The following is a 144,179-nucleotide window of genomic DNA, read 5'->3' as shown; positions in this document are numbered from 1 at the left end:
GTTTTCTTTATTTATACTTTGTGTTCTTTATGCATTTTGTTTTTCAAATGATCTTTGCGCCCCTTTCGTTGGTTTAAGGCTAATAGTACAAGGTGCTTGTCATGCCGCACGGACTGAAGTTGTCTGCCTGTGACAGATAGAATCTCTCGCTTAAGTGTTCTTATTGAACAAGAACAAATCTTAGATTGCAAGATTGATAAGTTTCGATGAGATATTTCTCTTCTACCATTTGAAAATAATGCTTGTGTACTACTACTGGTTTGGTTATTAGTTTTGAGTATGAACCATGTCAAACTTGAATTTAGAAAGAGTTATCTCCACTTCACCACCCTTAAATGCTAACATCAGTTGTTTTCATTCACTCTCTCTTTTTTTTTTTTACATGCAATCCTATGTTGATTTAAGTGATTAGTACCATCACTACCTTTTCTGCTAAACCTTCCACCACATTGCATTTGGCTCTAATTTTTCCTTTATATTTAACAACTTACAATCAACCCATGCATCTACTGTTGTGGCAATTTCAACCTCAACCTCATCATCATCCATAGCTAACCCACATTCTTTTGTCATTAATAATCATATTTCAATGCTGCCTACATGAAAAAAAACAAACCATAAACACAAATATGCAACATGATAAGTGAATTTGTTGATTTAAATGAGAGCTAGAAAATTGTTTCATGAGAATAAAAATAGCTAAGGATATATATATATATATATATATTGAACTGAAAACAAGGCCAATTATAGGAGATTGCTTACAAAACACTTTTTGTCATAAAGCCATATAAAAATTAGATCATAGTTAGCTCAATTCGGCTGGGCAACAGGTTGGGCTGGGCGGGCCTGTATGCTTTTTTTTTTTTAATACAAATATGTATTAGCTTTTCCAAGTCAACCATTAGACATGGAACTCAGATTTCCATTCAAAATCATTTGTAGTTCAATAGAAAATAAGAAAAATATAACAAAAGTAAACCTTGTCTGCTGATCATCCAAGCAAATAATTGGGACTCAGCAACAATGTAAAAGTCACACCGGATCTGAGTGGAGTTGAAGGCTTCGAATCCTCAAGTAGAAAGGCCGATTGTACAACTGTACAAATCATGTTGGCTCTAAAGAAATGAAGAGCAAGTGACGAAGAACAGTTTAAATGGAAACATTTTGCATATTTCATTCTCATAGATGTGAAAAGAGAGAATGTGTGAGTCAGTCGCCAGTCAAATCATCGTCAAAGAAACACAGAACGCAACAAAATCATGCTCATAAAATGGAGAAAATAACCAAAAAAAAAAAAAAGCAAAAAAGACTTGTTCGCCAGTCCTACAGTATACTGCTTGGAGAAGAGTACGTACAACAAAATAGGCCAGCAGCAGCACTAAGAGGATAACAACTCTGGTGCTAACTGAAATAGCGGGATTATGTACAAATGTCTCTGGCGCTATAACTGAAACCGCCATTTAGAGCATTGGCGCTGGTTACTTGAGCGCCAGAGCTGAGCGTGGCTGTTTGGGCATATTCTTTGGTGCTGCGCAAAAAAATCGTCAATTGCGGTTTTAGTGCGAACATAGTGTGCATGAATTTAGTGCCATTATTCTTTGGAATTTTTATTAGCTTGTATCTGATTTGGAATTTTTATTAGCATCATTTCGTGTGTTGCTTTGAATTTTTGCGTTAGGAAGAGAATGTGTTGATTTGGGACTTTTTATTAGTATCATAGCATTTGTTTGATTTTGGATTTTTGATTAGCTTGTATTTGATTTGAGTGTTTTGATCTGTGCCATTTGTTTTCATTGTTTGCCTTTTGTTAAGTTGCTTTTGTTGCTTTAGTGAAGGGCGACCATGGTCGCCATCCTACCTTATTGTGAAAAGCACAAGTAACTTAGGTGCCTGTGCACCTTTCCTGTGTACAAAATGAAGGTGTGCAGCTAACCTGATCTTTTTCCCTTAATTCAAGAAGCTGTAATTTGAAATTTTTGATGGGAAAAGTTCAAATTGCAGGATATTTGAGATGACACCATCTGCAAAGCGGATGTTCTCCTTCCTTCAAGACTCCAATCTGCCACCTGAACAGAACCCTAAGCTCAAACATCCACGCCTTATCTGTCTTTTCCATGGTACAACTACCATCTTTCTCTCACATGCATATATTTTTCATTATAACGACAGAAAATTGCAGACTTGCGAATCTGCAGTACAATTGCGAAAGCAGGAAAAGTAACAGTAAGGGATTTGAGTTTCAAGGAACTTGGTGCCACACACTTCAAATATGACATTATTGATGAACACTTCGATGTAAGATTTTCCACCTCCCTCTTTGTTTTTTTCTTCTATATTGGTAAGAAAATGTGATGCTGCAATTCGCACAGAACCATTTTAGATGAACTCTCTATGTGTCCGGCTTTCTTCTATCTATACAAAATCATCTTCTATATGCTAGAAATTTTCATTCTTGTCAAAATGAGAGACATGGTCTATGGCTGTTGGCTAAGGACGTGTACTATACCACTGCTGAGAATCTCAGTTTATAAGCCCAGAACTAATATCTGTGATGAATGGGACAATCGAGCAGAGGATGCCTTCTGGTTACTACTATGATCTTCAACAATCATTAAGCTTTTTTAGATTATTTCATTTACGACTATGGTGGGTGTTCTTTTCATAATTCAATTTTTCGATTCTATACAGAGTGATATTCCAGTGATTGTTGATTGTATTGAAGGCATAGTTAGCTTCATTTTCTTGGAATTTTTGTATAGTCCAGATTCATCATCCTTCCATGCAGCGAAAAGCACTAGGTAACGTAGGTGCCCGTGTCGCGTAATGTTGAAGCCCACGATCGGAGGAGGTAGTAGTTTCTTTTGTTGTACAGCTTCTATGTCCATAATATTGTTTGCAATTTAAGTAGGATTGGACACTTTGTATTACTTATGGAATGATTTGTACAAGTATTACTCTAACTAAAAAAAAGAAAGGAAAAAAATCACTGGCGCCGAAGATAGCGCCAGTGGACAAAGGCACTCTGGCATTACCTGGTGTAGTGCCAGTAACTACCAACATTGGCGCTAAGCTGCGGGGCAGTTAAGACGCTCCCCAATTCTGGCACTAAATTAGCGCCACCACAGTTGTTGTCTTACTGCCGCTATAGATTTTACACCATTTATAACAGCAGTGGCAGTTCGATCCCTAGCGGCTGCCAGTGGCACTAGTACCAGAGCTGGCACCTTTTGTTGTAGTGGTTGTTGGGAAAGAGTTGATCAGACTACCTAAATAGAGAGAACAGTGGTGGCAATATGTTCAGACAAATGGTGCCTACAGATGGTAGCTGAGTCTGTACATAGGAGGGGAGGAAGTATTGAGAGCTTCCTCTTCCTATTCCGCTTTTGTCATCTAACTCAGAAATGTGGACTCCATACCATCTCTTACCAAGTCATTGACATACTTCTAGGGCACCCATCCATTTTTTCTAAAGGAGAGAGAAAGGAGAGAGATTGAAGGGGACAAAAACCTCTCTCCAAGCTGCCGGTGGTCTGGCACCATTGCCTCTAGTGACTCACAGACTCATAGTCACAGTCATGGGAATGAGATGGCTTCCTCTACAATCTGCAAACTAAGACACAAAGGAAAAATAGAGAGTGAACGAGACCCATTTTTCCTAAAGAAGAGAGAAAGGGAGAGAGATCAAAAACATGCTCTCCAAGCTGCTGACGGCTTGACACCACTGCCTCCAGTGGCTCATGGTTACGGGAATGAGATGACTTCCTCTACAATCTGCAAATTAAGAGTTAGACAGACTAAGGCATAGACGAACAATAAAGAGAGAGAGGGAGGGAGGGATGGAGAGGAAGACATGAGGGAGAGAGATTGTTAACGTTGTGCTTTGATGTTTCTCTGTCTGGCGTCTGATGTTGCCCCGTCCAACGTCCATTATTGTGTTGCAGCCAATAGAAGAAAAATGAAGGAGAGAGCCGATAAAATGGGAATCAATACCAAAATTTGGGGAGAAGAAGTCCCCCAGTTACAATAACAAACACAAAACATAAGCAAAAAGACGAAATATACCATACAATGTACAGTAAAACAGAATAAGATGGGTGGAGAGAGAATAGGGAGACGGAGCGGCATAATTACCCAGCTGCAGACAAAGGACGACGTCGTAGTCGAATGGCAAAATGTACATCCCTCTGCACAAGACGAGCCACAGACTCCGACGAAAAGAAGATGCCCCTGAAGACCTTGTTGTTGCACTCTTTTCAAATGCGCCACCAAACTGAAATGAGCCACAACCTCCAGACACGACTCCAAGAAACCGTTAGGCGGGGAGAAGGACAGAAGAGGAAAAAAAGACGAATTGAGGGTGGATCCGGAAGGCTACTAATAAGAGAAGGTCAAAAGAGGCAAGAACACTAAAGAAAAAAGAGCAAGAGATAAAAAGGTGGACCCAAGACTCAGCCACAGCGAGACAGAGGGGACACTGGTTAAATAAACTGATGCCAAAGCACTGCAAGTGGTCAAAAGTGTTGATGTGACCAGCAAAAAAAAGCCAAACAAAAGTAGTGGTACAAGGAGAAGGGCTAGGGGACTAAAGAGATTGGGGTGGGAGCGACGCCACAGAAGAACCAAAGGAGATCAGGTAGAAAGAAGAAAAAGTGAATTCATAGGAAGGTGAAAGAGGCCAGGATGGGGATGCGAATGATGGAAGGTCAGTAAGGCAGAGGAAAAGAGGAAGGGCAGAAAGCAGGTCGTACCAAAAATGGGAGGGAGAGGTGTGAGAGATAGAAGTACTCCAATCACTAGGGGAAGGCAGGACAAATTTGGAGCAAATGAACAAGGTAATGGGAGAGTGCTCAGTTGTCAAACGCCACCACCAAGAACACAGAGAATACTCACAAGCTCGAGTAAGGTTGGTAATCTCAGCACCACCAAGAAGACGCGGAAGGGCAACCACATCCCAATGCGCAAGGCGATCTGAAGGCAGATCATCATCCCAGATAAATTTACGAATGATCTTGTCAAACCTTTTTAAAACAGCCACAAGAAGTCGAAAGACCACCAGAGCATGGAGGGAAACAAACGCAAGACAATGTTTAGCAAGAGTAATACGACCCGGCAGGGAAAATAGTTTTTCCTGCCAACACTAGAGGCGATCAATAAGCATCTGCTCCACTCCATTCGAAAAGGAGGGTGTAGGAGGCGACAACACAATCTGAAAACCCAAGTAGTCCATAGGCAGGCCAGTAGCCTTGCACCCAAAGCAAGCTTCCGCAAGAAGCACCGTGGCAGGATCCGCGTGAATAAGAAAAATGTGATATTTAGAAGAATTAATAAAAAGACCCGAGATGAGCTCAAAAACCCAAAGGATAAGCCAAGTTCTCACAATCTGTTGGTGGGAAGCAATGCCAAACAGAAGAAAATCATCAACATACTGAAGGGAGGAGAGGGCCTGTAAGTGGGAGAGTGAGTGCAGAGTGAGGAAGCCTCCGACCACAGCGTGACGGAATAAAGCTGAAAAGTACTTAGCAACTAAGTTGAAGAACAATGGCGACAATGGACAACCCTGATGGAGGCCACGACCTAGACAAAAGAAATCGCTATACAACCCATTGAATGAGACCACTAGCTGGGCCCCAGTGACAAGCGAAAGGATCCACTGCCTAAACAACGGACCAAAAGCAAGGCATGTGAGGAGGTCAGAAAGAAACTCCCAACTAACTGAATCAAAAACCTTAGAGATGTTCAATTTAAGGATGAAGGAAGGAAGACGCAGACAGTATAGGGAATAAACAACCTCATTTGTGAGGACCACAGCGTCCAGCGTTTTGATATACGGCATAGCAGATGCAAGCCGTAAGAAAATCAACTTAGCAATAATCTTGTAAGAAGTGCTTAAGATGGAGATCGGGCGAAAGTGAGTGACGTCCGTAGGGTTAGAACACTTAGGCATCAAGACACAAGTGACTTGATTAAATTCCCTAAGAAAAACGGAGTTAGAGCCAAATTCATCACCAAACTCAAACAAATCAGTGCTACAAGCCTCCCAAAAGGTACGAAAAAATTCAATAGGAAAGTCATCAATGCCAGACGCCTTACCAGAGCCAAAGGCCCAAACAGTATTCTTGATCTCTTGGTGCAGGAAAAAACGCTCAAGAGAGATCACACAAGAGATGGAGAAGAATAAGAGGTGAAAATCTGGCAACGGAGCACGAAAGCGAAGGGGCTTAGAGTAGAAATGTCGAAAATGAGCGGTCAAAGCCGAGAGAATGTCATCACCAAGAAAAACTCTATGTCCGATAACCATGTGTTGGAGCAACGTCTGACGAAGCCTTTGAGAGGCGGCTAAGTGGAAGAATCTAGAGTTCTGTTCTCCATACAAAAACCAACCCAGCCTAGAACGTTGTGCCAATGGATGGATTCCCTAATCCGTTACTCCTGAGCAAGACACTGGAGATAAAGGAGACGAGAAGACTGATCTGTAGAAATATTGTCAGAAGTCTGAATGGACATGATCTCCTCATTCCAAATGTTCACTTCAGAGAATTTGCTGCTCCAAAAAATGTGTTTCCAGGTAAGGACCTCTCTCCTGATGGAATGCAACTTCCGCGAGAGCATGAAAGCAGCCCACCTACCATAAACGATGCGAGCCCACCATTGAGGGACGGCAGCCACAAAGGAATCATCACGGAGCCACCAAAACTCAAGAACCTGGCGCACCCGGTAGCAGCCCTACCCTGAAGAAGGGAGAGGATTAGCGGGGCATGATCAGACAAGTGCCTTGGTCCTAGAACCAAGGAGGACGAAGGAAAAGCGGAGAACAACTCAGGCAAGAGGAAAACACGGTCCAACCTACGAAGAATGGGAGGATTCCTACTGTTGGACTAGCTAAACTTACCATTACTCAGAGGCATGTCAAAGAGACCAAACTCTTCAACGAATGAACGAAAAGCGGACACAGACAGACCAAAAGTGATAGAGGAAGAAGAGTTAGCAGGATTAAGCAAGCAATTGAAGTCCCCTGCCAAAATCCAAGGTGAAGAAACAAGTTGACGAGCATGATGCAGCTCAGCCCACAGATGGTCGCGCAAAGCCCCAACGCAAGGGTCATAAACTACAGTAAGTAAGACCGGGCCATTGGGCTAGAGACCATTGAGAGAAGCCGAGATCGAGTACCTACCAACATGCACAACAACCCCTGTAAGAGGCGGAGACCAAGTGAGCAGGATGCCGCCAGTGGCCCCATTAGTCGATACGAACCCAAAGGATGGCTTACGCATCAGAGTACAAACGCAAGCATGAGAGACCATTGACAGCTTGGTCTCAACCACGATAAGCACTGAAGGTCCATGTTGCCGGACCCAAGAAAAGAGATATCTACACCGATAACGGGCACTCAGGGCCCGCACATTCCAACACGCAACCCTCATGGAGAAACCACGCGAAGTACCGTACGTCTGGCCGTCCTAGCTACACCGAGAGGGAGGATGGAGGCTGCAGAAGACTCAGTCCTTCGTAATTCCCACCGCAACTTGGCTAGGCTGGGGTGGGAGGATGGCACAACAGCAGCAACAAAAAAAGCACACAGGATATCAAGTTGCTCCTACGGGAGAGAGACCTTAAGAGCGGCAAGCGCATCCGGAAGGAAGATGCCTAGCTCAACATCTAACAAGAGAGGAACAAAAGGCAACCTATTGGGCAGAAGGGGACAAACAGCAGGTCCAGTGGTGGGGCCAGGCAACCAAGCAGGAGAGGGAGGGGAGGGCAATGGGGCAGTGGTGGACGTAGAATCAGAACGCAGGGTAGGGGAAAAAGTGTCGACACAAGGGAAGTGAGTGGGGGCAGGGCTAACAGAGGGAAGGGATAGGCAGGCGGGGTTGCGAGGACAGCCGCGACTAAGCCCAAAGAGCAGTACTTGCAGGGAAGGCAAGTCGGTGGTAAAGCTACAGCCAAAGGAAACAGAAGAAAAAGGAGCAGATGGGCAAAGGAGAAGGTTCTAGGTGGTAGAGGGGGCAGAGGGGGACCGGTAACAATGGTAAAGAACAAAGAACATGCAACAAAGGGAGATGGGCTTACTGGGGGTGACGAAATGATAGAGGCCAAGGCAACAGAGGCCGCAGTCAAAAAAGAGCGAGCAACAACCGCGACCTCATGGGGACGACCAACTGTAGACGAGCGGGCAGCCAACTGTGACGGTGCAAAGGATTGAGTGTCGCCAAGATCAGCATGAACAGCAAGTAGCACCAGGTCGGGGCATCCCGAGGTGGATGCACGCAAACCCCCAGCTCGCAAAGAAGAAAAAGGAAGGGGCAAGCAAGGTACCTCAGGGGAGCATGGCAGAGAGCAGGCAGGACTCCATGGGGAAGGCGAGGCTGGCTCCAGCAGTGAGGGAAGCAAGGGCGGGAGCTGTGATGACGGGAGCTCGGCAAGCGAAGAACACTAGTGCGATAGGCCACCTGGACTGAAGATTTACGGGACCTCTACCGATAAATGCGGACCCTGTGTGCCAGGAAAATCAGGCCCAGGCCAAGTCTGAAAGAGCCAAAGAAAATAGTGCTAGCATCTGAAGAAGGTGACCGATAAGCAGCTGGCAAAGGAATCCATACCCAAAAGAAGGAGGCAACCGCAGCAAAGCCATGCTGCCGACCAAAAAGTCACAGATCACTCTGACAAGCAGGAAAACGACAGCGAGAACACATGTCGGCTCGACGGCTGTTTAAGGTAGCATACCTCTGACACCACCACTGACCCCATCTGATGCAGATAGAAGCTACAGACCGAAGAGGTGACGAAGCCTGGAAGCATGGCGGGAAGAGGGGACACACAATGGTGACGGGGCTGGCCTACCAACGGAGACCACTTTTGGGAGCCTAGGCCTCAATGAACAATCACCCATCTGCAAAAGAAGAAACCAACAGCGCGCAGGTGGGAGGAATGCCTGGAGGAGGTTGTGAGCGTCTTGCAGCTGAAGCGAGCCAGCGAATACGCAACTAAAGATGGTAGACTGCCAACTGAAAGACAACGCAAAAGCCTGATGGACCCCCTCAGGCGAGCAAAGGAAACTTGTAACGCGCGGCGTTTGGGCGGAGCGGGTCGGGTCAGGGTCCAGACCCGGACCCTAGCCCCACGCGAGAGGAGCCCGACGCGAGGGCCCTTCTCCCTCGCGTCTCCCTTTTCTTCCTCGTCGCCTTCTTGCTTCCGTGTCGCCCGTGTGAGACCAGGAGGAGGACGAGGGAACAGTGGCGACGCTTAAGCCGGCGGAGGAAGGAACGGCGGCGGCGTCGGCAGTTGGGTAAGCCCTCAACCTCTCCCTAACTCTTCCTTCTTCCTTCTTCCTTCTTCTCCTCCTCCCTCTCCCACTGTCACTCGTCTCCCTCTCCCACTGTCACTCGTCTCCCTCTCCACCGAACGACTCCCCTCACTCTCCACCGTCTCTCTCTTCTCTCCCGTCCTCTCCCCTCACTGCCTTCTTTTCCCCTTTTGACCGAACCCTCTCCCCTATCAGTCCCCCTCCGTTTTTCCCTCTTTCTCCCTCTATTCGACCTCCCTCTCTATCCACGCTTCACGCTCTCTCCCCATTTTCTGCTCGTTTTCTATTTTCTCCAATCAAGCACTTTCTCTCACTGATTTTCACTATGCTATCACTGTTGGATCTGTTTTCAGCTTGCGGATTTGTCTTCCCCCTCGTAACAGCAATTAGAGAAGGCCTTGGTAGTGGCGGCATTGGAGGATTTTAGCCGTTTGGGGACCATTTGGACGCGTGAGGTGGCTGCCGGGAGGATTACAGCAGTTTAGACCTTCAATCGGGGTGAGCAAGGCGAAATTGAACCTATTTTATGATATATTTCTCTTTGGAACGCGCATAATTATTGTTTGAGCATGCTAGATCTTAGAATTGATTATTTGGAACACATGTTAGTGATTTCGTTTTTGGGAGAAAGCTTGCGATTATGTTGGGAAGCGAAGATTCATATATTGGATGATCATTTAAGCATGATAGATTAATTTTCGAAGCATTAGGGGAAACATGGTAGAGTTTGTGAGGTTGTGGGGAAGATTTAGGACCGTTTTAGTGAGCTTGTAGCACGCGTTTTTGTAAACGGGTGCATCTTGGAGTTAAATAGGGATAACGTACATAAGTTGGATGTATCTTTGGGGTAGACGCCTTGATTTAAGAAAAAGGGAGTTTTGAGAAAGGCGTTAGTGATAGACGAATTGATGGCTTTGAGTTTTGGCATCTATTGGCACGGCTAGAAGTGGGAAGTGACCCTTTTGGAGAACTTGTGGGTCGACACTACCCGTCGACACCCTCTTGAGGCGATGACACGTGCCTCAATGACTTTGTTTTGTTTTTGTTTGAATTGTTGAGGTATGAAGTAGGAATCTTATCTTGTGTTTGTGTCTGCAGGTACACCGGGTACGTCCCGTCGACCTTGAGCTACCGGATTCGAAGCTCGAGGCATTTTGAAGATTCTTGTGAACGCGCCACAGGTATGGCGACATTCCAGGCAAATCCCTGCCTGGGCAAGTGAATGAATGTGTGTTCCTAGGATCATGGGATCCTAGGATTTGTGATATGAATTGATTGAGAGTTTCGTGAATGAATATGTGTATGCATGTACATAAATTGATATATGATATGAATTGTTTTGAAAGGCTTATAGTAATTGTTTTGATAATGTTACGCATTGCATGTGCATGCTAGAATTGATAACTGTTTAGGACAGATGAGGCGGGGTATCGAGTCGAGTGTCTCCTCGACCCCAATTGTGCATTAGAAAGCATTCTAGAATGATAACTGCATAGGACAGCTACGAGCCCACCACAGATTGAGACTACTCTCTGTGGTTTGGCTAAGTTTTCAAAGATGTGATTGTTATGATGATGAATATGAATGTTATGTTTATTGAATACCCATTGCCGCGGGCAATGATGCAAATGTTTGTACAGTGGGTGGTTGTACCCATATTGTTATGACGGCTAGACAAAACTGTTGTGGTTATGTGTAACCCTCGTGTGGAGGCAATTGGAGGTGTGGGTTCACTCGTGAAGTGAACTAACCTCAGGAGCTAGCCAGTTAAATGTGTTTGTGCAAGTATAAGTATAAGAATGAAAGAATAAGAGATGAGAGGCCAGTGGGATGTGACTATGTGTATGGGAGTTGTCCCGCTTTCGCCACTGGTCTCGCCTGTTCGGAGCGCAGGTGGTGCAAGGCCCCAGGGTACTGTTGTGTGATGTGCTTGGAGCGTAGGCTCCCGCCTTCCCAACCTGGGTGTCCTAGGGAAGGCTGAGTATCTCTCCTTGGAATTCACACATCCAAGGATGAGGGCTCTACCGCTGCAGTGGATAGATGGATCCATACTGTTCTGGGCCACCACGGGGGTTGTCTCTCGGCTGTGGGCCGCCCGCGGTGTGCACGTGCCTGTGTTTGCACCCACAGGAACTGTAAATTCACTGATAGTAATGAAACTGAAATGTATGTGATTGAAATGTATAGGATTGTTGTACATGTGACTGTTGTGCTTATGAATGCAAGTGACATGTTGATGATGCCTTGCATGTGATTGAAATTATGTTATTGTAGCCATTGAGTGGCCTCTGCATGTCGTGTCCTGACACGACATAATGATAGATCGTTCTGATGTTTGCTTGTATATTTGAGCCTTACTTGAGAGGGTTAGGCATTTTCCTGGCTTGTTGCCATACTGCGAAGGCTAAGCCTTCAGTTGTTTCTTTTTTCAGGTTTTGGTGTACCCGGGGCAGCAGGCTGAGCAGATGGCGACACTCACGTCCTACTGTGGAGGTTTTGGATTTTGTTTTGTTCTTGTAGTGCCGGCGCATCGGGTTTTTGGTTTTACTGATGCCTTGTTTTTTATTAGGCATCGAAGTTGTGATTTTGGGGCATTTTTGTCAAATGTACAATTGAATTGAAATGTTATATAATGGAAAGCTTGCCCCATTATTTTGAATTGCTTGGCTCATTCCTTTTTGAACTATTGTGTAGTCACACCTCGATGTTGGATGTTAGAAAAAAAAAATGTTTGAGTGTCAAAAAGGTCAGGGTGTGACAGTTTTGGTATCAGAGCCATGGCAAACCCCACTATGGATGTAAGTTAAAGCCTATTTGTGAAGCCGTGTTGCCCAGGTACGCATTCATTTGATTAGATTGTTATTGTGGTTATGCTTTTTCACGTATAAGTACGTATTGTGATCTATGTTTTGAAATTCGTGCTAAGGCACGTTGTGATTTGATTTGTGAGATTAGTCATAGACTGGATTTGAGATTAAGGCTCTTGTTTGTACAGATGGAATATCATCGTAGGGGTAAGAAGCGAGCTGGGCCGTCCACAGAGGCACAGAGAGAGCCTAGTCCGGCCCATTCTGATGCGCATACCCCACACGATGACAGTACGTCAGGGCACCAGTATGCCCAACTGGGTGGGGGTGCTCAAACCCCACTGAGGCAGACTCCACCTGTGGATCAACAGTCTATTTTGCTGACCACGTTGCAAACACTGACCTCCCTTGTGCAGTCCATGGTCAGTAACCAGAGGAGTAATGCGTCTCCTTCAGGAGACACCACTGCGCCACTTAAGGAGAAGGCGTCAGCGGTGTCGTTTCAACAATTCATGGCGATGCAGCCGCCTATCTTTTCAGGAGGGTGTAGTCACGATAAGGCAAAGCAGTGGATTGAGGAAGTTGAACGCATCTTTGTGCTTCTGAAGATGCCTGAGGAAGACAAAGTGAACTATGGCACTTACCTACTGAAAGGTGATGCCATGGACTGGTGGAAATCAACTCTTGAGATCCGGTATGCAGGCCAACCGTCAATTTCTTGGAAGCAGTTTAGAGATTCCTTCCTCAACACCTACTACCCAGTGCATGCTAGAAACAAGAACATGCAAGAGTTTCTTGATCTACAGCAAAATCAAATGAGCTTGGAGGAATATATTACAAGATATCGACACTTGGAGGCGTATTGCCAACACTTCTACACTACAGACGGAGCCAGAGCAGGCAAGTTTGTGCGCGGTCTGCGGGAGGGACTGCAAACCAAAGTTTTGACGAGCAGACCTCGTGACTTGGACGAGGCAGTCACTATGGCAAGATGTATAGAAGAAGACTGGGCGAGGACACAGAAGGATCACCAGAAGAAAACGGGCCAGCATTCACAAGGTGGACGAACCCAGGTGAAGCGCCACCACTTTGCAGGCATGACAAGGCCTTATGAGAGGCGGGATGACCGAACTTTCAGACGGAACCAGCCAACCCGTAGTGAGGCCACCCAGGGGTCAGTGGCTACTCCGACTTCTCAGAGGTGCCCTACTTGTTCACGTGTGCACCCTGGGAAGCCGTGCTATCGAGAGATCGGAGCTTGCTTACACTGTGGAAGGATGGGGCACTTTATCAAGGATTGTCCCTTAAAGAAAGAAAGAGAGTTGAAGAAGCCAGAGGCCAGTCCTTCTAGCGCACGACAGACGACTGGACGTGTCTATGCTACTACCGTGGAGGAGCTTCAGGCACACGACCTTGTTGAAGGTACTTTACTTGTTGGTTCTCATATTGCTAGAGTGTTGTTTGATGCTGGGGTGACCCATTCGTTTATATCTAGTCGATTTGTTACTTCACTAGAAGTGTCTGCTAGGAAGATGCCGTATGTTTTGAAAGTTGTTAGCCCTATGCATGCCCAAGAGTCGTGTAGTGAGTATCTATCTGATGTGGACGTGGAGATCCATCAACATCACTTACCTGCACAGTTGGTGATCATGAGTTTTAACGAATTTGATGTGATTTTGGGCATGGATTGGTTATATGCACATTATGCTAATATAGATTGCAGGAAGAAGCAGATACAGTTGTTGACTGATGAAATGCAACCTGTGGAGTTCCATGCTCGTAAGGCCAGTCGAACTGATAAGATAATGGTGTCTGCATTGAAAGCTCAACGGTTGATAGAAAAAGGAAGTGTTGCTTTCTTGGTCAATGTGTTGACCAATGAGACGGAACCGGTGAGGTTACTGGATGTGGCAATTGTGAGTGAGTACCCTGATGTGTTTCCTGAGGAACTGTCAAGTTTGCCTCCAACACGAAAAGTGGAGTTCAAGATAGAGTTGTCACCAGGGACAACTCCTATTTCTAAGGCACCCTATCAAATGGCACCAGCAGAGCTAGAAGAATTGAAGAAGCAACTGCAGGAGCTCTTAGACAAGGGCTTCATCCGACCTAGTGTGTCACCGTGGGGAGCACCAGTGTTGTTTGTGAAGAAGAAAGATGGGACAATGCGTTTGTGTATTGACTACCGCATGTTGAATCAAGTCACCATCAAGAATAAGTATCTGCTTCCTAGAATTGATTGTTTGATCAGCTTAAGGATGCAAAGGTTTTCTCCAAGATCGATCTGATGACAGGTTATCATCAACTCTTGATACGGGAGGAGGATGTTGCTAAGACTGCTTTTCGAACCAGATATGGGCACTATGAATTCAGGGTCATGCCTTTTGGGTTGACCAATGCTCCCGCAGCGTTCATGGACCTCATGAATCGAGTTTTCCAAGAGTTCTTGGATCGATTTGTTATTGTTTTTGTTGATGATATTTTGGTGTACTCAGAGAGTGTGACAGAGCATAGAGATCACTTGAGAAGTGTATTGGGTCTTTTGCGCAAGCATAAGTTATATGCCAAGTATTCAAAATGTGAATTTCGGCTAGAGAAGGTAAACTTTCTGGGTCATGTAATCTCTAAGGATGGAGTATCCGTCGATCCTGCTAAGGTGTCAGCTGTGCAGGACTGGAGGACGCCATGCAGTGTAACCGAGGTTAGAAGCTTTTTGGGATTTGCAGGATATTATCGCAGGTTTATACAAGACTTTTCGAAAATAGCTACACCAATGACTAAGCTATTGAGAAAAGGAGTGAAGTTTATTTGGAATGAAGAGTGCGAGAGGAGTTTTCAAACTCTGAAGGATAAGCTTACTGCTGCTCCTATTCTGACGCTTCCATCAGGTCATTCGGGTTTTGTACTGTACACAGATGCATCAGGAATCGGTTATGGTTGTGTATTGATGCAAAATGGCCGTGTGGTGGCTTATGCATCAAGGCAGTTGAAGACGCACGAACAACACTATCCCACTCACGATTTGGAGTTGGGAGCAGTTGTGTTTGCACTAAAGATTTGGAGGCATTATCTCTATGGGGCAACATTTGAAGTGTTTACAGATCACAAGTCTTTGAAATATATATTCTCCCAAAGGGATCTTAATTTGAGGCAAAAAAGATGGATTGAATACCTAAAAGGTTATGATTTCACGATATCATATCATCCAGGCAAGGCGAATGTGGTGGCTGATGCTTTGAGCAGGCAAGCTAAGGCAACGATGTACAGTATGTTAGCATGTTCTTGGAATTTGTTACAAGATGTGATAGCATGGCAACCTTACCTTTGTGGCGAGAACAAAGCAACGATGAGTGCCGTGGTACAACACCCTTTGATGGAAGAGCTTGCATTGAAGCAAAAGGAAGATCCTGATTTTGCTAAGAACGTGGAAGAGTGTAAGAAGGTAGATGCTTTCTGGCATCAAGATGAAGAGGGTTCATTGTGGTTTCGACATAGATTGTGGGTCCCTAGAGATGAAGGGGTGAAGCGACGGTTGCTTGATGAAGCTCATAAATCTAAGTTTTCTATACACCCTGGCAGTACAAAGATATTTCAGGATATGAAGAGAAATTTTTGGTGGCCTGGAATGAAGCGTGAAATTGCAGAATATGTGGCAAAGTGCTTGGTTTGCCAACAAGTAAAAGCAGAGCATCAACGGCCCGGAGGCTTGTTGCAGAGAATCGATATCCCGGTGTGGAAATGGGAAGACATTACAATGGATTTTGTAGTTGGATTGCCTCACACCCGAAGACAGCATGATGCCATATGGGTGATTGTAGATCGACTGACGAAATCCGCTCATTTTCTGTCTATTAGAATTAATCAGTCTTTGGAAAGTCTCGCAGATTTATATATTGGCGAGATAGTGAGATTGCATGGTGTGCCTAGGTCTATCATTTCGGATCGAGATCCACGTTTTACCTCTAGATTTTGGGGGCATTTGCAGAAGGCTTTGGGTACCAAGCTTAAGCTAAGCACAGCGTTCCACCCCCAAACTGATGGGCAATCGGAGAGGATCATTCAGACCTTAGAGGACATGTTGCGTGCTTGTGTCTTAGAGTGGAAAGGAGAATGGGACAAACATGTAAAACTGGCAGAATTTGCATATAATAACAGTTACCACTCTAGTATTGGGATGGAACCTTTTGAGGCTTTGTATGGAAGGCCGTGCAGATCGTCAGCTTGTTGGACCGAATTGGGTGATGGAAAAATCGAAAACCCTTTAGTTTTGCAGCACTACACCGACCAAGTGCAATTGATAAGGAAAAAGTTGTTGACTGCTCAGAGTAGACAGAAAAGCTATGCCGACATTCGTCGTAGAGAATTGACTTTTGAGGTTGGTGATCATGTGTTTTGAAGATTTCCCCTACTAGAGGTGTTTTTCGTTTTGGGGTTAAGGGAAAGTTGAGCCCGAGGTTCGTAGGACCTTTTGAGATATTAGAGAAGATTGGCGAGGTGGCCTATAGATTGGCACTACCACCAGACTTGAGTCATGTTCATGACGTTTTTCATGTTTCCATGTTTCGAAAGTACGTACCAGATCCGACACATGTGATTGATTTTCAAAGTATTCAGGTGCAAGATGATCTGACGATGGAAGAAAAACCTATTAAAATTGTGGATCGAAGAGAGCAAGTGCTTCGCACGAAGAGAATTCCTTTAGTGAATGTGGAATGGCAGTACCATGGATTGAAGGAGAGCACATGGGAACCTGAGGAGGACATGCGGAAGAGATATCCGCACTTGTTCTTGCATTGAGGTATGATCTAATTTCGAGGACGAAATTTTTTTGTTAGGAGGGTAGGATGTAACGCGCGGCGTTTGGGCGGAGCGGGTCAGGTCAGGGTCCAGACCCGGACCCTAGCCCCACGCGAGAGGAGCCCGACGCGAGGGCCCTTCTCCCTCGCGTCTCCCTTTTCTTCCTCGTCGCCTTCTTGCTTCCGTGTCGCCCGTGTGAGACCAGGAGGAGGACGAGGGAACAGTGGCGACGCTTAAGCCGGCGGAGGAAGGAACGGCGGCGGCGGCGGTGGCGGCGTCGGCAGTTGGGTAAGCCCTCAACCTCTCCCTAACTCTTCCTTCTTCCTTCTTCCTTCTTCCTTCTTCCTTCTTCCTTCTTCTCCTCCTCCCTCTCCCACTGTCACTCGTCTCCCTCTCCCACTGTCTCTCGTCTCCCCTCTCCACCGAACGACTCCCCTCACTCTCCACCGTCTCTCTCTTCTCTCCCGTCCTCTCCCCTCACTGCCTTCTTTTCTCCTTTTGACCGAACCCTCTCCCCTATCAGTCCCCCTCCGTTTTTCCCTCTTTCTCCCTCTATTCGACCTCCCTCTCTATCCACGCTTCACGCTCTCTCCCCATTTTCTGCTCGTTTTCTATTTTCTTCAATCAAGCACTTTCTCTCACTGATTTTCACTATGCTATCACTGTTGGATCCGTTTTCAGCTTGGGGATTTGTCTTCCCCCTCGTAACAGCAATTAGAGAAGGCCTTGGTAGTGGCGGCATTGGAGAATTTTAGCTGTTTGGGGACCACTTGGACGCGTGAGGTGGCTGCCGGGAGGATTACAGCAGTTTAGACCTTCAATCGGGGTGAGCAAGGCGAAATTGAACCGATTTTATGATATATTTCTCTTTGGAACGCGCATGATTATTGTTTGAGCATGCTAGATCTTAGAATTGATTATTTGAAACACATGTTAGTGATTTCGTTTTTGGGGGAAAGCTTGCGATTATGTTGGGAAGCGAAGATTCATATATTGGATGATCATTTAAGCATGATAGATTAATTTTCGAAGCATTAGGGGAAACATGGTAGAGTTTGTGAGGTTGTGGGGAAGATTTAGGACCGTTTTAGTGAGCTTGTAGCACGCGTTTTTGTAAACGGGTGCATCTTGGAGTTAAAACCTATTTGTGAAGCCGTGTTGCCCAGGTACGCATTCATTTGATTAGATTGTTATTGTGGTTATGCTTTTTCACGTATAAGTACGTATTGTGATCTATGTTTTGAAATTCGTGCTAAGGCACGTTGTGATTTGATTTGTGAGATTAGTCATAGACTGGATTTGAGATTAAGGCTCTTGTTTGTACAGATGGAATATCATCGTAGGGGTAAGAAGCGAGCTGGGCCGTCCACAGAGGCACAGAGAGAGCCTAGTCCGGCCCATTCTGATGCGCATACCCCACACGATGACAGTACGTCAGGGCACCAGTATGCCCAACTGGGTGGGGGTGCTCAAACCCCACTGAGGCAGACTCCACCTGTGGATCAACAGTCTATTTTGCTGACCACGTTGCAAACACTGACCTCCCTTGTGCAGTCCATGGTCAGTAACCAGAGGAGTAATGCGTCTCCTTCAGGAGACACCACTGCGCCACTTAAGGAGAAGGCGTCAGCGGTGTCGTTTCAACAATTCATGGCGATGCAGCCGCCTATCTTTTCAGGAGGGTGTAGTCACGATAAGGCAAAGCAGTGGATTGAGGAAGTTGAACGCATCTTTGTGCTTCTGAAGATGCCTGAGGAAGACAAAGTGAACTATGGCACTTACCTACTGAAAGGTGATGCCATGGACTGGTGGAAATCAACTCTTGAGATCCGGTATGCAGGCCAACCGTCAATTTCTTGGAAGCAGTTTAGAGATTCCTTCCTCAACACCTACTACCCAGTGCATGCTAGAAACAAGAACATGCAAGAGTTTCTTGATCTACAGCAAAATCAAATGAGCTTGGAGGAATATATTACAAGATATCGACACTTGGAGGCGTATTGCCAACACTTCTACACTACAGACGGAGCCAGAGCAGGCAAGTTTGTGCACGGTCTGCGGGAGGGACTGCAAACCAAAGTTTTGACGAGCAGACCTCGTGACTTGGACGAGGCGGTCACTATGGCAAGATGTATAGAAGAAGACTGGGCGAGGACACAGAAGGATCACCAGAAGAAAACGGGCCAGCATTCACAAGGTGGACGAACCCAGGTGAAGCGCCACCACTTTGCAGGCATGACAAGGCCTTATGAGAGGCGGGATGACCGAACTTTCAGACGGAACCAGCCAACCCGTAGTGAGGCCACCCAGGGGTCAGTGGCTACTCCGACTTCTCAGAGGTGCCCTACTTGTTCACGTGTGCACCCTGGGAAGCCGTGCTATCGAGAGATCGGAGCTTGCTTACACTGTGGAAGGATGGGGCACTTTATCAAGGATTGTCCCTTAAAGAAAGAAAGAGAGTTGAAGAAGCCAGAGGCCAGTCCTTCTAGCGCACGACAGACGACTGGACGTGTCTATGCTACTACCGTGGAGGAGCTTCAGGCACACGACCTTGTTGAAGGTACTTTACTTGTTGGTTCTCATATTGCTAGAGTGTTGTTTGATGCTGGGGTGACCCATTCGTTTATATCTAGTCGATTTGTTACTTCACTAGAAGTGTCTGCTAGGAAGATGCCGTATGTTTTGAAAGTTGTTAGCCCTATGCATGCCCAAGAGTCGTGTAGTGAGTATCTATCTGATGTGGACGTGGAGATCCATCAACATCACTTACCTGCACAGTTGGTGATCATGAGTTTTAACGAATTTGATGTGATTTTGGGCATGGATTGGTTATATGCACATTATGCTAATATAGATTGCAGGAAGAAGCAGATACAGTTGTTGACTGATGAAATGCAACCTGTGGAGTTCCATGCTCGTAAGGCCAGTCGAACTGATAAGATAATGGTGTCTGCATTGAAAGCTCAACGATTGATAGAAAAAGGAAGTGTTGCTTTCTTGGTCAATGTGTTGACCAATGAGACGGAACCGGTGAGGTTACTGGATGTGGCAATTGTGAGTGAGTACCCTGATGTGTTTCCTGAGGAACTGTCAAGTTTGCCTCCAACACGAAAAGTGGAGTTCAAGATAGAGTTGTCACCAGGGACAACTCCTATTTCTAAGGCACCCTATCAAATGGCACCAGCAGAGCTAGAAGAATTGAAGAAGCAACTGCAGGAGCTCTTAGACAAGGGCTTCATCCGACCTAGTGTGTCACCGTGGGGAGCACCAGTGTTGTTTGTGAAGAAGAAAGATGGGACAATGCGTTTGTGTATTGACTACCGCATGTTGAATCAAGTCACCATCAAGAATAAGTATCTGCTTCCTAGAATTGATTGTTTGATCAGCTTAAGGATGCAAAGGTTTTCTCCAAGATCGATCTGAGGACATGTTATCATCAACTCTTGATACGGGAGGAGGATGTTGCTAAGACTGCTTTTCGAACCAGATATGGGCACTATGAATTCAGGGTCATGCCTTTTGGGTTGACCAATGCTCCCGCAGCGTTCATGGACCTCATGAATCGAGTTTTCCAAGAGTTCTTGGATCGATTTGTTATTGTTTTTGTTGATGATATTTTGGTGTACTCAGAGAGTGTGACAGAGCATAGAGATCACTTGAGAAGTGTATTGGGTCTTTTGCGCAAGCATAAGTTATATGCCAAGTATTCAAAATGTGAATTTTGGCTAGAGAAGGTAAACTTTCTGGGTCATGTAATCTCTAAGGATGAAGTATCCGTCGATCCTGCTAAGGTGTCAGCTGTGCAGGACTGGAGGACGCCATGCAGTGTAACCGAGGTTAGAAGCTTTTTGGGATTTGCAGGATATTATCGCAGGTTTATACAAGACTTTTCGAAAATAGCTACACCAATGACTAAGCTATTGAGAAAAGGAGTGAAGTTTATTTGGAATGAAGAGTGCGAGAGGAGTTTTCAAACTCTGAAGGATAAGCTTACTGCTGCTCCTATTCTGACGCTTCCATCAGGTCATTCGGGTTTTGTACTGTACACAGATGCATCAGGAATCGGTTATGGTTGTGTATTGATGCAAAATGGCCGTGTGGTGGCTTATGCATCAAGGCAGTTGAAGACGCACGAACAACACTATCCCACTCACGATTTGGAGTTGGGAGCAGTTGTGTTTGCACTAAAGATTTGGAGGCATTATCTCTATGGGGCAACATTTGAAGTGTTTACAGATCACAAGTCTTTGAAATATATATTCTCCCAAAGGGATCTTAATTTGAGGCAAAAAAGATGGATTGAATACCTAAAAGATTATGATTTCACGATATCATATCATCCAGGCAAGGCGAATGTGGTGGCTGATGCTTTGAGCAGGCAAGCTAAGGCAACGATGTACAGTATGTTAGCATGTTCTTGGAATTTGTTACAAGATGTGATAGCATGGCAACCTTACCTTTGTGGCGAGAACAAAGCAACGATGAGTGCCGTGGTACAACACCCTTTGATGGAAGAGCTTGCATTGAAGCAAAAGGAAGATCCTGATTTTGCTAAGAACGTGGAAGAGTGTAAGAAGGTAGATGCTTTCTGGCATCAAGATGAAGAGGGTTCATTGTGGTTTCGACATAGATTGTGGGTCCCTAGAGATGAAGGGGTGAAGCGACGGTTGCTTGATGAAGCTCATAAATCTAAGTTTTCTATACACCCTGGCAGTACAAAGATGTTTCAGGATATGAAGAGAAATTTTTGGTGGCCTGGAATGAAGCGTGAAATTGCAGAATATGTGGCAAAGTGCTTGGTTTGTCAACAAGTAAAAGCAGAGCATCAACGGCCCGAAGGCTTGTTGCAGAGAATCGATATCCCGGTGTGGAAATGGGAAGACATTACAATGGATTTTGTAGTTGGATTGCCTCACACCCGAAGACAGCATGATGCCATATGGGTGATTGTAGATCGACTGACGAAATCCGCTGATTTTCTGTCTATTAGAATTAATCAGTCTTTGGAAAGTCTCGCAGAGTTATATATTGGCGAGATAGTGAGATTGCATGGTGTGCCTAGGTCTATCATTTCGGATCGAGATCCACGTTTTACCTCTAGATTTTGGGGGCATTTGCAGAAGGCTTTGGGTACCAAGCTTAAGCTAAGCACAGCGTTCCACCCCCAAACTGATGGGCAATCGGAGAGGACCATTCAGACCTTAGAGGACATGTTGCGTGCTTGTGTCTTAGAGTGGAAAGGAGAATGGGACAAACATGTGAAACTGGCAGAATTTGCATATAATAACAGTTACCACTCTAGTATTGGGATGGAACCTTTTGAGGCTTTGTATGGAAGGCCGTGCAGATCGCCAGCTTGTTGGACCGAATTGGGTGATGGAAAAATCGAAAACCCTTTAGTTTTGCAGCACTACACCGACCAAGTGCACTTGATAAGGAAAAAGTTGTTGACTGCTCAGAGTAGACAGAAAAGCTATGCCGACATTCGTCGTAGAGAATTGACTTTTGAGGTTGGTGATCATGTGTTTTTGAAGATTTCCCCTACTAGAGGTGTTTTTCGTTTTGGGGTTAAGGGAAAGTTGAGCCCGAGGTTCGTAGGACCTTTTGAGATATTAGAGAAGATTGGCGAGGTGGCCTATAGATTGGCACTACCACCAGACTTGAGTCATGTTCATGACGTTTTTCATGTTTCCATGTTTCGAAAGTACGTACCAGATCCGACACATGTGATTGATTTTCAAAGTATTCAGGTGCAAGATGATCTGACGATGGAAGAAAAACCTATTAAAATTGTGGATCGAAGAGAGCAAGTGCTTCGCACGAAGAGAATTCCTTTAGTGAAGGTGGAATGGCAGTACCATGGATTGAAGGAGAGCACATGGGAACCTGAGGAGGACATGCGGAAGAGATATCCGCACTTGTTCTTGCATTGAGGTATGATCTAATTTCGAGGACGAAATTTTTTTGTTAGGAGGGTAGGATGTAACGTGCGGCGTTTGGGCGGAGCGGGTCAGGTCAGGGTCCAGACCCGGACCCTAGCCCCACGCGAGAGGAGCCCGACGCGAGGGCCCTTCTCCCTCGCGTCTCCCTTTTCTTCCTCGTCGCCTTCTTGCTTCCGTGTCGCCCGTGTGAGACCAGGAGGAGGACGAGGGAACAGTGGCGACGCTTAAGCCGGCGGAGGAAGGAACGGTGGCGGCGGCGGCGGCGTCGGCAGTTGGGTAAGCCCTCAACCTCTCCCTAACTCTTCCTTCTTCCTTCTTCCTTCTTCCATCTTCTCCTCCTCCCTCTCCCACTGTCACTCGTCTCCCTCTCCCACTGTCTCTCGTCTCCCCTCTCCACCGAACGACTCCCCTCACTCTCCACCGTCTCTCTCTTCTCTCCCGTCCTCTCCCCTCACTGCCTTCTTTTCTCCTTTTGACTGAACCCTCTCCCCTATCAGTCCCCCTCCGTTTTTCCCTCTTTCTCCCTCTATTCGACCTCCCTCTCTATCCACGCTTCACGCTCTCTCCCCATTTTCTGCTCGTTTTCTATTTTCTCCAATCAAGCACTTTCTCTCACTGATTTTCACTATGCTATCACTGTTGGATCCGTTTTCAGCTTGGGGATTTGTCTTCCCCCTCGTAACAGCAATTAGAGACGGCCTTGGTAGTGGCGGCATTGGAGAATTTTAGCTGTTTGGGGACCACTTGGATGCGTGAGGTGGCTGCCGGGAGGATTACAGCAGTTTAGACCTTCAATCGGGGTGAGCAAGGCGAAATTGAACCTATTTTATGATATATTTATCTTTGGAACGCGCATAATTATTGTTTGAGCATGCTAGATCTTAGAATTGATTATTTGGAACACATGTTAGTGATTTCGTTTTTGGGAGAAAGCTTGCGATTATGTTGGGAAGCGAAGATTCATATATTGGATGATCATTTAAGCATGATAGATTAATTTTCGAAGCATTAGGGGAAACATGGTAGAGTTTGTGAGGTTGTGGGGAAGATTTAGGACCGTTTTAGTGAGCTTGTAGCACGCGTTTTTGTAAACGGGTGCATCTTGGAGTTAAATAGGGATAACGTACATAAGTTGGATGTATCTTTGGGGTAGACGCCTTGATTTAAGAAAAAGGGAGTTTTGAGAAAGGCGTTAGTGATAGACGAATTGATGGCTTTGAGTTTTGGCATCTATTGGCACGGCTAGAAGTGGGAAGTGACCCTTTTGGAGAACTTGTGGGTCGACACTACCCGTCGACACCCTCTTGAGGCGATGACACGTGCCTCAATGACTTTGTTTTGTTTTTGTTTGAATTGTTGAGGTATGAAGTAGGAATCTTATCTTGTGTTTGTGTCTGCAGGTACACCGGGTACGTCCCGTCGACCTTGAGCTACCGGATTCGAAGCTCGAGGCATTTTGAAGATTCTTGTGAACGCGCCACAGGTATGGCGACATTCCAGGCAAATCCCTGCCTGGGCAAGTGAATGAATGTGTGTTCCTAGGATCATGGGATCCTAGGATTTGTGATATGAATTGATTGAGTGTTTCGTGAATGAATATGTGTATGCATGTACATAAATTGATATATGATATGAATTGTTTTGAAAGGCTTATAGTAATTGTTTTGATAATGTTACGCATTGCATGTGCATGCTAGAATTGATAACTGTTTAGGACAAATGAGGCGGGGTATCGAGTCGAGTGTCTCCTCGACCCCAATTGTGCATTAGAAAGCATTCTAGAATGATAACTGCATAGGACAGCTACGAGCCCACCACAGATTGAGACTACTCTCTGTGGTTTGGCTAAGTTTTCAAAGATGTGATTGTTATGATGATGAATGTGAATGTTATGTTTATTGAATACCCATTGCCGCGAGCAATGATGCAAATGTTTGTACAGTGGGTGGTTGTACCCATATTGTTTTGACGGCTAGCCAAAACTGTTGTGGTTATGTGTAACCCTCGTGTGGAGGCAATTGGAGGTGTGGGTTCACTCGTGAAGTGAACTAACCTCAGGAGCTAGCCAGTTAAATGTGTTTGTGCAAGTATAAGTATAAGAATGAAAGAATAAGAGATGAGAGGCTAGTGGGATGTGACTATGTATATGGGAGTTGTCCCGCTTTCGCCACTGGTCTCATCTGTTCGGAGCACAGGCGGTGCAAGGCCCCAGGGTACTGTTGTGTGATGTGCTTGGAGCGTAGGCTCCCGCCTTCCCAACCTGGGTGTCCTAGGGAAGGCTGAGTATCTCTCCTTGGAATTCACACATCCAAGGATGAGTGCTCTACTGCTGCAGCGGATAGATGGATCCATATTGTTCTGGGCCACCACGGGGGTTGTCTCTCGGCTGTGGGCCGCCCGCGGTGTGCACGTGCCTGTGTTTGCACCCACAGGAACTGTAAATTCACTGATAGTAATGAAACTGAAATGTATGTGATTGAAATGTATAGGATTGTTGTACATGTGACTGTTGTGCTTATGAATGCAAGTGACATGTTGATGATGCCTTGCATGTGATTGAAATTATGTTATTGTAGACATTGAGTGGCCTCTGCATGTCGTGTCCTGACACGACATAATGATAGATCGTTCTGATGTTTGCTTGTATATTTGAGCCTTACTTGAGAGGGTTAGGCATTTTCCTGGCTTGTTGCCATACTGCGAAGGCTAAGCCTTCAGTTGTTTCTTTTTTCAGGTTTTGGTGTACTCGGGGCAGCAGGCTGAGCAGATGGCTACACTCACGTCCTACTGGGGAGGTTTTGGGTTTTGTTTTGTTCTTGTAGTGCCGGCGCGTCGGGTTTTTGGTTTTACTGATGCCTTGTTTTTTATTAGGCATCGAAGTTGTGATTTTGGGGCATTTTTGTCAAATGTACAATTGAATTGAAATGTTATATAATGGAAAGCTTGCCCCATTGTTTTGAATTGCTTGGCTCATTCCTTTTTGAACTATTGTGTAGTCACACCTCGATGTTGGATGTTAGAAAAAAAAAATGTTTGAGTGTCAAAAAGGTCGGGGTGTGACAAAACTGACCGCATCACGACAAAGAGACTATGAGAGGTGAACAGAAAGAGGTTAGGCAATTAGTCCTTCTAGGGTTTTACATATCTTTGAAATAAAAACAAAAAAAATAAAAAATAAACAAACAAAATCAGTTGGGTCCCATGGCCCCCGCTACCAGGCCCGTCTCGGCTTAAAACACTATTGGGCCGGTCACCCACTGCCCATGGGGTGCCCGGTTGGGTGCCCACTCTTATGTATGAGCAGTTTGAGCCTAGTACATCATTATCCCTTGGTTGGAAAGAAGTTGCTTTTAATAGCTCATTGTCACTACAGTAGGGAAACATATTAGAGACATTAAAGTTTGCAATATTTATCAATCCCCAAGCAAATCAAATAACATATGCATTCTTGCTGGAATGATGATCTAAAAGGGCTCATGTTTATAGGGACTCAACTTATGATATGTATCAATTGGAACCTCTCTAAATTCAAATATACCCAAACAAGCTTACCAATCCCAAAGTTGACATCCCTATGACCCCGGTCAATATGGGACTTATAGGCTTTGTAGTTCTCTTCTAACTTTTGTTTAACCAGCTTATGAATACCTTTTAAATACTCAATGGAAATGAGAGCTTTCAAGGCAGGATCACTTGATAGTGACACGAGGGCCAAATCCACAACATTAACAAGGGCATGGCCATAAATTTGGAAAGCAGACTCACCAGTAGAATGATTGACAGAGGTTGTAAGCAAACCTCAACATGTGGTAAGGCCAAACCTCATGTTTTAATATTATCTCCGATTAGACAGTAAGCAAACGTCCTAAGGTACAGTTAACAATTTCAGTTTGTCCATCTATCTGAAGGTGAGTTTAATTACTGAATTGAAGCTTAGCGTTAGTCAAGGCCATAAAAATCTCCAAAAATGATCTAAGAACCTAGTGTCTCAGTCTGACATGATAAAATGAGGAAGGCTATGAAACTCTATGACATCCCTAAAATAGTAGGATGCGACATGCAATGCATCAGTGGTCCTTTTGCAAGGACAAAGACTACGATTTTCTAAAAACTTGTGAACAATGAGTAAAATGGAATTGAAACCATGAACTGTCTTGGGTAGACCAACTATAGATTCCACTAATAGATGCTCCCATGGACAATCAAGATTGGCAAGAGGTATACAAACGCTTATTGTACTGTTGGCAAATTGACGCACTTAACAACACTGAACAAACTTTACTACATATCTTCTCATTTTAGTCCAAAAAGATCATTCGTCTAAAAGTTCAAACACTTTACCATGTCCAAAATGACCAACTATACCCTCTCCATGCAACTTAGAAATCAAATGAGGTGAAGAATCAGAACTGCACAACTTGTTCACTTTAAACAAAAATCCTTTGGGAATGGCAAATGGAAAATTGGGTTCATAGTTTTTGAAATACACTTGCTTGAATTCCTTGAGAATAAGGATAAGAGGGATCTTTATCTTTGAATTGGTCAAAACCAAGAACCTGTATACACATGGTATCAATAACACTATTTTTTTAGCAAGAGCATCGGCTACTTTGTTTAAAGTTTTTTATTGGTGCATAATAGAAAACATATAGTTTGTAGGAAGTTGGTCTTCCTTGCATGCCTAGCAATGAGTTTCTTTTGGCTAAATGATTAAGTGCCTCGAGATCATCATACAAAATAAATTATTTGCAAATCAAACAGTGCGTCGAATATTTTAAAGCCTGAATTGTACATAAAACTCAAGATCATATGAGTGGTGGAGTTTTCACTAAATCAAATTTTCTAAAAAAAAAAGCAATTGGTTTCTGGTTTTGACTTAAAACAATGCCAATACCTACATTAGGCACATTGCATTTAACTTCAGACACTAAGAGAAAATAGGAAGATGTTAAAACAGGGGAAATGATGACCTTCTCTCTTATGAGAACAAATGTCTTCCCAGCAACAGGAATCCAACGGAATTCTACAGCCTTAAGGCACTCTGTGGTAGCTGCCATGATAGTGTTGAAGTTCCCAATAAACAGTCGATAGAAGGTGGCAAACCAATGGGAAGTACTAACATTGCATATAGTTCGAGGGGTTGGCCAATCAACTATTGCCTGCCTTTACATCATTAGATTAAACAATAAACCCCAAGAAAACCAAACTAGAAGTAATGAAGTCATAACTTTTAAAATTAACAAACAACTTTTCCTTTCGTAGAATTTAAATCACACCTTAAGTGATATGTGGTCTGATGCAAACTCTTTATAAATCAAAGTGTCATTAAAATGGACTACTATAGTTTACCAAGAGATAGACGCAAAACCTAAGTCACAATCATGATATAGTGGTGAATCCAGCACCACTATAGACAGCATTGTAGCCATGATACATAAGACTATTGTAGCCAATTCGCCAACACTAGTGGTCATGATGATACCATATAGGCTATATTAGTTATCAGTGCTAAAGTTTTCTATACTGGCGCTGTGAAAATCACCGCAATAGCCTTTTCTGATGGTGTCTATAATGTGATCATAGTAGTGATGATTTCACGGGTCTAAGCGTATATATATCTTATACCATGAAATTAATCACCAGTATAAATGCCTTTTGTACTGAAGTTGTAAAATGTGTACAAAGTGTCTTCATTCATAGCCTTCTAAGCGTATATATATCCTAGGAACACTATATATGTTTGAAGGCCAAGTGATCCAAGAGTCACTAGTTTGCAGTAACGTTCAAGAAGAAAGCTCAAAGGAACAAAATAGAACTAAAAAAGGAAAGGTGTGTTTATTGTGTGCAATATGAGGATTACATGCATGGGGTTTAATTAATTACTTGGTTAAGTATGTGAAGTGGCATCTCATCACATAAAATAAACATTTGTCTTAATAATAGGAATCTTATTTTTTTTATAGTATAGTTGATAGGAATTGAGTTGTGTAAACTATAGCGACACATAGATTAGTTAGGAGTCAAAATTGCTTTTTACTTATCCATAATTTTGAGGAATGCATATGTGCTAACTAGAGATGTTTGTGAGTACGACTACTAGAAACCCTCATGGGAACTTATTCATCCCTTGAGGCTGAAGGGTACACATGGTAAACGCAACCGTATTTATGAAAATGAGTTACAATATTTAATTCTACTTTTTTGCGTTGCAGTGCAGGGAATTCAGATTATTTGTATTATGCATTTCCGATAATTATAGTGGAAACTAAATTCTTGTGCTTAAGTATATTTGACTCTTTCCACTGTTGTTGTGCCTTCTTCTTCTTCTTCTTTCCACTCTTCTGCGTTTCTTCATTGTAGTCCTCCACATGAGGCATTGGAGAAGCAAATGGGTGTGTAGTCAACTTTCTTCAAGGTTCAATTCAGGCACATCAATTGGCAGCATTCAGTTTCTTTCCCAAGCGCTATAATTCAGGGCTATACTGGTGTCCCTTATTTCCTTCCTCCTCTAGCTCGGAGGAACAGATTTATTTTCTCTAGGTTCTATTAGTTAGATAAATGGTAGAAACTCCTTAATTCTGTTGCATATTTGAGTGAAACAGTAATTTAGTTGGAGCTTTGTGCCAAGGTCAAAGGATAGGACATCTTTAAAAATAGGCCAAATCTATTGATCTATATAAATTTTAAATTAGAGTTCTACATATTGTCTTTTGGGGTAACCCACCTTCTGGAAAAGAGACCCAAAAGTCCCATCATTTCTTTTGCCTCTGAGGTCACAGGCTGCACTAGCATCAGAAATGGCAATGATGCACCCCTTCGACATAGGTACCATACACTATTACTTAAAACACATAGGCATAGCACCCACGGTAATGGAACCCACCTCTTGATAGGCCCCCAACATGACCAGCTAAGTTATGCCCTTTGATTCAATTTTACATATTGTTTATGTGTTCTGACTTTTATGCATATTTTTTTAACTAAAAATATTTCTTACTTTTATAAATTATTTGACTTTTTTTAGATCCTCAAGTAAACGTTTTTAGAACTCTAGCAAAGCTTGTGCTTATGAGATTTTAGTTATGTTCCTTAGATGGGTTCTGAACTTTCCAGATCAAAACATTTGACATTTAGTAAGTCTACTTGGTCTTTTATCTACAAACTCTGGCTAAAAATTTAAGCTCAATATTATTTATATTTTTAGGCTATTAGCTAAACAATAAGATATATTTTGTATTACATGGTTCTTTATATACAAATAGAGAACTAGCTCCCCAGATTTACTTCTCTAAGAATGAAGGAGCTCTTTTCAGTTGTTAGCATTTTCTGTATAGTACAAAAAGTCCAGAACCTTAGAGTAATATCCTATTGAATGTTGTGATTTTTTTTCCTAAAGTTTTAGATTTTTGAAGCTTTACATTTTTCATGTTGCTTTTTGTTTATGCTTATTTGATTTTACATAATAAGCTTCACACATGTCTATGTTGCTAAACCAAGTTGCATAAGTAAGAGTTAATTTTAAACTTATGCATGTTGGAAAGCTTAGAGAGAGTAGTTCATAGACAAAATATAAGAACTATTATTTTCAATTACAACCCATCTTTACTTACTGGTTTGAATACAATAGGAAACAAAGCACCTTCTGGTTTTCTGATAATCTGGCTAGGGTGGGGTTCCTTATATACTCTTTTTTATTTGGGTTTTTGTGTAGTCTGAATTAGTAGTTAGTAGTTAAGTTTTTAGAATTTTTAGGTAAGTATTTTTGTATCTCCATTCACTTCATTCTAATTGTTAAATTTTCAGAGCATTGAAATATTGATTTGATGTAGTACCATTCAAACTCAAATCATTTGAGAGTCCCATAAGCCTGAATTTTGTGCACTTATGCCTTCATGGATGTCCCTGCATAGTTGTTAAGTTTTCATAATTTAATTTTCATTAGTATTTTTGTCACTCCATTTAATTCACTCTAACATGCTTTTATTTTTGCAAGTGTTTTCTATACAAAAATTGGTTTCTACATAGCATAGTTTAGCATTGATTTTGGATCTGCATGCTTTTCTATCTCAATTCTCAACCTTTCTGTGTTGATTCCTCATTTAGCAAAGAGTTTAGGTGTATTTCATGAATTTTTAAGAGGTTATTTGCAATTATCTTCAATAGATCAAAGATAGGTGAAATTCTCTCTACCTTCCATATTTTTCTTACGTTTAAACTTGGTCTAGAATAATTTAAAATAAGTTATTTTCCTCTTGATTTTTATCATTATGAGTTGGTCAAGCATAGGGTTGATATTTTTTAGTTAGCCATGGTAGAATATTTACATTGTGTTAGGTCCCTATACTATGTTGGGCATAGATTACTCTATTAAGTCTAGTTCATATTAGGAAGTAAGTGAGTAGGTCAGGTTTAGGATCGTGTGGTACTTATTGGTCATGCTTGTTTGTGTCTAAGAAGTCAAGGCTTCTTGGACACAAGGCAGCTAAACACTTAAAAGAGAGCATTAGATGCACTTGAAAGACAGGCTATAAATTTAGTAGTATAGGGCTTTAGGTTATTGATTTAAACAATTGAGTTTTAATGTTTAAATTCTATTTTTCTCGAGCTGCCATATAGTAGCTTTGTTTCTATTTATTAGATTTTATCAATTTATTGAGGTAATAAAAATGTGCTTTGTTTGGTTAATTCTCAGTGTTTTAAGCATGTTCTCTATGTTCAACTTTGATTCCCACAAAACAGTTATTTATATTTAGTGCATGGTTTCTCACTAATTTTACTGAAATATTCCTTTAAAACTCTTTCACTAAATGCACCAACTATTCTCCTTCCCTCTCTTGCATTTTCTTACTTGCATTCAAAGGGATGGCTTGATGTGAAAGTTTATTCCCTCAGTTATTTAAGATAAAGCATTTGCCCAAACACTTTTAGTCTATCATAATTAGGTTCAACGTTATAAAGAGTTTGGAATAGAGTATTATTGTTTAGAACCTCGAATGGCATTTTGTTTATAAGATAAACTGAGGTAAGAACTGTCTTAGCCCAAAAAATTTTAGGTACCGCTGTTTTCTTTTTAAAATCCCATTTTTTGTGGCATTTTTGGACAAGAATTTTGATGTTCAATTCCATTTTCTTTTAAATAACTTTTTAAATAGATTTGAAACATATTCTTCACTAGAATCAGTTATTGGAGTTTTAATATTTGTTTGAAACTAGTATATGATTAAAAAACTTTGAAATTTAAGAAGACTTCATATTTATGTCTAAGAAAGTAGATCCAGACATATCTATTATAATCATCAATAAATATATCATAATAAGAATAACCACCTTTGGATATCACTAGAGCTGGACCCGGCATATCAGAATGAACAAGTTCAAAGGATGCTTTGCTTACAAAAAATCTCTCTCCAAATGGTAGGGACTTCATATTTCCATAGATGCATTTATTACATGTAAATTTTTCATTACATATTCTTTTTAAAAAATTGTACATACAACATTTTTTCAAGACTAGTATGTCTCAGCCTTTGATGCCAAACAACAATGTCATTTTCTTTACAGTATTACCAAAAAAACAAAAAAAAACTTGCTAAATCCAAAAATTCCATACAATAGAAATGTCATCTTCTAATTCCTTCCTCAATCATCTTCTCTGATGTTTGATTCTATACAAAACATTTTTCTCGTAAGAAAGTAATCCCACACTTGTGATCAGCAATTTGAGATACCGACAAAATATTTAAATTCAGTTTGGCATGCATGCACATTTGGGATTTTAATACTTTCGTCATTTTGGTTTTGTTTTTCAAAGTCTCCAATATTCTTAATTTTTAAAGAAGTCTCATCAGTAGTTGAAACAAAATAAAAAAATGGGCAGTTCTAGAGTTTGAAAGACATTTTCGTGTGGAGTCATATACAAAGAAGCTCTGAAATCCAAAAGGCAAATTGAAAGTGCTTCAACAGTTGGAATTATGGCTCCAATTGATGGCAAGCTTCCCTTCAAATAAGTTTGTAATGTGTGAGCAAATTGATCAATTGACATATTTTCAACTGACTTCTCTTCTTTTCTATGCGGATTTTTTGCAAAATACAGCTTTTCTTTCAAACTGCCTTCATTTGGGACACCTAGGTTTAATGTGTTGTGGTTCATGACATATAATTTTCTTGCTTGGTTATTCATAGTTTTTTCCAAAATGAGGTGTTCATATGTCTTCACATGATTTCCTAACTTGAAAACTGCTAAAACATTGTCATTTGTCTTTTTGAAGTGCAACAGCCTGTTTTCTTCCATAATCAATTCAATTAAAATTTCATTCATAGTGGGGACAGTAGATATATGCAAGAGGGAGGTTGTAAAAATATGAAAATCTGATCTTATTCCCATATGAAAAGCGTAAAATTTATCCTTTGGATTTGTTATTCCCTTAACAGAATGTCATAAGAATCTCTAAATTTTTGCTCAAATATGGAGAGCTCTTCCCATAATTGAGAAAACTCAGCATAATATTCTTTTATAATTCTATCACCTTTGCTGTGATTTTGAAATTTTGACTTGAATGTTTCATTTATGAGTCATGTACTTCGTGCTATGTGTATCTTATAAAAAATCTCATGCTTGATTAACCAAATCAAACTTGGCCAATTGAGCATTAACAAAAATATCAATGTTGTTAAGCAGCCAAGGCATTACTTTATGGTGATTTGTCTTCCATTCCTTCCACTTTTTCTCAAAATGTTTGACATCCTTATCTTTTTCTGCTCCTTCCAATTCTTTACTCTTTTCATCCATAATCTTAGTATGACTTAACATTAGTTCTATTTCACATTCATCTATGTAGCCCCATAAACTTTTTCTTTCGATATGAGGTTTCATAATTAAACCCATATAACGTAATTTGTAAGAATAAACTTGAAGAAATGCTGAAGTAAGAGATATTTCTTTCCTTCCATTATACAAAAGGTAAGAAATACTATAAAAAGCAAAAAAGGATGATGCTTAATATATTTTCCTAAGAACAACAGGTTGTTTGATATTCAGTAGCATATAAGGGGAATCTCCTTAAAAGGATAGTAGCAATGTTCTATATTATTGGGAACACATGACTCCTGGACTGAATGAATGATGATCAGCCAATAAGGATGTTAGGTGACTTGAATAAATGATGATCAACACCCAGTTAGTGGAAAAAATTCCAACATGCTGCTCTTCGGACAGAACCTCTCACACAAAGCCTAGCTATGGTACCATGTAAACAAACCAGAAATCTCTCACATTGTTCTCATCACTTGCTTAGAACAGTAATTTGTTAATAAAACAGCTTACAAAGCTGCACACTCAAAAAGCACTCAATACAAATGAAATACAAAGAATAAGTAGAAGAGAGAGTGAGTCATGGAGAATCCAAGGGCTAGTCTCTCAACAGCTGTGTTATTTATAGCTAATCAAAATAAAGGAGAAAAATAAAAAATAAAAGTACATATAAAAGGAGAAGAAAATATAAAAGACAGACATAAATAACCCTTATAGATTACAGATTCTAACAAGACACCCTCAGTAGACCTTGAAGGATCTAAAAACATATTCCTCAGCCATGAAGTCTTGTTGGCAACTTCACTGCATTTTTCCTCGACATTCTCATCGTGTCTTGATAACATAACTATATGATCTTTTAAACAGATCTATTCTTTTTTACAAGTCTCTTTGAGAAGCGATCTAGAGATGATAGTTAGATCAGTAGTTTCAGCTGTGCTTTGAGGATGTGCTAAAAACTCTGCAGTATGACTTCTTGTTAGCTCATGGTGTGTGTTCTAGGGTCAAACACACTATGCTGTGTTGGCCCCTTGAGGGGCAAAAATGGGGACATAGAATTATATGATTTTGTTCTAATAACTCTCTCATGATTAGCTTCAGCTTGCTCATAGATGACAGGAGGTAGAAGCTAGAGCTTGTGAGCTTGAGAAGCAGGTGATATCCCTCCATCATTCTAATTAATTACAATTTTTTTCATATTTGCTTTCTTTAAGTTTGTTGTGAGAAAGGAAAGTCAAATGTATTGTTGGCATGATGAATATTCTAATGGGCTCTTCTATGTTCTATTTTGTTGTTAGATGTTTGAATTTATTGTTATTTCAAATACTTGTCAATTCCATTTTTTCTACCTGCCCATCCTTCCTTATTGTATGTTATGTTGTTGTATTTTGCTCGCTAAGGTAGGATCAATTGCTTGAGCAAAAGGACCACAGAAAGGAGGAAGTGGTTGGATCTTCATTATCGTATGGTATTGCAGTCACTGGAGAAAATAGTAATCCTATTGAGTATCTCAACGTCCATTTAAGTTTTATTTGTTTCTCCAGAAAAATAACTGATTCAAGCCTGCAGTTTGTTCTACATTTTTATGCATCCAAAAATGTCGGAGCCTGCTTATTTTTTTGGTAGGTTCCATGTCAAGCCCACATCATTCATTAAATGGTTTCTCAATGTATGAACTAGTGGCACTGTTTTTTTTTTAACTATGCATTTCCTGTCAATTTTCATTATTTCTATTGGATTCAAATGATAATGAAGAATCTCTCATTTGCATTTTCTTCTTTCTTTGAGAGACAACTTCCAATGTTTGCTGTTGTTTTTTGTCCTTCTTAATACTGACCTTAGCTACTGAATGTATCTTTCAGTTGGAGAGAGATTTTTGTATTGTTAGTGAGTGGGTATTTTTTGTTTAACAATTGTTTGACACGCATATTAGATTTCTGTAATCCATTAATTGTATGATTTAAAATTAGTTACTTCTTTCTTATATTAGGCCATACTTTTAGGATTTTTGCATTTGGATAGAAGAGTTCAACTTGTCAATTAAATTTTTGTTAACTAGTAGTGGATTCCTAGTAGCAATTAGAGTAAAAATATCATTTCACCTGATTGATTTTGAATGGTATTATGTTTTATATTTTACCAGATATCTTGTTATTGTAATGACAATTACCTTGATTCTATTTTCTTGATTATTTTGTATCTTCAAATCTGAGGATAAGAGGTGTTAACATCAGGAAAAAACAAAGTATCAAATCTGAGGATAAGAGGTGTTAACATCAGGGAAAAACAAAGTAATCTATATGGCCAGCAGCTCATGACTATCAATGGCTGTGGAGACCTATAACCTTAGTGGCAACAAGCATTGGCTGCCCGCTATAGTAAACTGGTAGCCTCATGTCTTTAATGCTTTCTAATTTGTCTTTCTTGCTACAGGATTTTTCTTGCAGTTCTATCATTTAATGCAATTTCCCTTTTTTCCTCTACAATATGTTCAACAGATAGCTTATAATAACTTTTGTGTGTGTGTGTGTGTGTGTGTGTGTGTGTGTGTGTGTATTGGTAAAAGCCAAACACCTAGGTCAGGGATAAAAACCAGACTCGTTAATTTTTTGTTAAAAAAAAACTATTTTAAATAAAATATAAACATCTTAACATGTTTATAAAGACTACTTTGATATAAAACATGCTTTGATTTCAAGTTGTTTTAATGAGAAGTGTTGGTTTTTTTATTACCATATCATGGGGGGCGTTCATTTTTTCTTAATATAAAAACACCTTGAAAGTCTAACAACTGATCAATTTGGTATATGTTTTGAATCGAACCACTTGTTAAGATCATAGCAATAAGATTAGATTGCAAAAAAAAAACATTTTAAAAATCAAAGGGTCTGGTTTTTATCCCTGACCTAAATGTCTGGTTTCTACCAAATCACTATATATATATAATGCTGCCTACACCCACAACAGCTGGGTACTGCTCTAGTAGGGTTGGTTGAATGTTTTAAAAGGGACTTTTTGTGGGCGAAATGACCTTTCCCGGCATTTATAAGAGTCAAGAACGACCATAAATGGTAATACGCCTTCTTTCCTTTCTGTATAAGAAGCGTGGTTGCATACTTGCATGCAAAATGTTGGGCGGAGGGCACTGCAGATGCTCGAACTTGAAGCCCTATTGCAGCGGAAGTTCTTCAATTAGTAGGTTTTAAGGCAGGTAGAAAAGCGAACTCAATCTCAAAGTGGCGAATCCCGTGCCATGAAAGCATTCGGAGGGATCAACCTCGATTAATGCATGCAACCGTTGCAATCATATGAACAGCTTTCTTTTTTGTGATATGAAACTCCGACGTTGCCGATGTTTGGTTAAAGTCTTATTTGAATGGATATATTAATATTATGACTATTTCATAGTTACGTATTCACCTGACCCCAGCAATAGTATTTGAAGTAACTATTTTTCATTAAAATATATGAAGTATGTGGACTACCTAAGTATGAATTCATATTTCTTTTATCGATTGTTAACTTTTGATTAACTTGATTTATGAGACATCATAAGGTCCTAACTGAAAACTCTCTTTTTTTCAATGAATGCAACTAGCATTTCAAATTTGAAATGTAATTTTAAACTTGCACGAAACCTTATGAACAGTAATACGAATTGGTTAGACATTAACTCATTAATAAATGCATATAGTTTTTGTTTTATTTAATTTACACATTTGGTGAGCTATATATGTACAGAGAGAGACACACACATGCACTTCAGTTAATTTAGTGCTATTCCCATTGCCCACACTTTTTCACAAAAAAATGATTGTGCGAAAATGATTTTGATTATTAGAAAAATAGAAATACATAAAAACAGCCACGTTTGTTGTATGTTTCTGTTTTTTTTTTTTCTTATTATGTATACATTTGCGTAACAATGTATAAAGAGCATTTAATACAAACCCATGTGTGAATGAATGGAGATTGAAACCAATATGGCATCAACTCAAATTTGCTTTTGCCATCCATCTTTTATAAGGTTTACTTTACATCGCAAATTGCGCCTGTCATCAATCTTTTATATGGGTTTCTTGGGATACGAAAATTTAGTACGTAAATGGTGGTCCGCTGCACGTGAATCGACTAATTGTTGCTTCATGTAGAAGAAAGTTATGCTTTTGTGCAGCCCTGGGATGAGAAATTAAACATCGAAAGCCCATAATATATATAGTTCAGGAGACTTCCCAGTCGTGTCACTAAACAATAATTCAGATGTAGAGCTATAATATTTTAATTTATTTGGTAGTTAGCATCATATCAACCGCAGGAGGACATAAAATGGTCGTGCGATTGAAAAGGAGATCATCTGCTCATGTAAGGGCAAAAATTGGAAACAAATAATGTTTCTTTTAGTAAAATTATGAATATATATATATATATATTGAAATCAACCGGCTAATTCGGTAGCCATTCAGATATTTAATGTTGTTAAAGACGGCCCCAAAGTATGTATTTATAACGCAACGCCCTGTTGTTGGTTACAACAAAACACATTTTTTTGCGACAGCTTATAGCGACATAAAATAAAAAAATAGCTATCTTATCACAAAGGTGTGTTTATATTTATATATATAATAACATTGAATGGTGAGTGTGGATTTTTAGATTCACCTAGTCATATAATCAAGAAGGACTATATGATGGACAGTTAAGATGAAAACAAAGAGAAAAAAGTGATGAGCATTTTCGTCATTTAAAATGAGTTTATACTTTTTGTTTCTTGTTTTTTATCTACCATCCATCTGTTTTAAATATACGTGTTAAGTGAATATATATATATATATATGCCAACAGTGCCCCTCCATTCAAGAAGCAAAAGGTGTTATATGTGCACCTTATAGATTTTAGTGGCACAGTTTGCAATGCTAATTTTTGTTTCTAACCTTTTCAAATGTGTCATCAGTTGCTCATTAATTATATGTTAGTGACTTTTGACATTGTATGAGGGCATATGCACCATGATTTTCTTGCGACCTACATGTCATCTATATAGAATTCTGCAAAAAATGCGAATAGCTTGGTGAAAATTCATTCATAAAAATAATTGATTTATAAACGAAACGTTTCATTGTATCTCTCTCTGTCTCTCTCAAACTTTTGATGTGGAGATAGACTTTTAAGGCATTCTCTCCCTTAATTATAGCCAGTTGTCATTTACCTTATTTATGTTTAATTTTTTTCTTTTTATTTTAATATGTGCGCTGAGCTGAAAATTCCTTAGTGACAATACTATTTATAATCTTAGGAAAAACTAAAATAATTGTTAATTTATATATATAAGTGGTAATACTTGTTAACGTAAAATATTGTAAGAAATATACACTTTCAAAGTGACAGTGGTATAAATTGAAGAAACAACTCTTGTGGGTTGACGTGATATGAACTGAGTAACAACTCTCATGAGTTAGAAGTACCTCCGAGAGTGTTGTGTATCTTGTAGCCTTTCCCTAGCACGCGTCACTTTCTAACGAAATTGAAAAGACCCAATGTCACCAATTTCTTTTGATTTGGCACTTAAAGGGCGGCGTCTGACAACAAACAGTAACATACTGTTGTTGGTGCTGCTGTTAAACCTAATGCTGGTTATGTTTGTTTCATAATGAAATCTGCATTGATTTGAGATCCTAGATCAGACCACTAAATTCATAGTTTTTAATATATGAATCCATACTATTATCTCAAAACACGCATTTTCATGCAGCTACATAGTTATGAAAAAGATATTATTGACTAAGGCTATGTATCAAGTAGACCAGGCTAGCCCGAGACTTGACAAAGCAGGGGCTCAGGTAGGCCCAAAGCTTGTGCTGGCTGCCCAGGCTTGACCCACTTGGTTATCAAGTCGGCCAAGCCCAGCCCAGCCCGGTGCCTACTTGGTATTGACCAAATAAGTGGACTTGGGTTTGTCCAATACGCAAAAGGCATGGCAAGGAAGGATATGAATGTTGTATTTCTTAGGGGGCATTGCATTTGACAATGAGAACAATCTGTTAGTATTCCATAAAGTTGTTTTAAAGATTAAAGCATGTTCACAGAACATTGTGTTAAATGTCCTTTCAAAAAAAAAGTTACACTATCAAGTATATTAGAGCAATTTCCGTCCCAACAGGAAGGGGTTACACTAATAAGACCGAGTGCTTGTGAGCAAATGACCACTTAGCTAGATGAACACAAATTATTTATTTACATATTAGTGTTTCGTAGTTATTTGTTTAATCATTGCCCATTTACGTGATACAGCCCCTCTAACATTGATTTTTGAGGGTCCTGCCCCTATGCTAGAAAATGCTGGCTCTACCAATACTGTGTGAATAATTTTCGTCAAATATTTTGGAAAATATGACTTCATAAAAGAAGGAAGATTGTAATTTCTACCAACGAATGGAAGGCAGGTGAACTAAGATTATTAAATCCCAGCTCCCTTGTAGATGGTTTAGTTCTTATTTCTTTGTCACTCTAAACTCATAACTACTACTCCGAGGGGCATAACATAGTTGATCAGTGTTGTTATCAGTTTGATTATCATAAGCATTATTCCTCTAGACCCAAACAGTGACATGTGCAGGTAAGACCACTAGGTCCCGATTTGGATGACACCCTCAATCTGAAAATTTGTTTTTAACCCCTCATGAAGAGCAGACTTGATATGACACCTCCGCTTCTGGTCATGATATCTTTAGGAATTAACCACTTGTAAGTGGAGGCTCAAAGTTTAACCACGGTAAATTCTTGCCAAATGAATCATGAAAAAACATGGGCGGAGATAGGTGGGTCTCAGTGGATCATATGCTCTAAGGAGCCCACTCTTTGAAACCTTAGTTCAATGTTGAAATTTGGGTAAACTTGGGTCCAGTTATATCATGGGGTAGCTCCATGCGATGTGGGTCACTGTCCTATGGTCAATTGAAAATTTGCTTACCATATATATAGTGGCCCATGAAAAAAAATTCTAGCTCTATCCCTGTGAAAAAGAAAGAACTTTCAAATTCTTTTATGATAAAAGGAACGCTCCAACCAATTTAGGTAGTCCACGTTCATGAGAATGACCAAAAAACTTTTCACATGATTGTGCAAGGGAAAAAACATGGAATACATGTGGAGATGTCTGCTGCATGTCAGACAAGATACAAGAACATTTCAAGTAATATGGAAAGGAAGGCAATAGCAAAATTTTTTCACCCAAGTGCTATCAAAAAAAAAATTGCAGGTTTTACATTTTCAAGAGATTTCCCTTGAAACTGATCATGATTTTTTTTAAAAAATGACAAATTTAATGTGGGAAGGCAGTTAAAATTTTCAAACCTTTATAAAAGAACTGGTTCAGTTCAACCTCAAAATGTTTTTGTCAGACTGAGTTTTGACGTCAAAATGCAATGTCACCACGAAAGCAGCGAACTATGAAACAAATTATCATCTTTTAAAATTGGGTGGTTCAGGGGTGCAGCCCTGTGTGGTCAATTGTTCGCACAAACAGGAAAAAAAAAAACCTTTACTTTTATATATCGATATTTTAGGTTAATTTTTCTCGTTCGCATATTAGTATTTTTAAAAATTTTAATAGCTAGTACCCTAAATTTTTAGGCTTTGCTCCTCATTGGGTTTTATTCAATTTTTAAGTGTGGCATTTGAAATACTTGGCCAAAGAAATTTAATGTCATTATGACACAAGGACCAATTTTGACAGGGAAAGAGAAAGATGTGAAACAAACGGGTCATCTGATAAAATAGGAAAAGTTCACAAGTCACAACAAGATGGCTCTGATTTGTAGCACGGTGCCAGTGATTGTAGGGAGGCTACTTTGGGAAATTAACATGAAGTCACAATGGGACTGCCCGTAACAGGGTTGTGGTTTAACTTTCGAAAAATGTTTGAAAGAACGCTTAAAAAATGAATATATATTGACAGCACCCTCACGCTTCTCAATTTTTCATTTAGCTGTTCGGTTACCAAAACCGTTCACAAAAGGCGCAATCGTCGCTTCAGATGAAAGACTGTGTGAGAGGAATTTCGGTTTTTTTTTTTCAAAAAGTTAGTGCCATTTTTTGTACTTATGAAGGCATTTGGTGAGAGGAACCACTGTGTTTTTTAGAACCTATTATTTTATTAATGAGTTTCAAGAAAAAGACACATTTAGAAGGCGTTTGGGAAGCAATGATACAATCTTTCTATGCATTTGTCCGAAAGATTGAGATCGATTAATAATATTAGGTATTTGTTCCAATCTTAAAGATAAATTTATAAAACACTGTGTCAATGTTCATGTTGTCAAACACCTCCTTATAAAACATTCAAAAAACATCGTTCTTATTACCAAATACCTTCTATAACAAATGGGTCTTCTCTTTAAAGAAAATGGCATTTCTACCTTTCTGAGCTCCAAACATATGGCATGGAGATCGAAATGGTTATTGGATCACATCTTTTTCTATTTTGCCCAGTTTTGGATAAGCCTGGGCATCGGGCCCACATACTCGGCCAAATCGGGCATGATTAATTGTTTATATTATTTTAATTAATAATAATATATATTATTATTAAAAATATATTTTTATTCAAAAAAAATTATTTTATATTTAAAAAAATTATTTTAATCAAGCCGGGTCGGGTCGGGCTTAGGTTTCGAGCATTGGGCTGGCCCGATGCCCAAGCCTACTTTGGATTTATTGGACATGATTGATCGTCGGTTAATGAAAAAGCGGTAGTCAAATCCTTAGTTGATGACTCTCTCCCAATCATTCTGCCTCTAGTATCTTGGTCAATGTCAGAAACTGAGTGGGTTGCAGGCCGTCTTCAGCTGGACAGAGTGCACCCCACCTTCAACGGCTTAGGAGAATAGAACTCACTTAATTGAAACAAGAATGCACCAACTACACACCCTTGGTCTGACCAACTATGGTACCCTCTTTTAAACAACTGCTATTCAATTTTTGTCAATAAGAATGAGCCTCTCTCTATCAAGTATTGCTGTACCATTCAATGCTTGTCAATAAGATAGACCTCTCTACCAAGTATTGCTGTGCAGTCAGCCCGATGGGGTCATTTTTTTCTATTCTCCTTCATTCAAAGGACGGTGATCAAAACAAAAGAACGTGTTTGTGACATATTTTAAATGTTAGGCAGTCAGATGAAAAGCACTTAAAAATTAGGCGCGTCTTTGTTATATTGCATTGTCTTGTTGATCCCTTCAAAAGTTGCCATCTTCACATGTAATTTGGGCACCTTGGCCGGCGGATGAAATGGGTACCTTCGCGACATAAGCTTCCTTTGTTGCTTGTAATACCTTTGTCACCGCCTTGCGGTGCACCAAAGACGCCGGGCGGACAGCCAGGAGGCATTTTGTCTTCTGCAGGAGTGGCACTGTCTGTGGAGGCCTTTTTCTCTCTGGGAGCATCCTAGAGAGAGAGAGAGAGAGAGGAAGAACGAGGAGGAGGAGAAGGACGGTCGGAGGGGATGGACAGCAGTGAAGAAGAACCGGATTTTCCTTCACACGAGTGGGTTACCCCTCAGTCGAAAATCAACTCCGTCTACCAATCTGTAACAGAAAAGGTTGGTACCCACATTATAGATCTCTCTCTCTCTCTCTCTAAATATCTAATTAGCTGAAGAAGCTGGGAGTATCCCGCATTTGCTTATCTTTCCATTGAGAATCCCTGCATTTCATTTTTCGTTTTTCTTATGTTTAATGGCAAGTCGAACCAAATATGGGTGTGAATATTGTGGAAAGCTATAGAGCTTGGGTAGGAGGTTGTCTGCACTGGTTAGTTTCCCACCTACTTACCAGGGGCAAACGATGGTCCCTACCAGGTAACTTGACTACTAAGAATATGTCGAAAATGTTGCAAAGGGAAAACCTGAGGAACGTATTAGCAAACTACTTCTGCTCAGGTCTTGAATTTGATAACATTTTTCTAAAGTACGGACATTTTATGCCATTCCGATGCCGAAAGCGAGACAGCTTGCAGTGTAAACGTTGGAAGAGAAAGGAAAGGATGGGGGATGCTGGTGGGACTCGTAGGTGATTGATATCTCACTGTCTGCAAGATTCATAACAAGTTGATGCCGCTGATTTGGTAACATTCGTAGCAAAAAAGAAGACGATTTGTGGCTTTTTTCTTCTTTTAATGCTCAGGTTACCTTTTTGCTGTTTCTGAGTAAGAAGAAGCTAAAAATGCTCGTTAAGTTGTCTTGGTTATGATTTCGTTCCAATGGAATTACATGTTTGATCTTCTCTTTCTGATGGAAGAACCGAAGAAACTAGAAACCGAGAGGATTTGCGAAGTGGGGTTGGCAAGCTGTTATATAGGCAGTCACAGTTAGGCTTTCATAAGAATCAGCCTTCCGCAGGTAGAAACTGGTTATACCTTCTGCTGTCATTGAGAATATCTAGGGTATTACCGCTGCTACCAGAAGACCGGATTTTCTCTTTTGACTTCAAGAAAAATAAAACAAGGAAGAAAATAAAGTCTCTCGTATATCATACAGTATCTTAAGCCTGAAATGGGAAATACAATTTATTTGCACCTAATTCTGAGTTTTCTGTGGATCATTGGTACCCAAAGGCCAAAAGTGGCCCATTGTTTTTTTTTTTTTTTTTTGTCCTTTGAAGCTGATAGTTTTCATGCTTTTAAGAGGAAGAGCCGGCTTAACCTTTGGTTAGATGAAATAGCTGTAGAAGAGCAAGTTTTATGCTTATTTGTGGTTCTTATCAATAAGTTTTATGAGGATAAACAACACAAGCATTTCTCTGCTGGATTGTTTACTGAACAACTTTTGTTTCCATCCAGACCCAATTGGCTTCACTAATTTGCTGTTTCTAGTTGGTCATTAATGGAGTGTAGTGAATACAGAATACTTTAGTTCCTATCCTGTGTTAAGTGTTTTCATGGTTTATGACATGTCTCTTGAATTATCGATCTGGCTTATCCTGCATCCCTTCTTCCTCCAGTCCACAGGCGGAAGAGGACTGAAATAAAGCACTTTGTCAATGCAAAGTTTCTATATTCTGTGGTTTAATCATCTTCTTGTGTGAGTTTGAGTTATGTTACAACTATCATGCAACCATCATATAATTGGGTTACTTCAGTAATAGGAACAATGATTGGCGATCAGAAACTGATATTAGTTTATGAGCTTCTTGTTTCATATGTAATCCAAATATGGAACACAAGAATACGTATACGCCTGATCTAAAACTGTTTCCTGGATACCTCACGATTAGCTGGATTAATCCACATGTGTCGTGCCTCCTGGTTTCATGCTCTGCAAGGAACAATTTGGCATTTGAGCACTGAGTATGGCATGGGAAATTATTGGTTTTGTTGACACATCGGAGCAGCAATACAAAGACTGGAGTCTGAGATTCTGATATATGCATGTATACAATTATGTATACATAGACAAGTATCTGCATAACTATGTGCATATACACAGTTACAAACACATGCAAAGACATAATATCTATATTTTTGTATGTGTGTGGTTGTTTGTTTGTAAGCCAGGCAGTTTATATCTCAGACAGATCCAGACATGCTGAAGAAACATAGTTTAGCATGTACTTGACTTAATCTAAATCAATTGATGCATTTTTCAATGCTTACTGTCATGAACCAATACTTTTGTTTGAATAGATTTAGCAAAACAACTTAATTTTAAATCGTTACTCTTTTGTCGCTTGGTGAGTCTTCATAAGTTCAATTCTCTGCATCTTACACTGGTTCAGTTGGTTTTGTTTCATGCATGTGTTCCATTTAGTAATGCAAACAAGTGTCTTGCTGTATCACATACCAGATTTTAGTTCTCACATGTAACAAACATTGCAATAGTTGGTAGATACTGAAACATTGTTTTTTAATTACTAAGTTTGATGTTTTGTATCCACCATTGGCTGATATCTGATGTGATCACTTCCGTATTACATAGTGAACATGTATGGAATCATCGACTAGAGCATGGTAACTTTGGAATAGGCATCTGAAATTGCTTTGTTAAGGTTTAAAACTGAAACTATAACCTAAAGAATTTAGACATTTTGGATAATGGAAAGGATCACTTTGGTCATTGTTAAGGATTTCAAGTTCTCCAAGGATTGACATATGATGGATTCTGATCTGGGGTGTACGGACTATGAACTTAGTGAGACTTCAGATTGCAGCATTTTGTTCTCTTTATTTTGTTTTTTTTGTTTTTTTTTTTTTTCTTTGTTAGGGAAATTGATCCAGATGAGTGAGTACCAGACTAGGAACTTAGTGAGGCTTCAGGATGTGGCATTTGGTTTTCTTGTATTGATAATGATTGATCTCGTTTCTGTGTGATCCTTCAATTTAGTGAAGGGCACCCATATCATTGTTGTTCTATTAGGTATTATTTATCCATGTTTGAGGAATTCAACTAAGTGATAGATGCTGGACTGAATAGGTTTTCATCAAGAGGTTTTCCCTTACAAAGCCATTTGCTAAGATTGATTTGTAGCACTTGACCAACTAAGATGTTCCTTTTGTATTTCATGGTTTCTATTAGCATTTATTGTTAAGTAAACTGTCATCTTTTGTTCGCTTTTCTTAGCACATGTAGTTTTTATTTAATTGATAATTAAATTTTGTTTCTTCTGGCATTCATCCTATTATTGAAAAATGTAATATTTATTTATATTTTCTTTAGGGAATTAGGAAATTGTGCACAGAGCTTTTGGAGTTGAAGGATGCAGTAGATAATCTATGTGGAAATAAACGTGCAAAATACACAGCTTTTCTAAGGTAATCTGCTAATTATCTAGTGTTTCTTTGGACAACATTACAATATGATAATATCACATGGGTAGCAGGTTAAAGTTTTGGACATATGCTTGTTAAATTCTTCCTTTTTCCTTTCTTGATGGGTGTATGTCACACCTATGGATAATGAGGATGGTGTTGATCATATTATGAAAAACTTTTGGCTATGTTATAAGATAATTGATATGTAAAGAGCCAGGCTGCAAATAGCCACTTCTTTGTCTATGTAATCATGTTCCATTGACAAGCTACAACAGATCATAGCAATGTGAAATGCATGGATCTGGAGATCTAAGCACCTCCTTCTTTTCCTTTTCATTCTTTCGTTATTTTTAATATGTTTTATCTTTTCTTTTGAATCTCAAATTTATTTAATGCTGGAATTGGAAAAAAGGAAGAATCTGTCAAATCCAATACCTTTTTAGTACAACAACGATGAAGAAGTAGATGGATGGGGAAACACATATCAAAACAGGGGTTGTTTCCTTTTCTTTTATAAATTTGACGTATTTGTTTCTGTTGAACACGATAGAGAGAGGAGAGAGGCGAAAACCATATCTTAGATTATCCCTTCTTCTCACTTAAATTGAGATTTAGGGAAATAACATTTACATCAAATGTGTAAGAAATAATAAGTGAACCTCCCTATTTAATAAAATTGCAAGATACTACCCATGTTGTTTTATTTCTTTACTAACGACACTCCCCTTCAAGCTGGAGCATATATATCAAACATACTCAATTTGTCACAATATTGTGTAAATCTGGTGATCGGTAAGGGCTTGGTAAATACATCAGCAACTTGATCTTCGCTAGGGACATGAGTAGTAGAAATATATTTCCAACTTGCACCATATCTCTGATGTAATGAAAATCTATCTCAATATGTTTTTTCCTTTCATGGAAGACGATTATTGGCAATGTAGGTAACAGCTTTGTTGTTACATAGCATCATCGTTGAAAGAGAGATTTGAACTCCCAAGCTAGCAAGAATCAGCTTTGCACAAATCATCTCGCAGTAGTTTGAGTTATAGCTCTGTACTCTGATTCTGCACTCGACCTGGCCAGTGGCCACCTCAGGTTGGTTTTTTACTTCTCCAAGTTATCAGGTTCCTTCCAACAAAAATGCAGAATCCAGTGGTGGATTTTCTATCCTCAACTGATCTAGCATAACAAGCATCTGTGCAGGCCATCACGTCAAGAGAATCACTTTTCTGAAATGATAGTCCTTTCCCTGGAGCAGATTTGAGGCATTTGAGAATCATCAGTGCAACTTCCCAATGAACCTTTCTTGGTTTCCATAAATTGGCTTAGCTTTCCCACAACAATAGATATATCAGGGTGTGTCACAGTAACATAAAGGAGTTTTCCAATCAATGAACAATATGATTTGTTGTCTACCTGTTTAGAATCCTCATCATATAAATAGAATCGAGGATTCATAGGAATATTTGCAGGTTTAGCGCCAAGCATCCTTGTCTCATGAAGCAAATCAATAACATATTTCCTTTTGCACAAGGCCTTCTCTACTCCTCGCAACTTCTATTCCTAAGAAGTACCTAAGAGGATCAAGATCCTTGGTAACAAAGTGTTTTTGTAGGTACTCCTTTGTTTCAATAATTTCTTTTTCACAACTGCCAATTAATATAATGTCATCAACATATATTACCATTACCACTATACCTTTTGAACTTCTCTTAATAAAGAGAGAATGAACTGATCGTTGGAGTCCAAATATCGATACAACTTCATATAATTTCTGAAACCATGCCCTAGGACTCTGCTTGGGTCCATATGCTTATTTTCTTAATTTACATACTTTCCCACACTGTCCTTGTCTTTCATAACTAGGTTGCCAATCATAATGTACCGCCACAGCGACGACCAATTGAATAGTACCGAGTCTAACAACTGGAGAAAAGTCTCAAAGAAGTCGACCCCACAAGTCTGAGTATACCCCTTTGCTACTAAGCGGGCTTTATATCTCTCAATGGTGTCGTCAGATTGATAGTTGATTGTGAAGACCCATTTGCAGCCAACAATATCTGCATCAGAAGGGTGAGAGACAAGGTTCCATGTGCCTCTAGATATCAGTGCCTCGATCTTTCCTGCATGGCCTGTCTCTACTTAGGATCTAAAAAGGCTTGCTGATGATTTATGGGAACAGTAATGGTGCATAAGAGACAGAGATAAACTCTTGCATACCCTTGCACAGTCTCTCTACTGTGACAAACTTAGAAATAGGATGCACGGTGCACTGTCTTTTACCTTTTCGGAGGGCAATAGGGAGATCATCATCTGGGATTGGAATATCTGGAGCATTATCCTGCAGAGACATGGGAGCCTCAAGTGAATCAGTAATACTTACCTCAGGAGGAGATGTGGAAGGTCCATGTTCAAAGACATGATGATGAGAATAGACAAGTGGTGGATCCTAAAATGTGGCACTTCAAGCGAGGAGGACAATGGTATAGAAGTAGACTCCAATGGAAATGGAGGAATAGGAAGTGGAAGAGAGTAGTTGGAGTTAGTACTAGGGTGAGAGGTGACATTAGAGAAATATGGATACGAGCCTACCTAGAACTCGTACTTCCCACGTTGGTACTTCCGCCGAAGGCGCCCTTTCTTATTGTGAGGCTAACTTTTGTTTTTATGAGATTTGCGGAAAACAGGTGGGAGCGACTACGGGAGTGGGTCAAATGCTTAGGGAGGTTAACTTCCCAAGTTCCTCCTTTGCGTTTTCGGGAGATGACGGACTTTTTCCTTGTGAGGTTAATCCCTCAAATATAGCGTGGAGCGGATGAGAGCAAAGTGAAGGGCGCGTGCAAGTCCTTGTGAGGCTAAGGGAGCAAGGCTTATGGAAGACCTAGGTGATCTTGACCTAGGAGACCTAGACCCACCCGGTCTAGGTGAGGAAGACCTAGGTGCACCTAGCCTAGATGAGGAAGACCGGGACTCACCTAGTCCAGAAGGGGAAGACCTAGGCACGTTTGGCCTAAATGAAGGTGGGCTCGGCATGGCGAGGAGAACACATTGGGCTCGAGCCCATTTCACGGATCGGATTGGCGAAGCTCAGGCGGACCTGGGCGAGGTGGGGCCTTTGGCCCAAATCAGATTAGAACAATTACTTAGAATGATTTGATTCATTTGCTTTTGTACCATTTTCTTGTTTGATTCGGTTTGTTTTACGTCTCATCTCGAGACAGTGCTTTGAACCGGTTTGGCACTTGTATATAAGCCAAAACTGAGACGTTTTATTCATTCTTGCTTAATGAAATTGGAGTTTTTCTCTTTCCTCCATGCGTGGAGAGTTCTTGGTGCTTAGGGCGTGGCTTCCTAGGAAGCACTACACTGAAATACTCACCAAGCTGTGAGATTATTGGAGGTCTTCCATCCATTAATGGCTGCCGGTAGCCATTAACGAAGAAGATGAACATCGTACTCGAACCAAGGAATCCTTGGATAGGTAGCCGTGCCTTCAACTTGATCACAAAGGAGTTGAAAGGCGACTGTACTAGACGGTGTTGAAGAAGGTGCCGCCTGTGATTCTGGCCCATCGTCTTCAACCTTGACCGCCGGCGAGATCTCAGCCATAACCAAGCTTTCCGACTTCCTAACGCTTGGTGGATGAGCTCTCGGATGATCCTTACTCACGACATCAACGCCCCCTCGAGCCTTGCATTCGAGCTTGCTTGTCCAACTGGGATTGAAGAGGCGGTATCAAGTGAAGAAGAAGATTCCATTGTAGGTAGATCGAGGAGAAGAAGGGAGCATCCGATTAATCCCAAGATCAATCCGCCTAAATTCGGGACTTTCCTCGAGGTATTTACGGTGGGGTATGGCGTTCCATGATCAACCCTAAGATCTGAGTCACGAAGCCAATTCGTGGAGCGAGGAAGGAGAAGAAAGGAAACCGCGAAGGGGAAGAGGCGAAAACGAGTGGAGACGAAAAGACACGGTTCTCGGTTTCTGAAAATAGCTTCAGAACACACTTCCGATCAGAAAGTGATTTCCGGAGATCTACTGGGAGTTTTGAGGCGTTCTATGGCTCGTTGGAAAGCTCTCGTCATCCCCTACAACCTACTAAAATTTCAGGCAGATCGGACCACGGGAAGGTAGTCACATCCACGACGGAAGTTCACTGTTTCCGCCGCCGCCGCTCAGGCGCAGCAGCCGCAGATCCGCCGCTTGCAGAGGCTGTTTCCGACGATTCCCTTGGAGTATTCAGGCGAGCCATATACCATTGGATTCGTAATTAAAAGATCTACAACATATCCAAAAATCAAGGTATTTGGAGCTGATTTGACCGTCGAATCATCGTCTGCAAGTTTTGGAAGCATGTTGGCCTGTTCGCCGGTTTTCATGGTGTAACTCAGATTTCCGGCCACCATTCCGGCCAGATCCGGCGACCTCCGGCCAGTTCCGACAATTGGGTGACTAATTCCCATCCTACCCCTGCTATGCACTACATTTACTTGGATTAATAATTATTAGCATGGGTAATTTCGTCCAAGAAGGTATCGGAAACCCTAGCGCATAAGGGTATTTAAAAAGGCAACTCTTGGCGCCGTCAACACTTTCCAAATATTTTGCCGATGCTTTCGAAAGGTGAGATCCGCAGCTGATCTCGGGAGGCCAGGTGGCACCATGTGGAGGAGGGCGCCAGCAGCTAGGCCGACAATTTTGGGAGGCGCCGCAAGAAGCCAAGAGGGCGCGCCAAGTGTCCTTCCGTTCCAAAAAGGAAGGCGCATCTTGCTCAGCCGTCCCTATTCTTTTGGAAAGAAGATCTCCCGCGCTAGGACATTCATTGCATCTGGACGGCCACCAAAAAGGAAGGAGCTAGGTGGCAGCTGGACGCGAGGACAAGTGGAAGAGGGCAGCTCGTTCCCACTTTGGCGAGATCTCCTTTCCTATTTTCGCCTCAACGAAATAGAAAAGGGCTTGACTTGCGGCTAGGTGCATTGTACCTAGATGCCTTTCACCTAAGGCAAGAATCTCGCCAACTCCTTGGGGATCCTTCGGGGATCTTGATCATACACGTGGCGGGGGACAGCCTGCTTCCAACCTTGCGAGATCCCCTTCCCTATTTCCTCTCCAGCGAAATAGGAAAGGGTGGATTAATTGAATCGGGACATCATCCGCGAAAGGCAACAAATCAGTGAGATCCTTGGAGATCCACTCCAGCAATCTGGTAAGATCCACCACGATCTTAGGAGGGTGACTCACCTTCACGGTAGGGAAGTTTCTAGCCCTAGCTCGTGTGAGGAGAAGGACGGCCAGCCTTGGAGATCTCGAGGAGCCGCGGTGAGCAATGAGGGAGTTGATCCACAGGAGTTCGATCAACATTCCTCGCCGGAATCTCAACCTTCACCGGAAAAGGAGGAAGACACGCGTGTGTTGGCGCTTCCAACACTTGCTTCCCCCAATCGACTTGTCTTACTCTTGGGGTGTACCATCGATCCGGTGAAGTGCATTGTCTTTATGACTCTTCTTTCGAGTTTGATTTGAAATTCATTGTTTCTATTACTTCCTTGGAGATTCGGCTCATATACTTGTCCGTGAGATCGTGGGGAGAGAAGGTGCCGGAGCCCTTGTTATCTTGGAGGACTCCTCCTTCAACCCGAGAGGCACTAAGTGGAGAGAAGAAACCGCATCCGCCAAGCGACATTGGCGATTGCTTCTCCCTACATACTACAATTCAACTAGGGGTCAATTCTCGATCGGGTGACTAGATCCACACATCCTTCTCTCATTTGTTAATTCGAATAGAACTTGATCTCTCTTGTTCTTATTCCGTCCAAGGAGGAGAATTGGCGTGGCCTAAGGTGGAAGTTGCTGGAAATACCGAAGGAGGCAGCCATCTATTGCTGCCGGTTATTACCTTTGGTGAAGCTCGAGGAGTCCCCAAGCGAGGCCTTGGGAGGTAACATCGGATCACCCTATAGATCCGTGGGAAGGGAGTTCTTTGCTTTCTAATCCAGCCATTGGCAATAGCAACCGACTGGGATCCCTCCAAGGCACCTTGCCAAGGACACGATTCCCGGGTTGTGGACCACCTAGGGCAAGGGCGTGGTTTGTTCCGAATAGGGATTGTATGACAGGGTGGATTGAATGGTTTGATGAATGTTGAGTGATGAGAGTGATATATTGTATCGTTGCGATTTGTATTAAGCCTCGCACCTATTCTAGTCCTTTTGTAGTAGGATCAAGCCGGGATTGGGGAAGCCCTTCTTGTACTTTCTTGACCTACTTTGAGCCGGGGTGACTGTCCGGCGGGAGCCTAACTGTGTAATTAACTTTTAAACCCATTGAACGGCAACCTCCTCCTAGATCTTGGAGAGGGTCTTCGACGACATCTTGAGGATTTCTTGGCCGCATTCGGGCAGACCCTACCAGTTGGTATCAGAGCCGTGGGAGGACATTTTGCTGCTGTTCTTGCTGCTTGGAGATCATTGGAGGTGACCGGAATTCAGCTTGCTAAATTCGGCCAGCAAAAGGACTTGATAGGGTAGAATTTTGACAGTTTTTGGACGTGGTTTTTTTAGTAGTCGGTGGACAGTTTGCACCCGGTTTTCCGGCAGCCTTGACAGATTTTATATCTCAGTTTGCTTCAGATTTACAGTAGTTCAAGTGCAATTTTTGGGCAGTTTTTGTTTTGGTCCACATTTGCTTGAGTTGAGAAGCATGCCTCCGCGTAAAGCTAAGACCATAGAACCTGAAACCCATGTGGTGGAGGGTGAGCAAGTCGTGGTAGAAGAGACTCATATTGTTGAGAGAGGGGAGTCCTCGGGCACCAACTCGAAGCTAGATCTAATCCTTAGCCAACTAGCTGGTGTAAACCAGACCATTGCCAATATAGACGGCCGGTTGAACACCCTAGAGCAAAGGAGAGTCCCACCCCATTCTCACACTTCTTCCTATTACCGTAGGAATGATCTCATAGGAGTGGTGAGTGAGGCATTCTTGGTTGATGCTAAGCGAGCTAGCCTAAGGGGCCAAGGGATAGAGCAGCCACCTAGAGCTCACACTCATGTTCCCTAAAATGAGCCTATTCCACCCCCTATCCACCGACAAATTGTCCATCCTCAACTTACCAATGGGACAAACCAACCCGGGGCAACATTACACGTGGGGAAAAGGGCCAGACGAGAGGGTGAGCGACCCACACCAGAGGAGATAAGGAGAGCTTTCATTGAACAAAGGCAAAATCATCAAAGGCAACTCCACGATGAGCTTTATCAAAATATGGGTCCGCACCATGAGGCACCAAGAAGGAACAATGAGAATCGGTCAATGCAATCTATGACTTTTGGAGAATTTGAAGATGAGTTAGATAGGGAGATTGAGATGATGCAAGGCCAAGGGAGAGGCCAGCACCATGCTGGTTTCAACCATGGACGAAGAGGCCGAAATAATGATGAACCAAGGCTCCCTATGCAAAAAATGGACTTTCCAAAATTCAATGGGAAAAGGCCAAAAGAGTGGGTCTACAAGGCCGAGCAATACTTTATTTGCCAAAACATAGTAGAGGAGCACAAAGTCCGATTGGCAAAGATGTACTTAGAAGAGGATGCTATTCAATGGTATTGCTTTTGGGAGGAGGATTATCTGAATGCTACTTGGGACCTCTTCAAAGAAGAGCTTTTATTGTGGTTTGGAGAAACATCGTATGTCAACCATGAGATTGAATTGTGAAATCTCAAACAAACATCTTCAGTCCAAGATTACCAAGGCAAGTTTGAGAGGTTGTCTAGTATGGTAAAGAACCGTCCAGAAGAGTCCAAGATAGCCCATTTCATAGGCGGTCTCGATGAAGATATCCAAATCGAGTTGCTCAGGGATCCTCCAACCGAGTTGAGGAGATGTTTTGCTTCTTTGGCAAAAACAATTGAGGAGCAACTCAAACGAAGAGAGGCAAGAAAGAAGGCCTACAAACCAGGGTTTTCCTCCAAACCCAAACCCAATTTTGTAAAATCGGCTCCAACCAACAAGGGAGATCAAGTTCTATTCGAATTAACAAATGAGAGAAGGATGTGTGGATCTAGTCACCCGATCGAGAATTGACCCCTAGTTGAATTGTAGTATGTAGGGGGAAGCAATCGCCAATGTCGCTTGGCGGATGCAGTTTCTTCTCTCCACTTAGTGCCTCTCGGGTTGAAGGAGGAGTCCTCCAAGATAACAAGGGCTCCGGCACCGTCTCTCCCCACGATCTCACGGACAAGTATATTAGCCGAATCTCCAAGGAAGTAATAGAAACAATGAATTTCAAATCAAACTCGAAAGAAGAGTCATAGAGACAATGCACTTCACCGGATCGATGGTACACCCCAAGAGTAAGACAAGTCGATTGGGGGAAGCAAGTGTTGGAAGCGCCAACACACGCGTGTCTTCCTCCTTTTCCGGTGAAGGTTGAGATTCCGGCGAGGAATGTTGATCGAACTCCGGTGGATCAACTCCCTCATTGCTCACCGCGGCTCCTCGAGATCTCCAAGGCTGGCCGTCCTTCTCCTCACACGAGCTAGGGCTAGAAACTTCCCTACCGTGAAGGTGAGTCACCCTCCTAAGATCGTGGTGGATCTTACCAGATTGTTGGAGTGGATCTCACTGATTTGTTGCCTTTCGCGGATGATGTCCCGATTCAATTAATCCAGCCTCACGAATCGAGCCCTTTCCTATTTCGCTGGAGAGGAAATAGGGAAGGGGATCTCGCAAGGTTGGAAGCAGGCTGTCCCCCCGCCACGTGTATGATCAAGATCCCCGAAGGATCCCCAAGGAGTTGGCGAGATTCTTGCCTTAGGTGAAAGGCATCTAGGTACAATGCACCTAGCCGCAAGTCAAGCCCTTTTCTATTTCGTTGAGGCAAAAATAGGACAGGAGATCTCGCCAAAGTGGGAACGAGCTGCCCTCTTCCACTTGTCCTCGCGTCCAGCTGCCACCTAGCTCCTTCCTTTTTGGTGGTCGTCCAGATGCAATGAATCTCCTAGCGCGGGAGATCTTCTTTCCAAAAGAATAGGGACGACTGAGCAAGATGCGCCTTCCTTTTTGGAACGGAAGGACACTTGGCGCGCCCTCTTGGCTTCTTGCGGTGCCTCCCAAAATTGTCGGCCTAGCTGCTGGCGCCCTCCTCCACATGGTGCCACCTGGCCTCCTGAGATCAGCTGCGGATCTCACCTTTCGGAAGCATCGGCAAAATATTTGGAAAGTGTTGACGGCGCCAAGGGTTGCCTTTTTAAATACCCTTATGCGCTAGGGTTTCCGATACCTTCTTGGACGAAATTACCCATGCTAATAATTATTAATCCAAGTAAATGTAGTGCATAGCAGGGGTAGGATGGGAATTAGTCACCCAATTGTCGGAACTGGCCGGAGGTCGCCGGATCTGGCCGGAAATCTGAGTTACACCATGAAAACCGGCGAACAGGCCAACATGCTTCCAAAACTTGCAGACGATGATTCGACGGTCAAATCAGCTCCAAATACCTTGATTTTTGGATATGTTGTAGATCTTTTAATTACGAATCCAATGGTATATGGCTCGCCTGAATACTCCAAGGGAATCGTCGGAAACAGCCTCTGCAAGCGGCCCGTCGTGGATGTGACTACCTTCCCGTGGTCCGATCTGCCTGAAATTTTAGTAGGTTGTAGGGGATGACGAGAGCTTTCCAACGAGCCATAGAACGCCTCAAAACTCCCAGTAGATCTCCGGAAATCACTTTTCTGATCGGAAGTGTGTTCTGAAGCTATTTTCAGAAACCGAGAACCGTGTCTTTTCGTCTCCACTCGTTTTCGCCTCTTCCCCTTCGCGGTTTCCTTTCTTCTTCTCCTTCCTCGCTCCACGAATTGGCTTCGTGACTCAGATCTTAGGGTTGATCATGGAACGCCATACCCCACCGTAAATACCTCGAGGAAAGTCCCGAATTTAGGCGGATTGATCTTGGGATTAATCGGATGCTCCCTTCTTCTCCTCGATCTACCTACAATGGAATCTTCTTCTTCACTTGATACCGCCTCTTCAATCCCAGTTGGACAAGCAAGCTCGAATGCAAGGCTCGAGGGGGCGTTGATGTCGTGAGTAAGGATCATCTGAGAGCTCATCCACCAAGCGTTAGGAAGTCGGAAAGCTTGGTTATGGCTGAGATCTCGCCAGCGGTCAAGGTTGAAGACGATGGGCCAGAATCACAGGCGGCACCTTCTTCAACACCGTCTAGTACAGTCGCCTTTCAACTCCTTCGTGATCAAGTTGAAGGCACGGCTGCCTATCCAAGGATTCCTTGGTTCGAGTACGATGTTCATCTTCTTCGTTAATGGCTACCGGCAGCCATTAATGGATGGAAGACCTCCAATAATCTCACAGCTTGGTGAGTATTTCAGTGTAGTGCTTCCTAGGAAGCCACGCCCTAAGCACCAAGAACTCTCCACGCATGGAGGAAAGAGAAAAACTCCAATTTCATTAAGCAAGAATGAATAAAACGTCTCAGTTTTGGCTTATATACAAGTGCCAAACCGGTTCAAAACACTGTCTCGAGATGAGACGTAAAACAAACCGAATCAAACAAGAAAATGGTACAAAAGCAAATGAATCAAATCATTCTAAGTAATTGTTCTAATCTGATTTGGGCCAAAGGCCCCACCTCGCCCAGGTCCGCCTGAGCTTCGCCAATCCGATCCGTGAAATGGGCTCGAGCCCAATGTGTTCTCCTCGCCATGCCGAGCCCACCTTCATTTAGGCCAAACGTGCCTAGGTCTTCCCCTTCTGGACTAGGTGAGTCCCGGTCTTCCTCATCTAGGCTAGGTGCACCTAGGTCTTCCTCACCTAGACCGGGTGGGTCTAGGTCTCCTAGGTCAAGATCACCTAGGTCTTCCATAAGCCTTGCTCCCTTAGCCTCACAAGGACTTGCACGCGCCCTTCACTTTGCTCCCATCCGCTCCACGCTATATTTGAGGGATTAACCTCACAAGGAAAAAGTCTGTCATCTCCCGAAAACGCCAAGGAGGAACTAGGGAAGTTAACCTCCCTAAGCATTTGACATGCTCCCGTAGTCACTCTCACCTGTTTTCCGCAAATCTCATAAGAACAAAAGTTAGCCTCACAATAAGAAAGGGCGCCTTCGGCGGAGGTACCAACATGGGAAGTACGAGTTCTAGGTAGGCTCGTATCAGCAATCCAACGACCAAAAAAAAATTCCACACTGCTTGCACTGTCTTTCGCAAACAACAACTTATCTATTTATGCATCTAACTTTGTTGTACCAGATATTATTTTCCACTAATCATGAATAGCAACAGCAAGAAACATTCAACATAAATTCCCACCCAGCTACGATAAGATATATATGTTTAAAGACCCACAGCTGGAGTCTATTCACGCAGATTTCATAGCGTGAATAGACTCCTCCACACGGTTCAGTTGCTGGAAAACGGTCAACTTGAACTAAACGTGTGGAGCAGGAGAAGAAGAGGGAGAAGGAGGAGATGGTGAAAGAGATAGCCTGAGGAGGAGAAGCCGACGGCAGTTTTCTTCATGTCACCAGCCTGATTCACGACCCAGCCACTGCTTTCTTCACGTCGCCAGTCACGATGACTCTGATACCATGTTGCAGCCGTGAGGTTTGGAGATGGTAGGTCGTGAGATGTGGAGAGAGAGAGTAGCAGCCGTAAGACTTGGAGAAAGAAAACTTAATTATTCACTAACCTTAATCTCCATCATAAAGAGATTAGGGTAGAAAGGAGATTTAGAGATTACATCAAACAGAAATAAAGAAAATATTAAAGAGATCTTGTAAATCTTTAATATTACAAAGAGCCACCTAGAAACATAAACTCTTCCAATTCAACACGTACCATAGATTCGACCCCTTCATCCTTAATCCTCTGTTTTTGACCCTGTTCCAGTAAGATTCAGTGTGCATACCAATTAGTTCTTACCGAACATGTTCCAGGTATATCGTGTGCAACTTCATCTGCGGTTTCCTAGGATGCTGATGTGCTTGCTCCCTTCAAGTCTACCCTCCTTGATCATTCTCAAATGTCCTTTAAGAACATAACATAAGCTCTGGAAAATCCACCTAATCTCTCAAATGGTTTTGCCATTCTGAAACTATGTAAAGGGAGCAACTTGAAGCTTGCATGTGGATTTCTTTATATGCGGAGTGCATACAGTGAGTAATCCAGTCAAATTATTGTTCATGGGCTTTCAGTCATCTAACAAACTTGTTTCTCACAGATGAAAAATAAAATGTTCATTCATCATCTTCAGCTTCTGCATCTCCTTCAGACTCAATATCCTCCCCAGTATATATCAGCTCCTGATCATCAGTGAAAGCCCTCTTTCTTTGGTGCAATTTGTTCACCGCACACCACAAATTAGATGTCTTCCTTCTGAAAGCAGCAAAAGTTCCCTCGCACAACTCCTAATAGTGTGTAGGAGTCAGTTATATGAGGATTTTCATCCCCAAAAACAAAAGAATAATGTTCTGTTGCCCTGTTTTTTCTGACAGGCCCATATCATACTATGCTGGCTTTAAAGTTTAATCACTTAATGTACTGTAGCGAACAATACAGGTAAATCTTTTAAAGTTAAGTAATGTAACCTATTGCATATTATGCACTGTACATAAAAATCTAGGGCAAACAACTGAGTGTAATTATATAAGTGATAAATATATTGAGAGAGAAATCATATGGTGACATCTGCTTTAACAGAATTGTTATTGTGTACTATCTGCAATCTCCTTCTCTGATTACTAATGAATTTTATTCTCTTGGGGACTTGCAATTTCTTTAGCCTTGTGGTTTTTGCATTGATGTGATTTTGCTGCTCTGGAAAATGTAATGTATCATTCACAATGGACCATGTGTATTTTCTACTTTATTTGTTTTGTGTGTGCGTGTGTGCATGTGCTGTGGTATCCATATCTGATATGAAGCACTTCCTGTACCATGTATCCCTATGTGAAATTGTATCTGTGAGCATAAAATGGATGCTTTTCATTGTTTAGATCTAGAATTAGCTGAAGCACTCTGACTTTGCTCGTGTTATTTCTTTCATCTTGAAGAATAACAGAAGAGGTTATTGAGCTTGAGCAAGAATTGATTGAGCTGCAGAAGCATGTCTCTGCCCAAGGCATACTTGTGCAGGATCTGATGACCGGTGTTTGCCGAGAGCTTGAGGTGTGGAAGTTGAATAAACCCGAGCCAGTGGAGCACAAGGAAAATAATATCCATGAGTTTGACTCAATACCTAATTGTATAGGTGATCCAAAAGCTGCTTTTCTGGAATCAGTGGATGTTTTATTGGCAGAGCATAAAATGGAAGAAGCTCTATTAGCCATTGAGGAAGAGGAGAAGAACAATCCTGATTTACTGGATTCTGGGGATAATACCTCTGAGGAGGTTTCTACTTATAAATCAGCATTTTTGAAACGGAAGGCAATGCTTGTGGAGCAGCTTATTGAGGTCGCAGAGCGGCCATCAGTTGGTGTTTTGGAACTGAAAAGTGCTCTAATGAGGCTTCTCAAACTTGGGAATGGTCCATCTGCACATAATTTATTATTGAAATCATACAGATCTCGCCTTCAGAAGAACATTGAGAATTTTCTACCATTGTGTGTAATATACCCAGAAACAAACTCAGCAACTCTGTCAAAGTATGTATTTTCAACTATCTTGTCTGCAGCAAGAGAATCTTCATCAATATTTGGCAACACAGCGATATATACCGGTAGACTTGAGCAATGGATTGAGTGTGAACTAGAATCCCTTGTTAAGCTGATGAAGGAAAATGCACCTTCATCGGAGAGCGCCTCTGCTTTACGTGCTGTTGCTGTTTGTGTGAAAGCCAGTCTTAGTCACTGTGCAATGTTGGAAGAACAAGGACTGGCATTTTCTCAGTTGCTTTTTATGCTTTTACGGCCATATGTGGACGAGATCTTAGAGATGAATTTTCGGCGTGCAAGAAAGTTGGTTGACCAGCTGGCAAATGATGAGATTGTGATTTCATCAACTCGGTATTTGTCCTCGTATTCTGCTGATGCGTGTTCTATGCTTACTAGCAGTGGAAAGCAGTTTATGTCTGTTGTTCAAGTAAGACAAAACATCTTACTACTAATTCTTCACCCATTGTGTTGCAGCTTATCCCTTTTTTGGCATTTAGACCAACTTCTATGAGCACTAGAAATAAAAATAGATTTCAAAATTGTTTCTAAGTTTTATTTTTCTTAGTTGAGAATAATAACGTCTCATCAATAGATATGTTGTTACTTTTTATTTCATGAATTAACTGTATAAGAGCTGAAATCACAGTAAGGAACTAAGGACGTCAAAGTTAGTTGTTATCATGAAAATAGTATGGAGTGCCTATGAGGCGATAAAGGAAATAACATGACATGTTTGCTGGGTCCATGACCTTTTTTTACAAATAGCTTTCTATGATGATTTCCTTTTGACCCACAATTTTGCAACTGAGTGACGTAGATGAACCTTTCCATGGCCTGATGGCCATTATCTGGTGTTGTTATTGATCAGTTTATGGCTAATCCGAGGCAAGTGGTTTCGCTTTTGGTGCCCATCTATTTTGATGAAAAGGATGAAAGGTTAGTACTTCGTGGTGATTTCTCTTACCCAATCAAATGGGACAGAGAGATTTGATGATTTTAGTGTGGAAGGGTAAAATTCACCTAATATTGCTGGAGCAGCAATTGGAACAATATTTCTTAACCCAATAGTTGTAGTATTTGGAATGTTAGGCATGTTATGGACCTCTTTGTAAATGCACCAACACACCTTTCTCTGAACTTTTGGGTTTTTTGGGGAACCTTGTGTCAGATGGTTTAAGGGTTTTGCTGAAGGGTTTATCCTTGTCCTCTTTTGGAATTTGTTGTGCATTATACAGCAGTAATTTATTGATATCTCCCTGATACTTGTTGTTGGGTTAGCTGTTGGCTTTCTAGTCAGTGGGCCAACGACTATCTCTTCTCTCTTATAAAGGCCCTCTCTATTGTATCATGAGAAAAATGAAATCCCTATCTTCTGGAAATAGCATGTTTATAAATTATAATTTATATCAAAATCTCCCTTTGAATAAGATATTTTGGATTCTAGGAGCATGGAACCCACTCCTTCATCTCCAAATGTGGTCTCTCTTATTATGTTGTGTTTATTCATGGTTTTATTACATATATTAGATTCTATGTTGTTGAACTTGAGGCATCACCTAGGCATGTGCCTAGGCAACACCTAGGTGCTACTTCACCTACATCGCCTAACTCCATCACTTAGGTGATGCAATGTGTTGGTGAGCCTAGGGTCATGCCAAATTGCACCTAGGCGTGTCTGCACCTAGACCATAGAAGTCAAATGACACTCAATGACTCAGTGGGGTTCTTAAAGACTCTTTAAGAAGGATTAAGTAGTGTCGGAGACAAGTGCAGTGCACATTTTTAAGTTGTGGAAGCAGAATGGATGGTCTTCCTTCCACTCTTCCTTCAATGTAGAAATGGTTATTTAATGAATATTTGAGTATAGGAACTTTGTATTAATTTTCAGTTTCTCGAATATCAATGCTATAAACTTTAGTTTGCTTTCAATATACAGATAATATAAATTGTATAATATTGTCTGTTGTGCATTATTGTTATATGATGACTATATCACTATTAGTCATATCACATAACTTAATACTTAACAGTTACTAATTTAATATAAATAATAGTTGTTTTCCACACTTTTGAATATATATGTTAAGTTATGTATGACAATATTATATATTATATAGTATGGAATGTATGTAGTGCGTACAGCCATAATTAGTTAAATGGTTGCCTAAGTGGGCCTAGTTGTGCCCAAGCGCTGGGCACATCCTGTTGCCCAGACTGCGCCTAGCAACTTTGATAACATAGGTTAAATTTACTTTATTTGATGTTTCTGCTCATTTCAAACCCTTTAGAATATGATAAAAATCAATCTAATACCTCCATTAAGATTTTTAGGAGTGATTCAAAAGTAGAATATCTCAAAGGAATTTATAACTTGTATTGAAGAAAAAGGAATATTACATAAAAAATCATGCTCTTAAACATCTCAATGAAATGGTTTAGCCAAATAAAAACATAGGCGCATATTGAAACCCATGTTCTAAAATGTGTAATGTAACATGTATAGACCGGGCCAATAGTTAATTAGATAACATAACATAAAAAATTGTAAATTTGTTTTTGAAATTTTTTTAAAAGGAATGATTACACGAAATAAGAGGAAAATCAAGAAATTTGCTCTTTTATGTTACACATGAATTTGCCAATGAACATTCATCAATTTAACATAATATAATGTCCTTACACATCAAAAAATAAGTTTAAATTCTTATACATCACAAAATGAATTTAATCAATACAAATAATAAATGAAAATAGATAATTCATCATATTCGTCGTCATTCTTATCATCGGTTGCATTCAGCATCCTTCTTGATGTATATGAGTTCCTCATCATCGACATGTTCTACCCCTTTGATGTTAAACTACTCAAGAACTTCCTTTTAGAATATGGTGGCTGGTTCTTCCTCAACCCATAAAACTAGTGCATCAAAGTGTTCCAAGCTGATAGGATCAGCTTGTGCTCTATGCTTTCTTGTTGAAGTTTTTCCTAATCGTGTAAAAGAAATAAGAGAAATTTGTTAATATATTTTACAAAACAAGTGTATATTGATGGAATAATGGGTCGACCTATAAAACAAGTCTACATCAGCTTATTACTGTTGCCTTGATTACATATTATATTGAACATAGACAAGGTTATTCGATAGTTTATATTCTAGTATATTTCTCCTTTTATTGGAAAATATTCTAATATTGTTTTGCATCAACGTGCAGTGCATGTCTAACTGAGGATTTTAATTGCAAAGTTTTAAAGTTTGGATAGTCACTCTGATACCTAATCAGCCGCATATCTAAACACAAGTACGACACTAGAAGATTAAACAAATGAAATTACTAAATTACAATTAAAAGATACGTTGACTTTTGAGTGTAGTATCTAGATGGATTAGTGTTCCAAGTGGTTGCATTTTTTCCTGCATCACCTTGAAAATTATCATATATTTCCATCTCATGATGAATAAGGTCTTGTGTCTCAAGCTCATTGACTAACACCAATGTAGCCCGAGAAACTCTTCAATTTCTATCAATTTTAAATGTTAGGAAATATCTTAATGCAAGATTTAAGTAATACACTACTGCATGAAAGAGATTATGAAGTTGCCTGATCTACCTCTTATTTATAATCCTCCATACGGGCATGTACAACTTCTTTTTCCCTTGAGGTTCTCTTTAACAGGTATTGCTCAAGTCAATTCCTTGTTGTTTTCAAGGTTGACTTATCAAAGAAAGATAGTTTCATAGAAGTACCCTATGGCAAACCTACCTTTATTGTCAACCAATTTGAGGACTTTAGCCAAAGGTATGTTGATTTGAATAACTTGACACATGATTTCGAAAATTGATTTGTCCAATACAGTATCCACAACTTCTCTTGATTTTCTCTTATGATTATGTCGATACGTAACCCATCGACCACTTGAAGGCATATTTCTTGAAGTATTTATTTGTTTCACTATGCTCTGCGTTGTCAAAACATTTGTAGCAAAATCAAATTTGATCAAAACACATCAATTCACCTTCACATATACACAGCACATGCACACACACACACACACACACACACATATACACAAACAAAAAGAATTAACAAATCACAAGTTATCATTTATCAATGATTCAAAATAAAGAAAAGCAAATTGTTGGTTGCCACACATATACACCGCACATGCACACACACACACATATACACAAACAAAAAGAATTAACAAATCACAAGTTATCATTTCATCAATAATTCATAATAAAGGAAGGCAAATTGTTGGTTGCCACACTTGCACTAAAATCATATCGATCTAGGTGTCACAATTTTCTTGGCAAGTTCATGTGGCTTAGTCTCCAAGTTTACAGGCGGTATTGTGTAGGTCCGGGAGAAGAGTAAGGACATGACTAAAAGTATGGATGTGACACTATGTTACATGGGTGCAGATACGGGTATGGTACCGGTACAGTAGTGCGGGTATAGGCAGACCATTTTTGAGAACTACGGGTAATCCACATAAAATCAAAATTAAAGCAAAAGTCAAGTTTGAAAACGTTTTTCAGTTTCAAAATACAATCATACCCAGCCATATCCCATGTACCTGTGTCACCATACCCACGTACCGACACAAGTACTTGGCTTTTCACCTGTTTCCATGTGACATTTTCATGAAATTTGGTTGCAAGCTTATGGAATGTGTGTGTGTGCTCACAGACAAAGTATTCATTAAATAAAAGAAGTCTGAGAATTTTATGGCACAAAATAAGCAATAACTTTTTGTCAATATTTTAAGGGAGAAGAGATTGAAGCCGCTTTATTGCCGAGACAAAACTGAACCTGTGAATATGGCTGGTTTTCTGGACAAACCTATACACTCATTATACTTAGACCCCACTAAGGCCCAGTAGGCACCTAAATGTGGACAGCTTTGAAGTGGGGCCATTTGACTGCCTTTGCGCATTATTGATGACCCTTGAATTTGGCAGTTAAGAGCTGCACCGGCACCCAGTATGTATCAACATGTGATGGCAACCTCCTCAGTGTATGTATACTGTATAGGGTCGAATTGTAAATTACCTTATATGCTCATTTATACCATATTTTTAATACTGTGAGGCAACTCCCTTTTGTCTGCCAATTTCCCTTTAGTTACGTTTACTTGAGCAATCAATAGCAGCTTGCTTCTTTGTTTGACTGTTAAGAAAGAAATATTAAAGTACCCTTCACTTGTCGAGGCTAGCTGCAGGACGGCTCGTTTGGTCACACATTCTGAAATAATGGTTTCTGCATAATAACAGATTCAGATTTTTGAAGTGATTAATGATGCTTGAATTAATACTTGTGGCACTAACATACACTTTTTGAAATCATGTATATTGAGAGAAATATTACGTATGCTTAATATATATAAGACAATTGTACAGTTTTTTGCCACTCTTAATAGTAATTTTTCATTATTTATCATGTCACCTACTCTATCTTATGGTTGCTTGACAGATTTTCTATGCTAATTTTGTTCACAGGATATTGTTGATCATTTAACATCAGATGTCATTCTGCATTTTGGTGGGACCATTTTAAGTAGGATCTCTCAGCTGTTTGATATGTACATAGATGGGTTAATGAAGAGTCTACCAGGTCTTTCTGAAGAGGATACCCTCATGGAGCATAAAGGCTCTACCAAGTTCAAGGCAGAAACTGATTCTCAGCAGCTTGCTCTTCTAGGAAATGCATATGCTGTTTTAGACGAATTATTACCTATGGCTCTCTCAAAAATTTGCAGCGAAGAGAAAGAACTTACGGGTAATGAAAGTTTATCTTCGGAGAGCACTGGTCCTATTCCTAGTAAAGCTGTAGAACTTAAAGACTGGAGACGCCACCTACAACATTCTTTAGACAAATTTAGAGATTATTTCTGTCGCCAATATATGCTGAACTTCATTTATTCTAGAGGGGATAAAGCACAATTAGATGCACGAATGTACTTACATGGGAAAAAGGAGGATCTTTTCTGGGATTCAGAACCATTGCCATCTCTCCCGTTCCAGGTAAATATGGAATTTGATGCTTTCTTTTTATGTTGTGGCTATTTTCTTCCATTAGATGAATTTTCAGTGCTTTCTCACCTTAATCAATTCTTTGAGTCTCAATCAGGCAATCAACTTTCATTTTGTGTCAAAGAAGTCCTTGGTGCAGGTGACTTTCTGGTGCGTGAAAGTGCTCTTTGACAGGGACAACATTTTTTAATTAGTTTTCAAATTTTTACATTGTACAGAAAAATTAGGGTAAAGAAGAGAGCTGTTATACACTCAAATATACAAACTATCTGATTGAAGATGTCTGATTTGATCAGAGTTTTAGATGTCTGATCAGATTTCAGATGTTACATCTCAGATTTTTGTTGTGTGTTAGGGAAGTGGGAGGAAGTAAGAACTGGGCAAACAAGGATGATTGAAGAACTTATAGCAGAAACAAAACTGATGTTTTGTAACAGGACACAAGAGTGAATAGAAAACAACAGAAAGCAATGTAGACATGTCTATGGTAGAAATCAATTGACGCTGATTAAGGTTGGAGGCATACAAATGGCAAAAGAGAAAAAGAAAACAGAATGGGAAGGACAAACAAGAAATTGATAATAAGAAATAACAAATTAAGAGGGAGGACAATGTCAAGGAGAATAGGAATAAAAGTGAGCACCAGCCAGAAGGAAACGTAAAAAATATAAGGAAAATAAATATAAATAATATTTTGAAAAAGATGAACACAAACAGATTGAGAAGAGAAAAATAACTTAAAAGCTCGATGTTGAGACACCTTTGGAAGGAAACTGTCCTTTGATCTATGGCTTTGACAGCATGTTAGATCTTGTCCAGATTTCTTCACCTTGAGAAAGAATTGAAGACAAGAGAGAAAGGGGATTTCCTCAATATTGTGATGGCAGCCTCAAAGATACAAGGCATGCCCCTAATGTCATTAATATAAGCACTGATTTTACATGGACTATATGGCATACGATAGGATATAAATTATCAATCCTGCCACTTTGCATATGCAGAATAGGATTAAGGTAATGTGTGGACATGGTTTGGATCCAGATCCAGACCAATCATACAAAACACAAAATGTACACAATTTTTCAGTGCACTCTTGAATAGCAATTTTAGCTAGAAACTGCAAACAGTGAAGTTGTTTTGATGACAAAATCTAATTAGTTGCTTGCAAATTTTAGGAAGGAAATCAATCAAGATCATAAAAGGAAATAGGTAGAAAAATAAGGTCTAGAGTGGTCTGGGTGTCACAGGAAGTGCCATAATTGTTTCCAGGCATCATGTATGTTGATACACGTGCTGATTGAAGTGTCCATGTGATAATGTTAGTCTGTAAAGAACTAAGGTTTCTTTTACTGGATCTCATATGCAATGCAACATTAAATATGACAGAACAAAATCTCACCATTTTCAGTTAAAATGTGGAATAATTTGAAGCATGTGTATAAGTTTGCAATTTGCACTTTGATTTTGTCAAAAAGGATATTATGAATTGATGCATGTAAATTGAGCAGAGCATAGGCTTCCTTCTTTAAGTATATAAGGTTTGAGGTTTCAAGTTTTCTTAGCCTCTCTTGAAACATTTTGGGAAGTGATCATTTGTAATTTATCATTACTTGGCCAACATGATAAAAAGAATTGACTGAGTACATAGCCACAGACGTATCCATACAGCTTTGTAGTGTTCTTTCAATAGAGATGAGTGTTATTAGAACTTCAAAACGTGCAAAAGTTTACACAGTAGAAATAATTTTCTCTCTAGGAAAGGCCTGGAAGTTTAGCAATTTCAGCAAAATGAAAACAAAAAGTAAAAGAAGAAAGAAACTGCAGTCATCTGTGGAGATTTTGCTATAGGAGCAAGTTTTTGTTTAATTTTTAGATTACAAAATTAGGAGACATCTTCATGATGGCATCATAGTAGAGTAAAGTTTTCATTTCTAAAGATACAGAAAGGCATTCTAAATGCTGCTCCATATGGTAATATTTCCTTTGAATATGGATGTGTTTCTAAATGCACTGTCAGTGAAATCCAGAATGGAACTTTAATGACAATACCTCTGAAAGTGGTTATATCTGCACAAACCCCCATCTGGTTATTAAGTTTCTTTTGCCGTTTGTTGCAACAGGATCTATTTGCAAAACTACAGCAGTTAGCAAGTATTGCAGGACTTATATTAGTTGGAAAAGAAAAGGTGCAGAAAAATTTGCTTGCTAGGTTAGTAGAGACTCTCGTGATGTGGCTGTCAGATGAACAAGAATTCTGGGAAGTCTTTGAGGATGATTCTGCTCAGCTACGGCCATTTGGACTACAGCAAGTATGTTCTTTTGCACCACCATTTGTGTGTCAAGCTATGCATAAGGATGACATTCGTGTATTTGACATATGCAAAGAAATTCTGCACACACTCACATAAAGGCATGTGGACATGCGTGTGCACATGGACAGACACATGGGCATATGGATACAAGCATGCACACACATTACGTGGTAAGTGGGTTTCCTAGACCATGTTTATGCTTGATGTAGACCAGCAGAGAGAACTACCTTGTGTATTTACTCAATTACACCCTCTGCATCAAATTCCTTTAGCAAAACAACTACGATGTTCCATTTTCCATAGAAAATGGGTTCGAGTCTTGTGGTTTTTTTGCTTGATGTAAGCCACTAGACATCTTTTTCCTATGCATGAACTATGCTGTGAGTTTTCTTCTCATTAGTGAAAAACCTTTAGTATTTCAATTTTCATCACTAAGTTCTAGCATAAATTAGGGCATTGATTTCTCATCTTGTTAAAAAGAAAATGTTCTATCTCTGATATTGACTAAAAATAGTCCCATATCTATCATATTCTAATTCAGAGCCTTGGATATTGCATTTTCTCGAGAAAAATCTGATATTGAGATTAAAAAATAGAGAACTGAAAAAAAAACTGTTTTTTGGAAAAACATGAAAATAAATTTAATGTGTTATTTTCATGCTTGTTGTTTGTGCCTTTTATTCCTCTCGCTGAGCACTATATGTATATATGCTTGATTTATGTTGGTAAAGCCATGAGGGCTACAAACTGTCATTATCTATGTATTCGCCAGTTTATGTTTTCCAATTTTCATTTGTGATTTTCTACTTTGCTGTATTACATATCCTTCATGATGTTGTGATTGTTAAATGTTAGTTTTAGCTGTCATTGTTCAAGCTGTAAATTTATTTACTGTCAAGTTTATCATTGGTAGATTATCATTTTGATAATTTTATCTAGTTATTACTTATGTCCTCTTATTGGTGTCTCATTTATTTTATCTTTACCTGATATTTTTTTTTTCATTTTTTAAATAATTGCTGAGATTTTCCCAAGAAAAACAACTTTGCCGAAAGAATATCCGAGAAAATTGTTGCTGTTAGAAATCCAAGTAAGATATTTTTGGCCGTGACATGCGTTATGTGTGTGAGTTGATTTTTTTCCTCATTATTAAAAATATTTAAGTATTCTATGTTCTAGTACAAATTAGGGCATTAATTTCTCATCTGTCTAAAATGCACATGTTTTACAACTTGGACGAGTGGGATTGACTAAAGATGGTCCCATATATATCATATTGTATAAACTATGTTTATGTGGTTCTATATATATATATATATATATATATATATATATATATACAACATTCGGCAGCCGGGAGATTTGTTGCCTTGTACGTATGCAGAACATGTCAAGTCTATGGGAAATCCTATCCTATATTTCATGTTGAGCAAGAAAAACCTGTGGTAAGGAACATCTGTGAGTCTAATGAAGAGAGCAGGTTTCACTGGAGGCAACACCCTCTTCTATTTGGGTCTGTCACAGCACCATGGATGGTAAGGGGGTTTGAATGTTGTTGCAAATGAGAAGCTGGCTCAAGAGCAGGATGGACAAGCTATTCTCGGAGAAGTGCACTCTGACCTCGCGATCTCTGACCGACCTCGAGAAGGCATTTTGACATTCTCGCCAGAAGAATGGTAGACTAACTTGAAATAACCAACCACAAGGAGGAAAAGCAGAAAAACTAACACTGCGGAACCAAAAGAACACCACACAGACTCTTTGGCTTGCTGTTGAAGCAATAGAACAAATTGTAGTCTATCAAACTGGGTGTTCAACTTAATTTTTGGCTGGACAATTAATTTTCAGAACCATTTTGACGTGTTCCTTAAGGAGTCGATTTGCATCCAATGTGTGAGAATGACTGGGAATAGTTGAGTATCTACTATCTGTGATTAATGGTATCTATTATTTTGTGTTTTGGTTCGTAATACTTTTATGTACCAACTGAAGAAAACTATAACATGTGTTGGATTTGCTGGAGTTGATGTTTGAGTCAGTTTTGGGTTGAACCACTGCATCTGGTCTCAGTCATATTCAACTTTGACAACTTACGTTCAATGGATATATAAGCACTAAGCAGGTTATTCATATGTTATCCTGAAATGTGCAGTCAATTTTCGCTCATATGTTCGTCATTGTTTTCTCTTCCGTTCTTACCAAAAGAACTGCTTATATGATACTTTGATTGTTTAACCACTGCACCATGTTTTGTCCAATAGTAACTTTAAATTTATTTCCTACTTTCTTATGGGGTCATATTTCCTCCACTATAGTTGAACTTTATTGTGCTTGTTTGGCTCAAATTCTTGCAGCTTCTTGACCTGTGTGAACTTGAATTTTTCCTTTCAGTTTATCTTTGACATGCATTTCATTGTCCAAATATCTGTGTGTGGAGGCTACCCTTCCCGAAATGTACACCAGATTGCCTTAACTATCATGGATAGGGCTATAGGCACTTTTTCAACAAAAGGAATAGATCCTCAAAGGTATGTTACTTCATGTCACTTTTAATTCTTCAGATTTGTTTTTTCCTGACGTGGAATTATTATACAGTGCACTTCCTGAAGATGAGTGGTTCATTGAAGCTGCTAAGTCAGCAATGAACAAGCTTCTGATGGGTTCGTTTGAGCTATCAGAACTTGATGAGCACATACATATCCTGGAAAACTCTGATTCAGATAACATTAGTATAAGTTCGAGTGTTCATTCTGCCGAGTCATTTGCATCTGCTACCATGGAAGAAAACGGAAGTCCAGTTTATTTCTCAGACCCTGAGACTTAGAAATCAGTTGTACTTACAGGCAACCCTTTTTTTTTTTTTTGGTGTTGCCTTGATCACTAGAGCAATGTATAGCCCAATTTTCAGAAGATATACCCAATCCAGTTGTTGTAGTACATGGTTATAGTCCCATTCTATTCCATATGTTTCCAATCCAGTTGTAGTCCATGGTTAGAGTCCCATCCTATTCCTTATGTTTCAGTCTCATCCTTAATCTTGTACTTATTTTATAACAAACTCCATTTTGAAAACTTATCCAAGAATAGCACCGCGACATGAACTTCGTGAATGCTACTGGACATCCTTGTAGCCTCAGTTTTTCCAATGTGAGGGTGTGTTAGTGTCAATGGCAATTTAGTCTCTTTTTCCTCACTCTTTTAAATTTAGGGTCCTCTACGAGGAGGAGGTGACTAATGAATTGGAGCTCCAGGAAAACAGGTATTTGACGAAACTCTCCCTTGATGGGGTCCTCTGAGTAAATTGTAATTTCGTTGCGGCTATGGAGAAAACAAGTACTTGTCAAAGCTCTCCCTTGGTGGGGGATACTTTGGGTGAACCGTAATTTTGTGAAATTCCGATTCCCTCATTGGGGAAAACGTGCATGTATGCTTGCGTGTACATCCACTCTGTAAATATTTATATGTGCAGTTGGGTTAGATTTTTGTTCACTTTCTCTAAATCCTTGGTTAGATTTTTGTTTTCACTTCTTCTAAATCCAACCTTTCAAAGAGTATAATCGCCAGGCCCAATGGACAAGTTTTGCTGGAAGGTAGGCTCCCATCCTTTGTTGTCAAACTATGGGTATGTACAGAACAAAATGATATACAGGGAGGTGGAATGCTGATCATTAGACAAGATCCAAAAAACAAGAGAGCAAACAACCCGCTCTCTGTGAAAACAAAAAAGGATGCAGGGGCGATGAACCCCGCTCTGTGCGATTCAGCCTGTTGAGTATCTAGTCCACACTTTGCTTGATCAATCTATCTTCATACATTAGAATTTCCCCCTCCCAGCTAGCATTTTGGTGCCTCGTTGGCCAGATCTGTCAGGCCTGGGCCTTCTGCTTTCAATAATCCCCGGACGCTGGCTTCCTTTATCATTGAGATGAGCTGCAAAACCTTCCGACGCTGGCTTCCTTTATCATTGAGATGAGCTGCAAAACCTTCCTCTTTCTTAACGTTAAGATCTGATCCCATTTCAGTGCCTCAACACTGCATCATGGGTTGTTTGATGAAGATTTGCTTTATAGTATCTTACGAGAATTCTGTGTATCTAGGTTATTCTGGGGATTCAAAACTCAATGGCAAATAATGCTCTGACTCAGAAAATCACGCCAGAACAAAACCAGGGACTTTGCAGCCTGGTGCATTTACGAGGGCTGATACGGGCGACAGATTGATTGGATAACGTTCCTCTTGAACATCAAACTTCTCATCCTACAAAAAGGAAAAAACAAACAAAGAAATATATCTAAACTAAAAAAAATACAAACAAAGAATTGTCACCCCTAAGTTCAGGACAAGCATTGGCTGAAAAGATTTATAACCTACTTGACTTCCCGTGTTCCAAATTTAATTGGAACAGGATGACTTCAAAGGGCAGAACCTGCGGATTCCGGCTACCATGACCAAACAAGATATTTTGTCCAACATGAGACAAATAAATTAAATAGCTAAAACCCATTGGCGGACAAGCACCAACATTGAATTATACTAGAACAACCAAGGAAAGATAACCAGTTAAGCAAATACAGCTGATCTGGATACATCAATAGTATCTTACGATAGATATCCAAAAATTGGCTGGATACAAATGGGAATCCAACCAAATCTTATTTATTTGTACACTTGTTTGTTACAAATGTCGGCCTCTCGCTATCTTACAAGCCTTCCTTTCTGAAATTATGAGATTCTCGAAGGGCCAACCATCTGTTTGTGATGAACGGCTTCACCAATGAAAAATCATATAATATGAGCATGCTGCATGGTCTCCAAGAATGAGTACAGTTTCCATTTTCCGGAATTGCTTCATCCACCTGCGTACTGCAAATTCACCGCGTGCTTAGTATCTTATGCGCCAACGACTAGCAGACTTGCACCTTTCACCCGCTACCTGGGTTAAGACGGTGAAACCAATTTGTTTTGATGTATCAATCTTCATAGAAAGTGCCTGCAAGAATCAGATAGAAAAGGGACCTTGAGCACTGCAATTTCCATCAATTTGCAATCAATGGCAACAAGTCAGCCCAAAGGTTCATCCGAGCCATAATTGCCAGAACAAGAAAGTGCACTAGCATCAGGGCATGAGATGCATTGCAAAGAGGGACTATAACAATAAAATGAACCATAAAAAGAATTGTCAGCCACGACCATATAACTGCATCTTCCGCTTCTCCTGCAGATATGCTTAAGCCTCATTCTTAATAGCTGAAACCAGAAACATATATTTGATAAGTTTATTCTCGAGGCAAGATTGCAAGGGGCATGCCTTCCAAGTTCTAAAAGCTTCCTATTCTTCTGAGCCCTTGAGTAATTTTAATAGTATGAAACATGGTCCTCACATCATAAAAAAGTATACCACACGCTACAGAGTTTAAGCAGGATTTGCTGGAGGCAAAAATTTCATTAACTGTCATATATTCTATAGCATTGTCATTTACAAGAGATGAACAATATGGAAATCAGCAACCATGATTGCTGAGGAGAAAGGCTAACGTTGTGGTTCTGTAGCGTAACCACCTGATAACAAGGATAACAATGAATGTATTAATGCTCTCCCCCCAAGCAAACAAAGCATTTATACCACACCCTCCTGTACATTTAACCACATGGAACAAGAACAGTCAACAAAAAGATTACCTTCCACTTGCTAAAGCTACCCCGGCAAAGGCAAATGCTGGCTTAATTTAAGCAGAAAAGAAGTGCTAAGAGACCAGCAATCACAAAGAATTTTACTTATGAGAAGGAAGAAAAGAGAATATAAGCACATACCACTACGTCCTTGTGAGGAAGTCATTCACAGCAAGATTTGCATCACCATGTGCAACTGCGTCATCTGGGTCTGGCATGTAAAGGCTGGATGCTGTTGCCTGAAAATTTTCACGATGAAGACAGTTTCTTAAAGCTGAAGACAGTCTCTTAAACAATTTCAAATCATAAGGCAAACATAAATCACTAATATAGCAAAAGTCACACCCGATAACTACATGCAACACTCTCCAGAAAGCAGAAAACTTCTCTCTTGTTAGGAATAGTGGGAAAAACCACCTTATCAAATTGCAATTCTGTTTGTATCTAAAATTCATCAGTTCTGGTTGTGACCAACTCGTTTACATCCTTTTGCTTCCCTGTTGGGAAAGGAACTATAAAGTCTATCCGATCACTCTTTTAGATGCCCTTCATTTCTGATAAATGAAAGACACTCAAGCATTTCCTTAATTGTGGGAAGGATTTTGCATTTGATATGTTGCCACTTCCATGGTGTGCAAAGGAGACAAGACAGCAGTGATTGAGGTACCTTTATATGGAAATTGTGTGGGAACTTGATGACAATGAGAATACCAAATTTATCCCTTATAGAATAGGAATACGCCTGAACCTTCCCTCACAAAGGAAAACCATAAGATGTCAATTTAATTCCACCAGAATTGGTGCGACTAACTCAAGTCAACCCCATCAGGCATGTGGATCTCCCACAGACACAAGGACCAAATACTCCAAATGAAGAAAATATCACATTTCATAGATAAAATTTCAGTTTTTAATGTTGAATAAATTTCGACTGGAAGAAAAAAAAACAAATTAAATCAAACTCTTCTTTAACATAGAAAGCATCTATCACTTAGAGGGAAAAGGTGGGATATCATTTATGCAAAATTGCAAATTAAGACAAAAAGTACACAGAAAGGTTTTGGGTTTCTATGCTTCCCGTTAAGTCGATAGTAGCTCCTGCGAGTATCAACAATTCACCCCTGATCCCACAGAAGTCATCTTCATGTTTGCTTGGACATTTACTCGGTAATTGAAATAACATGACATGTCTCTATTGCTGGCTAATTTATGCAGACAGTGGTGAAGTATCCCGAGTCTTGTAATGAACTCATCTACCTTGTTAGTGCCAGGTTAGCTTTAAAAAAAAAAATCTTCAGTCTTCAGATATAGCGAACATACCTTGGTGTCCAACACTAGTTCCCCACCCTGGTCGTCATGAAGGCTCGCACCATGAGCCCTCAACCATTCCTCACATTCTGATAAACCATCTGCATCCTCACCTTTCACAGGCACTATATCCACAAATCCCAGAACTCGAGCCACAAATGCTACTGGCACTGCAGGACGATATGCCCGTGACATGCACCTCACAGCTTCAAACCGCATTTTCTCCATGTAAAGGCCTAAAACAAATAGAAGAATAATTAATAAATAATGATAATGACAAAAATTATAGCATCAAGTGAACACTTGAGTACCCATAAGGCAACTATTCAAATTTGGTGCTGTCTTGTACAGCCTAAAAAACATAACATAATTTCCAGATGCTACAGCTGCGCGAACTGCTAAGGCATGTTTGACAGCCTTATCATTCTTCGCTTCTGGTGATAACCTGTCACAAAAGTACAGCAAGGTGATGAGTTATTAAGAAGTAAAAGAATGGAACTCCAAAATACAATGAACTGCTAACCCAGCATTATGGTGATTGAAAACTATCTGTGAGGGTTAAAAACTTAAAAGGCTTCCACCTTTCATACCCCACAGTTTCTTCTGTCCAGAGGCTTAAGCTTTGCCTAAATAGGTTTGGTGAATTAACTGGAAATAAATGAACAACTATATACAAGAAAATAGGCTTCAATACTACAATAACTAAAATCTGAAGACAAACTTTAATTATTTACCACCTATTAAATACTACTCAGTGGCAAAAGTAACATAGTTTCTCAGCATCTCTCAGTGCCTAAGCTCAACCAGATAATTGACCATTGAGATACAAAGTAATTACAAAAACTAAGAAGTTGAGTTACTAAAAGAATAAAAAGTGTAAAAAATAGAAGTGAACCCCAAACATGTGCAATTGATAAAATAAACCAGATTTATCTAAGCTTACAGATTTTTAGTATTATGCTTACAGGTGCTTCCTTTGAATTACCAAAGACAAAAATAACAGGCAAAACCTTCATGTTGCTTGTGCAAATATTTACAGTTTGTAGTAAGTGCCTCATAGGACACAAAGTAACTATTAGTGCTCCAATTTTTTGTATTGGTACTCAGATGTTTTTGTTATTTTTTAACTTAAAAGGGCATGACGTGTATGCGTCATTTAAGTTTCTTGAAAAGACCTCAATTACATTTCAGGTCTTTAAAATCATTTTCCATCATTCACAGACCAAAATGCTTGGAAAATTGAAAAAGGGCAAAGAGCATATATAATTGAAAATTTAGGACTTATAAAAGATGTTGAATGCATTAATGCAGATGGAGGAACGTGGTGCCCCATTCTCAAAACATTAAGAAGCTCACTATAAAGGAAGACATGATACCGCATTCCCACCATACTGATGACTTTTTTAATCATGTAATGATTCAGGATTTGTTGTTCAAGAGTTGTACTTAAGATGACACTTGGGGTTTACTTATGTGTGCTAAAAATTCTGAATGTGTCTATGCCCACAGGATGGCCTCATTCAAAGAAATAGCACACATATTTTATCCTGCACTACTCATCTCCCTTTCCCATGGGAGATTGATGCACATACATGCATCTCACAGCCACAGCTGCTTCAAATGGTAAACCTAGTCTGATAGTCACTACCAGATTGTATAATCGAAATTTTGAATTGATACCTTATGCACAAATGGTAGGCCTCGTCTGTTACTTTTCAAATTCAACCATACGTCATTAATAACATAAAATTTGTATGACAAGTAAGCATATCAGGCCACTGAATGATAATCAAATAAGATGATATCACAAACACAAGCTTGAAGAGCATGTCATGCAAGAGTAGACAAACCTTGACATCAAAGATGAAAGGTCTCTATTGTTGTTTGAATGCAAAATAACACAAAGCAAATTATAAGCAGCAAACTCCAGATGGCACCCATAATTTCCTTCAGCGTACAAGCCTTTAAGTTGCGATTGGCACTGCAAATCACCAAAATATAAAAAGAACAAAGAAGAAGAATGTGATCAGCTATGAAAACAAAAGCTTCAGATGGTAGTTACTGAAAAAAACATAGGTTCTCGATCTTAAATTTTGCATGACACTTGATTGAAGAAAGCAGATAACACGTCCACTAAATTAGTTAAAATTTCCATTAATAACCTCCAAGCATCAATAAAGTAAACTCCCTAGTTAAAACTTATTTTAATATTTCACCATGTTTCAAAGTGCAAATTATTTTGTTTTGTTTTTTCTAAGTTCTGAAGATACTACATTCTTTTTTAAGAAACCTATTAATCAATTCATCAAGTTTTAGCCTGTACTTAATCACCTGGAAAGTATCCAACTTAAAAACAGATGGTTATCTCATATATACACCATGAGTTATCTGTTCATGGAAGCAACACGAACAATTGCATAAAATACCCAAATGTTCCAAAATCCATAGGCAAAATCAGCTAATGACGTAAGATTCTGTGTAACATTGAAACAGACGAGTCCCCAACCAGGGATGCCAATAGTTCTGGTTTTGGGAGATATTCAAACGACTTGGGAAACATGAAGTACATTAGAGTGGGACATTTTAAATTTTGAATTTGGACGCTGATTTGGTTGAGAACATGAATCCTATCTGATGCTGAATGGTATCAACCATCAACCACCTGCTTCACAAGCACATGAAATAAGGTGAAACCTAGTCAATTTTATTCCAATTTACAGGATTGAGTTGATAAAATCTCAATTCGAACTCAGAATCAATCTTCTGTTCACAATTAAACTCAAATTAAGTTGAGCTTTTTCTCATTCAAGCCTGAATATAAAACAAGACCGGTGACACTATATCTGCTTAATCAGATTTAGTAGCATCCACATCATACCAAAACTTAAAAACTTTACATCCATATTTATAGCTTATACCACAGAATTATCTCCAAAGAAATCAATTAGCTTGTGATCAATAAAGGAAAAAATGATGAATGACTTTCCAAGAAGTCAACAAGGATGAAGCGCTGTGAGAAAATTCAGGCACAACAATGTGCCACACAATCTAGTCCTCCACTTACTGTCAATGTTGTTAGACCAGTATAGAGGGTGAATTGTTTTAAAATATCATACAAATAGCCAACATTGGCCATAAATAAGGGCCACTATTGATACATTTGAAGAAAATGAGAACTAAATGAACGTAGCTAAAAATTTTGAATATGAAAATATCAAAAATCGGCATCAGCTGTGTCACACGGGTACTGCTCTTAAGGAGCAGTACCAGTACCGTACCGGTATGATATCGGTATGCACTTGGGTGCGGCTTGGGTACGTGTTTGACCATACCGGGTACGATCAACGTACCCAGGTACGTACCTAGCATTTTTCAGACTCGGTCAAAGTTGACCGAGTCCAAAACTATCTATAAATTAGGGCTTTTTTTTACTTTTAAACAAAACACAAACCCTCAACTTTGGTCAAGGATTCTATGTATGACCGACACCAGCAGCGCATGTGGAGTTCTCCGGCAACATTGACTGCTCTATTGACTGGTGTCAGTCAGTTTCTAGCGAGAAGCAATGTCGCCGGTGAAGGGCAATGCAGTTGCTGTTGTTCATCAACTTCTCCATTGACTGATTTGGGCATTTTTTGTTAAAGCTTCATATTTAAGCTTCTTTTTTTTTCCGGCAGTCTCCCGTTGTCCAGCAATCTATTCGTTTACTTCTACCGGCAAGTGTAGAATCGTCTGCCCTTCTTCTATGACCTGCATCAACCATTCGTCTTCGAAAATCATATTGTCCGCCCTTTCTCTTTTACATTTATATGTAATCATTTTTTTTTTCATATAACCGTGTGTCTGTGCATGCTCCTATGTTATTTTCTTAACTGACCCATTCCATTTCAACATTTAGCACTTAGATTCCAATTCCACAATGTTGAGTTGTGGTTCGTATTTGACCGTCTAATGGGCTGCTCAGTTGTTTGGTAGATGATTTTCCTCATTTCATTGCAACTTTGCAATATATGTAGCAGATGACTTTGAGATTGATATGCATTTTGTCCATATGCTTAAAGTTTTTCATAGGTTTCTTAAACACACTGCTGCAAGAGCCGTTGGTATATTTCTTTTGTGTTGTTACTTGTTTATGTTGATAAATATGTTCTATGTTGTTTACTTGTCATAGATATTTTTATGTTGTTATATATATATATATATAAAATCCATACCCCCGCACCCAAGTTTTTTTAAAATGGTCCATACACGTACCCACACCGATACCTATGTGACATAGGGCATCAGCTATCATGTTCCAATGACAGGCCAGTATAATATGTAATCAGCTGATTCAGCCTGAGACTGACAACAACATTACAGCCATAAGTCACGCTCACCTATCATGCCCAGCACTTTTGCAACCGATAAAGGGGATAAAAAATGCTGATCTCATGATTACTTAAGATTTTATACAAACAAAGCATTGAACACAAAATGACTTTCATATCCTACCTAATATGATGAGCACAAGAAAGATGAAAAATGAAGGCTAAAATTGTGATCAGGGTATACATTGTATTTGTTACTAGGGTCTCACAGTTAGTACCAAGCATATTAGAGTTTTTTTTTTCCTTTGTAGATCCAAGAATCCACATGTGAACCCTTGGCCAGGAATTTCTAACCCTTGATTGTTGGTTATACTACAAGTCTACAACCAAGAAAAGATACTTTTAAGGATAACGGACCACATATTTTATGTTTGCCTAGCCTAAAATAGTTCTAAGCTTGTGATGAAGAATCAAGAAGATCAAGACGGGAGAGATCACACTGCATTTTTGGTAGCAATATTCCAACCCAATTCATTAGCCCAATTTCATAGCTTTTATAAATAAAGAAAGCTTTCCCCGATCAAGTAGCTTCTAATCTTTTGCCAATGTTACGAGCAAGATAAAGAAACCCACATTCACATTACTTCTTACAAAATAAACTCAAACGTAGCAAGCAGGCTAGGCTGAAGCCCATGTGGCACAAAGGTCTATGAAGTCCATCCAATATAAAAAACATAGGGAATTTGTCTCCTCACAGCTTAAACAGAGCATTATGTTCTGCATTTCTATGCTAATGTGACTATTGTAACTAAAGCCTAAAGGTATAGCTTGGATCAATGTTCTAAGAACCACATAGGAGTGACACCTCAAGTCGGAAATTGTTATTCCAGATGAAATGCCTGTTAAAGTATTGGTTGTTCCCATATAACTACAAAAAGCCAATGGCAAGTTTGGCCTGTCTATTGAGACATTTGATAACCAATAAACTTCGCAATTCTGCTTCTTCCTAAAATCTTTTGGTGCTCCAGTATTCTTTACTGAATATCATTGGTAAACCATTGACTATCATGCATCCTGAATCAGTTCCACTAATTTTCTTCCCATGGAAAGAGGAACAATTTGTGATTCCTTTTGTGTTTGTAACTTTGTATAATGCACAACCATAAAACGTTGAACATGGAAAAAACAACAGAGTCCAGGTGAGGTCAATAAGGTTCCAACCTGATTAAACTCAGGCAGATCACCAGCTTCAAGTGCTAATCGTGCATGAGTCTCATACACCTGACAAAGAAATATTGCTGTTAGGCACAAGCAGAAGAGGACAAAAACCCAAAAAGGGAAAAGCCTTTGCAATTTCAAGAACCAGCTTAGTCCAAACACTATTAGTAAGAACAAAGAATAAACCCAAAATTAAATCACATTCACAACATGAATAACCTAAAACTTTAAGAAACATAGTAGGCTTGAAAAGGAAAGAGAACCAAGGAAAGAACTTTGATCCAAATCTAACAGGAAGATCCACAACACACCATCCATTTCACCACAACACACCATCCATTTCACACCTTTACAGTTAGCTCATTTCGTATTCTCTGCACAGTGAGATCCTGACGGATGGATTTCAATTGATCGCACTTGTATAGATAATTTTTTTGAGAGCTTTGAACCATTTCAAGAGCTTTCACTAGCACCTCTTCAGGCCTTACCTTCAAAGACAGAAAAACAACCATGTTAGACTCACATCTAATGCAAAATGCGAATTGCCTGCAGAACTACATTATTGTGTGCATAGGCCTAATAAAATACTCAAAGTAACTTAAGGACACCAAAAGAAATAGTGAATCTTGAGCTTCAAGCAATTACAGTGGCAGGATCAGGTGCAGAAGTAAGACGCAAGTAGCGTTTCTCAATCTCCTGGCAGGTCCCTTTCACAGTGAGTGCATCCCAATCAAAATCCTCCACTGCCCTGCTACAACTAGCTTCATGACCTTTGGCAAGCAAAAGGGCACTAGCCCTTCTGCTAATAGAATTTCCAGCCCCAATAGCTTTCGGCTTATATTGCTTGTTTACATGCCCATGTTCATGAACAGCTTCAAAGCGCTTGAAGCGATTTTCACGCCGCTTCTTTTCCTCAGGTGAATTTGCCAAAGCAACAGCACCTGAGTAATACGCAGTTAAACCAGACTCCTTGTCACTATCACTTGAATTATCCCCATTCTCAGCAGAGTTTGTATTTTCAAAGACACGTTGCTTCTTTTCTGGCCTTCGTAAGCTTTTCTGTTGAAGGCTTTGCTGCTCAGTTGAGGACTTTGTACCACCCCAAGCATTCTCCCTGGGATCATATTTAGCTGTAGGAGCCTGCAGCCAAATTAAACAAGAGGGGGATGAGGAAAAAAACACCAGCTAGATCATTCGCTAGTAACAATAGCCACAAATGTTGGCATTGGCTATATCTCAGGCAGGAAAATGTTGGACAGCAATGGTCTTATAATAAATCCTAGCAAGATCTCACACATTAGAAAGACTCAGAAAATTTGAAAAGAAATGCAAAAATGGGGAAAGCTATTTCTAAAAGCAAACAAAATCGAACTTCGGTGATATTATTTGCCTGTTGATCTATGATTTCCTGTTCTCTCAGTGTCTTGCAATATTTTACCTTTAATGTTATTTTCTCAACATCTCATGATAAATTCATGAGATTTTAGAAATTTAGCTGAGCTGAGACCATACTGTCAACAGTAGCAACAAGGTTTCTGAAAAAGCAATAAGTTTGACAAGGACCTACATGATGTAATGCATAAAACAGAATTACATGCACCGGACTGCCTATTCATTTAATATCCAGTTACAAGTAGCATAAAATACAAGTATGGGGGGAAGTAGTAGCCAAAAGATTACCAATGCCTCCCTTTCCTTAAAACCATTCCAGACAGCTTTCTTTTGGTCATGATTTGCTTGTGCAAGCTTTTCTACTAGTTTTTCCTCTGAAAGGGGCTCCCACCTACTTTTTGAGCGTCTTGTAGGGCTTTTTTTGAGATTTGATATTGTAGAAAGATTGAGAGAGCACTGCAAGTTGCTGAAGAATGAAAAAAAATCAAAAACATCGTATGGCATGTTTTGCACAATCTTATAAAGGAATATTGTTTTGATACACACACGCACACACACACACACACACATACATACATACATACATACATACATACATATATATATATATATATAGAGAGAGAGAGAGAGAGCGAGAAAGATTAACAAAGGAACAACAGTATCATCCAACGTCACCATATTCAGAAAATTAGATCCACTTAGTTTGCCTATCAGTTTTTCTTCTAAATTTTTCATTCTAACTACTTCTCAACCAAGCAACAGCATAATGGGGTGCCCTTGTTGGCTGACTGCTCAACTTATTTAGGTTCCCATGAAATCACTTGACCAACTATCAATTTTCCAATTTCAGCAAATTTCCCAACCCTTTATTTTTTGTTTTTGAATCCAAATATCTCCTCACAATGGCTTGTCAAAGAAAATTTTATATTTTACCTTTTTCTATTAGCCAAAAATAGGTGCCTTAGTTTTGGTATCCAGACAGCCAAAAATGCAGGTTTTTAGCAAACCAGACCCTACCTCCACTGAAATTTACAACTACAATTTCAAATTTTCCTATTCATTGTTTACTACATCATAATAAGGTTAAAGTGTACAATTTTCTCTAATTTTGACTCAATATTCATCAATAGAGAGCTACATATGTTACTAAGGTGACATGATGGACAATAAAGGGCAACCTTAAATGAACCCAAAATGTCAGAACGCACTAAAATACATACAAATATAGTGTCATGCGTATTATTAGAGAAGAAACTGTTACAGAAGCACCAGAATACCATATTGCTGTTTGTTATATTATTTATTTGTGGTTCTTGTACATCCTCATGAAATACATGCCTTTCTTATTTTTCTGTATTTTAGATTACATTAATGTGGGAAGAACATTCAATTCAAGGCTTTGACTAAATATACCAAATGGAAGACAATAAAGGAAAATTTTCTGGTCCAAACCATTGGTGGACACCTAGACCAATAAAAATTCTCAACTTCAACAACTTGCGCCAACATGAACTTCATCATTAATATAATAAACATTCTCAACTTTTAGAATTTTGCCTATATGAACCTTATCATCAAAAACTATCACCCTCTCAGAAATATGTATGTTCTTCACACGAGCCAGTTCTCAAAACATAACAACAAAGTCTTGCCTCCATACCATCGAAACAAGCCAACTGATGGCAAAGGAACAGCTCTAGAAGCTCTTGACCCTGTTCTAAGAAAAGAAAGCCACTCCAGGACACATTTGAGATCTTAAGAAGGAGAAAAGGAAAAAAGAAAGAAACACTTCTTACTCCTTTTCTGTGACGTTTGTTACATTTGGAAGAGAAAAAAGTGGTTCCAGATCCCAGTTCCTTGTAAAAAGAGTTCCATCAGCTGAAGCTTTTGTGATCATCTGCAAAAACAAAAAAGGAAAATTGGGAAAAATGAAACCCTAAGAGAAGTGGTACTTAACTATCAAAATTCCAACCTACTCAAAGAAAGTGCAAGAAGCAGGTCCAGGCTACAACAAGAACATGCAGAAGTAAAGGTACTTTCTTTTGCCCCAGTTAGCAACCCAAGAAAATCAAATTCCTTTTGCTCATTAATGATCATATCAACACCCAAATTCACTCAGAAACATGAAATGAGATCAGAACTATCCATAAAAAGCTACATGACAAAGACATACGACTGCAACAATCACTCAATGCATAACCATCCCACTCAAGTTTTGCCACTATCCACGCAACCTAGATTCTTAGAAATGCCCAGGCTGACCAATCTATTCATGAACAACCTATTCACTAACTCTCCTGTTTCCAATTTTTTAATATTTTTTTAAAACAATTAATATAGACAAAAATATCCCTCGAAAGCCATTAATGCCGAGTTTTTTAGGTTCCAAATTGGACTAGGAAGGGCCTAGCAGGGAATGCCAATCTAAGTATAAGGTTATGAGAGATTCGAACTTTATGCACATTACACACGCACAATACCAAAGAGTGAGAAAGAAAGAAAGGCAGATTCAAGTTGGGATCTACCAACCTCCTTCATTATTTCTTGGCTGGCTAATTTATGTGAATCATCCCTACAACGAGCCAAAGCCCTCTCAACATATGAGCAAAGAGAAGGGGGAAAGGTTGCAGGCTGTATCAAGGCAAAAGAGAGAATTGCAGTCATCAGAAACACAAAAAAAGAAGCTTATCAAAAAGGAAAAAGAAACCCTAACTTCCAAATTTTAACATTAATCACTCAGAATATTTGATTTTGCAATGTATGGAAAAATATTTTTTCATCTGGCAAGTGGCAACACAACGACAATCAAACCATATATGATTCAGACCTTCAGTGCTGCATCTGTAGCATCATGTGTTGGTGTAACAATGCTATTCTTTGGCAATGAAACACTGACATAGGCAGGCCTTGTTGCCGAATCTGATGTCATAGTTTCCTTCTCAGATTTCGGCATGCCTAAGGAAAATGAAGTGATTCTTGGATTTGTAGGAATCTGGAGTTTGCTTGCCCGCCGTGTATCCACTGCAGGAGTTGTTTGTATTGGTGAAAGGAGGCCCTGTGCAGTCTCCTGTAAAGGAGTATGCTGTGAAGTTGGTACTGGAGCACAGGCAGCCTTATGCTGATCTTGACCATCATAATGAATCTGATTTGATTCAGCAGGCCTATGAAAGTACAAAGGTGCATTGGCATGGAACTGATTTTGGTAACTGATAGCTTCATGCCTCCAACTTTCAGAATGATTCCCACCCACCGCAGGATTTTCCTGGAACAGGACAGAAGAGCATCAACTTATACTACCTACAAAGCAAGATACTAGTGATGTGCACCTAGCCCAAAAAGACAGGCAACAGGTAAGGCTCAAGCAAAAAACATTATCTCAGGCAGACAACGTCAAATACAAAGAATAATTGCAAACCAGGGTTGTATCATGCAGCATACAATGCCTTGTACACTCATGCATCAGCCATAAAAGGGAATTACTGCATACTATCGAAATTTCCTTATAAATAAATGAAATTAAGAAACCATTTCTCGAATCTTGAACAAACTTGTGTGTATATACATGTTTTTTCTCAAGAAAAATGCAGAAGGTACCAGAATCAAACTGGAAGATGCGCCTATATGCTGGTGAAGACATGAGAAATAATCTTATATTGAAGACTTTGAGAAACGTTTAGGGGCTTATATACCCTTATCCTATGGTATCAAGCTTAGGCTAGTTAGCCTGACTAGTTGCCGGATCCAACTAAGGCACCAGTCAGCCAAATAGTCCCTACCTCCAAGTTGGCTGGGACCATTTGAGGGATTAGTCAACCAACTTGGTCAACTAACCACCAACTAGTTGCTGACTCGCTACATGATTACATATTACATCGACCCTTCCAAAAAAGGATGACCATCTAAAATATCAAGTGTGATCTCTTGATAGACATCATTTTAGATAGGAATTCATCCCTTTTATTTAAATCTTTATCTCCAACTACTGTTTCAAAACTCTCTCTCTCTCTCTCTCTCTCTCTCTCTCTCTCTCTCTCTCTTAAAAGATGCAGGAAAGCACTAAGCTACAGGTATTCCCCCTCCCTCCCTGTGGCAATTTTTTCTTGAGGGATCCCTAGGGAAATAAGTTACAGAAGAGCACTGAGATGCAGATATTCTCCCACTCCCATTAAACTGTGAAGCTCTTTATAGTGTATATATATATATATACTTGTTCACAATCTCACACATGAAGCTCAAATTTTGTACACTTTTTTTGTTTCTTAGTGCTGTGTACCCTCTAAGTATATATATTTTTTCTTTGCTCTAAAATGTGAAGCTCTATATATTGTTTCTTATGCTTCATAGTGTATTGTATATATTTTGAGTGTCGAAAGGTATATCATTGCCACAATAGTGTTGTCAAGTTTAATCAGCGAGCTTTTCCTTGGTGAGTTTGTTTCCATGGAGAAAATCTAGGGAATCCAAAAAAATTAAAATTATACTGAAAATATGAACATTGTTTTCTTTTTTATTTTCTTACAAAACCGTTGTTCAAAATCAAAATGTTTAACAATATGCTAAAGAAACCATTAGAAACGCATTTTTTTCATCTTGGTATGCTTTTCAAAATAGTGCAACTTTTTCATATTTTTGTTTCCTTTTATTTTCCACATTTTTATTTTTCTAGTAAAAAATGCTGACATTTGATACAGACACACACACATTAGCCCACCCAAAGTCATAAAGTTTTCATGTGTCTATCCCAACTTACAAGGTTCTTTTTTAATTGAAAATGCCACTTGAATGTCTTCCCATACTAGATTAGTTTTCGATCAAAATAAAACTCAAGTTTAATATACAACTGCCACAATCAGTCATTTCCAGCTCAACTAAATTGGGTTTCACCCAGCCAATGGCAAGTTAGGCAACAAGGGGCCACCAGTCTGGCTTGTCCACCGCATCTCCTTGTGTATATCGAGGCGTAAGCATTTTAATCTTTTGGACATTGTGAATGCAACTCAGTGTTGTTTACACATCTTAATTCCATTCATGAAATCCTGGTAACCCTACTCGCACCCATGCACACTTCGAAGGATTCTGCCACTCAAGGTCCTCAATCCTATGGCAGCAAGGCACTTCAAGGTTCAATCATGAGAGCGCAAGTGACCCTGAGCTGCCCCTCTCCTAGTGACCAGACAACTCCAATACAACCTGACGGCAACTGGCAACAATCCAATCCTCGGCAGCTGCCAATTGTTATAGAGTATAGACCATGTTAGTGTTGTTAACCCCTTAGGCCAAATTCATCCGGGCTCCAAGATTCAGCAATGTCGACAATCTTGAGCTCTAAGTTACATGGATAAGGGTACGATTTGGGTATGGGTACAGACATGGAAAATCTACAAATGTGGGTATGGGGATACAGCAGGACATATATGTGTGTGTGTGTGTGTGTGTGCAAAGTAGCACAAAAAATCAAAATGAAAGCAACATTTTAATAAACAGTGACACAAATAAAAACATTGCATGTTAATGAACAATACCTCTAAAAACAGAATGAAAACTGAGTTAGAAACAATTGAACCAAACAATATTAGATAGTTTGAAACAGCTTCGAGCTAAAAGCTAAAAAGTATGCAAAGTGTATCCAAGTACCCACTTTATGTACGGGTACGGCAACGCAGGTACGTGGACCTTATTGAAGTACCCATGTGACTTGGGAAGAACCAAATTTACAAAATTAGATATCTTCTCACTACTTGTTATTCATCGATCAGGAAAGTCCAACAATGAATTTTGGGTTTGAAACAAAAAGCCATTACTACATGCACATTATAAAAAACAAAAACACAAAAGAAGAACTGAACCGACCTATGGAAGAAGGAAATTTTACAAAATCGGATATCTTCTCACTACTTGTTATTCATCCATCAAGAAAGTCCAACAACAAATTTCAGGTTTGAAACAAAAAGCTATTACTACATGCACAAAATCAAAAACACAAAGAAGAACTGAACCTTACAGGAAAACTAAAATAGGAAATGAAGGTGATTACTCCAAAATTAAAATGCAAGATGCCCCCAAAAAAAAATACAAGGCAAGAGAATGTAAAAGATCAAATAATTCACAAGAGAATGAAAAATATTATTGATGGCAACAAGAATAACAATGAAATTTAACAGAAGCCTAAGTGCATTATCCTTTATGACTACCCATAATAATGCTCCTAAGAAGAAAGAGAAAATGAACGAGGACAAGGCAAAAACAGCAGTAATGCATTACTTTCTTTTTATGCAGCCAATTACAAATTTAGAAGAGTTCACAAACCTGCACAGATGCACCAGAGAAGTTGGATTCAGATTTCCATGATATAGTAGTTCCAGGTGGTGGGGGCTGAGTGTTGGTGCCTGCATACCCACCTGCACCTGGAATTGAACTCAAGGGAGGTGCAGCAGTAACTGCTGTGCTTTCAGTACCAGGTGCACAGCTAACTTCAGGTACGGTTTGAGTGTAATAATTTGTTGGCCATGCATTCTGTGGATAGTGAGGCTGACTCACACCACTACTATTAGAAGTATGAGTGCCATTAGAGTCTGGTGTCACATAGCTTGGATAAGGGTAATTTCCATAAGTCCCCGTGCTCCACAAGCTATTCTGACTACTGTAGCCACCACTTTGACATTCTCCAGTGGTCTGATAAACACCAGGATCGTAGTAAGTGCCTGAGTAACTTGATGGCCCCACAGAAGTGTTTGCATTCGGAAATGAGTTAAGAGGCTGATATGAACCTGTTTGGTATGTTCCCACTCGCTGAGAATAAGAATTATTTCCTTGCTGCTGATAAGGATAGTAATAATTCTCATAGCCTGTGTTGCCATAACCATAGGAATATGTGGAATTTGGATAGTAGCCATAATTAGCATAATTATGTGATTCATTTGCTGAAGTCAAACTTGAGGTTGATGTGTTGCATGTAGCACTGGAACCATCATGATGGTCCCTGGAGGCAGCTGACTCTGTCAGCTGGTCATGATTGTAGCCAGAGATTGATGGTAGACTTCCTACAGTTGATTCAGTATCGGTTTTGTTGACAAAATTGTAAGATGCAGCCATGTGTCTGACTTGTGACTTAGTTGGTCTACCTTGCGAATCCGACAACCTTTATTGCCCTTAACAACCACATGATACTGCAAAAGGGAACCCCAAAACCAATATTTGCAAATCAAATCATAGTGGCCCCCATAAGGAAATAAAAACCCATCAGAACAGAAAACATTTCTTAAGGCTGGAACAGAACAATATCATATACCACAATGCCAAAACTTAAGAACATCAGTAACTATTCTCAAGGCCACCATGAACTACGGTAGTACTAGGTATTCCATCAATTTTTCCAATGGAATTCACTGAAGTTTGAAGACAGTCCAAGCATTAACATGTAAAAGATTGTGTTTATCCCAGTGTTATTAATATTGTTCCATACTAGCCCCTTGCCAGTATGATGCAGGCAGATTGCAGGTTCATATTCTTTTTTTCATTTTCTAAAATCAATTTAAATTATTTTGTGATTCAAATAAATCAAAATAATAAGGTGACATGCAAATATGCCGTATATAAGTGATCAAACCCATACGGTGCCAAATATGTATATCTACAACATTTGTTTATCCAATGAAAAGTTATTATATTTTACCTAAAACTGGAAATCATTTAGAACTATACATCAGATATGCAGTGATAAAGTCACAAATTTCAAATCGAAATTTTTGAGAAATATCACAAAAGAGCATCACTTCACTTTCTTTAACCTTTTCCCAAAAAACAAATTAATGAGTTCTACTGCATATCTTCATTATGTAATTTGTTTTTCTATTTTAGAAAACAGAAAGTACAATTTCCATCTGTCTTCTGAACAGAAAAGTCTCCAAAAAGATTACATCTATTCAAAAACAGATACCTTGAAGGGGCTCCTACCACAAGACCATAAGAGCAAATATACAAAGGAAAGTGTTTACTTCATATATCCAAAGGAGCACAAACATATGTTACTATAATATGAACTAACACAAACAAATGCTTCCTCTTTCAGGCTCACATGTCATCAAATGTGTTTCACATGTTTTCTATAACTATAATAAAGGCTTAAATGCAATACAAAGTTGAAAAACATGACATTTTGAACAAGGAAACAGCATATAACATGAAGAGCTTGTTCAAGTGGAAAATGATGCTAATAGCTTTGACGAGGAAACTATGTGACATGGGTATGTGGGAATAGCTGGCATGCCCGTGTTGGTAAGGCAGTTTTAATAGGGGCATGCTAAACCATTTAGGCACCTTTTGGATCCAGTCTGTCAGACCCAGTTCAATTTAAAACTTTAATTGGAAGGCTCAACCTTTCACTTTATTTTGCCATTGTTTTTAACATTAATTTAATGGGATTATATGTATGAACTATTAAACTATGTTCTTTGATAAAATATGTATGAATCAATGAATTGTTTTGCTATAATTTCATGGACCCCGCCGTACCCCACATCCACATTTTTTAAACTTCCAATGTTCAAAGCTCAAAGTATAGCCACAAATATTGTGATATATTCGAAAACATCGCAATATTTATGATAAAAACAACAACAGCAACATACTGCAATATTTTCAAAATATTGCCAAAAATATATATCGTGTTTTTATTTTATTGTTTTTTTGGTCGTTGTTTAAACCTGCGGTCAAGCAAAGGCATTCTTGGTATTTTTTGAAAACTTTTAAAACTTTAACCTGCACATGCTCCATTAGAGGTAGTTTTTGTAAAGAAAAAGTTTCGAAAGGGCAGTTTTGAACTCTTTTCTTCTTTTTTAATGGCAAAGATGGAAAAGAGAAAAGAGGATGAGGGTTTCCAAGCCCTCTTTTTCCATGATTGGGTGCTGCTGCTCTTTAGTGAACTTGGGCAGAAACAAATTGCGGTAGGTTTTATTTTTTCTAGGTTTTTTTTTTTTTTATAAATCTTCTTTGTAGATTTCCTTTCACTCCCACCTCGTCCTACCTTTTAACTATTTAATAAAGGAGCCGTAAGCTTTATGCCTAATTCCATAATAGACTTCAAGTTCTGTTTTTTTTTTTTCAAGGTGTGACGTGAATTTTTTATATTTTTTAGAAAACTACCAAGATTTTCCAGAGATTTTTCCAAGAAAAATAGCTTCACCAAAAAGAACCCAAGAAAAACCTCGCCGATATTTTGCCGAGAACGATATTTGTGGCAATGGTACAAACCGCACTCCATACCCATGTGACTTGACAAAGAAGCCTAATAAGAGCTAATGTAAAAAAAAAAATCCACCCCCAACCCCTTCTCCCCTCATTTTCATCAACAGCCTAACTTCATGATGAAGGTAAAGATTTTTATAACAATGGATATGCCTTCAAGGAAAGCATACCACTGTTGACAAAACTAGATTAGCACATCCTTATGAAAGAGCAATACCTTGTGTTTGAGCAGCAGAGTTTCAAAGACAACTGAAGAATGATATTCAAACAATTGCTTTACTTACAAAGTAGAATTTGGCATCTCCCACTTCAGGAGGTCTAGAACATCCTGAAAAAGAATCTAGCCTCCCTGTGCCTGAAACATGGTCAGCAAGCCACTTTGTGGAAAAATGCTTGAACAAATTATTTCCCATTGTGAGGACTAGCAACTCAATCACTCCCAATCACAACTTTCCTTTAGTATGCGAAGGACCCCTCCTAATGAATGGGTTCAAGGGACTTGATTTCTTAAGTAGATTCCAACTATTAGAGAACACGTTTTTTTTAGATAAACACTGACCAAATCAAATAGAAAAGCATGATACAAATACATATGGTGCTTCATAACTAATTCAAACACAGATAAGCACGCATCAGGCATTGTATAGTACTTCATACAAAGTTTCCTATAACCTTTCTTTCACTTTCAATTGTTAACAAGTTTTATTTTTTTCTTTTCAAGCAAAGAGAGTACCGTTTAGTCTTCCTTTCTAGCATTGTAAGCTTATAGACACCCAACCCATAACTGAAGCTATACATTGAGGTTGGCTGTATCTAAAATCTAGATGCCCAAAACTAGCAGATTAACTTTTAAGAATTTTTTTTTCTGTTTTATTGCATGGATGAACTCCAAACATCAAAAGATGTCATCGTTTTTCCATGTAGACCAGATTTATAATCCAAAAATCTAAGATGATCTGGTGTTAGAGGCATTCTTGTCCTCTGAACCAGCATCCAAATATCGTGGCTTTTTTGCAAAATGCACGATATTCATGTTAAAGATGATTGAGACAAAAAAACTGGAAAAACATGTTTTGGAAAAAAAAATGTTAAAATGAATTTAACGCATATTTTCACAGTTTTATCACAACTTTTTGGTGTTATTTTCACGTTATTTTTGTCTAATGTTTTAAAGTTAAGTTAAACTTTTTATCTTCATTGCTATCAGCCTATCACTACTACAGTAGTGTTTAGATGACACATTGAAGAAAACTTGATTTGGTAAAAAACATGCATGTTAACTGAAGCCACTTCCAGCTGCATATCTCACAAAAAAGAGAGATGAAATTGTAGCTACCTTTGAATTTCAACATAATATTTCACAGAATTTCTGATTTTGGTGCCACACAGCAACAAGACGCTCCCACATCAGATCCTAACTTCCTAAGATTTGAGGCTTGAGATCATCAATACACACCCTCAGATGACAAAAACATTAGATAAAATAAAGGGATCTACTAAGATGAATTGCTTAAAGTATTTTGAATTACAAAGAGAGAAACCCTAATGGTACAGTTACAAAGAGTACTGACACATACAGTAAACCGAAAATGTAAAGGCCCAAAGTGCTTTGACCTATTTGCTGGTAAAGATACAAAGGCACCAGGCTGACAGAATAAAAGAACTTGATTTATCACTTCTTATTGACTTTCCAGTTTGGTCTATGACAGTTGGGAACTGATACATGTTCGGCAGCTATCTCCAAGTATTCCCGTACGGATATTCATAATCGTGTTCACGATATGAGTTTTAGTCATTCTCGCCTCCTTACTAAAATTGATTACATCATCAAAACCAAACAATCAGTTTATTAACACTAAACTTAAATTACACTGATAATTAGACTATTACGTTTGAAACGCAACTATTTAGCTTACATATTTTATCTGGATGTGCTTTAGACATTGTTATCCTAGGCCATAGAGCCACTGGTATTTCACTTTGGAAGGACAGATACTAAACCTGGAGCGACATTATTATTTCTAAACACTCACGGGAACAGGCGTAAGGTCATCTTGTAATCACAGAACACGCAAAATTGGAAAACTGAAATGATGTTGCTGTGAACACAATAAGAAGATGAAGAATCAGGGACAATAAAATCATTGAAGAAGGAAAGCAGCTTGCGAATCGATTGTACCTTATGAACTTCCGGTTAAGTACCATCCCAAGATTATTCGGGTATTCACCCCAACCTCCAAAGAAGAACCCTAAGGCCTCCAAGCGGCAGTGAAGCAATGGCTGTCAGCAATCTGTCACAAACCCCAGAGGAGAAAACCCAAAAACCTTCCCCAATGATCAGAAAAAGGCGCCAAATTCAAAGAGAACAGTAGCAATCCAGATGCCGTAGAGCAGAATGACCAGCAGATCGGAAAGGAGAAAACGAAATCACATAAGAACGAAGCAAAGAAGAAACGAAGAAAAGAAAGAGGGAAGACGCACAACTTACTGCGACGGATAAAGCGAACGATTAAGCAGCTAAAATTATCTCTCCCTCGCCCGCTCGCCTTTGAACGAAGTGAAAGCTCGTTCTCCCTCCCCCTCTCTACGACAACAAAGAACGGAAGACAATGACCACGCCCATACTTATAGGGCAGAGTGCCTGAATGCGGGTCGGATGTTAGTACCCGATTCGTTTCTACAATTATTATGTGGTTTCGGACCTTGAAATGCGTATTAAAAGTGCAGTTCCAGTGAGGTTAGAGATACTGATACAACCAGTAAGAAATAAGGCACTCAGGCTGCTTTGGTTCAAAGTTTCATTGTTGTGTTGTTTTCACGCTTTAACATGTTGTTTCATTAGGTTTTAAACGGTACAAGCACAACATCTAAGTAAATTGTTCAAGAATGTTGAGTAAATCCACCAAAATCCAAAGCAAGACAAAATCTTGAACGTCACTTGAAGGTTTTATTCTAATTCCAACATTTGAGTTCAAATAAGTCACGTCGAAACTAAATGGGGAATAAGGTTGAGATCCCTCATTTTCCGCATGTTTGTCTTGTTTACCAATTACCAGCACGAAATATTTCGAGTCTCGAAAGAAAGAAAAAAAATGGTTGGAGACCAAGCCGCGACCAAAAAAAGAAACAGAAACCTAAATTTTTTTATAAGGAGCGATCTAGTAAATGGTATTATATTATTTTGCTCACCAATATGGAGTATCGATCTATTAGTAGCTCAGCTTGTATAATTCTATTTTTAAAAAATCTTATTTAAGGAACAAGAGAAATTGAATATAACATATATTTAGGAGCAAATTAAATGCCATCGCGGGTGGATCCGAGACGAACGAAGAAATGGCATTTTCGAGACAAAACTAGGTTATACAGAAATTCAGACTCCCCTTTTATGAATCCAAGTGATCTTTCTCAGATATTTTATCATGGTTACTTGGGCTTATACTTTTTTTATTTTATAATCTAGCACATTGTACTTAATTTTTTCAATTTCGTGGTACAAACACGACATCTAAATGTTAGTTCTTATCAAGAAGTGTCTGGCTCCCGCTCTCTTAATGCCAACCATGAAGACTAGTAGTTGAAGAAACCATAGCAATTCCAATTTGCAAAAGAAACTTATTATGGCCTCACAAGTAATTTCAAAAACCATCACACAAGGTGCATTCCATCGCAAAAAATGAAAGTCAAGCAACTGCCGTCGCTAATATACCTTTTTTGCGATGGTTTTTAACGACACAAAATTGAGAAGAAAAAAATGCGGTCACGTACAGTAGCTGGCTAATTTTAATTCTTATATTTTTGTGATGAACTATTATAAATTCAATTTATGTTCTTCCTCGTATGTTCTTGTTTTGTTGTTAGTTGCAATGGCAGTTCAGTCAATTTAAGTCTCTTGGCAGCCTTGCATGTTTACCTCTCTCCAAGAGGAAGAAGGGATAGAATTCAACTTGAGATTTGCAAGTTATCATATCCAAAAGCAGAGCCGTGCCAGGAGGACCGGCAGAGACTTTGGCCTCCCCTCAAAATTTTAAAAACAAAACTTTTACATGTAATTTTTTTTTTTTTAAAATCATTTATTCTATGTAAAAGTTTTGAAAAATTAGATTTCTACCTAATTAAAATTTCAAAATTACAATTTGGTCCTTCTTATAAAAAATTCCTGTCTTCGCCTCTGATCATATCCCATTGTTCTTGTTATGGCTAGATTTTTAACATGACTAACATTTTGTTAACACTGTCTGCACGCTATAATTTCTCAAGTGGTTTTCATGGTTTTTCTTGTCATCTTCTGAAGCAATTTTGTTCTAAGGTTGGGGCTCCATATTCAAGTATATACTAGAGTGGCTTCTAAGGTTACACCAATGGATTTTATTCTTCTTAAATGTTAAAAATAGTCCCGTTCAACTTCTCAGTTTCGGCTAATTTGGATGCATAAATTATATTTGTCATTTTTTTTTATCTTTTGGCAAATTTCAATTGAACAAGTTTAATTTCAAAAAACAAATATTGCAAGTGATTTTCCAAGTTTTTTTACAAAATTCTAGTTAGTCTGTTTTTAGTGATTTTTAAATGAATTTCTAAATGCATTTTAACTATCCAAACCTTTTTTACTAATTTTATAAAGTTTGGAGGTAACATAATAAAAATATAATAACCTTTAGATTTTCAAGTAAAATTATCACTGAGGCCCTGTTTATACAAAAAAAAAAAGTGGGCATTCTTCTGAAAACAAAAAAAAAAAAAGTGACGAGGGATCAAGAAGAAAATCGAGAAACAGAACTCTGAAGTTTTCAAATCTTAACTTTCTGAATTAGAATAAAACTAGATCGCCAACCCCTTAAGCAATTCCTTGATAAATAAATGTCATATGACAAAAGTTGTAAAAATTAAAATAGTATTTTATGAACACAATGAGAAGATTTTGTGAAATCCTCTTTCGAAGGTGCTTTCTATATTACCACTTTAACATGGGGAGACGCGTTCCCCCATTTTACCAAAGGGATATTTAGGTAATTTCATAGGATAAATTTTATCCCCAAATTCCATTTTTACCCTCGTAAGGGAGAGTCGTCCATTCGATTATGAGGGTCATTTTGGTAATTTCTTCCCATACCACATTGGTCCCTTGCACATGCTCATACAGGGATTTAGTTTCACTCAAAACTAAAAGTAGTAGGATTCCTTTTGGAAAAAAAGGCTCCAATGTTAGAAATTCAAAGAACATACAAGTCACGGCGACACCCAAGAGGCTAATTCTGGCAAAATTTCCATCCTGTGGGCTAGGTTGAAAAATCTTGTTTACGAGAAGCTCTGGACAGTAGCTTTCACCACCGTTTCGGTTTTCACTTATCTGGGGTGGTGCTTCAAATTTTTCATAAAAAGGAACTGAAATATAGTTTCAAAATTTTAATAGGAACCTAAATATAAATTTTCAAAATTTATGTATATGATAAATGACTTTTTAAAATTTACATGTAAATTAAAAAAAAATTAAGCTGAGGAGGGGGCAGTGTCGCCCTTGCTGGCCTCCTCACTCCACCATGAAATGATCCTCGAACTTCTGCCCACATGGTTACCTCCTTTTAAGTGGCAGAGCTAAAAAAATTTTAGGTACACTGGAAGCTTACATTTCAAACTAAGGGGCACTCATATGTAAAAAAAAATTAAAAATAAGGATGTTTTCATATGTAAATAAGGTAAAATTTGTGAGTTGGTGTGGACTATAATGTAAGTCAGCCACTGCCTTTCTCTCTCCTCTCTCTTCCTCCCTCCCTCCTCTGGAGGACAATTCAAGAATAATTAATTGCAACTTGTCATAATTTCGTTGATCTAATCTGGTAATTAACTAAACTAAATCATCATTAGCTAAGTAATTAAGGTGATATTAATCTTGGTTAAGAGGTGACCAATCGTGATTAAATTCCTAATTTCGTCATTAACAAATTTGACTAATCTAACCCTGGTCTCTACCAAATATTACCAAAATCCCTTGACCTAATTACCAAATCGGCCTTGCCGTTCTCTACAACTAATCATATGCATTCCTTACACTTAATTGGAGTTTTACTGAGCGAACGAACGCAGAATCGTGCGTAGTCTAAAAAGTTTAAACCACTCGACAGAGCCGTCACACCAGCCTATAGAAATTGCATTATTTATACATATGAACTTTATTAATTTTCACTTCTTTTATATTTGGCTGCCCCTTAAATTTTGAAATTTAAAGTAACGGCGTCCCTTATTAACCAGAAAGTTGGGACTTCGCCACTAGCTAGGACTCATCCTTGTTAGGAATGCCTAGGCTTGGGCAATGCCTATACCACTAGGAACATCGGTGACACGAAATGGGGAGCTCAAAACTGCCACAAAGGTGTGCTAGGTGACATGACTACTTGCCCCACTAGAAACCATTTTTGTTATTTTCCTTAGTAATTGTTTTTGTCTTCTCCTTCTCCCTTGGAGGGTTTTAATAGAGATCGTGGCTGGTTCTCCAACCACTAGTAGAGATGTACAACGAAGCGACCCAGCCCAGCCCAAGCTCAACTTGAACTCACTCGTAAAGCTCGGCTTGAACTCGACTCGTTTATTAAATGAGTTGAGTTCGAGTTAAAGCTCGAGTTATAAACGAGTTGCATTTGAGTTACACGAGCTGGAATCGTTTAAACTTGACTCAAGTCTTCTTTTTTTTCAATTTCTCATGTTATGTCTTGAGTTTCTTCTTTATTTTTCATTTCTCTCTCTCTTTCTCCCTTTTCCCTTCTTCTTCTTCCTCCCACCTCTTTCTCTTCGTGCTGCAACCGCAAGTCACAAACCAGGTAATAGTTTTTTTGTTTGAAGGCTAGGTTGTATGAATCAGTGTATAATTGATTTTTTTTATGTAAGTAATGAAATTTTGGTTGGTACTCTTCTTAGCAATTTATGTTTTATAGAAGAACTGTGAAATAATAGTACATCTATTTTTTTTGTTTTTCACTGACTGAAGAAGACAAAGATCATTATTCATTGACGAGCTTAAACGAGTCGAGCTCCAGCTCATACTCAGGTAACCGAGTCGAGCTCACCTCCTAAAGCTCAGCTTGAGCTCAAACAATATGTGAGTCGAGCCAAGTTCAAGCCGGCTCATCTCGTGCTCAACTCGCTCGTTGAACATTCCTAACCATTAGAAGCCCTTCGGAACAACAAAGACATAAAGCCTATAGGATGTCCAGTAAGGAACCAAAAGCTAAATGAAAAAAATTAGGGAAGATACTCAAATAAGTCCACCAGCAAACCTCTCACCCTAAAAACAAGAGTGTCACTAGATGCAAAGATCTCATGCAAGCAGTTCCTTTTCTTTTCTTTTTAAAATTTTTTATTAATTTACTTTTTTTTTTTTCACTTTTGATTTTGGTAAATACTTGAACTGAAACAGTGGCTCTCCACAGAGAGAGGCCAACAAACTATAAAACAAAATTAATATGAATATGTAATTGTGCTGACTTGCAATAGACAAACAAGGGCCTAATGAAAGCCTTGGTTTATTATTCCAAAGCACACTTTTCCAGGGACGTGACAAGTGCGACACCTAAGTTAAAAAATGTATCATAAAAGCAAGCTTCTCCTCTTCCAATGTACGTTGACCCTATAAAATCGATCATTTTTTTTTTCAACGCAGAATAAGTTGATCATTCGTCCATGCGGCGAGAAGTTCCATACTAGCATGTGCATATGTAGCTGTGGGCGATATGATAAAAACGACTCCTTTCTCAAAAACAAAAACCTACGAAAATAAAGAGAGATATATAAACCATTTGAATCTCACACTCACAAGTTAGCTTTGAGCTTTGATTCGTCCATTTTAGTTTGCCATTAGTTCCAGTAGGGCTTAAGTTGTGATCCGAGTAAGGTTGGTCAATTGCGATTATGAGATTTAGTCATTCCAGTAGAGGGAGAAAAGTAGGACTAAACAACGCCCAACGGTAGATGTGATAATGACGGGAAAAACATGACAAGCCAGTGGAGAAGAGAAGCGTTAGGGGTTTAAAAAAAGGGGAATCCTCAGAAAACTACACGACGCCGTCTGTGGGAATCGAACCCACGACCACGTGGTTAAAAGCCACGCGCTCTACCGGCTGAGCTAAGACGGCTTTGTTGTATCTGTTTGGATACCCAATTTAATATAATTCTTGAAGTATTCTAAGCAGAGATTTCAATGGTGACGATGACTCGACATAGCCCTTTTTTAATATCTCATGGAGTGGTAGGGAGGATTTTCTCTTCCGAATTGCGAATCAACAAATTTCAATTGAAGAACAAAGGGATAACAATGGTAATCAATAAAAATTAATCTAATCTCTCTCTAACGTTTTTTTTATCTTGATTCTAAAAAAACTAACCCTGATGACTTAACATGAGGTATTTATACCTCCACTCTAAACAAAGAGAAAATGGATCCAAAATATGAGTTTTGGATCTGAAATATGAACAAGGGTCTACATGTCTAAATGAAATCTCAAAATGACTAACTAGTCTTGGAAATGGCTGAATCTCCACCATCCTTGCCCCTTCGATGCATGCACAGACTTCATCATGTATAGTTCCTTTGGTGTTGAGCTTCAACCCGTGCATGTATCCTCGTTGGAGTTCTTGATCGATGCTCTCATTGGGGACAGATCCTTGAATGCATCATGCGAGTCTAGATCTATTGAGTTGCGCCTTGTGTCATTCTCTTCTATAACTGAAAAGGATTCTATTTCGACGAATTTGATGGCTCATGATACACCGCAAGATCATAAATATTAAAGATAGGGGATATGCTCCAATCACTCGGTAAATCAATCAAGTATGCATTGCTACTAAACTTTTGGATAACTCTAAAAGGACCATACATGCGGGAACTTAACTTAATTTGTGATATGTTTTAACACGAAAACGCTCTAGACTAAGTAGACCATGATCAGATACTCAATCTCAAAACGCCGGACACGATGTGATTGGTTGACTCAAGCCTTGTAAATATTGTAGCTTTCCTCTACAGTTCTCCTCACATGGGCATGAATTTCCTACATATACTCAAGAACTGATGGTAGGTGGTGGCAGATTCCCCTGAGGGGTGGGAGCAAGATCAATAATATGCGCACTAGATCTACCATAAACAATATAGAAAGGAGTCATACCAGTGGACCTATTAACAAAATTATTTTAAGCAAACTCCATCCGTTTGGGATGGTAGACGCTATGAAGCATACCAAAAACACCAAAAATGCTAAAAAAAAAGAAGATGTTCCTATCTGAAGTGATAGACTAGAAAAGACCATTGAAACATACTATACCTCTAAAATAATATGATGCAACGAGAGAATGAAAAGTACCATTTTAGAAAAGCGATCAACTACTATAAGAATGAAAACAAACCCCATAACAATCTTGGGTAAACCTTAGACACATTCTCCTATGGGTGATCGAGAACGAGAAGTGGGGTATATAATCCAATAGTTTTGCTTTTACCCCTTAGAGGTTTGGCACACTCGACAACTTTTGACAAAATGAGATACGTCACAACATATTTTTTGCTAAAAAATATCATTCATACACTAAATCAAATGTTTTATCATAACCAAAATGACCAAATATATCATTGGAATGTAACTCAGATATAAGAAAAAGTCAAAGAGAAGAATCAAGAATGCACAATCAGTTTCAATATTAGAGACAACATCATACATAGAAAATTGATGATCATTTTAAGATGGCATTGAAAAGCTATTTTCCCAAACAGTTTTGAAATTTAAACTAGTAGGATATAAGTCTTTGCAAACTTCAAACCCTACAACCTAGAAGGTAATGACATTCAAAACCTGTGTGGTTATGACACTCAAAACATAAACCTTACAACTAAGGGTGTCAACTTTCTTGTTCAAAGCTCCTGCCTAATGCTTAATGGAAAAAGAATATTCTCATAGCATGACTGACACTAACCTTCTTTTGAATATTTAAAAATCAAAATTCCTCATGATCAACATAAAAAAACAAACTCTTTATAAATCAAGTAATGTCTTTAATATTGAGAAGCCTAAACAACAACATAAAATTCAAAGGTCGTAAGTAGAGTAATTGCGCTTAGCCGCCAATAGCTTCTCACTAAAGAAAACAATACGCTAACAGTTTTGGCTCAAAATTCTCCATGTGCCTACATTTGAGGCATCACACTCAACTTCAAAAACTTGAGAAAAATAATGAAGTGCCAAAATTCGGTCTTGCATCATTTTTTTCTTGATGGTATTAATTGTCTGATTTGCTTCAAAAGTCCAATGAAACTTAATACCCTTGAGATACTCTATTATGGGTGCCATAATTGTACTAAAGTTTCTAATAAAGCAATAATAGAAAGTAGTCAGCCCGTGAAAACTTCGTGCTTACCCTACAACTTTTGGGATTGTTTGGACCTTTGAAGGATCAACCTTTACACCATCAATAGAAACCACAAAACCCTTAAAAAAAAAAAAGACTGGGGGACAATAAAGTGTATTTTTTTTGGCATTCACAAAAAGCTTTTCTTTTCGAAGGACCTTTAAAACTTGTTTCAATTGTGTCAAATGGGCTGCCTCTATAGGACTATAAACAAGAATGCCATCTAAATACTGAGCTATGAACTTCTCAAAAAATGGTCACAAAATTTGTGTCATAACATGCATGAATGTGCTAGGTGCATTGGATAACTTGAAAGACATCACTAACCACTCATAAAGCCCACGTGGAGGTTTAAAAGTAGTTTTTCATTCATCTCATTCCTTAATATGAATATGATGGTAGCCATTCTTTAAGTCAATCTTGACAAGGACATGGAACTGACTAATTGGTCTAATATGTCATCTACCTTAGGGACGAGAAAACAATACTTGATTGTGATTTTATTTATGTCCCTACTATCAACACACATGCACTTTGATATTTCATTTTTAGGGCAAGTAGGGTGGGCACTCACAAGGACCGACACTTTACCTAATGAACTATTTACACAATAATTTTTCTACATGACATTGTATCTCTGCATTGTCTGTTAGGTTCAAACGATAGGTAGGAAAGCTGATAAGACTAATCCCTAGGATGAAATCTATGACATATTGCACTAACCACAAGGAAGGGAGGCCATTTAGGAGATCCTCAGGCATGATGCCACAAATTCCTGAAAAAAGGGCTGAACCCTTGTGGGTATGCCGGTAGAAACAATCAAGGTGTATTTGGCTGTCAGGGCTAGGCAATAAACCCTACTGCTTTGACTGGTTTTTCTGCTTATACTTGTTTGACTCAATAGGTCTGGTGGAATGCTCATTAAGACACTTCAACTTGTCCTCCATATTCAGTGCATATGAGATAGCCTGATCTAGATGCACTACATGAACATAAACAAATTTATCAAAAATAAGAGGGCGAAGTCCAATAGTGTACTTAGTGATCTGCTGCTCTAGCATCTCATGGATCTAAACTTGAAGGGAGGGCAATGAAACTCCTCTGCGCAGTGCTAGACCCCTGACTTAGATGGATGTATTGGTGGTAGTCCCATTGCATGTGATTAGAAGGAACAAACTTGACATTCATCAACTGCTTCATCTCCTTCCAAAGATGAATCTTTTGTTGTCCCCGCCGCTTGCATGCCTTGTGCAACTTTGTCTATCATATCTACATTAAACATCGAAGATGCGTAGCTGCAATCACCACCTTCTTCCTCTCTATAACTTCGTGTAGCTTAAAGCATCTCTCTATAGTGTGCACCCAACTGTAGTAGAGCTCTACATCCAGTCTACCTATAAACTGGAGAAGGTCAATTTTGAGTCCATAAGTATTGACTCGCTCTGCTGTCCTTTCGTGTCTCTGCAATGCTCTGCTTGGTGGGTGAGTGTGAAAAAAATCATTATCAACCGACTCTGATAGGGTAACCTCTTGTTCGTCTCGTAGGGCATGCCGTTGCAGTGCCTACGGCCATGTAGCTGACTAATAGTCTCTATATGTGTTATGTGTGGAGGGCTCGTCGGGTCCGGTTAGGCATGGAATAGGTATTTGGATCATCATTTGGATAAAAGAAGCGTTTGAATCAGACTTGGATCCAAGTCCATGATATGATTCGACTTTGAGGGAGGAGGGTAAACCAGTTCTAGTCTAAGGGCTCGAACCTAGATCTGAATTTTCCAAAACAGGGATCCAAATCGGTGCTTGGGTCCCAAGCCAGATTCTAGACCCAGAATCTAGGTCCAAACCCATCGAGCAGGTCGTGCACGATGGTGGCCTGTCTGTCTCCTCTGCTTTCACTAGCACACAGGGAAGGTACTGCTCCAGTGGGTTGCGGTTGGTGGCCCGTGCAGACAAGCGGAAATCGCCCCTTGGTTTGGGTTCTTGTCTTTCTCAACGACTCATCGGCGCATAGGGATGGCTGACCTTCAGCGTCGCCCACCGGCGGCCGGCTTGCAGTACTAGTGCAGTGGCCTGGCAGTCTGTAGGTGAGCGCCCACGGCTATGATTTCCACAGAATTGGTCAGGGACTCAGGGGTCCTCACCCCTGATTAGGGATGTCAATATATTCGATTTCTGACCAATTCGATCCGAAAAAAACGGATATGGATAAAAATTTAATATCCGATTAAGAAATCGGATCGGATTTGGATTTAATAAATGACATCCGATCGGATTCGGATATACATGAATATCGGATCGGATTCGGATACGGATTCGGATCGGATTCAGTTTTAGACAAATATCCTCTATCTAATGCTTGAAAAATAGTAAAATTCGGTTCAAAATTCGGATTCAGATTCGGATATAAATATAAAAATCGGATTCGAATCGGATTCGGATTGTAAAATCGGATTTCGGATTCGGATTTGGATATAACTTTGCTTTGTCCGAATTCGAATTCGAATCCGAATATATGAATATCCGAAAAAACAGATATGGTTAAAGATGTATCCGATCCGTTGACATCCCTACCCCTGATTTTATTTGGCCGCGGGGCACTTGCCAAATATTTGAGAAGCATTATATATATAAATATGTTGGGATCAACCAATATGAAATGGAAATTTCGTTGGAATGTGTGGGCAATTTGTCTACATGTGTCTCCGCCCCCAATCTGATTATAGATATAGACTTGAATTTCATAACTGAATCCAATACTGGACCTCATACTAGAACCTATAACCAGAACTACTGTGATCCCTATATTAAAGATATATGCCAAAACAAGACTATTTATTTGAAAATAAATCGTGCTGATCAATGGCTTCGACTGCACTCCAAAATCCTTTTTCTATTGGGCAAGCTTCTTCATCAAGAATCCAAACAAGAGCCAATTTGTGGACAATTGTTTACACCGACGATTTTACCATAAAATTTGCTTTATGTACACATAGGTACTTCATTCATTTTGAAAATTTAAAGTAACTGTGCTTCTTACCTAGAAATTTTTCCAACTCCAACACTGAGAGAAACAGGAATTTTCAGTACGGGCGTCAAGATCTAGGAAGACTCAATGTTTGGGGAAGTGAGGCTTTCGGAAGAAACTCTGTCGAAAGTTCAGATTTTTAATACTATTATTTCTGCTAGAACAAATGGTTTCAGTGGAAGCTTTGGATTAATAGTTATATCGAAGGTCAATCAAGCTATGATTTTAAGTTTCGCTATCTAAGAATGAGAATGAGGAACTTGGTGGTTGTTGCTAGTATTTCGCCTGGAGATGTCATCGCTCTGCTAGCTGCCAACTTGTATATATGTGTTGGTACTTTCTTTGCTTTTCTATTTCATTCCTTCGCAATATTTATTATATTCCCTTCATTCTTTCTAATAAATGGAAGGGGCATCACCCCAACTCGCTCCAAACAAAAAACAGTACGTTGGTTTGGGCCATGAAATAGTTATTTAAATAAGAGTTGTAACATTTTTTTGGTTTGTTTTGAACTTTGTTACTCAAGTTATATTTTGGTTTCAATTTTTTTTTTTAAAACTTCTATTGAGTTGAAAAAAATGGAGAAAACTTGGGTTCTGACAGTAGCAGGCCAAAGATAACCAGGGGCTAAAGGGCGGCAATGGAGAGGTCTATTTCTATAGGCCATAGTGTGTAAAGAGTGCTAGTGATAAGAAGGAGACATGTTGTAGAGCGCAAGAGGTGGCAATGGGCTGGAGAGGAAGGCGACAAGGGTGCATCACATAAATATGCTGGTTAGGCTGCCAAAGAGGAAACATCACTCCATTGAGGATTATTGGAATAGAGGCGGAGCCAGAAATTTTTCATGAGAGGGGCCGAATTGAAGTTTCTATCATTTTTCAAAATTTTTATATAGGACAAGTAAAATTTTTTAAAATTTACATGTAAATTTTTTTAATTTTTTTTTTTGAGGTGGGGCTAGGGCCGATGTGGGCCCCACCTTGGCTCTGCCCCTGATTGGAACGAATGATCGTCCTCCATCAAGGATGCACCAATAGGCCAAAATTTGGGGTGAGACCTTGGCAACAACAAGGTGGCCTAGATGCTACAACATTATAGACCTGGTGAGTAGGGCTGCACACAAGTCAAGTCGAGCTCGAATTGGGCTAACTGGAGCTCGAGCAACACATTTTTCCTGGGCTCGAGTTTGAGTCGACCTTTATTGGGTGAGATCGAGATCAAGTCAATATTCTGTGTCAACCTTGAGCTAGACCCATTTCAGCTTGATGTCACTTGTGTTGTAAAAGGCTGGGGGCATTGCTGAGGCACCGCTGATAGAGTCCTTTGTGCATGCGAAGCTTTGTCCTAGATCCGGTTGTTCATTGCCACAGATAAGACAAGTTATCTAGTAGAATCTTCACCAGGCTGCTGCCACAAAGCAATATAATTCATATTGGATTTTTTTTTTCTATTTCCATCATTTAGATATATTGTTGCATGGTCTGCCACCAAAATATGAGGCCTTTAGAACTTCCATAACTACTCGAGCTGAGTCTATCCCTTTGACTGAACTTCAACACCGGTTTGACTCTCTTAGCTTACAGCCACATTTCACAAAGATTTTGGAATTATGCCTTCATGACTATTGTGGACTTAATAAATAGGCTCCCTCTAGAACATCAAATCAAAGCCCATTGGAGAAATTATTCAAAAAGAGGACATACTATAAAATTTCTCAAATTTTTTGGATGTTCTTGTTTCCCAAACTTGAGAGCATATAAAAAAAAAATTAAATTTCAATTCGCAGCTTCATTTCTTCCTTGGATACAACATGAGTAACCATCATGAATGCATATGCTTTGACCCTAAGTATCACAAAATTGTGATTTCCAGGGAAGTTATTTTTTACCAACAAAAATTTCCAATGATGAAAGATATAGAGTAAAAAAAAAAACTGCAAAGACCCTCCTCTTTGCATGATCAGTCCTGCACTAATGATGGAGTTAACCTCATCTTGTTTGGATGAGGTTGCCAAACGTGACTTAGAAAATGAGCAATGGTCCGAGAATGAAGATATTTCAATCAGTACTCAACACAAGACACAGAGTCTGATGAACATCACTGTATGGCAGCTCTTACACAGATTCAAAGGGCGCATCCTATGATATGTTACCCTGATGCCACCAGATATTGCCTTTAGCTACAATTGTGTTTGTCAGTTCATGCATGATCCTACTGTCAATCACGGGTGATTGTCAAGAGGATTTTGAGATTTTTAAATTATGGCCTTTGTTTTTACTCCTTCACAAAGCAAAGAGATTAATATTCATAGTGATGTCTCAATGATCATAGGTCCACATCTGGATATGCTGCTTTCTTTGGTCCAAATCTTATATCATGGAGCTTTAAGAAGCAATCTGTTGTTTCCCAATCTAGTACCGAGGCCGAGTACAAGGCTGTTGCTAATGCTCTGAGGCATGTTATATCATTGGTCTTGTCAAAGATATGGGAGTTCAACCTTACAATCTCGTGTGACAATGTGAATGCCACATTTCTTGCTGCTAATCCTACTTTTCACAGTCTAAGCAAACACATAGAAGTCGACATTCATTTTTTGCGAGATAAAATATCTCAACACCTAGTTCAAGTTCAAAAAAATTGAGCTAAGGATCAGCTGGCCAATGGATTTACCAAACCTCTAGGGGCTTCATTGTTTCAGCTCAACTTTGGAAAAAGCCAAGTTTAGATTGAGGTGGCTGTTAGAGATAAAGATAGAAAGAGTACAGGCTGTAATGGCGTGCAAGCTGAAGATAGTGAAAGAGAGATTCTCTGCAACAAGAAAATAAAAAAGATAGGAAAGCAAGCTATTGATAGGGTTGAAGGTCTCAAAGAACTTTGTTCTATCTAATGTAGTTAAGGATAATTGTAATCTCTGTATAAATGAAAAAGATATTCGTTCTCTATAGTGTAATAAATTAAGGCCAAATGAATAATTTGAACTTGCGGAGCTCAAGTTGCTCAACTCTTTGTTTATGCCTACCGGTAAGCAAGCAAAGGAGAGAGTATTTAACGTACGTAAAAGATTGGCCGGCAATAGCCAACAACGATCGTCATAGAGAGGGAGGGAAGAAAGCCAACTCCTCCTTAGAAGCTTAATGCCCATAGGAAATGCAAAACATTTACTTGCCCATCTATTCAAATCTATTCAACCAGTTGTGCTAGGTTCCTTAGGGGCAGGGGCAAAACCAAAAGTTTTTCATAAGCAAGGCTGAATTAAAGTTTAAAGTTTCTAAATTTTGACAGAAGCTGAAATATTATTTTTCAAAATTTTTATATTTTAATTTTTTTTGAGGGGCTAGAGTGTCTAAGGAGCCCCCTTTGGTCTGCCTCCCTTAAGGGAAGAGAGAAAGATAGAGAGCAGCAAAAAAATACAACTGGTAACTAGCCACACTAAATCTAAATCTAAATATAACAACACAACTAAAAGGAAAATTTGTGCATAGGTCACAAACCCTAATCCATCTGAAGACCACAATGACAAAACAAGAAGACCATTTGATAGTCGGACCTCTATATTTTGCACATGACGAAACCAACCCCGTGAAAATCAAGAGCATCACATGTCTATTATCATTGTCCCGGCCTGTATAGTATTAGTTTCACACATATCTATGTTCAGAGAAGTGTAGAATCATTTAGCAGTCAGTGTCGCTTTTCAGTTGTCTGGATGACAGTACTGCAGAGGACTGCCATCAAGAGGCAGCTCCGTAACGTTGTCAGAGGGCAAAATGAGATCATTGTTAAAATAGAGCATCAGCCACAGGATAACACAAAAAAGTAGTAATACAATTAGAAAGATAAAGAGAATAGTCATAATGTTGTTTTTATGTTCAAATATGGGTGATATCTTGTAATATGCAACATTACTCGTTCTTCCATCAATGCGGCAACTTCACGAAATCTAACGCGTTAAGTCGAACGCACTGCCGTGAATCTAGAAATGAACAGATCTGTAGATGATCGCCATTGTCATATGCGATATTACTGAATCTTCCGTAAAAAGATGACCATTAGCCAGCAGAAACTACAGACAGAGAGAGAGGGAGAGAGAGAGAGAGTTGGTGGGTTTCGCTCGGGGTTGGTCAAGTGTGATTGGTGGATCTTCCTGACGTTATCTATCTACTGAGACGTTGGGGGAATACGAAAAAGACAAAAGCAATAATTTAATTTCAAAACTCCACCAAAGTCATTAAGGAGAGTTGCCATGGGTATCACCAATTCACCACCCCTGTTCTCCCTCTCCTGCCGGCCCTTTGTGTCAAGGATGGAGGTGTGTCTAGGATCGACTGCTCAGTCCCTTCTCCCCTCTCACGCGCCTGTTCGTCCTTGCTTATTTCGTTTCGCTCAGAACTTCAGATCCCCCCTTTGCAGCACTCGTGGAAGAAGGCGGAGCCTGGTCATTAGGGCTGCCGTTGCGGCGGAGCAGGGTTCTCAGACGAAGGTTTCCCTTGTTAAGATTGGTACAAGAGGAAGGTAGGCGTTGTCCGTAGGAGGTTGTTTCTGTTTTTCTTTCGCTGCATTACTGTTGGTTGTTTTCCGTATATTCAGTGGTCTGGTTGGTGTGATCTCTATTGCTTTTCCAGTGTTGAAAGTTCATGTGGGTGTCTGTTACTTTTTCTCTATTTTATTGATTTGAATTAAATTAGATGAGATTAAAGGATATTCTTTCTGCACGAAGCGCTAGGAAGTGTTATTTTGTTTTTGCATTCTTTTCCGCTTAGATTGGTCTTTTGAAGCTTAACTTCCGAAATATGTGTTTTCAAAACAATTTGTGTGGTTTTACAACTCCAGAATGGTGACGATTAAAAAAACCAAATTCATTTGTGAACATCTTTTGTCTTGCTTACTTCTCTGCTGGAAAAATGGAAAATTTCACTGTTCGTATGGAACTGGATTGTAAATTGGACACATATGTTCTGCAAGTTACTGCTTATTGTATCATTACAGATACACTTGATTTAGCAGAACGAAGACGCTCTGCCTTGCCGATTGTAATTTGCTATCTGCATTTTGTTGCTGGCGCTTCCTTCAGAAGCTGCCTTACCGAAAGTAATGTGTCTGGATCATGATTTTGGTAGGTTATGCTTCCATTTTCCTTTTCCGTTCTTGAATGTGAAAGATGCAGTTGTTGAGAATAATGGGTTACGTCAGATTAAATATTGACACTACAAGAAGTGAATGTATGAAGCTGTTCTCAGTTTCCACTACCTATGTTTCTGCTATAACATAGTTAACACCATAGCCGTGGTGACTGGAAAGCAGAAAGTTTTCAGAGGGACTTAGAGTTTCTCAAGACCCTTCGAGGGACTTAGATTTTCTCAAGACCCTTCGAGGTAAACACTGGATATGGTGGTTCTGACAATGAGAAGGCAGAATGCTCAAGGATTGGTAGTCTGTCATGGTTAGAAGTGGAAGGAGGTGGAAAAGAAGATTACCAAATGAATGTTGTGTGATCATAATTGCAAGGGAGATAATGGGAAGTTATCTGTGCCTGAAAAGAGTTACATTGAGATGATTAAATCCGTGGCATGGACCATCATCATCGGATAAGAGGAGTAGAATTCAGGAGAATATAATTGAACTTTATTTTTGGAAATCCTTCAAAAATCTGAAGTTTCTTGAAGAATATGAAAATTTCAGTTGGTAAGCTTCCCTTTTCCTAATTAACTTAGAAGTAGAGGAAAACATCAAGAAAGTTGGGAGGGAAGATCTTGTTATGGATAGGTGGTCTGCAGTGATAACGCACAAATGAGCAAGTTAGAGATAATTTTGTTGGTGCCTTTGTGTATACAAAATTGAATAAATCTCTTATGTTCATAGATGTTTGCTTGATAAGTGCTTTATGTTCACCCGGGCAATCAAACGCCCCCTAAGGGTTTTTTGTACAGTAGTAGTGGCAAGATCCGAAAAATTGAAGAGGAGATCCACTGGCAGCATCATTAAATCCAAAAGAATGAGTTTAGATTACAAATTCTAATTCAAAAGCTAGGAGAAGGCTCTCAGATCTAATAAAAAAAAGCTATGAAAATTTGGATCCAAAAATTTGGATCTGAATTAATCCAAGCCAAAAGAGGGCTGGCATAAAACCCAGGTTTTGTATTAGTTCCTCCTTTCTCTCATCTCTCTACTTCAACTTTTTTTAGAAATTTCTAGCTGCCTATCTGGCTTTTCTCTCTTTTGATCTTCTTCAGGCCCCGTGGGCCATTTAGGTCAACCATACTTCGAGCTCATACCAGCCATTGATCTCACTTCGGAAAGCTATCCAATGCCTAAAATCAAGGGTGGAAACTCTGGCCTTTTTGCTACACCCAACCGTGTCTACAATGTTAACACCATTATGTATGGCAACTTCAGCTATATGAAATTGATAATGATGCGGTATGTGCAGCTCATGATGACCATGATGATGTTGCTGCAGGAGGCAAAAACAAAACAATGCAGAAAATCATCCATTAGATGCTGGCATTGGCATTGCTATTTGTGAAGATTGTGGTGACATCAGAATGCATGTTTTTGGAAATTTGCATAGCAACAAATCAGGAAATTAAATCTGAGCCAATACGTAACAGCTCTTTAACGATAGGAGGAAAATCTATTGAGTGTTAAAAAAATACAAACATCAATTACAATGTGAACTATTGACTCCAAGGTCAATGGTGGTGTTTCGTGGTGAAAAACCATGTTCATTTTTCTTTATGGTTATTCTCATTTTCTAAGATGGTACTGGAGCAGGTTGATCTTCAAATCCCAAAATCAAAATATGTTTGGGTACTAAGAGGAATAATCTTTACTTCGAAGTGGGAATCAAGTTAGAGGATTTTGTGACAATGAAAATAAAACACTTGTTGAAGAAGATCTAAACATCATTAAAAAGAATATTGTCTTCTTCATCAAAGTGATGAACATATTCATTTTCTAGAGATCTCTAGATTAAACTTGGACTTTCCGAATCACCTTCCAATTTGAGGGATGATAAAAGCAATAATCATGCTGTATCCACTACTCATGAAGATCATGATGATGTTGTTGAATGTTGAAGAAGGCAATAACGATGTAGAAATCATCTAGCAGACGATGGATTGGCATTGCCATTTGTGAAGATGGTGATGATGTCAGAATGCATGTTTTCAGAAATATGAAATATCAACAAATCTGGAAATCAAACCTGAGGAATATTCTTGATAATTCTCCATGTAACAACTCCTAGGAGGGAAATCTGTTGAGTGTCGTAATAGGAAAAAGTATGAATATCAGTTATGACATGAACTCTCGCCTCCAAGGGTGATGGAGGTCTTCCATGGTGCAAAACCATGTTCTTTTCTTATGGATATTCTCATTTTGAAAACATAGGCATCCTTTTTTCTTCCTTTCTTCTTTTTACCCCCTTACGTCTCCTCCAACTCAAAGGTGGTGTAGTGACGGATACATGCAATTGAGCTTGGGAGCAAGGGTGAAAACCAAACAAGAGGAAGCATCCCCGGTTGTTTATCATCCTCGGACAAGTGGTATATGTCTCTCTTTTCCAGTTTTGCATATATAGTATGATATAGATGCATATCATATAATGCCTATCATAATGGCCAAGAAAACTGACATGATACACCCTGTGTTTAAGTCAGAAGGGTTTTACTAGCTATTATAAATATTTTATTTGATCAGTCATGAAGCTTTTTGTTCATCGTGTGAAGGCTTATGTCATTCATAAATGTGTGAACGTTTCCCTTCTCATGACACCTCTATATGGCAGGTTATATTTGTTCAATATGAATTTTGGTTGGCTAGTTTTATTCATATAACCAAGGTGCTATCATGGTGCTTAGGATGTTATTGCTACAGTCCAGATCTCTGATGGAAGTGGGTTGTGATAGTTTGTTAGTAGGGACTAGGGAGGGTTTGAATGTGGAAGAGACGAAGGCATCAAAACCAATATATCTAGTTAACTATGCTGCTGGAGCAAAACTTAACTCTTCTAGTTGGACCATTTTAAACCTCATCCTGACTTTTTTGGTAAATTGTCTGTGACCAACTACCTTTCAAGTTTTCACTTCAAGCATGGGTAAGTTAGATGTGCATTCATATTTGGAAAAGAAAAGCTCAGGACTTTTCATTTATTTCGTATGTTTCATGGACACTTCAAAAAATATGAAGTGTTAGTGTTCAGTGGTGTCTGACGCTGACACCATCACAACACTCGTCGACACTTTTGGGACGCTCCATTTTTGAATTATGATGGTACCCAATAGGCATGTTGTTTTTTTTCTTCTTCTTTTTTCCTTTTTCTCCCGTCTCTCCCTTCCTCTTTTCTTCTCATTTTCCTGTTCTCTTTTTTGTTAAGTTACACCCCACTCTTCCCTTCTCTCTCTCTATAGTTTAAAAAGGACGATAGGGGGGTCTATCATCCTTTTAAAAAGGACAATAGGAGGTGAAAAGGATGAGAGGGGCTTGTCATCCTTTAGAAAAGATTCTGGTCATCTTTTAAAAACAAATTTTCTAGAAAAACTTAAATTTTATTTAATCAAATTTCTTATTAGACTAAAATAACCTTAAAATAAAAAAAAATTAACAAATGTAAACAAATTAAGCTATTCAACATTTAACTAACTAATTATTTAACAGATTTTATATTAGCATTTTGTGACTTTTTACTTGTGAACTTTGTTATTTCTTTCTCTCTCCCTCTATATAAATAAATAAATAAATAATATATATATATATATATATATATATATATATATATATATATATATATATATATATATATCAAACCCTCATATACTAAACTTGATGGGAATCATCTAGGCTGGCAATTCTGATGAGATAAAAGAATGAAGACAAGTTGCAAATATAAAACCAAGTTGCTTTTTTTAAGAGTTTGAAGTACCCATGGAAACTCATTGGTTTCCTTCTTTTGAAGGGTATTTTGGACCTTTGAAAAAACAGATTGGCTTCTATATTTGCAACTTAATTTCCACTACCTGATTTCTTTGGAATTGATAGCCCAAATAATTCCCATCAAAGTCAGTTGTATGAGGCTTTGGTAACTACTTGTTTATATATCTATATATATAATACATTAAATTTATTAGAAATATTGATCAAATTATGACACAAATTAACATACCAAAAGTTAGATATATTTCCAAATTCAATTTAAATCTTTTGTCATTTATTGAATATTTGTGAAATTATTTTCTCACAAAACAAAATTTGGAAATAGGATCACATTTTTGGGAAGACAATTGGGGAATGTTCTGGAAGAAATAATCTTTGCTATGTGGATTACTTGGATATTTCCTAACCATCTTGTAGTATTTGTCAAGAAAGATTATGTGAATGTTTGGCATCAATGGTTGGGATATACAAGTTTTGGGAAAATATCTTGTATCCCATTTTTTCAAGAACTAACAAAAGATTTGTTTGTAATGATTGTATAAAAGCAAAAATGTAATCCTTAATAGAACTATTATGATTTATGTCACTGCATTTGGCGAATCCTGTGAGCCAACTCATTAAATGGTTGAACCGACTTGGGATCCCACAAGCCAACTCGGGGCAGGCTGAAAGTGGGTTGTGGTCGAGGCCTCGACCCATTTAACCATGATTTGCAAAAGAATCAATGTGAATCATTCTAATTTCTAGTTGTAGTTGGCTTGCCGAATCAAAGCTAGATTGGCTGAATTTGCTTTAGCCCTTAAGCCGATTTTTTGGCAATGCATTGTGAAACACATCATCGCAATGTTATTTCGACTCTGTTTTATACGATTCATACGTATAAAAAATGTGTATTTCCCTCTCAAACCCTCATTTGTGATTCTCTGTGTCGACTAAGGATGAGGGTTTGATAGCATGGTCTGTGAGTTGTAGGACATTGGTGCTAGCGGTGTCATAGGCTAGGGCTGGGCATTGGCGAGGCTGGGTCAGCTCGAACTTGATAACGCCGGAAAAAGGCCACCCAACTGACCCTCGCTAGTAGCCCGTGGCAAGATCGGTAAGTCATTGGGCTGGGCGAGGCTGGTGCAGCTCAAGCCCCGGTTCGGCCCGATAGTGCTGTAAAAAAGAAAAAAAGAGGAAACTGAGAAACCCCTAGTGCAATGATGGGGGTTTGCCCGAAAAGTGAAAACTCGATGACGCTTGCTTAGGAGTTTCTAAATACAAACCCTCCATGCTTGGATCGGGGTTTCTGAAACAAAAATCCCCCGCGTCGAGGGGGGGGGGAGAGAGAGAAGGTACCTGTTCGATTGTCCTTGACATCAACTTGGCACCGACGATCAGTCCAATGTCATTGAGAGATGAAATTAGAGAGAGAAAGAAGAGAGAAGGGGGATGAGAGAGAGAGGTAGAAGGAGAAAAAGAAAAGTGGGGAGCCAGGGAGGGAAGGAGTGATAGGAGAAGGAAGGAAAGAGAGGCAGGTATCGGCCTCTGATACCCTGCTCGAGGTCCAAAATGGTGTTCTGGACCCGACCAGAACCGCACCGAGTACCCAAGTACCCAAGTACCCAATGGGTACTGGCCTGGTGCCCAATCTTATGATAGCGACTTTTCAGATGACTCTCTCTCTCTCTCTCTCTATCTAGAGTCCTCCCCATGGATGGGTCAACTCTCTCTCTCTACCTCTCTCTTTGTCTCTTTTTCTTTTATTCTTGTTAGAGATTTTGGTCTCCAATGACTTTGGGGATTCTCTCTCTCTTCCCTTCCCTTCCTCCCACTCTTTTGTTTTTTTGTATTTGAGATTTGTTTTTATTCTCATTAGTTTGAAATGGGGGTGTTCGGCTTGGGACTTTCCCAGTCCTTCTTATAGTTGCAAGTAGCAGCAATCCATTTATATAGTTGCAAATAGCACAATTAATCTTGTTCTCTGTTGGTTTCTCTCAATGCAGTAACCTCTCATGTTCATTAATGGGATTTAGCATTCTATATACTTGTTGTCAAGCTTTTGGATACGAAATAGATGACATTTGCATATTGTTAGTTCATTGCAAGTATTCTAGATTACATTTTGGTGGTTTGTGACATGACTTGGTCGAGTCACTGAGTCAACTTGATGGCCTAGTGACCAGGTTGTCAAATGATCCGGGTCCAATTCCTGGGTTTTCCAACTATGTACCTCCCAAGCTCCTCTTGAATTTAGTGCATTTGGATATATAAAGATCTGTTCCCGACTGTCTAATGGTGGTTTTTTTTTATTATGCAGTATTTGTTCATGACTTCTCTAGATATGTTCATATTTACTTTTTGATGCACAAATCCAAAATTCTTTATTGTTGGCATGATCAAAACTCAATGTAGTAGAAAAATAAAAGTTCTTAGAAGTGATTTCAGAAAAGAGTACATAATTAAAACTAAAAGAGCTATTCTTGTTTCTAAGCATGTTCCTGAAAGTTTTTGGGCAGAAGATACTCTTTATATCAGGTCAGGAACAAGCCTTACGAAGGGAAAACAGTAAGTCTGGACATCCAGTCACATATATATATATATATATATATATATATATATATTACATAAGTTTATCTTTTTATTTTTCCTTTTTTGTATCTTTTATTTTTTTTTTCTGATCAACTGAGCCGCTGTTCAGCTGCAGCTGAACTAGCTGTTGGAACTAGTCCAACAGCTACTTTCTAGCTGTTGGAACTAGTCCAACAGCTAGTTCTTCCTCTTTTTTTTTTTCTTTTTCTCATGCTTTGTCTATAAATGAGCAAGTTTTATCCCATATTGTGTATAGCCTGAGTGCCATTTTGTATGTCGTTTCTCCTTGGTTAATATTCGAAGATTGTGGCAGTTTTTCCTCTAAGAAGTGCACACAAGCTGGCTAGGATTTGTCTTTGCACTTCCATATCACTCATTTGAACTTGGATGAATGAGATTAGAACAATCATTATTTAATGCATTGTCATTTTTTTTAATCTCGGGGAAATTGTATTATGTACCATGATGTATTTACTGCAATGAATTTATGGATTGGAAAACATGTATTTACTTTTTTATTTGTCATGTAGTTGGTTCATGTCATTGTTTGTTGGATGATGTTTCAAATGGTGCTTTGTAGGACAGTCCATTGGCACTTGCACAGGCATATGAGACACGTGACAAACTCAAGGCTACTCATCCAGAACTAGCAGAACATGGTGCAATTGAAATAATAATTATAAAAACAACTGGTGATAAAATATTGAATCAACCTTTAGCAGACATTGGTGGCAAAGGTCTTTTTACAAAAGAGATAGATGAAGCACTGTTAGACGGTCGAATTGATATTGCTGTCCATTCAATGAAGGATGTCCCCACTTATTTTCCTGATGGGATAATTTTGCCCTGCAACCTCCCACGTGAGGATGTTCGAGATGCATTTATTTCTCCAACTGCAACCTCTTTGGCAGAGCTTCCAGCTGGAAGTGTTGTTGGCAGTGCTTCACTAAGAAGACAGTCTCAAATACTTTACAGATATCCATCACTCAAGGTAAGCCAATCATTTGGTATGGTCATATCTGTACTTGCAGCTATGATACTCTTGGAGTCTTTTGATTCCAAGTACTTCTTTAGTGATAGGTTCCTTCTGGAGATATTGACTACTTGCTGCACTAGAGCTAAAATTTAGGTTGGTTCATAACTAGCACAACATTCTCGTCATAAGGTATGGTGCCAACTGGCTTATAGATGTTATACGAGTTGGATGTGAGATTAAAGTTGGTCTCATATATGTGTTTTGCTGCTTTGATAATTATGTCTAACATCCTGTGCATTGTTTTATTATATTCTAATGATCCATATTAGTTCCATGTGGTGCAAAATGAGCTTATGCTGAGCTGGGAAAATAAGATTTCTTTATGGTTTCATTTTTCATATGTTAATATCCATAAGCCACTAAGTTTGTCCCATTTTTAGGTGCTTTGTGTGACTATTGAACAAGTGTAGTTCATCACTTCATCTTGAAGTTTACAATTGAACAAGTGTATGTATCCATAATCCACTAAGTATGTATGTATACCCTGCCGTATCTCTCTACCTACATTTTTCAAATTGTTGTGTCCAAACCCATAGTCCCAAACTTTGGTACTAGTGATCTCATCACTCCCATACCTGCACCCATGGACTTAGTTGCTCTCTCAACAATATGCGGTTCTTTTGTTCATCTGTACCATGCTCTTGTAGTGTATGTAGGTAAGAGACTCTCTGTCTATGTTATATGTGTTAGAATGTATGTATTCCTATATATATATATATATATATATATATATATATATGTACAGTACATATATTAGTGTGCTAATATATGTCTTACATATATAGATATGTGTATATTTTAGGGTACCTAGGTCATACTTGTAATTTTCCATTTTCTTTTATGTATTTTTTTATTTCTTTTACACCTTTTTTTATTATTTAAGAGGAGAACTAGCTGTTGGGCCTGTCTCCAACGGCTAGATTTCTAGCCGTTGGAAATGGCCCAACAGCCATTTCCCCTCCTCCTCTCTTCTTCTCTTGTATTATAAATAAGGGACTGTTGTCCCCTTTTATGTTATGGCTTGTTGTAGTATTGTTGAAGATCAATATACGTTTTGTTTATCGTCTTGTTAGAGGACTCTTGTGTATTGCCTTGTTGAGTTAGTGGGAGATTCAAGAGTGATATTCTTGAAGTATTTGCCTAGTTTGGGTTTGATTTATATGGTATCAGAGCCACGTTTTGGCTATTTATCTTGCTGTCCTTCAGTTTGAAGTTTCAGCTCTTACTCCTTCTTTGGAGCCGTGAAGCACTCCAGTCTCCAAGTGCTCGACGTTATTGCTGGCTGATTCTTGACACAAGAAGGAGCTGTTTTGCTGGCCTCTATTGGTGGTAAAAATTGAGGCAGAGGTGCTGTTTTGTTGGCCTCTATTGGTGGAGAAGAAGGGTGACTGGTTTCTCTTATTACCGTGGACTTCTTTTCACGTGGCAGCCAGCTTCGTCATAACTTATAAGTGGATCTACCTTGTTGATTGTGATCATGAATGACAAAGTCTCGTCTCTTCTATTTCCCAAACTCTCATCAACAAACTATATACAATGGGCTAGAACTATGGAACATTTTATTCGTAGTAAAAGCCTTTGGGGACTAGTTGATGGGACAAAACTTGAACCACAACTAGTCCTTACTAAAGTTGTTGATGGAAGAGCTATGGAATTGGATGAAACCGAAAAAGAAAAAGTAGTGGCGGAATACAACAAGAAATGGGAAGAATGGAGTGTTGGTCATCACAAAATTATTACTTGGATCTTGACTTGTGTTGACAATGCTACTAGCGGGCAAATCTCTAAATTAAATTCTGCCCTAGAAGCTTGGGAATATCTAAAGAAAACTCATACCATGAGAGATGTTGCTTATATGCATCATGTTCAACTCAAAATTCATAATCTTCAACAAGAAGATAGATCCATTAAAGATTATGTGGCTGAAATGGATCAATTGTATGATGAATTATTTTTGAACCACATTGGACACAAGATCTTCTTCTTAGAGAAAAACAAATACAACGTGACAAGTTTTACAAGTTTATCATAGGTCTTAGACCTGAATTTGATGGTGTTAAAACAACTTTACTTCATCGCTTTAAAACACCATCTATGAATGAGGCTATTGTGAAGCTTCAAATGGAGGAAAATCGTCTTTGTCTTGATAAAGAAAAAGTCAACAATGTGCTTGCCACATCTAGGTCGGGGGCTCATTTGAGACCTTATAGACCTCCTCACTTCAATCGTACAAATGAAGGAGCAAGAAGAAAGGTTATTTGCTATCATTGTCAAGAAGAAGGACATACTAAGCCAAGATGTCCAAAACTTAGAACTTTTGACAAAAGAAGCAATGTTGCGGCTCCAATTCAAGAAGAAAGAAAAAAAGCAAGCTCATTCCAACTTGATCAACTCATAAGTGCTCTTCAACCTTTTCTAAAGGGAGGAGGCACACCTTCAACTTTGGGAGCTACCGTGGCATTTACTTCTTAAGTAAGTATTCTTGGATTATTGATTCGGGTGCATCTTTTCATATGACTCCTTGTAGATCCATTCTCACCGAATGCACTAAAAATGATTTGTATTCCTTTGTGAAAACGACAGATGGTACTTCTCTTGAAATTGATTTTATTGAAAATCTTGACTTAGCTTTTGGATCCAAAACTTTAAAAGTACCTCAAGTAAGACACATTCCTAAATTAAGTTTAAATTTATTGTCTGTTTCTCAAATAGCCGACCTTGGTTTTGATATAATCTTCTCACAATCCAAATGTTTGATACAGGACTGAGTATCCAAGAAGACGATTGGGGAAAGTTTTAGAACAAAAGATCTCTACTACATAGATTTTTTGGACCTTTCAAGACCATCTTGCAATACCTCCAAAGAATGTGACATTCAAACTTGGCATCAAAGACTTGGACATTCCAATATAGAAAAAATATCCCATCTTCCCTTCATGGAGAATTTTTGTCAAAAGAACTTTGATTGTAATGATTGTATTAAAGCTAAAATGAAAGCCTTACCTTTTGATAATAGAAACTTTATTGCCCAAAAATCTTTTGATTTAGTGCATTCGGATGTGTGGGGACCCGCTCCTATTATGTCGTAAGGAGGATTATTGTACTATGTGATCTTTATTGATGATTATTCTAGGCATACTTGGGTTTACTTTCTCAAACATAAATTGGACGTATTCACCAACTTTAAGAATTTCTACAACATGATCTATACCCAATTTGGCTCAAATATCAAAATCTTTAGAAATGATTCGAGAGGAGAATTTATGTCAAATGAATTTCAACAATTTCTAAAAGATAAAGACATTCTTCATCAAAGATCTTGTCCTAACACTCCACAACAAAACGGAGTGGCCGAGCGTAAACATAGACACATTATTGAAACTACTCGAGCCCTTCTTTTATCTAAAAATGTTCCAAAAAACTTTTGGGCTGAGGCTGTTTTGACTTCAACCTATTTAATTAATAGAATGCCTACCAAACTTTTGAAACATATTTCTCCTTTTGAAAAACTTCACCATGTTAAACCTAATTACAATAGACTTAAAGTCTTTGGTTGCAAATGTTTTGTGTTAAGTGACAAAGACGATAAACTTTCTTCCAAAGCTATTTCTTGTGTTTTTATTGGGTATTCCGAAACTCAAAAGGGTTATAGATATTATGATATTGAAAGAGATAAAGTTTATGTTTCTAGAAATGTGATCTTTTTAGAAAACGAAGATGGTTTCAAAGATGAACCCAAGAAACTAGAAGATTATACTTTTCTTTGGACTAATAATATTGATGATGACGATGATATTGATGATGATGAACCCGATAAAGTTGTAGAAGTGCCAATTGAAGAAGTCAACAACGATAATTCTACTCATATGATTCCTCCAAAAGAGACCTTAGTTTATAGAAGAAGAGATCCCCAAAATCAAGAAACTAATCAATCTCTTCCTAGGAGATCCCAAAGGCACATTAGACCTCCTCAAAGATTTATCTCTTATGAGTCTTTTTCCCCAAAATTTCGAGCTTGTCTTATGGCACATCATTTTTTTTATGAGCCATCTTCTTACCTTGAAGCTAAGGAAGATCCCAATTGGATTGAAGCCATGAATCTTGAACTTAAAGCTCTTGAAAGCAATGAGACTTGGGATATTGTGCCTCTACCAACGGGGAAAAAGACTATTGGTTGTAGATGGATCTATAAAATCAAAACTAGAAGTGATGGAACCTTAGAAAGATATAAGGCTAGACTTGTTGCTAAGGGATGTGCTCAAGAATATGGGATTGATTATGAAGAAACCTTTGCTCCTGTTGCTCGCATTACTTTTGTTAGAACTCTTATTTCCATTGCTTCTGTTAAACATTGGACTATTTTTCAAATGGATGTTAAAAATGCTTTCTTAAATGGTCACCTACAGGAAGAAGTTTTCATGAGTGCTCCCCCTGGTTTTGATCTACCTCAAAACAAAGTTTTACGTCTTAAGAAAGCCCTTTATGGTTCAAAACAAGCTCCCAAGGCCTGGTTTGACAAGTTTAGTAGTGTCATGTTTAATCAAGGTTTTCAATCTTGCTACTCTGATACTGCTATGTTTGTAAAAACCACCTCCATAGGTGTAATTGTTTTATTATTGTATGTTGATGATATGGTTATTACTGGGAGTGATGATGAAGAGATTATAGAGGTAAAACATTTTCTTAACAAATGCTTTCAGATGATTGATTTGGGAAGACTAACTTATTTTCTTCGAATTGAAGTTGCTTATAGCAAACATGGTTATCTTCTTTCTCAAATGAAGTTTGCTAGTGAATTAGTTGACAAAACAGGTATCTCAGATGACAAAGTTGTGGATACTCCAAAAGCACTGGGAGTAAAAATGAAAATTGACGATGGAGAGATATTAGAGAATCCCACTCCCTTTCGGCAAATAGTTGGCGCTCTCTCTTATCTCTCCATCAGCAGACCTGACATTGCTCATGCCGTGCATGTGATAAGCCAATTTCAACAAAGACCCACCTCAGTGCACATGGGAGCGGCAATGCGGATTGTCCGTTATGTGAAAAACACTATCAACAAAGGACTATTTCTGTCTTCCTCTTTTATATTAGAATTAGTTGCTTATACAGATGCTGATTGGGATGGAAATCCCAACAATAGGCACTCCACCACTGGTTTTTGTGTGTTTTTAGGTGATTCCTTAATTTCTTAGCGATGCAAGAAACAAAATAAGGTGTCACTATCATCAACAGAAGCTGAGTATCGTGCGATGACAACTACAACAATGGAGATAGTATCTCTCAAAAGCTTATTGAAGGATATGAGAATTCATATCATGAATCCTGTCAAGCTTTGTTGCGACAACAAAAGTGCAATCTATATTGCTAGCAATCACACATTTCATGAATGAACAAAGCATATAGAGATGGACTGTCATTATGTTCGTGAAGAGTTCCTTCAGAAAAACATAGATCTCTCTTATGTTCCCTCTGAATATCAACTAGGAGATTTCTTCACCAAGGTTCTTGCTGCTGCTAGGTTTCAATTTCTCCTTGGCAAACTTTCGGTTATCACACCGTAAGTTTGAGGGGGATGTTAGAATGTATGTATTCCTATATATATATATATATATATATATATATATATATATATATGTATGTACAATACATATATTAGTGTGCTAATATATGTCTTACATATATAGATATGTGTATATTTTAGGGTACCTAGGTCATACTTGTAATTTTCCATTTTCTTTTATGTATTTTTCTATTTCTTTTACACATTTTTTTATTATTTAAGAGGAGAACTAGCTGTTGGGCCTGTCTCCAACGGCTAGATTTCTAGCCATTGGAAATGGCCCAACAGCCATTTCCCCTCCTCCTCTCTTCTTCTATTGTATTATAAATAAGGGACTGTTGTCCCCTTTTATGTTATGGCTTGTTAAGCCACATCTTGTAGTATTGTTGAAGATCAATATACGATTTGTTTATCCTCTTGTTAGAGGACTCTTGTGTATTGCCTTGTTGAGTTAGTGGGAGATTCAAGAGTGATATTCTTGAAGTATTTGCCTAGTTTGGGCCTGATTTACAATTTGTCTGTAAGATCAGAGTGCTCACTACCATAATCACATTGAAAATGCATAAAAATTTGTAGAGAAGCAATTTTTGACAAAGGCATGTAAGATTTGGAATAAACCAAAAAACTCAAATTTATGTTCGATGATCTATATTAAGTGTAATCTATGTCATACGAAGACGTCATTTCTGCTCCAGCACCATCACTTGTGGCACAGATGCAGCACCCATACAGTGCATGACATGGTCAGTGCACATCCAATTGCAGTCAGCCACACCAGGTCCTAAATCTAACTTGCATCTGCCTAACATTAATAGTGAGTCAGTAACATTAATAGCGAGTCAGGTTTAATCTTCTTTCTAGTAAAGAAAATCAAATGAAAAAACAGAGGGGATGGAACCCGCTTTTCACCTTGAGGCATGATGGAAATGTTATTGTTTGCTTGAGATCTAAAATTGTTGTTTTTCATATCTGATTCATCCAAATGCCCAGAAAGATCTTAACTCCTAATGAATGGTTTATCTTTGCCAAGTAAGAAGGTGTGGTTAAGTTTTTCATAGTTTGACTCAGAAGATTTGGAAGAAGACACAATTAAGAAGAAGGAAAATCCATTTTTTTGAAATTGAGATCTAAGAAAGAAAAATAAAGGTTTTGGTATGAAAGAGAGATTTCAGTATGCAAGGACAATGAAGACCAGTGGGTGCAGTCATTTTAATGAGGGGTTGATTCTCTTTCTTTCCCTTTCCTTTTCTTTGGCTTTTAAAATAAAATCTCACCCTTGAGAAAATTAGTCTAAATCTTGTGCTTCGATTATCTAAAACTGTTACAAACTTCTGGATCCTCAAGGATGATATCCTGAAGTTCAATATAAAGCCAAATAAAATCACAACAGAATTCTTCCCATGAAAACAATGAGCAACAAAAGGATATACTCTGATCAGATTTCAGATAAATGGAGGAGAAAAAGAACAGTAGTTCTTCGACTGAATGTCCTTTACTAATGACTTATTTTGCAATTGGAGAATGGAAAAAAAACAAATCAGTATTGGGGTTTTGAGCTTTGTGAATGAGAGAAGGAGACAATTTAGGGTTTACAAAACTGATGCTAGATTTGAAGAGATAAAAATAAATAATTTATGGTTTCAAAAACCCAATGACAATTGATATGAGTGATCAAAGAGGGAATATGGTAGGCAACTTACTATTTGTGAAACCAATCAGCAAAAGAGTGTATTTGCTGCAGCCAAGCTCAGAAGAAGAATGAGGAAAGACCTTGGACAGAAGGAAGAATTTTTCTTGATTCAAAATCAATTGCAGGTCTCCTTGGGCATACCAGAGAAATCACAACCTTCACATATTGCCTGGCTCTGATACCATACTAAATTTAGGAAGATCAGCTGCCACAATATATGTTTGAGAAGTGTTGAGCAGGAAGAGAAGAGGCGCACAAGAGTCACTACTCGAGAATGGATGGGTGACCTAATTACATTCAATTATATGGAGGTTAATGGGAATAATGGCTTCAATTATAAAGACAGTTTTGGTTATATCTGTGCATGTAATGCACATAATATATACCAGGTGTAGGTCTAGGTCAGAACTGAATCCAGATCCCAGACATCTTAACAACATGTAATGTATGTATTTTTATGAAGTTTCTAATTATTTAAAGTTTTAAACTCATAAAAATGTTGTTGGTTTTGACATTACCAAGGCAATACTGCCTGTTTATTCATTGCAGTATCGTTTTACTATGTTGGGATGGGTTGGCCTACCTGACAATGCATTCTGGACTGACCTCGAACCTGGTGGTCCAGCACAGCTGCAGCTCTGGTCGAGCCTGGGCCTAGGTGTTTAGTGAGTGAGGTTTGCACAGGCCTGGATCAACCGCAGCCCTTGTTCGCAGCCCTTGTTCTGGCTTATGTAAGAGTTGCCTAAATGTGTTTTCCCCCTCACACACACACTGCACTCCCCCTTTTTTTGCTAACCCTCTTTGTTTTCAAATGTAGTTGACATATTCAGGAATGGTGCAACCAAATTGATTATTTGAAGTCCCTTTACATCTGAGTGCGAAGTATTTTGGTGATGGATACATGAGAGAAGTCAATAGGCGTGCTACATTGTTGAGGACCCCTTTACCTGCTAGGCTGCTCGAATGTTTCAACTGGCTTATTTGTTAAGAACTTACGATGATATTTTCTACAGGATAAAATCCCAGGAATTTTGTTGTCACTTGAAATTTAACTTGAACAACCATGCTCACCTGTGGTTGTTGGAGCAAAGACCCCGTTGTGCCTGATTGAATGATCAGCCTGGTATGGTGGGAGCCGTATGTTGTATTTGCTGCCCATATTAGAGAACCTTGGAGTTGGGACTCCATCAGGAACCTGAAATTGTTTCTATATGTTATGAGTAATTTTTGGGATATTATGAACATTGTTGTGGTCAGCGATAGTATGGGTCAAGTGCATAATTGACTTCTCCTGTTTTAGAGTATCAATCTTGATTACTAGACTATTCAACGCATATTTTTTTAAGTTAACGTATAATTTTCAAAAATAAAAACTTTTTAAGATCCATATCTTTAGGATGCAAATGGACTTGACAAACGTACGTACAAACTTCTATTACAAGTACCATTAAGAAAGAACAAGACAGTTATCAACTATCATGATATAAAAATACCATCTTGTGTCCGATAAAGTAACAAGAAATTTCAGATGTAAAGAATTGCAATACTGACAACTGAAGGACACCTTTTTTCCCCCAATTTCCATCACATTTATGTGTTAGAAGCAATGCTGACTCTTTCTAGCAACTAAAACTTTCTGTCACTTAAGTGTCAACTATTATGATGCTATTGTAGTACTTGTGATTCATTGTTCACATAATTTATTTGCAGAATGTTTTTTGAAAAGTGGCTTAGCTAAGCTAAAGCTAATCTTGGCATTATTTATATTCTTTTTCAGTTAAAATTTTGGTGGGCTTGACTTTATTGAACTATATTTTTCAGGTAGTAAATTTCAGAGGCAATGTCCAAACCCGATTGAAAAAGTTGAATGAAGGAGAGGTCCATGCCACATTGTTGGCATTGGCTGGTCTAAAACGGCTTTCCATGACTGATAATGTTACCTCTATTCTTTCACTAGATGAAATGCTCCCAGCAATTGCTCAGGGTGCTATCGGGATTGCCTGCAGAAGCGATGATGATAAAATGGTATGTGTAATAGTGAGAAGATACGTCATTTTGTTTTCCTTAATGTACAGCCTTCTCATGTTAACAATATCATGACTTTTAAGGGGTTCAGACTTAGAAAACAATCCTTGAAAATTGTTGCAGCAATTTCATCTTTGTATGGGAACAATTTTTAAAAATTAAAACAAAAATTAAGTTTTAAAATATAATTTCTTCAAGTTTTAAAATACAGCCGTACTCATATACCCCATGTTGCTGTACCTGCATACCGGCACAGGTGCTTGTGCAGATCACACGTACTAATGTGACTTAGTCCTTCATTTTCCTCCATAGGTATTTTGTGTAGCATAATGTATCACACAATCTGCTATACCATGTACAACAATATGCACTGCATATTTATTCCTTAGAGTTGGTTTCTACAATTTCACAATCTGTTGGTTGCAACTTTTTCCTGCCACTTACGCTACACCTTTTATACAGGCTAATTACATAGCTTCTCTGAATGATGATGAAACAAGATTAGCTGTTGCATGTGAAAGGGCCTTCCTAGAAACCTTGGATGGATCTTGCCGCACACCAATAGCAGGTTATGCATTCCGTGACAAGGATGGATATTGTTTATTCAGAGGCCTAGTAGCATCTCCGGACGGAACTAGAGGTATATATATATATATATTTTTTTTGGGGGTAAAAGTTGTTGATCCTGAGGTAAAGTCACCTCCTTCTATTGGATTACTGATGTTTTCAACATTCACAGTGCTTGAGACTTCAAGAAGAGGCCCATACAGTATGGAAGACATGGTTTCTATGGGAAAGGATGCTGGGAAAGAGCTAATTTCACGCGCTGGTCCTCGTTTTTTTGACTGGTAGTGCACCAAAGAGAAGTTTGGCTATTACTCCTCGGGAGCCACATTAGAGCATTGTAACGTAGTGTCTGTAATGGTTTCGTAGTTCAGTTTTTCTAGAAGATCTTTGAGGGGTTTTTTTTCTCCTTCTACATGTTAGCAAAGAGGGTGGGGTGGTTGTAGTTTGGGTGGTTAGTAATCAGATTGCTTTGTTAAAGTGAGAATAGGCATCACGATTTTTGAGCTTTTAGCTGAGAAATCAATCCACTATTCAATATCATGTGTTGAAGCCTTACACTTCGTTCACACATTTTTCTAAAATACTGCCGAGGAATATTTGCACCCTAATCTTTTCTTTTTTAATTTATTGTTTACTTGGGTGAAACTGCCTTTGGCATAAAACCCCTAAAGCATACCCTCCTTATACCTTGAAGGTTTAGTTTGGTTCGGGACTTGAATGAACCTATGATGTATCCTCTAACTGGGGTGTCACGCTTTTTACCATTTGCAGCCAAGGGGAGTAACACACCGGAGTGTAATAGTGACCATAGGATTCAAACCTATGACCCTGAGTGTGTGCACCCTTACCTTGTTCAATATGAATTTGACACAAACACAAACCTGGATTAGGGTGTGTGCTTATACAGAAATAACAAGATGATTGGCTGCACATCAAAACTTGATGTGCACGAATCTCATGATACGGAGCTTGTTGATTTGGTCTGCATTGTTGCAAAAAGATCAAATATGCTCGAATGATAGAAGTAAATTTCTCTTGAAAGGAACTTAATATGATGTAAAGAAGGCTTAAATTCTAAGCGGATTGTACTTCACCAATTTACATCACCTTGGGAAAGCTAATACATTAACATTGCCTACCTAATGGTCGGCCCTTCAGCAGCATAATCAAACAATAGTGTGAATGCTGTTAAAAATTTTATTTCACCCTTCAGCAGCATAATTAAACAATAGTGTCCGAATGCTGTTAAAAATTTTATTTCAGTGGAAGTCTTCATTCTGAACTGAGGAAGAAAGGCATTACATTGAGGCGCACTTGAGTTGAGGCATGCACTTTACAATGGTGAAGTGCTTCCCATGTTGTGCCCGGAGTGTATTTTCTCCTTTTTATTACGTTGCATAACCCTCCAAAGCCTCTCTCACTATGACAACTGCTGCAGTTCATCCCCTTGATTCTCTGTTTCTTTCAGGTGAGGTCTTTCTTCTCTCTTTCGATCCACTACCTCCTCTACTTCTTTGAGACTACTGAGTTCCCTTCCTTGGAGACCCATTTCTTCTTTGAATTCATCAACGACCAAAAGAACCCTGATCCCATCAAGCCTTCTTGTGCGACTGTCAGAGATATCTACAGCAATGAGTAGCACTTCTCTGCAAACTGCAACCTAAAGAAACTGAAGCCGCCATTTACACTCCAGAAGAGTAGCACCTACGGGAATTGCACATCTACCATTTACACTCCAGAAGAATAGCACCTATGAAAATTGAACTGATTACCAGACTTCCACTAGCCCACCAGACCAACCAGTTATGCTATGCCTGTGAGGGCATTTTGGAGAGTTATTGTAATAAACATATGATTTAATTATTGTGTAAACCTTCCTTAGAGATAACATGTTGCTAATAGTACTATATTGGCATACGGAGATACCAATTAGGTCATCTTTGTTTTATGTTTTGTTCTCTGCGCCAAGATGCATTTTTGAGCCTAAATCGCTTGCTAGAACGTGTTGATGACCAATTGAACTCAATCCAGATTTAAAACAAACCTAGAGTCACTTAAAACGGAGTCGGCCCACCCATTTGTAACCACAAACATTTTTATACACATTTTAAATAAAAAAATAGTTTTATACTAAACAATGCTTCTATTTTGAAATTTTGAATTTTGGCTCCAAAACTTGCTATAAATACCCCCACAATCTTCCCTCTTGAATTCCAATTTTGAATTTTGGCTCCAAAACTCTTTATAAATACTCTCACAATCTTCTCTCTTGGGCATGAGCCAACTGTGAAGGAACGTCTCATACTTCTTCACGTGAAATTTTGATTTTTCGTTAGCTATCTCTTTCCATTTTTTTCTTCTTCTCCAACCTTAGGAGCAATCTTCACCAAGCCTAAACTCTTCGAGAGAGCACAATGAGATCTCTTGGAGGGACATTTTCATCATCTTGAAGCTTCATCTAAGGTGATCCTAAGATCATTCAAAGGAGGAAACTCACCTATATTCAAGATATGTAATCTTTCATTTTTATTTTCATTTCCTCTTGCCACCTCCTCATGGCCGTGCAAGAACGCTCAAATGATTTCCTATCCAGAATCGAGAGCTATGTCTTGAGTGCACTGGAAGCATGAGCAAGGTGAAACAAATGCCATTTTTTCATTTATTCCTCAAAAATATGCTTGCCATGATGCCTTATTTATTGTTTATGCATGAGATGATGTCCATGTATAATGGATTATTTTTTCTTTAATTAATGAGCAAATGCATGGTGAAAATGAGTATTGGTTTGGGATTTCCTCGTTTTTATGTTGATTTTTGAGTTTGGCACTTGCCCAACCCGAGAAAGCCCATCACGAATTTGTACATGTTAATATGCATTTTCATGTCATTCTCATGTTTAATTTATTTCTTAATCACCGATTAGGGACCCCAATGAGTGTTTTCTTACGTTGCTTTTCATTTCATGAATGTTTGATTTTCTTTCATACCCAATGATGAGATAACTAAATTTTCTTGTCATAAACATGTTTTTATGTTCACACATTAAATATTTGAAATCATATTTTTCAAAAGATTTTCAAAAGCAAATACCCTCTTTAATGCGGCTTTAGAGACTTAGCTTAGATTCTTGCATGAGTCTAAGTTCCTCTCCGACCTACACAAAAGCCGAAGTCAGATATTATTAAATCATCTCTTGATTTCATTTTCATAAAGACATATACGTACGTGTACATGAGTAACTTTCTTTGTTTTTCTCTCTTGATTTAACATGTTTTTCCAAACTCTTATGCACATACATATATAAATGAATACATGTATGCGTGTTCCATTTTTTCTTTTTCTCTTTTTCTTTAAAACTTCTCTCCCTCTCTCTCTTTCTAAAATCTCATTCTCTTTCTCTATTCAATTTAAACTTCTTTTTCACAAGCTTTTTGTATATGTATACATATGTATATATATATACATATATATGTATATATAAGTATGTTTATGTATACATATCTTTCTCTCTTTTAAATCCTTTATTTTGTGGTTTTCAAAATCTCATTTTTTTTCTTTTTCTCTACATTCCTCTTACATTCAAGTCTTTCATCTTTTTCATTTTCTTGGATATTTTTCTTTTAAGATCTTTTTATTTACCGACTTTACCAACACCAAAACTTAAGTAATGACTCAATATTAGATTCATGTTTGATGGTCTACAACCCCATTCTATTTTCAAAAACTTTTCTTTTTTCATAAAAATATTTATGACAATTATAAAAACAAAAATCTTAGATGCATGTGGTGATAGAAATGCTTTTTGATGAATTTCATGGTATGAATGAACAATTTCATTTTAATCATGTAGGATCAACGCATTCATATATTTACATTTACTTAACATCACAAATGATCACAAGTATATCTCTAAAAGAACTTAAGCAAGATGAGATGAAACTCTAACTAGATAGTAACCAAATTAGAGCAAACCCTCAAACCTACTTAAAGTCTTAAGAGAACATCAAAGTGATTTTTGAAAGATTATCTTGAAATGTTTCCAAATAATATTTGTAAAGATTTCTCAATTCAAGTTTTTCTCAAATCAAAATATTTTACATTCTCAAGTGATTCTTCAAGAACTTTTTCAAAAGTTTGAAACATCAAATCTTCAACATTTTCTCAAACACAACACCACATTTAAAATAAAAAAGACGTTTAAGTCTTAACGAAATGCATCAAGGATAAGCATATTTCTTGGATTGATTACCCCCGGTAAAGGCATCAGGAACGGTCGATCCTCGTACTGACAGGGGAGTCCCTTTCTCTCTCATTTTCAAAATAAAATCTCATTATTCTGGAGTACTCTAAAAGCTAAATTTTTTTTGGGATGCGAACAAGAGGCAAATATATAATCATAAGCAATGGTTCCTCTATTCCAGTTTCTTACTTTGGAAATATGTTTTTTCAATTTAATGGTTGATCTTAAACTTAATTGAGTTCTTCATGCATCTCATATTACAACAAATTTACTATCAGTAAGTCAATTTACTTTAGAAAACAATTGTACCACCGAGTAAGCAAGTGTGTTCGCATCTCCAAAAATATTTTGGTTTTTGGAGTGCTCCAAAAAAATAAGGTTTTATTTTAAATGAGAGAAAAAAGAACTCGCTTGTCAGTATGAAGTTCGACCGTTCTCGACGTCTTTACCAGAAGTAATCAATCCAAGGGCTATGTTTATTGTTGATGCATTTTATTTTGGCTCAAACATCATTTTCATTCTAATTGCGATGTAGTGTTTGAGAAAAATGTTGAACATTTGATGTTTCAAGTTTTTGAAAAAGTTTTGAAGAATCATTTGAGAGTGTAAAACAATTTGATTTGAGAAATTTTGGATTGAGAAATCTTTATAAATATCATTTGGAAACATTTGAAAATTACATTTGAAAATCACTTTAGTGTTCTCTTAAGACTTTAAATAGGTTTGAAGTTTTGCTCTAATTCAGTTAATACCTAGTTAGAGTTCTATCTCATCTTGCTTAAGTTCTTTTAGAGAGGTACTTGTGATCATAAGTGATGTCAAGTGAATGTGAATGTATGAATGCATTGATCCAACATGATTAGAAGGAAATCATTCATTCCTACCACAACATTCATCTAAAAGCATTCATACCATTACATTTAAGTTTCTCATTTTTGTTTATAAGATTGTCATAAATATTGCATGAGTTGCCATTGCATTGTGACGCGCACGCACGAGCACACGCGAGTGCTCTCCATTGCGCGTGAGTGCAGGTAGTGCATTGCACGAGGTGGCACCATTGCATGCACGATCGATTTTTTTATTTTTTAAATAAAATAAATAATAGACAAGGATGTTTTAATAAGAATGCATAAAACCAATTTTTTGAGTGTGTATAAAAATGCATTTTGTTACAAATGGGGGGTCGACTCCGTTTTGAGTGGCTCCTAGCTCGTTTTAAATCTGGATTGAGTTCAATTGATCGCCGACACGTTCTAATGAGTGGTTTAAGCTCGAAAACATAATTTTGGTGTGAGGATGAGACATAAAACAAAAGGAAAGGTTTGTGCGTACGCATGCGACGCTCAATAGCATTAAATTTTGTCGTTTGGATCTTGGCTTTGGAATTTGAGTTTGAATTTCTCAATTTGGATCTAAACTTGGGTTTTGAATTTAATTCGAATCCGAGAGGTGGATTTTGGATTTGAATCTCGAGTCTAAAGTTAAGTTTTGAATTCATTTTGGATCGAATAGTTGCAAATTTATTTTGGGTCTAGGATTTGGCTTAGTGTCTAAAAATTTATATCCAAATAACTGTGAATTTCATTTGGGTAAAAATAAAATACAGTTTTTTTTGGAAAAATTTGGGGTGATAAAAAAGTGTTACTGACAGATAAATGGCAACAAACTATGTCATTTGACTTATGACAACAACACCTAGGACACACAAATAAAAGGTCGATAGGAATTCTTCGTTCTAAAGGTTTTATTCAGTTTTCAAATAAAGAAGATGGAACCTGTGAAGGTTGCCTTATTGAAAAAGCTTACAAGTTGCCATTTAAATCAGCTTTGCACAAGACGACTCGTCCTCTAGAGTTCCTCCCTGAGGCCCATCTCCATGTGAGTCAAGGGAAATTTTAATTATTATATGCTTTTGGTAGATGACCATTCTTGTTTTGTTTGGCTCTTTCCTCTCAAGTGTAAGTCAAATGTGTTCAAACGATTTGTTGATTTCAAATCTATTGTTCAGAATCAACTGCAAGAAAAAGTTAAAGTTCTCCAATCAGATAATGGAGGAGAGTTTATTAGTGCCCAGTTTGAAACTTTTTTGATTGAGCATGATATTTTCCATCGTTTTTCCTACCCTTACATACCTGAACAAAATGAAGTAGTTGAAAGGAAGCATAGGCATGTTGTGGAAATGGGACTATGTATGTTTAACTGGTCTATAATGCCATCTCACTTTGGGTAGATGCTTTTCGAACAACAATTTTCATTACAAATAGACTACCATAAAACATGGAAGCCAAGAGACACCATATGAAATTTTGTTTAAACATAGACCATATTACTCTCTCTTTAGAACTTCGGTTCTACTTGTTATATCGTGTTAACATATTACAATAGACATAATTAGAACCTAAGGCTAAGGCATGTGTTCTAATTGGATATGGCATCAAGCACAAGGTGTATATGTATTTTGAACAAAAAAGAAAAGAAGATTTAGATTAGTCGGCATGTTTTTTTTGACGAGAGCAAACTTGGTTTCCAAGGATTAGAATCTAATAGAAGTCATAACTTAGACCACCACCATCTTAAAAATCGAAGCCCAAATCCATTTACCATCAACCAAGCACCAAACCAAATTGGTTCAATACAACCAGACTCGATAAATGGAGCTTTTAGTCCACCTGAACCATCACTTCAAGGTCACGACCCCATCAGCTCATTCACTCCCTCACCACCATCTACTGATCCTATCAATTCAAATGAACTTTTTAGTCCATCTGAACCACCAATTTCAGGTCTTGCCTCACATTCTTTACCACCTCCTACCAACCCTATCAGTTCCCTTACTCCCATACCATCATCTACTGTCCTATTACCTCAGCCACATCCCATTCAACCTCCACCACCGAACAAGCATCTTCCAGCTCCAACGACTCCACACCTCCCTCACCATCAATATCAGCCCCTTCTCACACACACCCCATGATCTAGGTCGATGATAGGTCACCTAAAACCCAAAACCTTTGTCACCATCTAGTCCCCAGCCACCATCAATGGCCAAGAACCTATTAGTTACAAGGAAGCCTCTCAATATGAAGAATGGCAAGGAGCAATGGATACATAATTTCATGCCCTGCAGCAAAATCAAACATGGAAACCAGTACCTCGGAAGGATCATTTTCATGTTATTGGATCCAAGTGGGTTTACAAGTTTAAATAGAATCCTGATGACACTTGCTAGACATAAAGCTCGGCTCGTGGCTAAAGGTTATCTTCAGAAAGCTAGAGTTGATTTCATTGAGACTTTGAGTCCAGTTATTAAACCCACATTTGTGCACATGCTTCTCTCCTTAGTCACTCAGTCCAAATGGGACATTCACCAGCTAGATTTGACAATGCTTTCTTAAATGGATTTCTAACTGAGGAAGTTTATCAAGACCCCAACCACCCCAATAATGTGTGCCATCTTGTGAAGGCCTTGTACGGCCTAAACCAGGGGCTACGTGCCTGGTACATGCGCCTTAGTCAATTTCTCCAACACCTTGGGTTTCAGATCCCCACCTCGGATCCATCTTTATTCATTTCTCAAGGATGCAAAGCCTTTGTGCTTGTCCATGTCGACAACATCTTAGTAAAAGGTACATCTAACGAGGTAATATTGAAGGTGATTCAAAAGCTCAAATAACATTTTTCCATAAAAGATATGGGTTGGTTGTCATATTTTTAAGGAATTGAGGTCCTTAATAAAAATGATTGCTTTTATCTTAGTCAAAGGAATTACTTACTCAATATCCTTAAACAAACCCATATGGAGAATGCAAAGGCATCGGCTACACCTATGAGCACCACACTTAAGCTTCATAAGGATGGAATTCCTTATGAAAATGAGACTTTCTACCAAAGCATTGTTGGAACACTTCAATGCGTGCTTCACCAGGCTGGATCTTTTTTTTTTCAGTCAATAAAGTCTGCCAATACATGCATTAGCTCACCGTTGATCACAGGAAAGTGGTCAAAGAATTCTGCGATATGTTCAAGATACACTAAACTCTGGTTTGTATTTTAAATAAACCACAAATTTGCTAACTCTCCAAGTCTATGTCAATGCTGATTGGGCAGGTTGTTTGGACGATTGGAACTCAACCAGAGGGTGTGATATTCCTTGGAGGAAACACCATTTCATGGTTCTCTAGAAAACAACGAACTGTGGCACTATCTAGCACAAAGGCTGAATATAAGTCACTAGCAAGAGGCATTGCACAGTTGCTTTGGAATCAGTCTTTATTACACGAATTCGTCTTCAGATCAAACAAGGCTCCCACACTTTGGTGCGATAATATTGGAAAACTTTTCTTGGCAACCAATCCAATTTTTCACACTCGAACCAAACATGTGGAAATCGACTTCCACTTTGTCATAGACCATGTAAACAAAGGGCATATAAAGGTTCAATTTCTTTGGTCCAATGAACTGATTGCTGATGGTTTAACAAAACCATTGAATGTTGCAGTCCATGACCAATTCAAAAACAATTTAAACATTTTAGATTACACACTTGAATTGAGAGGGTATGTTAATAATTATGTTAAGAATTATTGTCCAGCCATTGCAAATGAAAAGCCAGCTATAAATCAACAGCTAGCTTGTGCAATACGTAATCATAGGGGTGCAACATCTACGGTTACATGAAGATCTTTCATTTCCAGTTTTAAATTATTGAATGTATATAGCAAGTGTATCCTTATTACTATAACGTGTCTCAGGGACAACTGTAATATGTAACGTGTGTCAATATAAATAGTTACTCACCCCACACGTGAGAAGGGGTGAGTGAGGATTCTTACCACTTGTCTAGATTCTAATAGAGAGAAGGAGGAGAGATCTGGAGAGACAGAAAGAGGGGAAAAGGAAGACATTAGAAGAGGGACACTCAGTGCAGTTCGAGAGAATCCTGCCTCTCAAGAAAAAGATAATGGAAAAAAAAAGGAAAATGGGGATGATAACGGGGATTTTAAAACTTTAAAACCATAAAATTGTAATTTGTGTATAAAATCACTTTAAATCCTTCTTTAAAATTCGATTGAAACTTGTTTGAATTTGCCCCTTTTTAAAACTTAGGAATTGGTTTAAAAGTCATTCAATTTGATTTTAAAACCTTTGAGATTCACTTCAAACTTTTAAGAAATTCTTGAAATTGGATTTGAGATAATCCGAAAATGGATCCGACTTTATTCCTAAATTTCTGGAAATTGGTTTAAAATGTGTATTAAAGTTGATTTTGGAATCAATTGAGGTTCTTTTGAAGATTCTGGAAATTTTGAAATATTGGAAATTAATCTTTGAATTTGTTTGAAATTCCCCACAATTGACATAGAGAGGCGTAAAATGGTCATTTGGCCAAAATGAAAATTTTGGACATTCACATTAGATTATTGTGTATACACTAAGTTTCCCTACTTAGGTGTATGCACTATGCAGAAAGTTAATTATTTTTGAATTTGATTTCACTAGGGTTTGTTTTCAATATAAAAAACTGATATTACCTAGAGAAGGAAAGGCACTTCAATCTCAATTTTTCCATTAATTCCAATCATAGAGAGTACTCTCCATCCGTGGTCAGCAAACAACCGTTTCATATAAGTGTGGTTCTAAGACGTTCTCTAATGCATTATTTGGAGGAACCAAGCTCCACTTGAAGACACACTTGTCCTAAATAATTATCTATATACATAATCATACTCAATCCAATCATGCGTACTAATCAAATCTAAATAATCACATTGAAGCTATATTATCCCCAAATCACAATATGATCAGGTACCATTATACATGCCATTTACTAGAGTCAAATATGATAATAATTTGATTAGGTTAGCAGCCATATCTGCAACACATGCTAAAACCCAATCAAAATATTCAATTTAAATACTTTTATTGACAACTGCCAACCAATGTTGCTGCCACCACCACTGTCATTAGAAACTGTCAATGGCTGCACCAGGCAGCCTTCTCTCGTTCTCTCTAAACTCTCTATTCTCTTTTTTAATTCCTCTCTCTGCCCTTCAATCTCTCTTTGGATTTCTCATGGACTCTATTGGGCATATAAATGTTGGAGCAGCGAAAGAGTAAATGCAAAATCTTTATGTAAAGATGTTTGAGAAAGAAATATGGCAACACAAGAAGAAATTTTCTTGAAATGACAAAAGTTAAATGGGTCTTCTTTAGAAGATGAGGAAGAGAGAGAAAAAGCTATGGTGGGGGGAATGAGATCTTTCTATTTTTATGATGCTTTCCTTTGTTCTCATTACCTCAATCAAATCTTCATGCCTTTATATAGGCTTACATGCTAGAAAATTTCTAATAATTTAATTACTATCATCTTCTTCAAGGAATGCTTAGAAATTTATAATTCCATATTGGTAAGTATTTTTACAATTGTCAAAATTTTTGAGAAGTGCAAGAGGCCACCATTTACTCCACTGCCCTCACAACCTTGTTTTTGGATGTGGATCATAAGTTGCAGATCCAATTACAAATTATCTTTCAACACTTCCCCATGAATTTGTAATTCTTAACAAATGGTTCAAATATTTCTGTTGGCAATGGTTTGGTAGATATATTTGTAATTTGATCTTTGCTTGGGATGAACTCTGTCATGATATTCTATTTTTAACCAATTCTCTGATGTAATGATGATGAATTTCATTGTTTGTGATCATGCACGAAAAGCTGGATTTTTTTATCATAGCAATGGCAAATTTGTTGTCACAATAGATAATGGTTGAACTTCCTTGTTTTTGTTGAAGGTCTCCAAGTATTATTCTTGGCCAAACTACTTGATATATTGCATTGGTAACTACTATGTACTCTACCTCCATAAGTGATAATGCAATAGCATTTGGCTTCTTAGAAGATCACGAAATCACCTTTATTCTCCAGCAAAGTACTTATCCTAAAATGTTTCTTCTATCATCAACAAAACCTACCAAATCACTATGAGTAAAACCAAGCAAGTTAAAATTATTTTCTGCAATATATTTAATTCCCAGTTTCTTTGTGCCTTGGAGATACTTCAAAATTCTTTTTACTGCTGCAAGATGGAGTTATTTGGTTCATTCATATGCATCCATAATATTTGGCCTAGTATTTGTGAAATAAATCAAAATCCCGCTAAATTGTGATACATGAAAGCATCAACTTTCTTTGCACCATCATTTTTTAAAAGCTCTTCATTTACCGCAATTGGAATGTTTGCTGGCTTGCAATTTAACATGTTAAACCTCTTTAACAAGTCATCCATATATTTTTCCATAAAAAATTCACCATTTACCTACTTGACTTGAATTTTAAAAAAATTTATTTCATGATGCCGAGGTCAGTCATCTCATATTCTTTCATCGTTGCTCTATTGAAATTTTCAACCATTCTTGTATTTGTTCCAAGATATATCAAGCCATCTACATATATACAAACAACCAATGAGTTTCCTTCACCATCTTTCTTTACATTCAAAGATGATTCACTTGACTCTTTTGGAAACCAATTTGTATGAAATATGTGTTTATGTTCCAAGCTCGGGGGCTTGCTTTAAGCCAGACAAGGACTTCTTTAGCCTGTAGACTTTTTCCTTTGTTTTCCTTTATTTTCAACACCAAGAGGCTGTTCCACGTAAACTTGCTCTTCAAGGTTTTCATTTAAAAAAACTGATTTCACATCAAGTTGAAAACATGCACTTTTTTACTTCCACAGTGATGACTAAAATAGTACTTATGGTTTCCATTCTCACAACATATGCAAATGTTTCATTCAAATCTACTCCGTTTTTTTGAAAATAACCCTTTGCAACTACACGAGCATTGTATTTCAAGATTGACCAATCTTCATTGAATTTTGTTTTGAAAATCTATTTTGAACCAATAATGTTTTTATTAAATGATTTTTCTACCATTTCGCATGCTTGAATTTTTTTCTATTGCACTTTTTTTTGTTCATTACAGTTTTCCAAATCTCATTTTGAATAGTTTTTTCAAAATTTTGTGGCTTGAAAGAAAACAAAGTAAAATCACTTCATAAATTTTGGAGAGTTTTCTCACCTTTTTAGGCTGATAACAACATCCCTGTCTAAGTTCTCCACTCTATAGATGTTTTTTCTTGCTTTTCTCGATGTTGATCTTTTGATGATAGTTTGACTGATTCTGAGTCCCAACTCCATCCATTTGACTAATAAAAAATTACGTTTCTTGAAATAACAAAGCATGCATTTTTGGATTAAGGAGATAATAAGCTTTAAAAGTATCACTACAACTAATAAAAATATACCTTTGTCCTTTTTCATCAAGTTTTTCTTAGTCTTGAGATGATATTTTAGCATATATGATGAAACCAAAAACTTTGAAATAATCGACCTTTGGTTTGTGTGTGAACCATGCTTCATGAGGAGTCATATTACGAGAGATTTAGTAGGAGACCTGATTAAAATGTGCACTGCAATATTGAAGGCTTCAACCCAAAAAAAAATTTGAAAGGTTCTTACCTTTTAAAATGTTTATTGCCATCTCAATAATTGTTTTGTTATGCCTTTTAACCACTCCATTTTGTTGTGATGTTTTTGCAGTTGTGAACTATCTTTTTATAACATACTCCTTGCAATAATCCCAAAATTCGTTTGATGTAGACTCTCCACATTAGGCCTTCAATTTAAACTTACTTTCTTTTTCTACACATGCTTTGAACTGCATTAATATTGTAAATGCCTCTAATATTGATGAAGAAAATACACCAAAATCATTTGCTATAATCATCCATAAATAATAAAAATACTTTCTACCATTATGGCACTCAGTCTAAGTGGGACCACAAATATATGCACAAACTTACTCTAAAGGATGTTTTTGCTTTCCAAGAAGAGTTTGGAAATGATAATCTATGAAATTTTCCATAGACACATCATTCACATATGTTTTTTGGATCATTTATACATGGAAGTCCTATAACAATATTATTTTGATTTAATAAGTTCAAACTCTTATAATTTAGATGACCAAATCTCAAGTGTCAAGGTTTGATACATCTAAATTATTGACATGAAGGGCTTGATTTTCACAAAGATTCATTGTTAGGGGAAAATTTTTGTTTCAGCCATTTTCATTTTGGCTATGGTTTGATGACTTTTCTTATCAACTATCTTGCATTCATCATCATTAAAATGAACTGAATAACCTTTTTGTATGAGTTGACTAACACTTAAATGTTCTGTGCCAAACCAAGAACATAAAGGACACTATGAACAAGTTTAATGTCACTTGATTTTGTTTTTACTGCAATGTCACATTTGCCTTCAAGTGCTTGACATTTCCATCTACCAACCTTACCTTGGATCGAATGCCTTTCAGCCAATTTAGTGAAACAATCTTGATCACCTGTTATATGGTTGTTGTATCCCTTGAATAGATACCAAATATCAGGTGAATCTTGATGAGCATCCAAACATGAGAAAAATAGAAAATCATTCTCTTAATCATTTTTTTAAAAATTGGCTTCATTTGTTTTGAAACTGGCAACCTCTTTGTGCATGATTTCGAATTTTGCACTGTGTGCATTTGAATCTGCAATTTGACCTATGTCCACATTTTTTACACCCATAGCAGTATGATTTGGATTTGTCATTTTGCTTGTTATTCCTTGAGTTGAAATTATTTTTACATTGTCCTCGTCCTGGTCCTCTTGATAGTCTTTGGTTCCTTCCACATCTTCTATACTGCAGCCTTTGAAAGCCTTTTTCTTCTTCAACTTTCAGTTTGGATTGAATGCTTGTTCAAAATTCTTCGACTCAAGACTTGGACATGCAATTTTCATGTGCTTCTAAAGAATCCATTAATTCATCAAACGATCAATCAAATTTTTGATTCTTCAATAATAAAAATGGCATAATCATACTTAGGCATTAAACTCCTTAGAACTTATTCAACAACCTTCTTATCTTCAATAGTATTTCCAAAACTTTTAATCTGATTTATCATTTCAACAACCTGGGAGAAAATTGTTTGCATATTTTCATTTTCTTTCATCAACAATGTATCAAACTCCGTCCAATGCGATTGATGTTTGATCGATATGACTTTTTCATAATCTCGAAATTTCTTTTTCAGGATGTTCCATGCTTCATTTGATTTCAAAGCATTCATAATACGAGAAAAGATTGATTTACTTACAATTGTTGGACGAAGAGAGCTTTTGCGTCTCTCTCTTCTTGCTTTTTTTTTTTTTTTGTTTTGCAGGAGTCCATGATTGGGTTCATCATATAATTCAAGATTGAGCTCCCAAAGTTCTTGTGATATGGACATGGTCTTCATTTGGAAACTCCAAAATTCATGAATTTCACCATCAAATATTGGCACTTGATTTTGAGAAAACTTGAAACTGAAATTGCTAGCTTGGCATCTTACCTACTCAAATGAAGTTCTGATACCAAACTTTTGGAGCAATAGAAGAGTGAAGTGAAAAATCTTTATGTAAAGATGTTTGCGAATGAAATATGGCACCATAAAGGAGAGGCACGTGGAATAACAGTAAGATAAATGGGCTTTCTTTAGCATATGAAGAAGAAAGAGAAAAAGCTACAATGGAAGGAATAAGAGCTTTTTATTTTGGGGATGCTCTCTTTCTCATTACCTCAATCAAGTCTTTGTGCCTTTATATAGGCTTATATGTATAGAATTTCTAAGCATCATAATTACTGTCATCATCTTCAAAGAATGCTTAAAAATTTACTATTTCATATTACTAACCATTTTCACAATTTTCAAATTTTTTGAGAAGTGCAAGAAAACACCATTTACTCCACCATCCTTATCACCTTGTTTTTGGATTTGGATCCTAAGTTGTAGATCAAATTACAAGTTACCTTTCAATAGTAGCTTTAGCATTTTGAAGTTGTGAGTGCTTTGTTGATTCAATTTGCGAGTGCCTGCTTTGCCCTATGGTGAACTTTGCAAGTGCTTTGACGTGATAACCTTAGAAAGTCCACGAAGTTTCGTTTCTAACTTTGCTCAACATCTGAGGAAGTTTCGGTGGTTGGTGGTGGAAAGAAGAAGTTTCATTATTGGACCGCTTATGGCTCCATCGGTCGGCAGAAGCTTAATTGGCCTTTCCCACAGGAACATCCACAATAGAGCTAGTGCGCTTGACAAGATCTCCTTCTTTAACAGCGGTATCACTACCAAAGACAACAATACCTACATTTTCATTCTCAAGATTCAACACTATTCGTTTCACACTTCTGCAAATTCCACCATTTCCCTGGCTTGAATCTCGTCCAATCCATAAACACGTGCAATCCCATCTCCAATGGAGACCACTAGACTGATCTCTTCCAGTTGAAAGTTCGTGTAAAAGTCAGTCATTCTTCTTTCTAATAGAGTGGTGAGTTCCTCAGCTCTAGGACAGAATTCCATATTGTTTGGGATGGAGTGAGCTCAGAAAAATCTGCTATACTAATGGTGAAAATACTAGAAGTTTTAGAAGCCACTACCCAGAAACAATCTTCTCCACTACAGTTCTGCAGTGCCTCCATCCCCTATCAAAAGGTGGTGGTTGGCCCTGCCGCCATGTTCTCCGATTCCAACACTGCTGCAGAAGGATCCGCAATACTGGATGAGCAACCATTATATATATATATATATAACACAATTTCTTTTTCAAGAAAATAACACTAATATATTAATATTAAACATTTAAACTTGTCTAGAACACAATTTATGTTCATGACTTTTTACTACTCATTATATATATATATATATATATATATGTGTGTGTGTGTGTGTGAGAGAGAGAGAGAGAGAGAAAGAGAGAGAGCAAATGACGACTCTAGCCATTCCGAAACAACTATAACAAAGGTTGTACATCTAAAGTAAATGGATGGTTGAGAGAAAAACAATGAGAAAATGTGTAAATTAATACTATATGATAAAAAGGCCCATCACCTTTTTATTGTTTTTCTTTTAACTGTTCTTAATGTTGGACCAAACTACTTCAGTTAGATAATCAGATAACTTTGAAAAACCAGAGTCTACCATTCAATATATATATATATATACACAGTCACACACTTTTAGCACTCTCACACACTTTTAGCACTCCTAAGGTGGCTCTAAACCATTTGTTTAATATTTCTGAGTTCACACTTTTTTAAGTCTATCAGAAATAAATTTTGTATATATATATATATATATATCTTAATTTGCCTCTCTTTGTGGATAATTTCATTTCTGCCCTCATTCTTTAACAAGTATGCATTTTTAAGTATTCAATTTGCATAAATACCTTTTTTGGGCACAATGGGCATAGGTTCACCCTTCATTTCTTCCATAGCCACGTAAAAATTCCATTTTTACTCTATTTACAATCAATAGTAAAAAAATTAAAATTTTCACTTAGTAAATTTTCAGATATTACACCAGGTGAAGCTGCAGGATCAATTAAAGAACAGGTCAACCTCCAAATTTCATCAGGCATAAGAATTACTTTTAACGT

The 144,179-nt window shown here is 38.6% G+C and overlaps 3 protein-coding genes and 1 non-coding gene across 7 annotated transcripts; 2 read left to right on the top strand and 2 right to left on the bottom strand.

The window, feature by feature from the left end:
* Positions 1-42,915: 42,915 nt before the first annotated feature.
* Positions 42,916-71,968, top strand: LOC116267707 (exocyst complex component EXO84C). Of its 2 annotated transcripts, none has more exons than XM_031649575.2 (7): positions 42,916-43,252; positions 46,372-46,458; positions 59,532-60,558; positions 65,634-66,158; positions 68,288-68,476; positions 70,871-71,007; positions 71,075-71,968. In XM_031649575.2, exons 3-7 carry the CDS (start codon positions 59,620-59,622, stop codon positions 71,301-71,303), a joined length of 2,019 nt encoding a protein of 672 aa, XP_031505435.1. In that variant the 5' UTR covers positions 42,916-43,252; positions 46,372-46,458; positions 59,532-59,619; the 3' UTR covers positions 71,304-71,968. The 2 variants fall into 2 exon arrangements, with proteins under 2 accessions (XP_031505435.1, XP_031505434.1); XM_031649574.2 differs by having other exon boundaries at positions 46,364-46,458.
* A 996-nt stretch (positions 71,969-72,964) lies between these two features.
* LOC116267490 (SAC3 family protein A) lies at positions 72,965-94,205 on the bottom strand. Of its 3 annotated transcripts, XM_031649219.2 has the most exons (16): positions 94,109-94,205; positions 93,800-93,945; positions 92,957-93,042; positions 88,684-89,543; positions 85,205-85,639; positions 84,907-85,008; positions 84,174-84,274; positions 82,666-82,843; positions 81,631-82,125; positions 81,333-81,473; positions 80,989-81,048; positions 77,308-77,438; positions 75,769-75,902; positions 75,470-75,693; positions 74,291-74,388; positions 72,965-73,469 (listed from the first exon to the last, which is right to left on the bottom strand). In XM_031649219.2, the coding sequence occupies exons 4-15, from the start codon at positions 89,467-89,469 to the stop codon at positions 74,293-74,295; spliced, it is 2,883 nt and encodes a 960-aa protein (XP_031505079.1). In that variant the 5' UTR covers positions 89,470-89,543; positions 92,957-93,042; positions 93,800-93,945; positions 94,109-94,205; the 3' UTR covers positions 72,965-73,469; positions 74,291-74,292. The 3 variants fall into 3 exon arrangements, with proteins under 3 accessions (XP_031505079.1, XP_031505078.1, XP_031505081.1); XM_031649218.2 differs by lacking the exon at positions 92,957-93,042; XM_031649221.2 differs by lacking the exons at positions 92,957-93,042; positions 93,800-93,945; positions 94,109-94,205 and having other exon boundaries at positions 88,684-89,049; positions 89,145-89,278.
* Positions 94,206-99,673: 5,468 nt separating this feature from the next.
* Positions 99,674-99,746, bottom strand: TRNAK-UUU (transfer RNA lysine (anticodon UUU)). The gene has a single exon. It is a non-coding gene; the product is annotated as a tRNA-Lys (tRNA).
* A 9,359-nt stretch (positions 99,747-109,105) lies between these two features.
* LOC116267607 (porphobilinogen deaminase, chloroplastic-like) lies at positions 109,106-127,957 on the top strand. Its single transcript, XM_031649446.2, has 5 exons — positions 109,106-109,546; positions 117,122-117,527; positions 126,647-126,850; positions 127,313-127,490; positions 127,590-127,957. Exons 1-5 carry the CDS (start codon positions 109,278-109,280, stop codon positions 127,700-127,702), a joined length of 1,170 nt encoding a protein of 389 aa, XP_031505306.1. The 5' UTR covers positions 109,106-109,277; the 3' UTR covers positions 127,703-127,957.
* The last annotated feature ends 16,222 nt before the right edge of the window (positions 127,958-144,179 follow it).

This window comes from Nymphaea colorata, chromosome 14, assembly GCF_008831285.2.
Source record: "Nymphaea colorata isolate Beijing-Zhang1983 chromosome 14, ASM883128v2, whole genome shotgun sequence".
Lineage (NCBI taxonomy): Eukaryota > Viridiplantae > Streptophyta > Magnoliopsida > Nymphaeales > Nymphaeaceae > Nymphaea > Nymphaea colorata.
This window is presented reverse-complemented; position numbering and strand designations above follow the sequence as displayed.

Bases quoted from the DNA above. Each gene is read 5' to 3' on its own strand.
- LOC116267707 (XM_031649574.2), top strand. From the start codon at position 43,157: ATGGACAGCAGTGAAGAAGAACCGGATTTTCCTTCACACGAGTGGGTT. The intron at 46,459-59,531 runs GTAATCTGCTAA...TTCATCTTGAAG, and splicing joins AAATACACAGCTTTTCTAAG to AATAACAGAAGAGGTTATTG. The intron at 66,159-68,287 runs GTAAATATGGAA...TTGTTGCAACAG, and splicing joins TGCCATCTCTCCCGTTCCAG to GATCTATTTGCAAAACTACA.
- LOC116267490 (XM_031649219.2), bottom strand. From the start codon at position 89,469: ATGGCTGCATCTTACAATTTTGTCAACAAAACCGATACTGAATCAACT. The intron at 85,009-85,204 runs GTCTGAATCATA...GCCTTGATACAG, and splicing joins CTACAGATGCAGCACTGAAG to CCTGCAACCTTTCCCCCTTC. The intron at 75,694-75,768 runs GTACTCAAGTGT...TATTTGTTTTAG, and splicing joins TTTGAATAGTTGCCTTATGG to GCCTTTACATGGAGAAAATG.
- LOC116267607 (XM_031649446.2), top strand. From the start codon at position 109,278: ATGGGTATCACCAATTCACCACCCCTGTTCTCCCTCTCCTGCCGGCCC. The intron at 109,547-117,121 runs GTAGGCGTTGTC...TTTGTAGGACAG, and splicing joins AAGATTGGTACAAGAGGAAG to TCCATTGGCACTTGCACAGG. The intron at 117,528-126,646 runs GTAAGCCAATCA...TATATTTTTCAG, and splicing joins ACAGATATCCATCACTCAAG to GTAGTAAATTTCAGAGGCAA.